Raw genomic sequence first — 142,884 nt, 5'->3', positions numbered from 1 at the left:
GCGGTGTTCTGCAATTTGCTTGTTGAACCTTGAACCTCTTCAGGAACTCCACTGCCGACTCCATCGGCTGTTGATACATGGAAGTCAAAGATGACAAATCCACTTCAGGCTCAACACTCCCAAAAATCGTTTTAAACATTGTCTCGAGCATGGACCAATCTGAAATGGACCTTGGCGCCAACTTGAAGAACCAAGATAGCGCCGGTCCTGACAAAGATGAACCAAAAGCCCTCATCTTGAAGACTGGATCAGATGCATATGGCCCGCAATCGCTGTGGAAACGCGATATATGCTCAGCTGCATTCTCGGAACCCTCTCCTGAGAAAGTCTGGAACTTGATTGGTTGATAACCCGAGGGCCAATGACATGCTATCACCCATTCCGGGAATGGACTTGTATAAGATGTGTTCGCGGCAGCATGACCATGAATGGTCCTCGCGCTTTCCTGGATCATCTTCTGGACATGTTCCTTGGTAAGGCTCTGACCCTCTTCTACTTCCTGCTCAGGCTCTACTCGATGTTCCTCTCAACGCTCGCGACGGAACTGATGTTGACGCTCTTGTCTTCCGCCTGGTTGAAGAAGTGCCAATGCTTTTTGTAAAGCTTCAACCTCGGGTGTGTTCGACCGTCTGGAACTTCCAAGCGTGAACTTTCCCTTTTTAGTTTTCACCTTCTTCCTCCTTGCGAGTTTGACAAGCTCAGCATCTGATTTATCAGCCTCATCACCTCTGGCCTCGTCCTCTTCACCGCCATTGTTATTACCGGTCGTATCTTTCTTGTTGGACCTAGCCTTTTTGGTGGCAGGAGGCTTGCCATGGTTTTGGCTCTCGTAAAGCCCGGTGACAGTCTGTTAGATTCTCAACGCCTCTTCGATTTGCTTGAATCGCTCATCCTGGCCCGCGAACTCTAAGCGAGCATTGTTCGCGTGCTCGTTAGCACCCAGAACCAACTTCTTCAACCTGTCGTTGGACTCAGCCAGACGCTGACCATGTGTCGACTGTAGTTGCGACACATTATCTAACGTTCTCTCAACTGCAGTCATTCGATTGCCGAAGGACTCCTCCAACGACTTGACTACCGTCGTCAACTCTTTGAAAGCTAGTTGCATGTCTTCCGGTGTCACCATCACTCCAAACTTCAGTAATGCCTCAACCGCTGTTAAACCTCTGCAAGTCGTTGTGTTATGAGGAACACAATGCGAATGCTCTGGTTTCGAGCAAGGGGAATATCCTCGCGAGTAAGGATTACGGCTTGCTATCTTGACACGGTCCCACTGGGTGTGCCAAATGTTCAAACTGGGAAAACAGATCCTCCTCATAGAACAATCAGCAAGCCCCGGTGTCGAACCCTAGACGGTTCGACCCTTCGTTCTCTGTTATTGCCGGCGTGCCAGTACCTTTGAGTTAGGTACAACTCTTGCTTTGTTTGACGATGATTGCGCTCACGTACTGTCTTCTTCTCAAACGATTGCTCCGCAGTTGCTGATAAACCGCTGAAGTTCGAATGACCTATACACAACCGAAGTTGCTAGGTACCTTTCACTCCACCTCAAGTAGATGGCCGATCTTACTTTAGACCGCTTGGGGAAAAGCAGAGCTTATATTGTGTCGTTAATAGCAAGACTCTCTCGCGAATGGGATTTGCTGACTAGTGCAGACTTTTGTGTTTGCTAGAAGCTAGGCTAGCGACTCGATGGACTTGACTCTAGTTGCCCAGGTTAATCGGACTTGTTTGCTACATGCAGCGCGAGGCGTACATCTGGGTAGCTCCGCTCCGATGGGAGACTTGGTTGCCGAAGCGAATCGGACTTTTACTCCGTGTGGAGATTTGACTATGCGGTTGCGCGATAGTTTGTTTTGACGTTGCGTGTGTTATTCTGCACATTCGACCTCCTTATATAGAGAACACAAATTGTTCTTTCTTGTGAATTAAGTCTTGAGAACCTCTTAGTTGATTTAGATTCACCTTCCTTAATCAACTCAGATTCTATACAGCGATAGTCCCCTAAATCTATTCCAATACGGCAGGTAATCTTGCTCTGTGATATATTTTCCCCAAATAACCGGTCCACGAGCCTAAATAGTCTAGATAATACATGAGTATTATTTTAGGCCCAAACAGAGAAGTCGCATTTTCATTTCTTCTTTTTGATTATAAAAGCGATGTCGATCGATAGTTTTGACGTCTAGATATAACCTCAGTAATCTTTACTTTTCTTATATACATCAAACAGTATTTGGTGTATATATATGTAGTTGTGTACATGGATCAATCTCCGAAGAGTAAGTTAATATGGTACGCCCCACTGCTAATTTTGTGTATGATTATAATTAAGAAAGGTAGCGAACCTTGTATCCGTATACTTATCCATGCTGTCGATCATACTTTCGAAGGGATCAAGGGAAGGATAAATTCTTCGCCGTGTTGAGTTCAAAATTTGATGACTTGCATTTATAATAATATTCATTTCAAGAAGAGATCCAAATCTCAACCTTTGACAGCCAACAGTCCAACACTACCAGTGATCACGCATATGTAGCTTCTCCATACAATATATGCATGACAAGGAGACTCGAGTCAATCTCTGTATATGCATGTAATTAATGTTTATAGCCAGTCTATCGTTTATGAATCCTAAAACAGAAAATATATACGTACATGATCAAGACAGGTTGTTCAATCCTCCACAATAATTTATAGACCGACTGCAAACTTCATCATAGCATACTCACAAGAAGCAAGGAAATAAACCGATCGAGAGAGCTACTTTGATATAGATATATAGCTCCCTATACCCCGAGCAAGATCATGATTTAACGTAAACACATGCTCAGTTATATATAATTTTGCAAGATCAATTAGTTGGGGCATGCATGAGAACACACTGAAATTTGAATATAATAGTTTCTAATTTCAATGTAGAAATATAGTTTGGTACAGCTAATTACTTCAATGACTTGATTGACACGGTCAGCTTATAAATATATGTAGAATTCATGCCTCCAGCCTGCTCAAGAACAAAAATCAGAACAACAAAAGATCATTTATTTTTAGTAAAATAGCTAGTTAATTATAGTCAAAAGAGACATATCTGATCACGACCACAAGTGGGATCTAACAAAAAATTACCATATACTGTATATATGGTACCCTAGCTAGCGTTAATTAAACCAAAAGAAACAAAAAGAGGAAGAAGAAATATAGTCACTAAATAAACACATAAATGGTCCCTAATTCTTCCTCTTACCATCACTAACTATTCCTTCATTCCCAGCCAGCATCAAATACTTGTCCCTCCTCGTAAGAGTGGTACACTCAAACCCCAAAGCATCACCCAGCTTCCTCTGTATATAATTAGCAACTTCGCAACTCGATTTTCCACTAGCACAGGTCAGCTCCTTAGGTAACTTGCCTAATATTTCAACATAATACACAGGTCTAGGGTTCATCATGAAGAAAATAGGATCCAAACATTTGAGCCCACTGGCTGTAGTCCCGTAGAACATACTCACCTTTGTGTTGACAGCCACAGGCACAATCTCATCGGCCAATTCAGCAAACAGTGAACTAAACCTCAACAGATAGGGCTCTCTACATGTTGTACCCTCAGGACACACCACCAAGTCACCTTCACTAAGCAACTTGTTCATGGTTTCTCCATCTTTTTTTCTGTCTCTTGTTAACCTCACTGTCCTAATTGGGGCTATGACCTCAGACATTTTGCTTAAGCTGTATGTCACAGCTGTCAAGGGCTTAGCAAGAGATGTGCTCAGTAAAACTGGGTCTAGAAGTGTTCTGTGGGTACAGACATAGAGGACTCCTCTATTTTCATGGTCTGATTTTGTTGAAGTGTCTAAGCCTTTGACAGATAGATTTAGACCGGTGCAGGTGGCTAAGAAGAGTGCAATTCTGTAGGGGAGGAAAATACCCACTGAGATTCTGAATATGGCTATGACTATTCCAATGGGTATCCACAAGAACATGGAGAGAGTTGCTAATGGAGTAGGCAGGAAAGCTAGCCTTCCATCATGGAAAATTAAGGGCTTGGGGTATCTGTGCCTTGGCAACACTGAAGTACTTGAATTGTTCACTACATAAGCTTCCTGTAACAATTGATCACACAGATATAAGTAATTAGCTAATTTATTTCAATGGTAATTATAAACAATTAACTGTCATGATATTAGCATGATCTAAAAGTATGTAATTAACGTGCATGGCAGATATTTGGTGAGGACACATTGGTTATGGCAAACAGTAATATTCATATATGATTAATGTAGATATATTGATATATTACTAAAGGATTAAATTAAATTATATCCCTACAGAAATTAATTACCGGATATGCCAGTGTTTGTGCACCAGAAAACATTTGAAAATATATGAAAGAAGCCTGACCTTGATTGATTGAAAGGAAATTAATTCTTATCGGTCATTTACCTATACACTTTTCTTTGTCATGGTTCTGTGTATACTTTAATTAAGCTAGCTGTTAAGAAAGATCACCTAACTAATACTTATATATGGCCTATAGGGGTTAGCCGGTTAGGTCTGGAAATTAACAATCACTCTTTTCTTTTCTTTTCTTTTTGTGAAAGATTGAGCTATATATATGATCTATTTCAGCAAATAAATAATATGAAGGAGAGTGTAAAGTACTATAGGTTGTATGTATCTGTAGTTTTATACGTACCTTGCAAAGAGAGATGAAGAGATTATCATGGAGGCTTGAAGTTCCGAATCCAATATCTGGTTTTGTATCACCAAAGTATTCCTTTAGAGCTCTGTGCTTCATAAGCAAACCAGATTTAGACAACAAACCAGTGAAGTAGTGTCCAGAAGTGAGCAACTCAGTCCCCTTAACATCCTCAACATCCAAATACTCCTTAAGGAAGCCTTCCACCATGATTCTAGGGACACTAGTAAAAATCACCTTAGACCTGGTTGAAGCCAAGGCCTCATAGCTATGAAGATTAAGATTTTCAAGATAAAACTTGGGCAAGACAGCTCTTGCAACACTCTCCATATGCTTAATCTTGAGGCCAACAAACGTTATGAAAATCATGACCCTTAATTGGATCTCATAGTCCAAAACCCACAAAAAAGAGCATGACAACAACAACAGAAAGGCTCTAATAATGCTACCACCTTCAAAAGCAACCAACATGAAGTAAGGAAATACAGAGTCTGATCTCAAAAGACCCCCAAAAACATCACAAACAAGTGTCTGGGACTTTCTACCGTTGACATCACACTTGGTAATACTAGGGAAAGAAGGAGGTTGAGGTTGATGGGGCTTGTGGGAGCTATAGTTTCTGACCTTCCTTGCTGCTCTGCGACATGAATTTGCTAACAGGTGGTACCAAACCCAGTCTGCGAGCTTGAGAAGTACCATTGGGAGGACCATGATGACAAATTAAGGAACGACAGAGATGAGAGAAGAAGAGAACTAGAATGATTCTGCGTGAAGAAGAAAGAACCCAGTAGGTATTTATAGGAATCCCATTGAAACAATAATTTGGTTAAGCCACACAGTTGGCATTAATAGCCACCTCGACAATTTTTTAATTCCTTTCTATTTTCCATTTCTATATGTTTTTATTAATCACCTCTGCAAGCTTCTTCTGCTACATATCATAACAGTAGTGAATCTTATACCACAAATGGTAGGTTGGATTATTGGTGACCGCCTTAATGCGCATTTTTTCTTCATCTGCAAGTTCCAAATTTCCAATGGGCATGCATTGGAACGTGAGCAGATATTTAAGGAGGAATTTTGATGAGGATATTCAAACTAGGAAGAGGTTCACTAATGGGTTTTCATTGTCACACCTATATTAATCCAGGAGGACCAATCCATGATTTAGTTAGATAACCCATACACCATCTGATTTATTGACTTTTTTAACCATTTGAATGCCTTTTTGAAAGGGTTTTGGTCCTTTGGAGAAGTCAAATGCCAATTTACTAAATTCAACAGCTTTACTACCTCTATTTATCTTTCCTATATTGGTTTTCCCAACACTACGCATTACTAATTTTATTAAGGGTAGAGACAAACTAGGGTACCGGTTCATGTGATAAACTCAAATGTAATAACGTATTTAATGTAATAACTCAAATTTATCGTGAGTTAAATTCAAAAGAAAACTATCAATTGTGACAATATTGTGAATATTGACTAGAGATTGCAATATGCATGACTTTGTCATAAATTCTAGTTAACGAAACTCCATATTAATGGTTTTGTTCGAAACCGTTTCGTTTTCTTTGATTTGGTTTTTGGTATGGTAGTTAAGATCATGCGACTTGAATTAGGTGGTTGGTAAATGACTAGTCGGAACATTTCTTGTGAAAACGTACGGTAAATCTCTCTATGTAAACCTTTCCTTTTCCTTTATAATTTTTCATTTACCACCTGTTTGCAACCTATATATGCATGCTTTGAAGATGTCACAATCGGGTACGTAGTACTTGCTTACTTGGCGACACCCGTGTAAAATAGTTACAATATATTGTGTTGTCAAAAAGGCCGATTTGCACTCTAAACTTGGTCATAATTGTCAATTTGCACTATGAACTTGCATTTGAGTCAATTTACCTTCTAAATTTGGTAAAAATTGCCGATTTGCACCATATTCGTTAAATTTAATGTTTTACATCCAATTTTAAGTCACATGTCATGCATTTAAGGGGTAATATTGTCATTATATATTTATTCATATTTAATAATGAAATAAATTAATAATGAAATAAATTAATAAAATTACTTAAGATGAACACTTGTTACAATTTTTTTTTCGAAACATGTTATTGATTTATATATTTATTATTTTACGTGATATAGTATGTTAAAAGATATTAGAAAAATATAAATAAATACATTAAAAAGTAAAAATAAATGTGTGTTCTGGGAGAATTACTATTCTACCATTGTGTGTGTCTTAGCCTTATTAGGTTTCATGTTAGAGATAGATTCGCATGTCTGTAATAGATTAGGACTCCGAATTCTACGGGATTGTAGTTATGTAATGCCTATATATAGGCACCATTATCAATAATTAAATGGTTACATTTTGTTTCATTACGTCGTTATTATTCTTGTTTCGTTCCTCCTCCAACAATGTGTGTATATATATATATATATATACACAACACACCATATTTGAATGGGTGGGTATGTTGAATATATAATTTGAAGTAGGGTTAAGTATGTAGAAAAAAGATGTAAATAAATAATTTGATTAAAAAATAATCCTCATTTTAAAGAATATTTGTATTTGTTTTTAAGAAAAATATAAATAGAAAATGACAACATTACCCCTCATGTGCATGACATTTGACGCAAAATTGGATGAAAACAGTTAAATTTAACGGATATGGTGCAAATCGGCAATTTTTACCAAATTTAGGAGGTAAATTGACTCAAATACAAATTTTGGGTGTAAATTGACAATTTTAGCCAACTTTAAGGTGTATTTTGGTAATTCTGCCTATTGTATTTGATGCGAGAGCTGGTTGTAGTATGCGCCACAACATGTTAAAACGCACTGGCAAATATCAAGATTTCCGAAATATGAGATGCACTGTGCATGACATTTCACAAAAACTTTGAAACTCGCGATCGCTGGTTTTATTTTCTTATTCTGGTTTTTAGTTATGGCATGTTAATTACAAGTTACTCATGCAGTACTGCATACTACAAGTTAACTAGTTGATATCATGCAATTTGGATACACAGGTTGGTGTGAGGCCTTAATCATCTTTTGGTGGTATGTATATGGAAACGGATTCAATGCATCATAGAGTGCAGGCACCAGTAATTATTTTATTATTATAAATGAATATCAATCACTAGTATCTAAGCACGGTTATTGATGTTAATGTTTTTTAAACAGTCAACTTCCATTTAAAAATATTATATAAAAGGATAACATTATAAAAAGAATAAGTCCATAATGGAAATAAGGGTTTAGTTATTTCCATTAAACCCAAATTAGTATAGCTACATGATCAAAACAAATGGGTCAAAGTTGTCCTTGTAATAACCCCAATTTTTCAAAACGATATTTGATTTGAAGTAAATTCTATAAAGTTTTGAAATTCATTTAAATTGAATTTGATTTGTTTGCAAACGTTACGAAACGGAAACGGAAGCGTACCGAGAACGTTTAATAAGAAAACGTTACGTTTCCGTAACGTTTATATCGACTTTTATTCCGTCGCTCGGTTGCGAAAACTTCCTTCACAAAAGTTGTAGGGCTCGTCGATACGAGTTCGTGGATATGTGACGCGTTCTAATCGGACGATGTACGTAAAAGTTATTGACGATATAAGTTAGTTTCCGATTTTGGAAACGAGTATAAAAGGGGAATTATTCAGTTTAGGGTTTCCATATTTGGAAATCCCTATTTTCTCTCCCTCTCTCTTCTCTCTCCGCCTCCCTCACCTTCGCACCCGATCCTTCTCTTCCCCTCTCGGCTTCCACCATCGATCTCCCTCCTCCGAGGGAGGTGCTTCTCACCGCCGGCTCCAGCGACCACACAAGCACGACGCGACGCACCACCGAGCAAGACGCAAGCCAGCTCGCCGCCGTGAAGCTCATCGCCACTAACCGGACCGCACGATTGGACCAAGCTCTCCGACGAGCTCCGGTGCTCCCAGGACCGAAAAGAGGTGAGGTTTCGACTATATATGAGGTTGTGATTGTTGTTGGGTGTATTGTGGATGTTGTGGTTGATTCGTGGAGGAGATCGGAGTGGGATCGGAGGGGGGGGAAAATTGATGAACACCGCCGCCTTAGGCGGCGCGTGTGGGAGCATGGGGCGGCCTATGGGTGGTCGGAGACCGTAGGAAGGTGGAGAAGGAGGAGAGGATGGTTTTTGGGCCGGAGGTGGCGTGATACGCGCCGGCGTCGGAGTAGGCGCGTGGGCCCCACGCGCGGCCCGCCGGAGGTGGCGCGTGTGCCACACGCGCCGCCACGTGCGGCGGTGGGAACAGTTTTGACAGAAGGGTATTTTGGTAATTTACTGTGTACGGTAAATGTAAATGTAATTTTTATTTACTACGGTGAATGTAATTAAATTTTACCTTCGGTAAATGTAAATATAAATTACTTTCAGTAAATGTAAAAAGTAATTTTGGTGAAAGGGTTACCACCGCCTAGTAGTGGCGCGTGGGGGAGCGTGGAAGGTGTAGGAGAGGGTCTGCCACCGTAGGAAGGAGGAGGAAGAGATGAGGGAGAGTTTTGGGGCGGCGGTGGCGTGATACGCGCCGTGGTTAGCCTCGGCGCGTGGGCCCCACGCGCGGCCCGCCGGAGGTGGCGCGTGTGCCACACGCGCCGCCACGTGCGGCGGTGGGAACAGTTTTGACATAAGGGTATTTTGGTAATTTATTGTGTACGGTAAATGTAAATGTAATTTTTATTTACTACGGTAAATGTAATTAAATTTTACCTTCGGTAAATGTCATTATAAATTACTTTCAGTAAATGTAAAATGTAATTTGTAAAAGGGTAATTTAGTAAATTTTATTTACTGAGTTTGTATTTACATTTAAATCGTACGTATACGTACAGAAATACGTATTAATATTTATACGTACAGAAATACGTATATAGTATTTATACGTACAGAAATACGTATATAGTATTTATACGTACAGAAATACGTATATAATATTTATACGTACAGAAATACGTATATCGTATTTTATACGTACAGAAATACGTATATATTATTTATACGTACAGAAATACGTATTAATATTTATACGTACAGAAATACGTATTAATATTTATACATACAGAAATACGCATATAGTATTTATACGTACAGCAATACGTATATAAATCGTATATTTGTACAGTAACCGTGAATAGTAACAGTGAACAGTAATTTCGTAAAACCGAAAATTGCTGAACAGTAACCGATTATTACTGTTTCGGCATTTAAAGGTTACGAAACGATTCTAAATTCTTTTCTTATCTTTTCAAGGTGATCGTTAAATCGAGGAAAGAAATTATCATCGGGAATTGTGGAATTACGCTCGAGTCATTAAGGTGAGTAAAATCTCACTGAATTACGAATCTACCCTCGTGGTGATTTAACATTTTTGCAAGTGTGTTTATCAAATGAATTACAACATGTATATAATTTAGTGGACTACATATATACAATATAATGGTAATAAGTACATATACATATATATAGTTCATTAAATTACGTACTGTTATTAATTCATTAAAAATAGTCACTTCGATGACGGAAGTTTGTGAAGTGAGCATGTGTGGTGAAATATGACATGTATAAGATATAGTGGACTATATATATATATATATTGTATAAATGGTAAATAAGTACGAATATATATAGTTCGCTATATAATATACTGTTATGATTTTATTGTGATTATATTGAGCATGTGATTTGAATTGTACAATATGATGTGGGATTATTGTACGTGATTTTTAACATTGAGATTGTTAAAATGTGAATTGTCTTCGGACCTGATTTTTGGTACAATATGATGTGAGATTATTGTACGTGTTTGGCAAGTCGAAACCTAGCCTTTGGCCGGGCGAAAGTTACGATACAGTTAGAGCTCTAGTCTGTCTGCCTTAGTACTGCATGTGAGGTAACGGGTGGTTATCTGCACATGGGTACTCAGTTTATTTTGGATGTTGGGTAGCGGGTGGCTATCCAATATCAACGGTGTATTACGAGAGGGGTAACAGATGTGTACCAGCGTTCTTAGTACCCGTATTATAAATGCATTGGGTAACCAGAAGGGTTACTTAATTTCCTCATGAGCGTTTTGTTTCATATTTCTTTGGGTCAACCAGATGGGCTGACCATTGACTCATGAGGGCATTTATATTTGTTGTTTTGTGATCTTTCGTATATTTTGATATGCGAATTATATTTTGATTTTACTCATACGAGCTATAAGCTTACCGGGTTTGTGTTTACAATCCCGGTGCACCAATTCGATGGTGTAGGGGATAATTCTGCAGGTGCTGGTTAGTGGGGGTTGAGTGACGACTACAGAGGCTCGAAGTCGTTCGTATCCTACTTGTGGTGAGGTTTTAGCGTGATTTGTGTGTGAGAAGTTGTGTAATTTCATTTGTGAGATTTGTGAGTGATTTGTGAGGATTGTTATATTCCATTTTATGTATGGATTATAAATTTGGGTTGTAATAATTGGTTGACTGAGTTGTATTGAGAACTCAGAATTGATCCGCTGTTACACTTTTGTGATTTCGATTTATTTGAGATTATTCGGTGTTTAACGACTTTAGAATTTTGAGTTTTTTTTTAAGCTCGAAATATTGGGGTCGTTACAGTCCTTATATTTTTTTTAATGCTCTTAAAAAATAAATCAAGTGAACAATCTCGAGTTTTTACCAATTATTATATCATCAACTACTTAATTTTTAACTAAATGGATTTCTTAAAATTATTATCATAATACATGATATGTGGCATAACTCCTTTTTGTAAATAGAAAAATGTGAGTTTGACTCACGCTAAACTGGTTATAACATTTTAATTATTTATTTATTCATTAAAAAAAGTATTTGACATTTTAGTTAGTTTGGTTGTCACAGTATAAATTAAAAAGAGAAGGAAATTGGTAAAATTATTTATAACACGCATAGAATATTTGGATCCTCTTATCCAAATGTTTTTAGTGTATTTAGTATCCTCATTTCGTATGTGGATGATTTTACCTTTTAAGAACCCGATAATTATATTAATGGTACTACAATTGAGCAAGTGCATATGAATCAAAGTCATTAGATTCTCTTATTTATATTCACCTTGCTGTCACTTTGAAAACGTTCACATGACTTCATACATTGCGTGAACATTACACAACATCATTAGACACATTGGTTTATTTTTGCCCGTAATATAGAAAAAGAAAAGTAATTTTTGACCATTCATATGTCACCGGCGCAGCTATATATGTTGTGTAAATTATATATGTTACTTCGAGTCTTCGACAAATTAAAAATCATTTAAAAACTATAATTAAACTGACAAATTACATGAAAATAGTACTCTAGTCCTCTTATATACCGTTGTTTAATTAGTTGAACAAAGTTGAATTGAGAATTAAATTAGTTTATTTTTCGGTTGGGTCAAATATATTTATCCTCAATATTACATGATAGTTGATATTTGCCCTCCCAAAATTATAATCCACACTCTTATTTGGTTAAAATTCTTATAAAAAGACAAAACTTGAGCTGAGTAATGACAAAACTTAAGTTACTTGAAAGACAAAATTTTAAAAAGAGTACATAAACTATGCTAATTTGAGAATATTAAGGTTACCCTACTTTGAAAACTAAAGCATAAGTATATCAACTATTTAACTCTACTCAGTTTCGATAAATCTGTTAACTACCTAATTACGGTCCATGTATATTATCAGCTTGAGTTGTAAGTTTATCTTCCTCTAGATAAAATTAGAAAATTCATGCACATAAGTTGTAGTTTTAAAAGTAAGCTACCATTACATAACTGATTTAACTATAAGTAGAGCATAGTTCATGTACTATTCTTACAATTTTTCCTACTTGAAAAGAAAATGTTGACTGTAGACTGTAAAATGAGTAGTGTTAATTTCAGCTCCCATTTTCCATTACATGTAAAAAAAAATAAGAAATAAATTTAGAAAAAAACAATTGTTTATCTTTGTAAATGCATCGGTCACGTCATACATATTCTTTGTGATTTTGTATAGCAAAGCAGTTCGTTGCATATTGTTACTCTTATAAAAATATTATGGAAACTAAGAGTTCTCATGGTCTTAAGAGTACATCTCCATAATTGAAATTTTTATATATGTATACATTTTAATATACAATATTTAATGCAATTATAGTGGTATAAATAATGTATGGTATGTTCTTTATTTTTTTTTTACTTTTTACAATTTGTATATTTTGAATATAATCTTAATTTTTACAATTTTTTTTTCGGAAAAGAATCTTATTTATTTTTAAATGATTGAAATTTACTTATTTAGAGGAGAGACAACAATTATTCTCTTGGAAGTAATTAAAAATGTATCTTGAAACCCGAAAATATTAAAATCTGACAATAAATGCTGTGAAGGAGGAAATAAAAGTAAAAGAAGGTGGTAAGTGACATCATTTTGTTTGTTTGCAGGAAATGAGCTAAAGTCTGTTTGATTGGATAACTGCCACGTCATTAGTATTTGCCGGTGCCCATGCTCCGGTGGAGTGCAGAATACACTCCCGTATGTATATATGGATGCATGTTTGATTACCATGCATCTTATTTGCGTGAACACTAGAAGTCCTGAACAAGAAGATCAAAATATTACAAGCAAAGTTACACTGACCCAGCTGACTAAATTTCCTGTATGTACGTGCATGTGTTTTCCTTTTGGATCTTTTGCTTTTTCTAATTCCAGGAAAAATGAAATAGATAACTTATTGGATATATATGGATGTTTCATATATATAGAGATAATGTAGCTAGATGTCATGCCTGGCATGGATAGCAGCACATTGATTTCCAGTACTAGTAATGATCGGAAACACCCCATACTAAAGCGCATCGAGCTCGGTTGTGCTTTTAATATTCTCCTCCTTATTAGTTATTATCTGATCGAGTAATGTAGGGGAGATTGGGAGAAGACAGTTGAGAATTGCTTGTAGCCCCAAAATGTTATAATATGTAGGTCAACCAACAGAAAACATCTAACACGCACGTACGTGGACATCACACTGGATCGAAATCTGGACATGCAGTCGTTTCCCATTGCCGCCATTAATACGTACTGAGTGCTATAGCACGATGCAGAGGAATTATTATTCATCACCAGAATTTAGGTCAACCAACAACAGGTGTGTTAACGTATGGTCATCATCGTGTATCTGGCAACTGGCTTTCAACTCGGTCGAGATATGAGGAGACACACACGCAGTGAGAATAAATTTGTCGCTCACCTATACCGTTCTTATTTTATGTCCACTTCACAAAAAAAATATTAAATACTATTTTTCTAAACAAATTTATAAATATAGTTATTATAAAAGACATTTGTAATTTATTTGTGAGTTTGACGTGAGGTGAGTATAGTAAAAGTAGACGACAAATTTGTTTCTCACGCCGGGGAAAAAATGATATAACATTTATCCTTATATATATATATATATATATATATACAGTTCATATCCAGAGTGAAGCTTCACTCTGAAATTTCAGAGTAAAGTTCCAATTTTGGCACACTTTTCGGTCAAATTTTTTCACCATAAATGATTCAATATTTAGGTATGTTATTCAAGATCATCTCTACAAAGTTTCATCCAATTTGACAATGATTTGAGCTTTCAAATTTGAGATTTACACGAACGGTTCACGTTGAACAGTTTTAATTCATTCATTGATTTAATCTAATTTCAATACCTTAACGATGTCCGAATTAGATGAAATTTTATATAGATGATCTTGAATAGCATACCTAAATATTGAATCGCTTATGCTGAAAAAATTTGACCGAAAAGTGTGCCAAAATTGGAACTTCACTCTGAAATTTCAGAGTGAAACTTCACTTTGGATAAGGACTATATATATATATATATATATATATATATATATATATATATGAAGGTTAACAATTCACCGCAAGTGACACTTTCACTTGCAACAACGCGACCTCCGGTTCGCATGCCGGAAGTGGCCTGATGGTAGAGTCCGATCAGATAACCTTTAGAGCTTCGCGTGTCTTCATATCAGTGATGTTGATGAAATTTACATTGATTAGTTCCAAAACTTCCAATGCTCTTAGTACCAAACATGAGGATGTGGCTGATATAGCATGAGCCATGCCTTTTTTGGTCATAAGCATGAGCCATGCCACTTGACCAAGCTAGGAGTAGTGGAGTACTCTTGGGGCACGTTTGTTTCTCCGGACTGTCTAATTCCGGATTAAGTCTTTGCTTAGTCTCGGACTGTGCTGGCTCGGATTAGGGTATAGTAATTCCTAACCCATGTTTGGTGCAGTCTCGGACTAACGAACAAAATTAAGATAATAGTCCAGTCTCACATTTGACGAACCACCAAGCTAAATAAATTTTGTTACTTAATTATTTTTCAAATTATAACAAGTCTTATTCAATAATAACATAATATGTCATTAATAACACATATTCATATAAGCAATTTTACTTCTTGATTTGCATATTTCCTGTAACAATTGGCTTATAATGGAACAACCTTCTCACATTCTTAGGCTCAAAAGGGTAGTTGTTCTAGGGGTTCTCATCTCTTATCCTACATCTTACTACGAAACCAAGAACACCCCACCAGTGTGATCTAGAAGCAAGAATTTTCATCATTGTTTCTGAATTTTAGATGTTCAAGCTTTTCCCTTGCCTCCCCTGTTTACAGCACCAAAAGATTTACTTGCATTTTATAACATGCTAACAGCTTGTCACTAATAGTAACATATCATCATCACCAAACTTGTTGAAAGAAACAGTATACTGGAATTAAAACTTGCTTCAGTTTAATCACAAATTCATCAATTAGATTTTTCAAAGATCAAACTATAAACCCATCCACGGGCCATTCAAAATCGACAATTTTGTATGGAGGCTTATACGTAAGCCACAAATGTTAACATATATTTACATTATCAAGCTCTGAAACCTTAATACATCACTAACATAGCATATTGTACTCCACATTCTAGATTTTACATAACCTCATATGAACTCATTACTTATTCACATGTATCACAAAATCCCCAGTAGTTTCAGTTCAGACCAGATCTGGATTGACAAAAACATTAAAGCTAAAGTATCAATTTCAAAAAAGTGCCTCATCTCAATTTTTACTAATCAAATCATCACATAATGTAGATACATGCTAAATGCAAATACAGAGCATGGAATGTATGGGGGAAAATAATAACCATATGGCACGTCAATGTCAATGACAGAAGAATACTAATACACAGCACCTACAAGAATATCATGAAAAGGCAAGAATTAAGAAGTCTCTGGTCTATCAATGTGAATGACAAAAACAGAATTGATAGATAACAAATTGGAGGGACTTTTTACAATCCAATGGTACTGTGAGAATCAGGTAATACTTTCAGAGCTATGCATTCAAATCGCAAGTTTTCCTTAACTAATATCATGGATTTCAATATACAGGTTAAAATTTAACTGATGTTTTGTAAAATATCTTATATATCTTATGCAATTGCAAACATGTCTCACATCAATCATCAAAGATGTTAGTTTCTAATACCATAATCATGGAATTTGCCTCCCACATATCCGTTCAATAAAAACAGACTACCTAGACAAGACAAACCATTTAAGTATCCTTAAGTCTTTGAACCTATTAAACTTTCATCCTACAACGAAGACATGACTACATAAAACTGTTCTTCAAAACCCAAGATTATTGGCAGCTCAATTTCTTAAAGTTGTTCTTTAAAACCCTCGTAAAATTGAGTTCTAAAGCATCCAACTTGCACCAAAATTTAACCAAGGGAACTCTACAGAGGACAAAATTCACAAACCCAAATGATGCAATATTAGAACAACGAAGAAAATGAGGACTATGATTTTACGTTTGAACATACCTCTGAGGATTGGAGCTAAAACCCAGAAGCGCAAAAGTGGAAGCAGATCCTAATAAGCATAGGAATATATCAAAAACAAGTACGTTCAACATTCAACTAAAGCTAGAATTGGCCCAATTTATGCAGAAAACCTAAGAACCATCAATAGGTATCAAGATTCCAGAAGATCAACAAAGTTCATAAACATTGAGAAAAGAAAACATTGCTGAGGGAGACAGAGAGAGAGGAAACACGAAACCTTTTGTTGCAAAACGTCAGGTGTGTCGAAATGTTCAGACATTCCGACGCTGCCGACATCTTCAATGTAGGAAGCTTCTCTGCATAACCCAAGGACATGGTTGAATTGGGTACTTTCTTCTCGGGAGAAACACCGTGCGTCTTTGGAGTAACAACTGATGAGTTTATGACTCCATCCTCTCCTCATTCACCTCCTCCGCCTCCGCCGCAGTTATCAACTTCACCGTGCCGACATCCAGCGCCTTCTTATAAGAATCAAACACCGATTCCAGCATGTGGTTTACCTTGCTGTTCTACCGCCGCACAACTCCAATCTCCTTCATCCAAGAACTGGAGGCGTCTTCTTCTTTGTGGCATCGCCGCATCGGCGTCTAATCGGAAGAGTCAACTTCAGATTAATAGAGAGAGAGAACCTCGTGTAGAGGCGTTGATGAGAGGAGGCAAGAGTGAGTGAGGGAGCGAGAGGAGGCGAGGGATTGCGCAGTCCGCCCGAATTCAACACCTCTCCACAGTCCTGAAAATCTTCAACGCGCAGATTAGCTAATCTCATTAAAGCTAATCCCGTGATTTCCCAAACAAAGGTTTCAGACTAACTTCTTGAATTATAGTCCAATCCCAGCTAATCCAGGCTAACAAACGTGCCCTTGTAGAATTAAAGATTATACGCTCTGTGTCCAGGGAAACAAACATGCACTCACTGCATAGGATTGAAAGATTCTAGTTATGTGAATGACATGTCTCATAGACTGATTGACCCATAGCTTAAAATTTTTTAATTTTTCTTTGTAATCTCTATCTATGGAAGCTTCTATTCATACCTCTCAAACACAACATTTGGATCTCTATTTTTTCCTAATTTTAGTATTGACTTTTTCAACACATATAAAATTACCAAAAAAACATACAAGAGATAAACAAAGGAAAGAAAAAAGAATTATCAACTTACCTATTAAGTACAAATATAAATAACTTTGTTTTCCTTTTTCGTGAATCATTTATTTATTCCAGCCTTCTAGGATACCCCCATTTTGGAATAACAAAATTAAATACTATGATTCATATTTATTTTCTTTTTTCATTGTTAAAAAATTAGTTTATCTATTTATTTATTTATTAGTAATAGTACTCTTCATGTATCAATTGAAGATGTATCAATTGAAACCACAAAAGAATTGTTCATAAATTTTGGTTAGGTATGAGAGAAAAATATGTTTGATAGATGTTAGAATGTTCATGTTGATTCTACTGTTAGGTGAATTGCATATCAATGAATAAAAAAATAATAATTTTATTATGAATTTAGCGAATGAGTGAAAGACGAAATTGATTTGAAGAGATGGATTATATAATTATTATAAAGTTTGTGAGTTGTCTATAAATACTGAATGAAAGTGTAATTGGAAAAAAATTGATAGATATTAGTTTGATTGGATATATCTAATAATGTTATACGGATTATAGGTATTTTAGGAAAATTAAGGAGGTCTAAATAGCATTTGAGACATTTGCAAAAATAAAATAGAAGTGTATTAAGTAAGAATGTCCAAATACCATTTTTAGAGGTATGAATAAAACCTTCCTATCTTTGTTCGCTCTTTGTACTAAAAAAATTGAGGAGTATTGATTGTCTAATGGTTGGGTACTAGTATTTCTTTCTTTTTGTTACAAAAATGGTAGTCTGGTGAGGTACAACTCCGAGGCCATAAGAAATTTAAGGTATGGCCCCACCCCGACCAAGAGATGTTTTTCACAAGTTGATGTTTGAACCAAGAACCTCGATCCTATTAGCAGGAAACATAAATTAAATATTTTGTCCAATTTGCAGCCTAACATGTTTCAAGTAGACCAACCTGATTGGGATTGGGTGGTTAGGCACTAGCATTTAGTGAGTTCGTAAGGACATAAATTTGACCATAAAGACATAGCTTCAATTGAGAAGTCACTTTATAATCAGATGAAGACATAGCTCCCGCTTCGGATGAAAACATACCTTCAGCTGAAGACAACACTCCAAATGATGACATCACTTCAGAGGCAGATGAAGATATAGCTTTGTTTCTGGATGAAGACGTAGCTTGATCTCACTATAAACTTACGAATTATGACATTGATGCTGCTTTTTTTAGTCATTCTAAGAAAGGTAGATTTGGTTTTCTTGTAAGTGACTTTTCTAGCAGCTTCTTATTTGCTCTTTGAATGCCGTTAACTCATCTTCTCTCGGCTGAGCATGCGGAATTGAGGGCCTGCAGGGCTGCTTCGGAGTATGTAGCTATAAATTCCCTATGTCCAGTTATCATTGAGACTGATTGTCTTATTCTTCAACAATAACTTTGTGATAAAGGGATGAACAATTCTTCTGACTTGGGTAGAATCTATGAAGACTTGAAGCATGATCTACAATTCTTCCAACCGCTATGTAGTCCATGCTAAGCGTGATGCTAATAGGGCTGCACATGTCATAGCCTCTTATGCTGCTACCAACAATGAGGAATTTTCCTGGCAAACTGCCCCTAGTTTCTTGCATTTTATTATTGTTTCAGAACTATGTACTACTTAGTTTTTTCATGTTTCAATAAAGTTTCTGACCTCCTTCACCTCAAAAAAAAAATTACGAATTATGACATATGTATAACCGTTTTACAAAATTATATAAAATTTAAAAGTGCAGGAGATCGTAGTAAAACTTCTCTTAACAGGGTCGTGAAAACGAACTCGTGGTAGCATTATTAAATTGATTTTATCTGACAAAAAAAATTTATCTCCTACTTTTACATGGATATCCCTCTAGTCTTCTACTGAGTTTTACATAGGGCCATAGGGGTGGGTGAAAACCAAACCACCAGTGAAAAACAGGCCGGACTGCACTAGAAAAAATGGTGCGGTCACCGAACCAATAACAAACAAAAACTGACACCATAAAAACCGTACTGTAACCGATATAAACGGGTCGAAAGCGGTTGTGGTTTTGGAACCCAACTGAATACACCCGCACCGATATGTTGCACATACATTAAATTATATTATTTCTAATTAATTAGTTGTCAACATTTAATTAGTGGAAATGTGGTTCTATGTGAACCCAACGACACTAAATTAAAAAAACCTATTATATTACTCCTTCAGCCTCTCTCTTCTTCCACTTGATTCAGTAATAAGAGATTGCATGTGACTGGAGGAAACATACTACTTAGTGTGTCAAACTCTTGGACCATTTCCGGTCCCGAAATGCATCAGTAATCGATGTAGCCCTAAGTTAGTACCAATCGATACGGGATCCTACACATTGACAGCGCCAACTTACGACTACAAGGCTATGGGGATAGGTAAATAATAGTAAATTTAGGTTTAAAACAAAGGCTCAATTTACTGAATAAATACGAATAAGCGGAAGGTAGCAAATAAAATGAAAGTTTAAGTATGACATGAGAAAAGTGCGTCATCATAATAATATTGTTAAAGTAGAAACAGAGATTGGGTAAATAAGAAGTCACACCGAAAGCTGGCTCCTCGGTATCGAAAGTGAACCACGAGCGATGCAACGCCACTAGCACCTAGTCCAAGTCCTCGCGAACCGACTACCAGGTACCTGAAAAGTAGGGGTGAGCACTCGTCCTCACTAACCCGATGCGGGTGAGACGACCCAACCGTAGTTAGGTTTAAAAACCATTTATATATATATATATAACATTATATATATAGATTGTGAATATAAAAGTCCACCCGAGACTATAACAAGTCTCAGAAGGTTTAGAGGAAGTCAAGTAAAATCATACAGATTTAAAATATGCAACTCGGCTCGAAATATCAAATACGCCGATAGGGTATATCAAACCCGACCGGCTCTAAGGTTCGTCTTTGGGCGAACCGAGAGCCAATAATGTACTACAGTGCCAGCCATCAGGACACGATTATCACCATAGTAATAAGGCAGGACAACAGAATCATGTGATGATGCTCGGACATCAGGACGCAGGATTCACCATATAATAATAAAACATCCAGTGCCAGGCTTCAGTACACGAAATCACCGACTTATAATCATGCATAAAATAAAATGGTCAATCTCGAGACAATACGACCAAAGTAAAATGCAAATGAATGCAAGCATGCGATAAAGACGTATAGCATATACATTTTATATATAGAAAACCACTAACCCGGAAGGTACCGGCTCACCCTACCTGAGATAGCAGTGCCGAAGTCCGGGCCATAAGTCTCGCTCCTCGTGCTCCGCGTAGAATCACGTCCCGCAAGCAAGTTTCATAGCTAAATAAATAACGAAAAGGGATAAGTAAGGGTCACGACGTTTTTAGTCGATTTAGTAATTGCTCGTCGATTTGACTAGTTTAACTACCTGAGTCGTGGTCTCGGGATGACGGTTGACTTTTCTAAAGGTGAGTGTGAATTTATTTTATAGATATTCGTATCTTAGATTTAAGACGCGAATGACCGATAATTGGAAATCTTAAATTTATCATTCGGGCGTTTAAATCTATCACGCTTAAGAGTTCATCGATTTCTGATCCAAGCGGAAATCGAGTTTAAGATTTAACCGTAAAGCTAAAATTACGTTTTAGCGAAATGTTACTAATTTTCCTTAATCCGATTTAAATTCAGAAACTTAAAGGTAAAAAGGTTGAAATGAGATTTAAATAAAATTAAATTAACTATGTTTGGGTCAAACAGTAACTGTTCAACTTATTTACTACTAGGACAAGACTGTAATTATTGAAAATCAACAGGGGCATTTTGGTATTTTTCACAACGATAGTAAAACGGTAAAAGATAAGTTTGAAATAGTAAAACCCAGGGTTTTTACCCTTCAGTCTCCGATCTGCATTCCGGCCAAAATTTTGATAGAAACCACCTCAATCTGGCATGCAATTATACCAAACGAATCGAAACAACAATACGATCACAAGAACACCGAAATCAAGGAGATTGGAGCTCGTTTGATACATTTACGAAGTCCCAAAATCGATCTCGTCGCCTCCGAGCTGCTGCAGTGTTGCTTCCACCTCTCTAACGTCTCTGCAGTCACTCCAAACTCCACCACGATCTAAGAAGCATCAACTCACCATTGTAAACGACTAACACAATCGTCGGAGTTCAAGAACTCGCCGGTGACAAGAAAAGAGGAAATGTCAAGACTTTAGGTTCCAATCTCCATTTAAACTATCAGATTAGCTAGGAAACAAGGAGAGGAGAAGATTTTACCGAGAGGAGCTCCACGGAGTCGCCGGAGCTCGACGGATTCGACGACGGCCCTCACTGCTTCAAAACTCGGACTCGTTAGGACTCGCTCGAATTCAACATGCAAGGACTGGGTCTTGAAGAGCTCGTCGAGAGGAAGAAAATGGTGGTGTGCGTGACAGCAGCGGTGACTCTATTTCGAGAGAGAGAGAGAGAGAGAGAGAGAGAGAGGATATGGGTTTTTTTTTTGCTGAGGCAAAGGTTGGGCTTTCCCTTTAAAGGAAAACCATTAGCCGAGATTGCATGATGAAAATCAAGGGCTGAGATTAAATCGTGGAAAAGACATTTTCTGAAAATATGATTTTAAAAGTCGTTAGCTGCGTAAATTCGTAGGAAATTAACCGAGCGTCGGAAAATTTTTATGCAAACGCTCCCGCACTCGTGCCGACTAATACGAAAAATATTAAACTATATTTTTGATATCTCAGAAAAATATCAATTAACGTGACAATTATGCCAAAAAAAAATTTCAAGGGCTCAGATAGTGTATACCTCAACACACTGGATCAGTTGTAAACTTAAAAAAAAAATCTAATCCCTTTCTCATTCTGATCAATACCCGTTTTTTCATCAAATCTTCATCCATCACCAGTTCACCGCCCATCTCCAAATCTTCATCTTCATCAAGGGTTCCAATCCCCAGTTCAGATAAGCCACAATCACCTAGGCTTCCTTTCCGATCTCGAACCCCTTAACTCATTAACAACCTTCCTCATTCAGCTCTCTCTCTCTCTCTCTCTCTCTCTCTCTCTCTCTCTCTCTAACCCAGAAAATATCTCAAGATCCTTAAAAGTAAGAAGGAAGAATCTCATCGTCGGCAATCACACCGACACCAATCTGCCCCGAATCATAAATTCGGGTGACCCAAACTTGCTTTCGACCTGTTATTTTTACCTTCGGGTGTTGGTTTGAAATTTTTGCAGACTGGAAAAAGCGGGTCGAATCCGGGTTTGGGTTAAACTCGACCCCTAGTTTTACATATGGTTTGTGACTTTGTACACCGTACATCACTTAGCAATTTTTGTAAAATGAGCTTATATTCTAAAAAGGGATTTTGATCTCCCTCGTAATTAGATCTCTAATTTACTTTGACAAACAACTAAAATACTAGTTAGACCTCTTCAATTTTCCCAAAATATCTTAGTCCAATAAAATAAATAAAACTTTATTTTTGACTTAAAAAATTCATTCAATTAATTCAAATCTATTATAATTATATCGAGGCTCTCAAACTTGAGCAGAATAACAGTATAATTAACAAATAAAATTTATATACAATTCATAACAACAAAATGTATTTAAACGGGAGGTTTACGATAATCTGGAAGAGAAAAAAAGCTAAAATTAAAAAATATATCTACAAAGTGAGAACAATATTTTTGTTAAGATGCATGTGAATTATTAAAAACGATAATATCATAATTTAGTTAGATGAAGGAGGAGTTTGTTTGAAATTATTATTATAAGAAAAAAAATTGAGAAATCAAATGTATGGTGTTGAAGTCTTTGTTGTTTTTATATGGGTAAATTTCTTCTATGGTATCTGACGTATGACCAATCATACACTTTGATACTTAGTGTTTCAAAGATGATAATTTGGTACCTGAAGTTAAGTTTTTTAGAACACTTTGGTACTTAGGTTGACTAATGGAAGGGTAAAATAGACATTTAAGTATATTATTTATAAAAATATAATAAAAACATGAGTTTTATGTGTTTATTATCAAATTTTAATCGTTTTATGCGTTTAAGTTAATATTTTTTTGTTATATTGATAGCACAAGTCAGTTTTATGTTTTCGAAATTTAATCGTCTCACAAAACTATTCCGCGAGGTTATATTTAATTAATTAAAAACATTCTCGTGGGTATTAAAAATCACAAATTCTATATTTTCTAAATAAAAATCCAATTTTTACCTTCAATTAACGGTTAAAATTATTATTATTATTATTTTGCAAACAATCGATGCTAAAATGATGAATACCAACGTGATAGAAATTAGTCTTAAACTCATAATTGTTTTTTGATAAATAATATATATATATATATATATCAATTTTTACTATTTATATTTAACAAAGAAATCAACATAAGTATCAAAGTGTCACATAAAATCTAACTTCATGTACTAAATTTTCTTTTTTGAAATATTGGGTACTAAAGTGTCTTATTGGTCATACCTCAAGTACTATAAAATGAATTTACCTTTTTTATATTTATTTATATTGATAATTTTCTATCAGTTGATAAAGTTAACACTACTTTGAAAAAAATGAGAGGTATAAGTGTTGTTAACTTGTTATACGAACATCTAATAGAATCTCTCTTTTGTAAATGAAAATGGACCAGAAAAAGATCTAAAAATTCAACTAAAATGTCGGGTTAGGGTTGCGCATTGGGTGGGAGTCAAGCCAAGCAGTGTTTTTTCAAGTTGCAACCAAAGTACCCCAAACAGGAGCAACTACAACAACCCTCTCTTCCTCAAGACCGCTTCATCGGACGATGGCTATGGACAAGTCACAGAAGAAGCAAGTCTACTTGTTCTACTGCGCCGAATGCGAAGACCTTGCTCGGAAGATTGCTTCTCAGTCAGACCTCATTACTCTCCAGACCATCAAATGGAGGTCCTCTCTCTCTCTCTCTCTCTCTCTCTCTCCCTCTCTCTCGTGCTTGCTTTGTAGTGCTTTAATCTTTCCCTTTCTCTGTTTCATATATTCGTGAATTGAGATGGGTGCTTCTTATTTCAGCTAACTTTTTGTAAAGAAAATATGGGGTTGTGCTTTACTCTATTTCATGTGTTGGTTTACTCCAAACACTGAAAACAATGACTGGAAACAGTTTGAGAAAACAAAAAGAGTAAAGCTTTTATCTTTTGTGAAGCTGAGAGTTTGGGTAATTTACAAAGGAGGGAGCTTGAGGTTGTAAGTAATTAGCCGAGGAGGGTGATAGGAATTGAATGTTTGAGACTTCTAGACTGGAAATGAGTGATTGAGATCAGAATTCATTCTAGTAGTGACTTGAACCCTTGAGCTGTACTTTAATGTTTGCATTCTAATCCGTTGCCTTATGTAATGATTAATAGAAGTTTTGGGAGTTATGTCAGACAAGAAGTTCATATGTAGTAACGGTATTTATGTCTAGCAATGTTGCACATTCAAGTACAAGATACATGGGATTCTGATTGTCTGCTTGGATTGTATTTGTACAGGAACTTTGACGATGGGTTTCCAAACATTTTCATCAACAATGCACAAGACCTTCGAGGCCAACATGTTGCCTTTCTTGCATCCTTCAGCTCCCAAGCTGTAATCTTTGAGCAGCTGTCTGTGATATATGCACTCCCCAAGCTGTTTGTTGCATCCTTCTCTTTGGTATTGCCTTTTTTTCCAACTGGTTCCTTTGAACGAATGGAAGAAGAAGGGGATGTTGCAACTGCATTTACCCTGGCGAGAATGTTGTCAAATATTCCCATATCGAAAGGTGGCCCAACCAGTTTAGTCATTTATGACATACATGCTTTACAGGTTTGTTTTGTTTTGGTATTTCTTTGTTGTTCTCATCACAGACTCAAGTTCTTTTTCTTTTTTTCTGGTTTTTCAAAGATCTTGAGGTGCAAATTCTTTTCTCAGGTTATCTGTACATTTTTTATCTGCCCAACTACTCTATCTAGCTTCGGGTATTGTAGTTGAGAACCATTCTAATCATGAATGAGCTCATTTAACATATTTCAGTATTTGTGTCCTATACACGAATCTCTCTACAGAGGGCTGAAATTTTAATTTACAAATACATTTTTTAACAGTAGTAACAGCCTAAAGGTCAATATATTTATAGTAAACTAACTTATAGGTCAGCATTTGGCTATAACTTGTTACGAGACCCCAATTTCATTAAATTTCTCCGCTCTTTTGCAGTTGAGTTATGTTTATTATTCTCATTTCTCTATATTTAATTAGCACATAGAACTGAGACTGTAAATTGTTGGTTGTCATTACAGTTTGTTGGTTATGTGCTTTGTTATCATTACAATGGGTGCGCTAATATTTAATTACTTCAGTTTTGTTTTTGTGCAGGAAAGATTTTACTTCGGGGACCATGTTTTGCCTTTGTTTGAGACTGGAATCCCTCTGTTAAAGGAACGCCTCCACCAGCTTCCTGACTCTGATAAGGTGGGAATTGCAGCATCATCTTTCATCTCACAATTGAGCATTCCATTTTAGAATCAATTAAATGTTTTTTTTTCAACTTCCATGTCTTCATCTATAGTCTATGATTTTATTTTAATTCTAATCATAGTTGCATTCCAGATAGTTGTTGCATTTCCTGATGATGGAGCTTGGAAGCGATATCACAAGCAATTTGATCAATTTCCCGTGGTTAGTCTGATATTTTGCTAAAGAGGAATTGAATCTGTTATATCTTTCAAATCTCACCTTTGTGGATGGCAGGTTGTGTGTAACAAGGTTCGTGAAGGTGATAAGAGGATAGTTCGAATCAAGGAGGGAAATCCTGCAGGGTTTCATGTGGTTATTGTTGATGACTTGGTGCAATCTGGTGGCACCTTAATCGAGTGCCAGGTATGACTTATCAATATTCTTCCTGTTTTGGACTTCTTAATGTGTTGTGTTTCTGGAAGATAAAATTAGGCTTGTTGAAGTTTCCTTAAAACCTCCTTCTGTATTGTTTCTGTTGCTCAGAAAGTTTTGGCAGCTCATGGTGCAGCCAAGGTTAGTGCTTATGTCACCCATGGAGTATTTCCAAAGCGCTCTTGGGAGCGTTTCACTCACAAGAATGGTAACTACTTGCATAATTTTGTTTGTATAACTATATTTTGAATTTCTGTCATTGACCCTGTCGCTTGTATTATTTTCAGGAGAGTCAGATAATCCGTTTGCCTACTTTTGGATCACAGATTCCTGCCCGCTTACTGTCAAAGCTGTAGAACATGAAGCACCCTTTGAGATCTTAAGTCTTGCAGGATCCATTGCTGATGCTCTACAATAGACGGAATACAGTAGTTAGGTAATGTGTCCTATGAGCATGATGATTTTTAGGGAAAGGCCTGCGATATAAGAAGGCAATTTCAGATTAACTTGCCTGAAGTGTTTGAAGGCTACTTAGATTTTATATTTTCAATAACCTGGCTGAAATGAGGGTTGCTATCTGAAATTTCTTACAACTCTAAAAAGTGTCATGTTATGCCTAAGCGCTGTGTAATATGTTTGAAAGCACAATAATATAAACTCATATTACACATGCATGTGATTGTTTCTTTGGATACGAACAAGGTAGTTGATGAACTTAAGAGTTATCATATTCGGGGCAGTGAGTATATTTTCTTCTCTTCTTTCATTCTTGTTTTCCTTTGGTCTGAAACCATCTGTATCGTCTGCCAATTTAAAACAACAAACTGAACAAATCAGAAAGGAGGTACTGCAAACCAAGAAAAGCTTGTAGCTTAGTTAACTGCATGAGCAGCGAACATATCTGCTGTCTTGTTTCATAGACCAACTTCACATTTGGAACTGGACGGGACAACTTTCATATAAGTCATCAGTCTCCCCAGAGTCGATACATTTTGTCTTCGACCTTTACCAAGTTGTTACTTAACTATGAGACAATCTCACTGGATGGAGTTCATTGCTTTGTGCCTATTAACTGCCTCCTTACGTGCCAACAATTCTGCATGTTTTGCAGATACTAACGCCTTTACCTCGTTTCCCAAGCAACCCCATACTATAGCCTTCATCACAGTTTACTTTTGCCCGGAGCACTCCACCTAATCATCCTAGTACTATGGTTGTTAGTTTGCTACCCGGGCCTTTGAATGCATCAATATTGTAGATGACAGTAAAGCCACATCATAGGCTGGTGTTATTTTGTTCTTCAAAACAGTGGCGGATCCCGAATAGTCACTTTGGAGATGTTTAAAGTTCTAATTCATAAACCGAACAAGAAGAAAATAGTGAGAATCTCGACGGTGCTTGAAAACCATAAAGTAATTTTTTTTTCGAACACTTCGTTTGGGCTGAAGTTCTGATATTATATGATTTTAGTCTAATAACCTATAATTATTGAAAATAATACGTATATCAACTGACAATGTAACATTACAGCATAGCTACCAAAATTGATAAATGCACATATATAACCAAGCAATTCGATATAATAGTATAACACAAAAGTCACAGAACAATTCGGGAATCTATAACTTTATTCAATGAATTCATATATCAACAAATACATAGTTATGTTAATTAAATGAATAAAGCTTGAACCGATGGAGTGGATGGACAAAAAACTTACTTCTTTTATGTTCTTTTTCTTGACTCTTCCAAAAAGTAACAAACAAAAATCAACTCAATCCAAACTCAAAATTAGAATAACCAAAATAATTAAACGAAGTAAAACTAAACTCAAATTCCAATTCCATCACTTCGTTAACTTGAGATTGCCAAACAGAGAAACATAATCCACAAATCCCCAATTTGATCTAGGGAGCAAGCCCAGTAGTACCGCGCAACCACACTTGAATCGTCGACGGAAGACTGTGGTATTATGGTGGAGCGTGGAGCTAACGCCCAAGACCCCAAGTGAAATTAGTTAATCTAATTTAGGGATTTGGTTTAGGAATTAAGGCCAGTCTTTGAGGTCGGAGAAGAAGACGAAGAGAAAATAGAATTTGGTTAATGGATATTGTGTGCATATGTGAAAAAGTTAAGTGCGGGTGGGAGAATTGAGTGTGAGTGAGTGTTGGAGATACTTCCACTTAAAAAATATGTATATTACATGCATTTTTTTTTTTTGTAATTCCCCTTGTTATAAAGAGGATCCGCCAGTGCTTCCAAACACCAAGACATTCTCTCTTTCCAAACTTCCCAAATGAAGAGCGATTGAGCAAAAGCAGCTCTACGTAACTTCTCTGAACGCATAGTGAGCCAACCAGGGCATTGAGATTATCAGAGTCCATAGCAACAATTATACAAGCTTGGAATAGAATCAAGTACTACTCTAATATAACTACAGTTCTGGCATAACTGCCTTAGAGCTGAAAATCATACTCCAGGTTGCAGAGAACACACACCCGAAAATCAAGCCTCACGTGCCTCGACTTTATCTGTTGATTTGATGGGTCTCCTACATAACATGATCTGATGAGGGTTTACGGATCCAAATTGGTCACCTAAAGTGGCGGCAGAATGCAACACTATAATACATGGGGAGTGACATGATCAAAGACCAACTCACTTCTTGCCTCGAAGCAATTAGTGAAATACTGTGAATTTGATTTATTTTTATGCAAAAAATGTGAAGAAACAGGTTCTTGTAATTATGTAATAGAAACAACCAAGCTGCAGATATACAATGCACATTCATCAAACGAAGAAAACACAGGAACGAAGGTAAGCCAAAAAGAGAGTAAACATCAGTACAGTAATGTATTAATACAACTTTTTCTTCAGTACATGACAAGACTAGATACAATATGAACAAGATTACTCTCTCCCATCCATACAACCTTCTTTTTTTTTTCTTTTTCCTCATTGAAACAGCCCTCTGAGCCCTAATATCCAACAGGGCATTTGACCATATACACTTGATTGTATTTGCAAATGGGATTTAAAAGACCCATAACATAAAATTAAAAAGAAGAAATGAAACCAGGGGAGATTCTGCACAGACGTTTAGCAATGCATATGACTGCAGGGGACTACACAGTTCAGCCAGATGCTTCACCTTATTCTTCTCCCTTGGTTGAATAACAATTTGCACTTTACAAATTAACAAAATGCTCTCTGCCGCTTTCCCTCGATACCTTCTCAAGAAATATCAGAAGTATCCAGCATCCAAAAGCAGCAGGTAGCCATATTGAGTTATTACATGCCCCATACCTCTCTCTCTCTCTCTCTCTCTCTCTCTCTCTCTCTCTACTTTGTACAGTTAACTGTGCAGAAGTTAGCAGCCCAATCCTCCCTCAGGCAAGTGAGATTACGAATCCATTATCAATCGTTTTCTGCACTGTCATCCAGATTCCCCTTTGGACTGTCCAATGAATCACCCAAATAAGAGCCATCTGGCTGTCGTATGCATATGTTCAGATTTCTAGATAGGAAAGTTTCCTGATGATCCACAAAAACATGGATATCAGTAAAACAAACTGGGAACTACAAGAGAACTTCAAGACAGAGAAGCTCCTAATAATACTAAACAATTTTACGCACTGATGCTACAACCAAACAGGATTCAAAAATGAGGAGAAAAAAGCCATGGTACAATCTATGGTAATATCATATTTGACAAATGAGGCAGAAGGGCAAATATCAGCATCCATAAATACAGATGTCAAACATATTACCTCATCACCAGTCTCTTGGCCCTCCGAGTGGAAAAGGATAGGCCGGCAGCGCTTGTCCTCGTTCATAAGGCTTGAATTCTGAAAATGAGTCACAAGGGCAGCTTTACCCTGTATACGTGCATAAGCCAGTGAAGCAACCTTTTCACTGTTAAACTTCTCCCACTTCTTTCCATTAAATGCCTACACCAATTTGTATGGTATAAGTACTGGTAAAAGATATAAATGTTTGCCTTTCAAGTTGAGAGATTATTCAAGCACATTAGATTGCCAATTAAACATCAGTTTCAAGTTTTTCCTTTCTTCCTAGAGAATAAAACTGAGGAAAAATGATTAAAATTCTGGGACTAACCTCATAAAAAGCTACAATGTGGGAAGGAGACACCATATTGATGAAGGCATAACCCACGTTACACTTATTCTACAAAAGACAAGGGTGTTCATCAGTACTACATCAGTTGGAGGAAATCATAGAGCCACTTACAATCAAACATCAGCAGAAAGAATTACCTTAAAGTCAATTGGCAAGTACAGAAAATCATATGTACCCCGGTGATTTTCATCAATAGCAGCCAGCAGCATTTTAGAAGTGTACCTGAAAAGGAAAGAATGCAGTCACCTTAATAAATGTACTAAGAACCACCACACAGCGAATAATGTATGAAAGCAGCTAAAGCCTGGGACGACTACAAATTGTTTCTTACTTATTTGGGATGTTTTTGATCATTAAAGTAGTCCTACTGTCTTCCCCGTGGAGAATTTTTTCTAAATCAAGTTGATACTGCTTTTTGTTATCGACTTGATTCACACTATTTTCAACCCGACGACTCCTACTACGATCAGCTAATAGCTCACTAATGGTTGCTGCAGGTCCAGTGTAAGAACCATTCCCAAGGTAGACAGGACTAGGCTTTGGCATCGACATCATTCTAAAACTTGGAGAGCCATTTTCAGTAATGTTTCCTGGAAGACCGACACCAGCATTCATAGTTGAACGACCACCCATGTTCATCATGTAACTACCACTGTTGCGACTTAAACCCATGGCTCCAAACACTGGATTCATGAAGGATGTTTCAGGTGAATCAGGGAAGTATCCAAAGTGCCTATCCAGAGGAACACCAGAAGGAGCAGATCCCACATGATGGTTTTGTGAATTGAGGAAAGAGCTCTGCCTGCTACTGAATGGAAAACCTTGTCCCTGTCCACCAGGTGAAAATGGATGTCCCACAGACGATGTTGGCCAGGCAGAAGACTTGGGCTCAGAATAAGGAGTTGGGCTTCCCCACAGAAACTGAGGACCTGACAACGTTCCAATACCTGATGAATTTGAATTTGACTCGCCATATGAGATGGGACCTGGACTAGTGCTTAATTTCTGCTCAGGAAAGGAATGAGAATGCTGATAGGTTGCTCCTGGTGTTGATGTAGAGTTACTATATATCTGACTTGTATGGTTGAACCTTCCTTGATCTTTACCAATAGGTGCAATCTTTGGGGAGTTGGAAACGTGGGTCGGAAGAATCGAAGCTAGCCCCCGTAAATGGTTGCTTTCTACAGGACTCAGGCTTCCAAGACCTGGGGACTTACTAAAACCATGCTGATTATGTTCAATGGGGCTTCCAATTTGTGCCCAGGTACCTGCATAGTGTCAAAGCTATTGACTAAGCTTATAGCAGACCATGCATTCCCAATAAGTGTAATCCAGAAATTCGGGAGGAGAAGCGGAGGTAAACAAGTTATCAGCTTAATTCAGAATCAAAGAGATCTACCTGGAGGAGAGTTGGTCATTGGTGAACCCACTTGATGTCGGAAACTTCGAGTTTCATCTTGATCAAGCTCTTGACTGAGTTGCTGCATCAAGCTAAAATAGAAAGTACAACAAATTTATTTGGGCCCGGTTTGAAATAATATAATCAGCAAAATGGAGTTTGTATCTTCACAATTTGACAGCATAATTATTTTCTGCTGATATATAATTTTGTGAAGGTCAGCAAACAGCCTTGACCTCACAAATATATATAAGTATGTTTCCAATGTGGATATTAATACAAAACCATTAAAGAAGCAGGCAACATGACACTTATAAGATCAAGTTACCCTGTGCTACATTGTTTGCTAGGTTCTAATGCCATTAATTAGATAATAAAAATGCAGATAATGCAAATGCTTAAGAAAAAATGTCAAATTAGTTCACCAAGCACACTAAACTAATACTTACTTTCTTCGAGCTCCACCAGGGCGGCTAGGTTCAAGCTTTATGCGTTTCCCAGCTATATCACTCCTATTTAGTGCTCTCAATGCTGCCTCAGCAGCTCTAACATCATAAAACTCTATGAATTTATGGTGTCTCTTGTGTGGGGTTTCTCGGATCTGCATTTTAATTGAGGTAAAAAAAACAATTTTTAAAACGTGGGGAGAGAGAGAGAGAGAGAGAGAGATTTAATTATAAACCCAAAAATAACTTATACCTCCTTAACTTCTCCATAAGCCCCAAATATATGTCGAAGGTCATCATTTGACACTGACGCATCCAAATTGAAAACCACAAGAGTTCCTTGGTTGATATCCTTCTCTGAAGGGTTATCCTGAATTTCAGCAGAGAGAAAGATGAATTATGAAGATGTGGATTTAAGGGATATCCTGAATTCCAGCAGAATTCAAATTATAATATCAGACAAATTATTCAAACCTTGGGAATTGAAAAATGAATGTCAAGTTTTCTTCGTCTCAAGGGCTTGTTCTGTAACGCACGCATAGCAGTGCGAGCAGAACGGATGTCATAGTATGAGATCATCACAAATCCCCTATGCTTGCACGCAGTATATAAGGTTCTGATATCTCCATATTGCTGACAAAATAAGGGATAGCACCATAACTCAATGAGCATAAGGTTATCAAAGTAAAGATGAGAAATTGAGAAGTAGTATATGCAACAGTTATACAGAAGAAAGCTTAAAAGCATCTTAAAAGAGCAATAACAATAACTTTTACACAGCCAATTCTTGAAAGAGAGGATAAAATGAGCGACTTTTGATTCCTAGCGAGGGAAGATCAAAGATCTGAATATGACACATGAAAAATCAACCAAGCTAGACTTCATGTTGCACCATTAAAATGAGTAGCATATATACCAGAACACTGTCGTAAAAACAACTTCACAACATTAAGAAGAATGCTGGCATAGCCTTGACAGTATAGTACTAAGAATTCATAGAAAAATGCTAAACCTGGAAGCTACTGATCATTCTCACAGTAGCAAAAGCATGATGCAACAAAATAGGAACTCATAAGACTGTAGAATATTAATATTAACTCAACTCAAGGAAGGGGGAATCACGAACTCCAATCCTATATTGAGCAAGTTATAGTCCAAAGTAAACAAGGTGAAATGAGTTACATAACAGGTATTGCAGACTGTTACCTTGCAGTAGTCAAAGCCAAAAACGAGGGAAAGACATCCCTATGATACAAAAAGTTCTATGCTTCTTATTCTCTACTGCAAAGATTATTCTGGACCTATTTCATGCAAACGCTTGAGGACTCGTAAGTTCTAATGAGGGAATTCAAAAGACTTATTATATTGAATAAGGCAGCTCAAATTTATCTGATATCATTTCATGAAAGTATCATTATATAATCTGTGTTCTTGGTATCAGTTCTCTGACAAGAAAGTACCCCCACCCACCCAGATACATAGAAAGCAAGGACATAAAAGAAACCAAGCCAAGCAAGTAGACAAGTCAACCAACAAGTAAAATGAAGTAGCAACTGTAAAATACCTCAAATAGAGATCTCAATTCGGAGTCCTCAACATTACTATTGATATTTCTGACGAACAAGGTCCTTGACGGATGCTCTCCATAAGGATGTTCTCCGGCCACAGTTCCTGCTCCATTTGGAAGAGCATAATGACCAATACCATTTGCACCAACCCCATCAGATATGCTTAGCTTTGACAAACTAATACCAAGGCTGTCTTGCGAGTCAAAATCCAATTCCATTCCTCCACCACTGCCAAAGAGATCATACTCTTCCATCTCCTCCAGATGACTAGGCAAGCGAGTTAGATCAAAATCATCTGTTAAGCCTGCTAACAGCTCATCTTCATCATCAGGAAGTGTAATTCTGAACGAAGTTGATTCAGCATTATCCAGTGGATCTTTAATCTCAATGTCTGGGTCTGTTTTAATAAGATTGGGCAAGCTATCATCAACAGACTGGCGCAACTGTTTCGTATTAGCGAAATTCACTGCATAAATAGACTTTCAACTTTCAATAAGCATTCTACAAATAAGTTAACCCATTACAGTATAAAAGAGCTCACGACGTACACTTTTCATGTGGAAGGACAGGCAATGAGCTTGAGAACAAGCTAGTATCAGTCGATGCATGATACGCCTCAGTTGTACGAAAGATTCCCCATGCAGTATTCTCTAATTTTCTAGGAATATTGACCGATGGAATCTTAAAGGCCCCTGCAAAACAGTTACAAATGACCCATCAAAAGAAAGATCATGCATGCGTAAGGAGATTTAATTATAGAGCATATATATGTGGCTGTGTGCCCTGTAATGCTTCGATAAGTTAAAGAAAACAGAAGAAAACCTTCAGAGTGACCCAATTTAGTATTTTCCGAATGCTTCTCCATTGACTCCCTTTCTGCAAACACAAGGACAGTAAACAAAAAAGTTTGGCTATCAGAAATCTCGCAAATGCATGATTGCATCTTAATATGTAAGTGTGTAACTACAGATAGTTTGTACTGTATCGTCAAACCAATCCAAAAAATGAAATAACACAACAGTCAGTATGGTCCAAAGAAATGGAAAGTTTGTCAAGATGGGATCACTATTGAACTCTTCGTAAAATGCAGTTTGGATGATTATAGCAAGGTAGAGGTCGTCTTGCACCCCAATCATGCAGTGCTTTTGATTACATTCAAAGGCTTGTTTATAGCTGATGTAGAACCCGAACAGGTAAAACACCACCTAACCTCCAAACTATTTCCTACTTATGACCGAGGATACAACTGCTCTCTTCATATAACCACAAAAACATGCAACACAATGTGCCAAAAGTATCAAAACCCCGGTAGGTGAATTTGATCTCCCAAGACACTACATGAAACCTGGCAATTTTCGTCTGATCAAAACATGCACACACAAATTTCTAAGGGGGGTCTACCACACAACACAAGTCTGGTAATTGATCAGCTCAAACTAAACCCAGTAGCTCCACAAATTCCAACTAGGCACCAAGTCAACAAAGCTCTGAACTCAAACTCAGCAAAGGTTGATACACAAACTCAATGTTACAGTCCACCTACCTACTCCCAACCCCAAATAAAAGCCTCAAATCAATCAACTTTCCCCACAACACCCAAAACCAATTCCACCAAAACAGAAAGAACCCACATGCAGAATCATCCAAACACATGCAAAGACCAAAGCTTTAACACAATTCACCAAAACCAAACCCGACCAGGAAATCCAAACCTTCAATCACCTCAGACAAAGCACGAACAAGACCAAAGTAAATAGTTGCAGAGAGTTCGAGAGCGAGAGAGTACCTTAACAGCGAGTAGAGACAACAAAGACAAAAGATAAGCGGTTAAAGAGTGGAATTGAGTTTCATTTTGTGTTTGATGATCGAAGTGAATTGTGAACTGAGTTTGAGAGAGTTTCGTAGAAGCAGAGATATTTGTTTCTTCTACTCCTCTACTTCCTCCTCTCTCGCCGAGAAACCAGACACCAAAATGTATGAAATTTCCAAACCAAAAAAATATAATCAAGGCCCAGAAATTAAAAATAAATTAAAATCGGAAATATGGGCAAATGATTGGAGCCAGGGACCAGTAGCAGCAGAAGAGAAATAAATAATAAAATTTTAATCCCCAGACACTCGCACCATAATAACAGCTCGAGTTTCACTCTCTCTCTCCTCCAACTAGAAATTCGGCTGGATTTGAATCTCATTTGGCGTCCGTTGACACGAAGCCAAAAATTTTGAGAGAGATGACGCGCACGGATAATTTCGGGGCGGAATTACGCATATGCCATTTTGGAGGTGACGTGGAGGGCGGTGAGTGGAGGAAAAGGTGCGGTGGGGTCAGGGGATGGGGGTTTTGTCTGGTGGAACATTGTTCCAGGGGATTATAGGGTGGGTGGGGTTTGCTGACGTGTTGGTGCATCGGCCGGAGAGTTGGGTTCCACTGTTTTTCAACGTGGGATGTAAAAGCCCCGAGGAATAAAGGGATCCGGTTATATTGCGACGCGTGGACGTAATCATGGGTCGGGATTGACCGGACCCTCGAGGATAAGGGCTGTGGCCCAACCCACTCAGACTCGGACTGGACTTTGATTTTGGCATTTCTTTTCTTTTATGTCAACTTTAGAATTCAAAATGTTCTAGCATAGTGAGTAATGAAGCAATTTGATTTCTCCTTTGATCATTAGAATATGGATGTTTGCCAACGCATGTTTCTCTCCACAGAGGCTGCTGCATATGTTCTAGTAATTCCCCTTAATTTACATTCTATTCAGTATTAATGTTGAAAATAGATGTTTTTTTACAGTGAAAACAGAAAATTGGGTTGATTGATAACTTCATGATTTATGGCCTACTCGAGAGCACATTGTCACTAAGAGTTATGAGGAAGACGTAGATTTTCTTGTTAGAAATTACCGGATATAACATGCTTCTTTCTTTTGTAAATGTCCGATGGCCAAATAATTCTTTTAAAAAATTACCTATGATATTAACTGCACTCTCTTATCTAATATGCTCTTTAAATATTAATTCATTGTAGGGTTCTGAATCAAGAGCAGCTTAACAAAATTATCAAACTTAATTTGAACAAGTGAACACCGACATTTTGGGAAGATATTGATTTCAACTTCCAATATATATGATGGTGGTGACTCTCTTCACTTTTTGTAAGGCTCGACTTGAACTGACTCATGATTCATGAACTAAGTTTATATTTATGTATTGGGCTTGACTTAATGCAACCATTTATATGGATGAAAATCATGAAATTGTTTGAAAATGATGCAGCCCAATTGAGGCTCATATAATTCATAGTATATGAAACCGCATTTAATTGATAAATTTTTTATACTTCTCGATTGAAACGTGCTGTTGACAAATCCAATGTCCCACACATGAAAAACGAGCTAAGCACAGGAGTACAATACAAGTATTAAAATAAGTTGGTCAAGTTGTCAAATAATGCTGCTTACTTGGCCCCTCTAGTTATTCACACAATCACACTTGCTTTGTCTATATATAACCTCTTAAATCACGAAACCAACTTGACATCACTCCGACCCTCAATCCGATCGACCATTCTAATACCAATTTCAATTGACAAAAGAATATCTAATTCATCGATCAGCACAACGAGTGTAAAAGGACTTTAGAAATCAAACACCAACGCAAGATACTAATTAAATTTTTCTCATTTTTACTCGTTTAACATTATGTGGGACTATTATGCAATGTCATCACGAACTTGAACATAAAACTCGGGTCACCTAAATCATCACCGAACTAGATCAATTTAACGCAAACGCCGTTGAGATTCCGACCCCGGATACTCGGAACAGTCTGAGAAAGAGAGAAGGAAAAGGATTATGGAGGACGTGAGGTGGGGAGTTGGCTTGGTCTCTGCATGCCCCAAAATCGAACACTTGGGGTGACCAAAGGCAGAAGTAGCAGGGCATAGCCACATAATAAGCTACTGTGTGCCCATTTCTGGCCGGGCTTTCATCGACTTGCCATCACCATACTCTCTCTCTCTCTCTCTCTCTCTCTCTCTCTCTCTCTCTCGCAATCATGCGACCGACAGAACATGGGACCCGCAACATATCAGCACCAGTACTGGTAGGGTTGGGCCCACGCACCTTTCTTCGGACGGTCTCTGATCGAGGGAAGTTCAAGTGGCCATGTGGGGGTCTGATGAGGACGGACGGGAAGATTGTACATTCGTTGAGTATCACAGACGTATATGAATACGGTCATACGTTGCAGTATCTTCGTACGTAGAGGAACTCTGGCGGTAAAATGGTTAAATACAAACGTTTGACTTGCGGGGACACGTGGCGCGCGTGAGGAGGGATGGACGGACGACCTCACATGTGAGCATTTAGGGTTAGGGTTGCTTTGTGTCTGCATGGGTTGGCAGGTCGTCGTCTTCCTTCAGCTTCCTTCTGATTTAGGGTTATAAGTTATGTGGTGGATACCAGTCATTTCATCAGTGTGTACATACATATATATATATTAGGTGCCATTATATTGATATACAAGTTCCAAAGGCTTTATAATGTATACGTTTCTTCATCTTTATAGCCCGGGGAAAGCTTGCTTGCAAGTAGGTTTTTCAGGTGGGTAATTATAGGTTCTTCTTATCTGTTTCTTTCTTTGTTTCTGCTCTCCTCGGCTCTTCCTTTCTAGTTGAGATAAAAGTTGATCAACAGATCGGAGAGGTAGTGAGGTACTTGAGATGGAACACATTGCCTTTGGGTGCTTTTTATACTGGTGCGTGTGTCGTGTGTTAATGGGTTTTGCTTTATGTTGAGGTTTGGCCGGTGAGCCGTAAGTGTTTGTACATACGCCACATCCTCAAAGAGTTTAGTGGATCTTGTTGAGTGCAATATGAAAAGGCATTTCACACTTGATTCATTATCACCCTTCTTTAACTAGTTAAGAATATGCTACTCTATGATATATATATATATATATATATATATCAAATAGATAGTTGATAAAATTGATATGATACAATTGATCGATATGCTCCTTCTCCATCTTGTATATGTTGATCTCTATGTGCTCGATCCGAAATTGTAATTCCTAGACCGGTAGACCGATGTTTGTGCTAATAATTACTTTCACCGGCAAACCCTGTATATTCAACTTACGTGTCACACGATTAGTGTTTAGTTAAAATATGTAACGATGTCATAAGCCTCTTTTCAACTTATCCTTAGTAGGATTTGGAACGCATTATCTATGGATTAAGAGATCGTGATAGATATCCACGAAGTTTGTTCAATTTTTGTGATGAATGTTCCCATGTTCCGATCCCTATACCATGCGCGTACACTAGATAAGGCACAATTGTAGTGATGATGACCGATTCGTTCTAAGTACATACAACACATTAATTACAAGCCTATCATGTAATAGCATGTAATTAAGATTAATTAGAAGTTTTCTAGCTTTGGACTATAAAACGAATTAATTACCAAAATGATTGAATGAAAACGACCACTCCATTAAAAATGGCCGGGGAAAATTCAAGTTTCTCTCTTCAACCTACATTGTATATATATTTTTCATGCGTGATTGTGAAAGCAAGTAGTAGCACTAGATCTATTTGTTAATCCGTTGATCTATCCTTTAACTTTTGTAGCAAATCATCTTTTCTGAAATCAGTGTATCACGGCAAGCTATTGGAGAAAGGCAATTTAAACTTTTATAATCTCCCCTTCATTCGTTTTCTAATGCTTCTTTGAGATGAATGTCTTCGATCTGTTGTATGAAGTATGAACTACATTGAAATAATATTAGGGCAAGCGCAACGGACTTTTAGGAATTTTATAAAGCTACTATGTGATAGAGACCACCAAACATCCAAGAGAAGAAAAGTTGTGGTAGGAGATAAAAAGACCCAGACAGAATACTTTGCTTTGGGAGATTTGAAAGAAGAGCAATCGTTGTATTTTATTAATGGATGCTTACTTGTCCAACATATTTTTATAAAGAAGGTCGATGCTATTGCCCCTCCCAACTTTTGTGGTTGGCCTCCACGCCCACTTCGATCAGTATGATGATTTGAAGTTTTGAACGGTGAAGTGATATATCAAAGATTATTTAAGAGTCCATCAGAAAAAAAAAAAAAAAGTTATTCCGTGGCAAACTGGTTGGATCCGACTTTTGTCCTTTGTTATACGAGATTCTACAGTATTCAATCTCTCGAGTTCGTTTCCTTTATGCTATAATTCCACCTTTTCAAATCAATTACACCTTACTTAATCGGCATTACGACTGAGTAGCTCTTATATAATGAGTATCGATTACTCGTGTGAAACTTATATATTTATTTGGGGTTCTCCATACCTAGGTTGGTTGAAACGTCTATAGTTGGAAGGTATGATCCTTGCTTTCAAGTTTTCAAGTACATAGGTCTTGTAGATTTTATATATACAAGATCAAGGATTTCCAATATAAGTCGTATATATAGCCACCTGATTAAATACAGATACATATTACATATCAAATACAGACCTATATATAGATAAATACATTTGTTTACGTACAATTTTAATTGTATGTAGCTGTCTAAAAGGTAAACTATGTGTTGTTACTTCCGTGTCTGCATTAATAACCATTATCAGACTTCTATTTGAGATGGTACCTTGGGAAAATGTGATCTTTAAACATATGACATAAGATCGATCGAGTTCCTATAAACAGTACGTACTGCTCTTCCATATGCTACACAAAAGCAACGTGGAATACAACATTTATTGGTGTTCTAGCTAGCGAAGGTTCTATAATTTAGCTTCCAAAGTTTATAGTCAGAGAAAATACAAAGAGAGACCTCTAAAAAAACCTATATTTTCCTTAATAAAAAAAACACAACTTGTAGGTGTTTTTTCTTTTAAATTTTCAGTTTTAAGACATTTCCTATATGGGGCCCGAAGACAAATTCACCAGAGGAAAACCCCCAAATACTCTACGGTGGTACACCACTGCATACCAAAAAGGAGAGGCCAGTCTAGAAACCGGGCATCAAAGGATCCCCACGGCCGAAGGTAATTCCTCCGGCATGAGACTAATCATTGACGGAACCTATGTGAAATGACTCCAACATGGTAGTTCAGAAACCAGGTACCCTGACCATAGTAATGTCTTCAATGCCCAACTCAAGCCCATATTGTGGTCCAATTAAAAACAAAGATGTATGTAATGCTTCCGCCAACGATTGAACCTATGATCAATGTCACATTTAAGCTCTGGTTAAAGAGTTGTCACGGTCAGAAACCACTACACCACACTCCGTGGTTACGTATAAGTTTTTTTTTTTCATTTAGACATGGTTTTTCAATGAATATACACATACTGTTGATAATACATCGTTTTTTTTCGATGAAAATTGAAAATACATCGTTGCATATATACATGCATGTGGTGTTTTATGTAAACTGTGAACATGTATTTGGTGAACTAATAATTTAGTTGGGGGTCCTAGAACCATATTAAATATAAATTTGTACAAACGACCGACCAAATTTGGCCACCTGGAGTTCAAGTTCATGTCAAGCCCCTAATTGATATGGACAATTATTAATTCATCAAATTAGTTTGGCCATCAACGAAAATTTCCTAATTAATTCATTAGATATTTTTCCTTGGGACCGTTCTCTTGAAATGACAACCTAATTTCGGTCATGTTTCTTACATTAATGTGTGATGCATGACTGAATATCTTAATGGAGTAACTAGTTAGATATAATCCAAGATTTAATTGCATAATCATGTTGCTATTCTAAAAATATGTCATAGAAAAATCAATACTGAGATCCAATCACATTCTCCTACTTATTTCATGATAATGCCACCATGATGTGGTCTATCCAATTAATCAATAAAAATCAAGTCAATTTTCTCTATGGGCACTTTGTATACCTAGCTACTCCTATAGTCCTATTCCTATAAACCACCAACCTCCCTCCTCCCACATCTCAAATCCTACCACACAAGCACTCGACTAATCACGATGTGCTCGATAAATAACGATAACTAAATTACTATATCAACAATGCATTGAAATAGCCATAACTTACTTTCAAACGATAAATTTAAATTCCATACGTAAAAATAATATCAACACGTTTTTAATTTCTCGCAACAATATTGTGCTATAAATATGGTGTTTGTCTAGCTGTGAAGATCATCATATGGACTCTAGACACTAGAAGAAGTGGAACAAGTAGAATTGCAATAGAAGAATTTGCCATTATGGCACCAAATCTCTTATAGCATCATCAACAACAGATTATGCATTTTGAAGAAAAGTGAAAATTTAGAGAAAAATGTCAATTTTAACTTCAACAACTTCTTCATCTCATTCTCTAAAATAGAGAAATTAATGAAGGGAGCCTATTCAGAGCTCTAGCGGTGAATCACAACCACAACACGTGCATAAACACGTGATTTTCTTTCAAACTCTGTTAACCTCCCCATCCACCCAAAAACAAGATTTGCATCCACCCACACCGAGAAACCCCCCAACATCATGGCATCATCATCAGCAAACTCCCAAATTATGAGAACAAAACTTTGATGACGCGGACAAACCCGAGCAATCTCTTTTGCTGCACACCCTTTTCCCAAAAACCACACCCAATCCGCCGGAAAAGCAATGTGGCAAGACCTCAAATATGGAAACCCAACCCCAATTATAATCCTCCCCCACCATCGATCTCTCCTTAATCCCTCTCCTCCTTTAACTACTGCCCCTTCTCCCCCTTTCTACCCAATCTGAAACCCAACCAGAGAAGAAAGCCAATCACACAACCACAACCTCTCATCCTCCCTCCCCTCGAACCCGAACCCGCGCTCCCCCTTGTCTCCAATTTCTAATCAAATCCTAGCTCTACCACCCAATTCGACGATGTCTAACTGCAACCATAATTGGGTAAAATATTCATCCATAGTTTTCTACTGTGTTGTGTTGAGTGTTGACTAGCTTTATTTTAGGTTTTAATTTCTGCTAACGGGCGTCAATCTTGGAATAGGTGTTATAAGAAGCTGAAGGATCAAATCAATCTAATTGGGTATTAAGTATTATTTTAAGGGCCGGTGCCTGTACTCTAAGGTGCATAGCATCCTCTTCCATTAATGAAAAAGAAAAGTTTATTCTCCAAATTTACAGCATTTGTCAAAAATTTGCATAACTAAATATTAAATGCTTACACTTTCTTCAACAACTCAAACTTAGATTACAATTAATAAAAAATCTGCAATAAATATTCAAAATCAATAATATTAAATTATAAAATATATTATGGTTATGATAAATAAAAATAAAAATATTAAATTACAATAATAAATATAAAAATCTATAAAATAAAGAATCGGTTGGAGTTAGCATAAATTTTTTAGAAATTTTAAAATTTACTTCTTTGTAATAAAAGCCGTTGAAGATGTTTTTACAACCCCGCTGTAAATACGAAACACACCCCTACATTTCCTCCGTAATAAATTTTGACTTTCCTTTCTCGTCGATCCTTATCCGTATCTATACGCTTTCTCTCGTGCAAACACAATATACGATTACGAAAGCATACCGCACCATCCATTTTAAGCTTTGCTTTCCCTAGATTTATTCATCTCATCTCATCTCCTCTCCTCTCTCCTCTCTCTCTCTCTCTCTCAGTCCTCAAAGTCCCCATTTTGTCGGTGTAAAAATCAGATCTTGCAGCACATACATGCATACAGACTCTGTTGCTTCCATCACTGCTTCTGCTTCTGCTTCTTCTTGCTGTTCTTGGGAAACCCAAGTGGGATTAGGAACCCAATTGGGAAACCCAATTGCGAAATGTTTAAGCTTTATGCGCTGGATGCTAATTTATGGTGGTAGTTGGTGGGTGGTCTAATTATTGTTCAGTTATTGGGATTTTGGGGCTGGAGTTGGAATTGGAGGTCTTCAAGTGCATGAGGGATTTGGTGTTCTGGGTTCTATGCTGGGTCAGGGATTTGGGTTTGAGAATAAGGTGGGATTCTGTGCTTTTGATAAGGAGCAGAGGTAGGTGGGGCAAATGTGGCTAAGTGTTTAGTGGGAATTGACAATTGAGTTTGGTTTTGCTCTGCTTGATCTCAACTGGGTGAGAGAGAGAGATAGGCTTTTGGCTCTGTTTTTTTTAGATTTTGAATTGTGGATTTGGCATAATAATGCAGCAGGATCACAGCAAGAAGGTGAGTTTTTTAATGGTTGCCTTTGATTGTCTCTTGATTTTGTATGTGATCTCCATGTTGGTTATTAGCTTTTGGTTCTTTCCTTTCTTTCTATTTGTGTTTTGATCATTGAAATGTGTCATGATTCATTGTAAGTGTGAAAGTTGCATGATTGGATTCATAGCTATTTGTTTCCTGTTGAAGTTTTAATTTGTCTGATCATTCAGCACTGAAAACAGTAGATCATTGAAGTTTTGATTTGTCTGAACTCTTTGCTTTGTTGATCAAATGACGCCTCTTCTAAATTTTAAGAATGTTTGAGTGCTATTAGATTTCAACTCCCCTCTCTTTTGATGAAGAAAGAAAGAAAATGCTGTTGGCTTTGATCTATGTATGTAACAGCCATAATGGATAACGGGTTCCATTCTTATTCTGGGATGGTTGTTATTCCGGGAATTTAATGCTTCATGCCTTTCCTTTTCAGCTCCATTGTATGGCACTTACGTTGATCCCTCACCCTTTAGTTCTCTCTCTATTAGAATTACTGTGCTGGTGTCTACTTAAGTGACTATCTCTCTTGCCTTGATCTTCTCCCTCGTTTTATTATACATTAATTTCTGATAGTTTGTTCAACGGAGAATGAATGAGCTGGTATTGGATGACCTCAATTCCAAAACTGGGATTAGTTCTAGGAATTTGACGTTTTTGTTGTTTTACCCTTTTCATTTTGTTTCTGTATGTTCTGTTTAGAATTGACTTTAAGGAATTTTGGAAATTGTTTTAATGTATTTGATTAATAACATTCGTGGTTTTTTGAAATGCACAGTCAAACTAGCGAATTAGGAATTCAATAATTTTTTGGATTGTATTGATTGCATGCTATTATAAGATATATGAAGTGTATGATTCTCTGTTCTGCATCAACTGTTACTGTATACTGATCTGTGATTCAATGTTACAGAATTCAACAGAGATGGAGTTCTTCTCTGATTATGGTGATGCCAATCGATACAAAATTCAGGAAGTTATTGGAAAAGGAAGCTATGGTGTGGTTTGCTCAGCAATTGACACTCATACCCATGAAAAGGTGGCGATAAAAAAAATACATGATATATTTGAACATATATCTGATGCTGCTCGTATTCTTCGGGAGATAAAGCTTCTCAGGCTGTTACGGCATCCAGACATTGTTGAAATTAAACACATTATGTTGCCACCTTCTAGAAGGGACTTTAAAGATATATATGTTGTTTTTGAGCTGATGGAATCGGATCTTCATCAAGTTATCAAAGCTAATGATGACCTGACACGAGAGCACTATCAGTTCTTTCTTTATCAGCTACTTCGTGCGCTGAAATATATTCACACTGGTAATTGTTGCTCACTAGTTTCTTTGCGATTTCAACTGGATAGATATTGTTCTCTCAGTGTTTATAGTGGTTAAATGGCTGCGTGTTCCTTTTGACCTTTCTCTTTTTATTGTTGTTGTACCTTGTGTTATAGAATCTCTCATATAATATCCCTTATTCTCTTATTTGTCTTGTTAACGTCCTTTTCTCCTCTCCTGCATATTGTATTCTTTATATTTACTTTAACATTGGTTGTGGGGAATAACTAATACTGTACTTGGCAATTTGCTGCAGCAAATGTCTACCATCGTGATCTGAAGCCAAAAAACATATTGGCAAATGCAAATTGCAAGCTAAAAATTTGTGATTTTGGGTTAGCGAGAGTTGCATTTAATGACACGCCTACAACTATATTCTGGACGGTAATCAGTTCAAGATATATAGCATGTGACACATACTTTTAACATCTACATATATGCTAATACATTTTCACCTTTATTGGGGCATCTACAGGACTATGTTGCAACTAGATGGTATAGAGCTCCAGAACTTTGTGGGTCTTTTTTCTCCAAGGTAGAACTTTGCATAGAGTTTCCTACTTTTCCTATGCTCACAAGTTGGTTGATTTATTCTTGTATACATGTCTTTTCTAATTATCATATTCATTTTCCCTATAACTACTTCACCTTCTCTCTCAAAAACATTACTTCTTAATTCCAGCATGTATTTCCCCTAGTTTTGACAAGCTGATCATCATTTTCTGTTAAGAAAGATGACTGGGTCTTTCATTTCCCCTCATGTTGAGATGGAAGAGTGAAAAGGAAATTAATATGTATTTATTCCACTTTGAAATTGCTTTCAAGTATGATTTATACTTGAGTAGTTGTGAAGTATCTATTCTTTCCTACTTAATTTTTGAAAACATATGAATGCAGTATACACCTGCAATTGATATATGGAGTATAGGCTGCATCTTTGCTGAAGTATTAACGGGGAAGCCCCTCTTCCCGGGAAAGAATGTTGTTCACCAGCTGGATTTGATGACTGATCTGCTTGGAACACCCTCATTGGATACTATATCTCGGGTATAATAAACTTCACTCTTCTGCTACTATACTCTGTTGAGTTTCTTCACTCCTATTTGTTTTTAACAATTGCCTTCAGATATGCTTATAATTACAGAAATACACTTTGATGTCCAGGTGCGAAATGACAAAGCAAGAAGATACCTAACAAGCATGAGGAAAAAGCAACCGGTATCGTTTGCACAGAAATTTCCTAATGCTGATCCTTTAGCGCTTCGACTTTTGCAAAGATTGCTTGCCTTCGATCCAAAGGACCGACCAACTGCCGAAGAGGTTGGTCATATTTTATTAAAGTATCCATCATCCATTTGTGTTATCTGCTATGTGCATTTCGGTATTCGTTTCTTGAAAATCACGTGTGATCAATCTTGTCGGTACTTGTATGTAGATACTTTGATCATTGTGCTAATTTGGTATTTGGTTCTTGCCAGGCACTGGCTGATCCGTATTTTAAGGGACTCTCAAAAATTGAGAGGGAGCCCTCGTGCCAGCCAATTACAAAAATGGAGTTTGAATTTGAGAGGCGAAGGGTTACAAAGGAGGATATACGGGAGCTAATCTTCCGAGAAATATTGGAGTACCATCCTCAATTGCTTAAAGACTACATAAATGGAACCGAAAGGACTAATTTTCTTTATCCAAGGTTCATGCGGCCATACCTATCTTCGATAAAAACATTGTTGTACATATTGGTAAAGGATGAAACTTCTTTTCTATCTCTTTCCTGATTTCATGTGTATTTGTATGCAGTGCTGTTGATCAATTCCGGAAGCAGTTTGCACATCTTGAGGAAAATAGTGGTAAAAGTGCCCCAGTTATTCCACTTGAACGAAAGCACGCATCACTTCCTAGGTAAAATATCATCCTTTGGGTTTAGGTCTTTACATGCTGGCAAGGTTCTATCTAAGTCATGTATGTCAAGTACTGATACATAATTACATAGTAACCATAGTAGTAGTACTAGGCTGGCCTATAATTAGCCAAGTTTATTCGTAATTTTTGTTGTTGTTGTTGTGTGTAAGGACTCCATCACAGGATGTCCTATTACTTCCCTGCTTTTCATATCAACCAGTCCCCCAATTTCTGGGGCATCTTGTAATTGGGTAGTGAGAGGGTTAGCTAATTACTATCCTCCAGCACTTTTTGCCATTCGTGGATGTCCTCAGCTATGAGAAATCTGCATTTTTGATTTATTACAAACTATTGAGGGCTATGATGACTAGTTAATGATCCATTATACATTGGCAGGTCTACAATTGTACATTCAAATACTGTTCCTCCTAAGGAACAACAAAATTATGCATACTTGAAAGATCAGAAACAGGCTGAGGAGGCATACAAGAATTCAAGAGATACAGAGGGAATACATGTAAATCTGTCAAGAACCATGCAAGCACCACAAAGAATTCCTTTAGGTACTCAATAACTTTCTTTAAAGATCTGTAGCTGTTTGATTTTAGTTGTGCTTCGTTATAGTTGAAACTAATTCTGTTTAATTTCTTCAGCTAAACCCGGTAGAGTTGTTGGGCCTGTTGTACCATATGATAATGGAAATATTGTCAAAGATGCTTATGATCGGAGGACTGTTATTAGAAATACAGTACTGCCCCCTCAGGCTGTTCCTCCTTCATATTGTTATCGGAAACCCGGAGGTGGAAGTCAAGGAAGGTCTGCAGTGGAGGTGAACAGAGACTTCTCCTCACAAACCAAGCAAGCTGCACAGTGCGGCATGGCATCAAAAGTAGCACCAGATGTAGCAATTAACATCGACACAAACCCATTTTTTATGACACGGGTGGGAGTCAACAAGGTAGAACGTGATGACCGAATTGCAATTGACACAAACTTCTTGCAGTCAAAGGCTCCATATGGTGGGATTGGTTCTGCTGCTGCTACAACAGCTGCCCACCGAAAGGTTGGAACCGTTCAGTTTGGCATGTCAAGGATGTACTAGGGAAGCATTTAGACCGAGTTGGAGCCCATAAAAATGTTACCCTAATGAAGCAGTTGATCATGCAGGGGAAGAAGATGGATTCCTGTTCCTCCGTGCGTGTGAAATGGAATGGAAAAGCACTCCAAGCGAGTTTCAAAGCAGGTGATGGGAGTGCTTCACTTTAAAAGATCCGGGCTTTCGTTTGTTATGTTGGATACAAGTACATTTATGTTGCCACAAGAGTGTTAGTGAAATTATACTTTCATATTCAAAAATGAAACTCTCCCCCTTGGTTTTAACTACCTGCAAATCTGTACTTCTGTCTGCAACATTATCATAGAAGTGGGCTTATAAATCTACGAGGCTTCTCATTGTGCAGAACGAGGTGCATTGAAGGAAAGAGAGCTGAAATTCCCACAGTTGTCCTGTGAAGGAAGTAAATGGATCAGTTATGAGTTAAGCTTTGTGGGGGATGTGGGGATCGGATGAGAAATGATATGATTCTTTCATCATTCATCAAATCCATCCTCTTTACTTCGATTTTGCATATACAAGCCGATCTAATCTTCGGCAGCAAATGGAACCCCAACCTGCTTGCATTGATGTATTCTGGATTTCAACAGCAAACATTAAGAAAACAGAAGTCTGAAAACACATAACAGAAGTAATGAGATACAAAGCAGAGTGCAGGCAAGGTGATATGGGTGCCTCTGCTATGCTGTTAATAAAGGTTTTGGAAGATCATCTCAGTATATCTTGTTTTGGTGTTTCCTCCTTTGTTCCCGGATGGGAAGCTCAACTCTTAGGTTGTTTGTTGGGAGATACGTGAATGGAATGGAAATGAATGCTCTAGAGTACAGATGGATCTCATCTCATAGACCCATGCTGCTCGGATCATGTGGGTTTTAGTTATTTTATCTGAAGATACAGTGAAAAATCTATTCCTTAGAATTTCCTTGAACTTTGACAGAGAAATCAGCCTGATAAACGCAAAATGATGATACAGTATTCTAAAAGAAAGTATGATCAAGAGCAGCTAATGCCTGGACACAAAACTTTTTTCATCATCCTTTAGATATTATTGATTGTAGGAAACATTGGGATTTTTGATACATAAACACATCATTGGATTATTATTTATTACTTATTTTCAAATCAAAATGATTTCATTTAACTCGATCTCAGCTTACAAACTTAAATTGCTTATCATTCCATTGCCTTGCATACAGAGGGCAGATAACCCCTAGCTTGGTTAGTCAGACTGCCTAACACAAGATATTCTCCTAAAAAATACCAACCACGGGTTAATAGTAATCGTTATGTTCCCAATTTTGTTTGAAGTTATTTCGAGATTAGCTTGACCGACCAGTCTAGCCAGTGACTAATGAACGCTAGATTGGTCGATGCGACACAAGATATTCTCTTAAACCATTGCATGGGCTAATAGTTGAAAATCTGAAGAATTTCACTATATCTATATAGCAATTTGCTAAAGCCCTACAAAACCCGAGTCCCAAAGCAAATTTTAACGAATAACATTGTAAACATCTCATCATGCACACTGTTGGGAGATGCCCCCTCGCACTAAGCCAAGTTGAAAGAAAACCAGGCATGATGGACATGTATGTGTACAGTTGGTGATGGAGAAAAATGAGTTGGCAGCCACGGGCATCCAGCAACAGTTTTCCCTGACTCGCACACACAGGAATTAACAACACTTTTGCACAGCACAGCAGAAGCACACCAGTTGCAGCAGATTACAGATAGAAGAAGAAGAAGAAGCAAAGCACGTCCATGATGCCACGATGCCCCGTTCGATCGATCACTTCTCTCCTGTGATTATAATTATGGAGGGGGAGGAATGGGGTGCACAATGTTCCATGCCATATCATTCTTCAATACTTTGATGTACATATGGACCCTCTTCGCACGTATACCTTGTCTCAATGAGCACCCATCATAAGGGCCCCTTTCTTCTTCACCACATGCACCCCTCTTCTCAACACAACACTCATTTCATCTTCATTTACTCTTTGACAGTATCTCTTTCTTGATTTTCTTTTCATTGCATGCTTGTTCTTCTTAATTAATTATTCTCTTAAGCTTTGTATATTCTTCAGTCCGGACATAAAATGTTCGACGAAATGTTTGAATGATGATGACACTAGTGGGTTCTGGAAAATGATTTTTGGCCGACTTGGTTCAACATACTATTTGGGATTTTTGGGTGAATGTTCTTGTTCGGGTACTTACGGAGCTTATTTTTAATATAATATGTCAAATTATTAAAAAAAACAGATTCAATGATGTCAATCGGGTGGGATATGCACATGGTCGCATTTTAGGAGAAATTATTATGTATAACCACTACATATCTCACGTGATTTACATTTTTAAAGTTATTGGTTCATTTTTTACTGTGATTATTTCTGATTGATTATCATATGTAAATAAACTTTTGTCATTTTCACTACGTGCGTGTTAATTATATCGTAGCGTAATATGATTGGCTTGATATACTACATGATAGTGTCACGTGATGTGTCCGGTACACATAATAATTACTCGTGACTATTCAATTTTCAAAAAAAGAAAGAATCCAGTTTATCGAGTTTAGCCGCAATGATGACGCTATTAAATACTCTTAAACATTCACACATGATCATACAATTAAACCCCATATGTCATACCAAATCATTTCAAAGGATGATGTCTTAGTTGTTGATGAAACTGTTTTCTATATTTCTTACACTAGAACACAATCTTTATAGATCTGAGATTAGGTCACAACCGTGACCTGCAAAACATTGTACTTGGATGGAGTACGGCTCCCCCCTAATTTATTTGAGAAGACAACAAAGAAAGGACTAAACTATATAAAAAAAAAACTCAAAGCTCTAGAATCCGATTGCGACTGATTGTGATCCAAAGAAATGCTTTGAGGTTGAAGGTAAAGGATTTAGGTAAAATAGAATATTTATCCAACAAAGAGAAAAAAAACTAAGAGAGAAGAAGAAACAGGCTGTAGTTTCTCTTCATTGTAGTAGGATTGGTTCAATTTTGAAGTAGTTTTTTATCTTGTTGTATCTCGTGTCATATTGGTTATAAATTTGCAACAATGTTGCTGCAGTTCGGACATGACACACTATGGATTTAACACTTGATACAAGATTAAAAAAAAACAAGAGAAAAGAATGGTATATATGAAAATAATATTCAAATTAGAAATCTCTATTGGAAATCAAGATTAGTCAAAATAGCAAATGCTATACGCCTATATGTGCCATGTCAGATGCCAAAATTTAAATTGACAGCAACTTTTAACATCTTTATTGAAGATGTTCTAAGATCTCAAGTAACTGTCGTTGATTATAGTCAGAATGATTACACTCTGTTATTACTATGAGGGTAAAAGATAAACCAAAATTGTTGTTTTGGTCAATGTATTGAATAGATGTATTCAATATGTATATATACTACATTATATAGTGAATAGATGTATACATCTATTCATATTCAAGTAGATGTTTTGAATTAATATCATAAATTATTCATTGCCTTTTTTTTCTTGACTATAAATTGTTAGCAATTACTTGTACTTGCTGGTTTAATATGTATATGTTTTTATTTTCAAATGTCGCATACTAGTCATAATGTTTTTAAGAAAGTTAAAAAAATGATATGGAAATAATATACTTGAGTAAATTATATTATCAAACAATTCATACAAAATTATCTTAAATGTCTAAATTGGTCATTTAACAAATTAAAAGCATAAGTCAGATTGAGTTTACCAAACACATTGTCATGGCTTCTTCTACAAACAGCCACTTATAAAAGTCAGTTTACCAAACACTCAGCTACTTTATTTATTAGTCACTTATTTTAAAAAATAAGTATAAACCAGCTTTTGTAATAAGCTCAGCTGTACCAAACACAGCATTAGATCACGGTCAAAACATTGTACTTGGATGGAGTACGGCTCCCCCCTAATTTATTTGAGAAGACAAAAAAGAAAGGACTAAACTATAAAAAAAAAAAAAAAGACTCAAAGCTCTAGAATCCGATTGCGACTGATTGTGATCCAAATAAATGCTTTGAGGTTGAAGGTAAAGGATTTAGGTAAAATAGAATATTTATCCAACAAAGAGAAAAAAACTAAGAGAGAAGAAGAAACAGGCTGTAGTGTAGTGTGTGAATGTGACAGCAAAGAAGAAACATGGGAGTAAGGAGGGGACTGATCACATGGAGCCCCATATGCCCAACAAAACCAAATCAATCTCTCAATCCCGATGATGATAATGATGATGATGATGATCTAAATCAGAGGAGAGGATCACCGTCAACCTCCGCTGGTTTCCTCCTTGGAAACACCACCACCCCTCCTCCATTAACACCACCACCCCTCCTCCATTAACACCACCTCACCCGTCGCTGGCTTCACTTAACCGACCTCACCTCACTTCCACTTATTATTCTGCGGTTCTAGAATATCAGCAGGTAACATGCCTCCATCCCAATAGAATAGCGTACTACTTCTACATCTCCATTGGGTTTTAAGAAAAATAGAAATAAAATTATTTGTAGTGGAATAGTATTGTCTCTAAAGCCTAAATCATGGATACGATAAGTTGGAACTGCTACATAACTATTCAAAACGAGAAGACTTTTTTTAATGAATTTTCACAATGGTCAGACGTTGCGCTGTATTCTTGGCCCATTTTATATGTACTAAAAGACTAATTTCTGATGTAGAAATTTTTTAGATTTGTGACACTATGCAACAAAAGAAATTAAACTAGATGAAAGTTTCTCACTCATTTCATTTCATCTCGTAATATTAGATATTAGAAATTAAGCCTAATTAAATTACATACTGGACTATGGCGAAATGACAGTCTACCAGGATTCTCAACTTCTCATGCTCTTACCGTCATTACGTCGTTTAGGGGTGGGCACGTGATGAGATGGGATGAGACGGGGCTCATCTCACGTCCCGTCCCGTCCCTATAAATTTCAGGACGGGATCAAGATTTTTATTTTTTATACCCACCCCTAACGTCGTTAACAGAGACGGATTCATATAGAAGACTATCTAGGCTTAAGCCCAGACGAGATTTTGATATGATATAAAATACATACATGTCAAACGTTATAGTTTGGTTCTAATGGCAAGGTGGTCAACCCTGCATAAATCTTGATAAAAGCAGATCTGTTATGTTTATATGTTTTTATGATTAATGATTTGCTTCTTCCCTTTTTTTTTTGGTACGATACTACAAAGTTACGTGTTTGTAATTTTTTTGTTTCCTTGCCATTTTCCGCACCTTCATTTCCTTTATTTGTTAAAGTAATTTTCTCTCATTTTTTTGTCCAATTTTCCACTTCCCTTCCGTATAATAGACAGTAGTTCTACACTTTTTAATGTTTCTTTGAAAGAAATTTCCTCTCATGAGTCTTTTATTAGGTTCTAGACCTTAAAAGAAAAGAGAGAAAAGTATGTACGGAAGATTTTTATTTATCTGCATAATTAACCTAAACAGGTTCGGGATCGTTAAACGGGATTAACTCTGATACTAAAGAGCTTGTCTAGTTGTCTTAAATAAGATGGTTATGCGACTTACAGATAATCTACGAATTAGTGGGGAAATTTTTGAACGGGATTTGAGTTTGCAAGGGCGCAAAAAGGGTGGGATCGGGTATGACACGTGGCGATCATGCGAGGGGGTAGTGATGTAGATCACAGGAAGAAGGAGCACATGGGGGGTGTTAGGTTCAAGAAAATCATGTGATCACATGTGCTCTCTCTTGCCTTTGTTTTGTACCGTGGGCCCACCCCCGTTTCTCTCTATCCACACCTCATTCCCTCCTCCTCACTCGCTCCCCCTGCGCGTCGACAATATTCTATTCTTCTTTTGGCATGGGTAAATATTTGTTACCTTCACTTTCTTACTTATGTTTTGAGTAATTATGATTTAAGTCCAATTATAATCTAATCTTTTCTTATGTTTTAATCTCAGGCAATGTAATGGTCAGACAGTGTGTTGGAATAATTGTCCTTTATATGTCATTGAAGATTATGTCTTGTTACATTGTTATATATTCTCAATTAGTTATTATGTGTGCTGACTTCAATAATGGTGATGTCGAATTATTTATTTTTTGTGGCTTTAATAAAAGTGATATCGACACTGCAATCATTCATCTTGTTCGTTATAATTTTGTCGTTTCATAATTTGTATTATGTATATACTAATTATACTTACTTTAATTAGTGAATGATAAATGAATATATGTATTCGTTAATAAACAGTTACTATAGTTACGCACCTCAATCGTTGTAAATTGTATAAATGATGTTTTTCTTATAATTAGTATTGGTAAAACGTGCTCAGTGAAGATGACGGTAGGACATTCATATTTTACCTTTATACTTATGTGTTTGAAAGATTTTATATTTGTTAAAATCATTAATCATATTTGAAAATGCTAGAGTAATTTGGTTATTTTGTTTGTAACTTTTATTTTGTTAGTGTTAATCTTGATTGTGCAAAGCAAGACAACGCGCTTGGAGCAGAGTTGAGGAGCACAGCACTAGTCCAAAACCCAAACCAGGGCTTGGGAAGGCAAAAATTAAATGGGCCATGCTTCGTTGCCATTGACATTTCTAGAGCTCAACAATAATTTAACGCCAACCTCATACTCACTTCCTCACTCTCACACCTTCATTTCCTTCACCAAGTCTTAACCCCTAGCTTCCTCCTCCTCCTTCTTCTCCTTCAATTCTGTTTTCCAGATTACACATCCATGGAGATCGAGAATGAATCCCAGACCCAGATACCCAAACCCGCATTGAAGAGAAAGCAAAGAAAAACCCACATGGACAGCAATGCAGTGCATGAATCCCACACAGCAAAAGCAAGCAGCAACAGCAGAAGAGTCAAAGCAAGAAGACAGAGTGAGTGCATGAAGACCAGCACTACTTCTCAAGATGTAAAGAGTTGTGGCCTTGAGGAGGAAGCTGGTGCTGATGATAGGGAGGAGGTAGAGAGGAAGATAGAGGCATTGCAGAGGATTGTGCCAGGAGGTGAGTCACTTGGTGTGGACAAGCTATTTGAAGAGACTGCTGGGTACATTATGACCTTGCAGGTTCAGCTCAAAGCCATGAAAGCCCTTGCAAGCTTTTTTGAGGGGTTGGAGAAGGAGAAGAAGAAGTTTGGAGCTTGACTGATGAGGGGAAGGTGGGAGGTTCTTGATTGGTTTCAAAAGAGACCAAAGAATCAATTTTCTTCTTCTTTCAGTTTTTAATTTTTCTTTGTTGGGTAAGTAGTGGGGGTTAAATGGTTCTTCTTCTCTTTCTCCTTCTCCTCTCATAATGTTAATTTTTTTTTCTTCTTTTGATATTTGTAATGAGCTAATGAATAGGAAATTAAAGATCATGGTTCTCTAGCTAGTACTAAAGATATTAAATTATTAATGTAATCACTACCCTTTGATTTTATGGTGTAGGGATTTAAGACTGTTGGGATGTTGGATGAATGAGCTGCATCATATATTCATCACATAATTATGTGCCTTTACAAATGTTCAGGTCAAGAAAAGGACCCCTGTCTCAGAAATGATCTGTTGATTATCTCAAGGATTATACAATGATAATCTTCCTTTGTATCTGGCACTTAGGTTGCATGCATTTTCGGTGTCACCAAATGTGGTTGCATGTTATTATTTTAGTGATGCATAATTGCATATCATATTCTGGGGTGAATTTCACAAACCCAACAGGACTCCAACTTAGCTCTTGAACACCCTTCTGTGATCCTTCAATCTAGTCAAGGTAAGAAAGTGGGATTTGTCATTTGGGTGTTGGCAAATTTGATAAAATTCAAACCATGTAATCCAACATGTTGCTTATTAGATTTGACTATTGCCATTAGATAGAAGATTAGTCTAATACCATATCATACCAAACACACAAGGACAACACTAGCTAATGCAATCTAGTCCAATCCAAATCCCATCCACATTTCAAATACACAATGGGGGTGTGTCCAATGCAAGATCCAAATGAGAAAGGATTTGGAGACATTTCTTTAGCACCACTTGATATGTGGAAACTAACTTTTTATGGGGTAGTTGGGTAGGAGTGAGGAGTGAGGAGTGAGTTGGGTAGTGCAATGTAAGGTTTTGGGGCACTAGGAGAGAGAGAGAGAGAGAGAGAGAGAGAGAGAGAGAGAGAGAGAGAGTCAAAGTGGTGAGAGAGATAGATGTTGTAGAAGAAACAAAGGAAAAGTGATGTTGTCTAACAGAAAAGCACAGCACTGCCATGGCAGGTGGTCCTTATGGAACATTCATGGTATTAAGGCTATATACTGTAAACTGATAAGAAGCCCAGACAAATGTTGGCACGTAAAACTCTGGAAAATAGGCTGTGAAATTCAATCTTATTCCCCATCTTGAAATGAAAAGAAAATCTACCAATGGATATTAGAGATGCTCTCTTTACTCCATCTCACGTGGGAGAAGTGAAACAAGGAACAAGTCCCCCAGCTTGTTTTTGTGTCCTTGTAGTCTTGTACCAAAATAGAACTGGGAGAATACAATGAAATTGAAACCCCTAACCTTCTTCCTTACTCCTGATTAGCTTCTAATATTACTTGGCCGAATATACAGGGAAAATGTTGAAGCTGTGCGCGCGCCCTTAGTTGTAAGTTGTTGAATGTAATATTGAACCCTTGCTTATGGATGGAGAAGGGAAACTCCCTGTCTCATTGCTTTCACGTCTAGTACTTCCTTCACTTATCATTTTGGTATATTCAGTAAATCAATGCGATCGATTTGACAGATCATTTAAGCTCAAGTATTAGTGGAACTTATATACTGTTTCCGAACCCTAGCCTATTCCAATACAAAATCCCATCAACTTTACACAATGATACTAATAATTGTACTCTTGTTAAAGGTTGCTCTGCTGAAGCATCTGCTCGTCTTCATATGTAGTGCTTGAGGTAAGGGATGTCGTTATGTGGCTCTTGGGAGCTGGCCAGTAGTTTGCTCTACACTTAAAATTAAAGCAGAAGTTTTCTTATCAACTAGTTTTTTAACATTTCCAAGCAGCCAATCATTTCTGTAAGGTAGAAAATTCAATCATAAAACGATGAAATATACATCCTTATGCGTCATGATGATATATTGCCTATTCAAACCTCGACAAAACAAGATAAAATTTAAGACAAACACGAGGAGATGACATTTCACCTATAGAGAAAAGGGCAGAGCCTTAATTAGAAGAAGGATAGAGAAACAACATCAGCATATAACGATTATAAATCAAATAGAGGAGGATAGGACAACACATCTACGTATAGAACTGTAGATGGAATAAGCTTTCGCATCTTATGCAAGAATGCAAGACGTTCGCCACTCTCTACTATCAGCTCCAAGTATTGCTTTTGATATATACACATAGCAGAGGTAATCTGTTCTTCAACTCCTGTGCTCTTGGGATGAAGAAACCGTTTGTTTCATTAGCACGATCTCCTTCTTCTCGGTGTTGCTCTCCTTTTCACTTTAGGAAACCCTCATCCGTAATTAAGAAGCAAAATTAATTTATATGTTAATCAAGCTGATAAATTGTGCAATTCGAAATTTCGAAGAGAGGACGATCACACCTCTCGAGTATGAAATTACGATATACTAGAGGAAACCGTATCAAATTACGATACTGTCCACAAATATCAGAAATAATCACACAAAAGGGAAAAACTTGCGTACAAACTAGTATGTACGCGTGCGTTCAAACTCTCGTTTATTTGCACACTTTGCGAATATAAATATATGATTTTAACCGTTCAAAAATTTAGTTTATTACTAAAGATCATTTATGTAAAATATCAACATAAACAAAAATCGTCTTCATAGTCGATTGCATCAAACAAATTGACGGTTGATCATGAGACTACTAACTTTCACCATAACCGTTCATTTGTTTGATGCAATCGACTATGAAGACGATTTTTGTTTATGTTGATCTTTTACATAAATGATCTTTAGTAATAAACTAAACCTTTGAACGGTTAAAATCATGTATTTATATTCGCAAAGTGTGCAAATAAACAAGAGTTTGGACGCACGTGTACATACTAGTTTGTACGCAAGTTTTTTCCCACACAAAAAGTGTAAGCTGCGCGGCCCCACACCTTTAGCACGTGCTGCGCACAACCAAAACCCTCACGTCTTAACCGTCCGTTAAAAACTTAAAATCGTAGAAAAAGAAAAGAGGGAGGATAATTGGAGTGCGTCGGAATCAGGAACCCTAGTGTTCTTCACCACCAGCGTTCTCATTCCGCATAATCGATATTTCACTGCGAATTCCGATCGCCGATCGCCGGTTTCCGGTTTCTAATTACTCTCAGGTTCGATTTCAATTACTCTTCTCCGCTTCATATGCATTCGTGGTACTGTATTTATGGAGGAAATTTTGGTTTTAGTTGAGGTTTGCTTAGCGATTGAGTTAGGATTTTCGTTTTGGCTTTTGAATTTTGGTTAGGTTTTGGATTTTGATTAGGTTTTTGTGTTTCTGCGGTGCGTTCTTAGGGTTAGAAATGGCTGAGGAGAAGACGGTGAAGATCGCCGGTGGTGACGTCGAGGACGGCGGCGATGATTTCTATGATGCTACTCAGACGGCGTCGCTGAGCCGGAAGGTGTCGTCGTTGGAGTGGGAGAAGGGGGAGCTGGAGCGAGAGAATAGAGAGACGAAGGAGAAGATTGGCTTGCTGACTAAGGAGGTTGAGGCTTTGAAGAGCGGCGAGAGCGCGTTGAAGCAGAAGCTCAGGGAGGTGGAGCTGGAGGTGGAGAGGAACAATGAGGGCAAGAATGTGCTGGAGAGCGTTGCGAATCGAGCCATGGAGCTTGAGACTGAGGTGTCGAGGCTGCAGCAGGATTTGATCACTGCTATGGCGGAGGCCGAGGAGGCGAATACCGAGCTTGCGGAGATGAAGCGAGTGGTGGTGGAGAAGGGGGAGAGGATTGATGGCTTGGAGAAGGAGATTGAGGCTCTGAAGAAGAAGAAGACGGAGAGCGAGAAGAGGGTTAGGGAATTGGAGAGAAATATTGGGGTTCTGGAAGTGAAGGAAATTGAGGAGAGGAGCAAGAGGGTTAGGGTGGAGGAGGAAATGAGAGAGAGGCTTGAGTCTAAAGAGGGTGAAGTCATTCTGTTCAAGAGGAAGATTGAGGAGTTGGAATCGGTGATTGGGAAGAACGGCATTGAGTTGCAAAAGTGGATGAAGGAGAAGAGTAATGTTGAGCTAGCGTTGAGGGAATCGGAGGATAAGTCTAAGGCTATGGAGTTGAAGATGGGACAACTTCAGAAGGATGTGGTGGAGGCTGGAAGGGTTATCAATGAATTTAAGGAGAAGACTGTTGGGAACATTAATGGGACTGTGAATGAAATGAAGGAGATTCTGGAAGGCGGAAATGATACAGGATCGAAGGGATTGAGCTTGCCTGTGGTTGCAGGGTCTGCTGGAGCCATTGTTGCTGTGGCGGCTGTCGTCTTTGTGTTGTATGGAAGACGGAGGTGATTGAATACTATGCAGCAAATGAGAAAAACTGACAAGCAGGGAGAAAGCTCGAGGTTAGGGCTTTTTGCTTGAGAGCAAATTACAATTTTGTCAAGTACTAAAGGCTTTTTGGTTGGCTTTGCTTTTTTAACTAGCCTATTGATGTCTTGTTAGCTCTAATTTGTGATCCTATCTTGTTTGGTTGACTTGCTATGGTTGTGGACAAATTACATAAATATATATTTTTGGAGGATTATAGTGTTTGTCATCTCTGCAGTATTTTCCATGACTGTATACTCCAATTCACGTTGAATTGCTTGACCTCTAATGCATTACTTTAACTTTGTTGAATGACATTTGTGGATTGTATATCATCAGTTGAAGTTGGTTAGATCGTGAAGTTTGGTATATAAGGCCCTTTGGTTGGGTTTTAGTAGCACTTGTTCAGTAATCAGAAAGAACAGGCTGTAATACATCAGTATTTACAAGCTTTGCTTACTTTTGTTTGTAATGGAGCGCCCTCTTCCTTTACCCATGTAATGTTGTGCTTGGGATATCTGAATGTTGTATTGGGGATTCATCCCTCATAAGGTGTAATGCTGATAATGGAATACTTAGAAGACTATATCTCCAAGGATTAGTTACACATTTACACCTTAGTACATGCTGCAGTTCTGCACATGGAAACCATTTATGGAAACCTGTTTCCTGTTTGCACATTTCTGTTGAACACTCTTTAGTTGTGTTATAGTGAACTTACTCAAGTATCTGATTTTTTTAATGCTTTAATAATCCCATCAATAAGGTGATGATTTTAATTCCTTATCGAGTTGCATCTGCTGTTGATTTTAATTCTTTCTGCATCATGTTAATTACATGTCTTGGTATTACTGTATATTAGTCTTGTGAGTAGTGGTGTATTAGAATTTTAATATTTCATGTAAATATTCCATCAAATTTGGTAGACTTTTTGTCATCAATCCAATTTTTTATTCCTCTACTCCGATAATGAAACAGTCTACACCAGTATATAGTTATTCTAATGCTCTTCTAAAAGAAATAAAGTAGTTATTCTAATGCTGCTTCTATCACTTTTTCTTCAGCCACTGAAGGCATTGTATATGTGCCATAAGCATGTTGGACTTTAGTAAAGTTATTCTAAAACTGGGTATATGATTTTTTGTGAAGGGTTGAAATCTAGTAAAAGTTTTGGTGAAGTTTTACTAATGCTTCAGATATTTCAAGCAGAGGAAAGCAATTTTGTCAATCCGTGCTTGGGTGTATGGTACAGCCTTGCAAGTCTAGGTTGAAACTTCATTAGTATCTGAACAACAAATGTATTAAGTGTCTAAGAACAAATATCGAAACTCATCCAAAATGACCTCGTATACATTTGCTAATAAGCTATCCGGTACAATATGTACCAACAATCATAGGAAGTTTTAACGGTCTAACACAAATACAGAAGAAAAAGCCTCTTGAGCACATCAGGCATCAAAGTAGTACAGAAAACTTGTGAGAAGGAATATTTCTCGGGTAATATGCAGGATAGTAGAAAAAGCCTACTGGTAAGTAAATTAGTAGTTTCACTCCACACGCCAAACCAAATATGCATCACTCCGAATCTTCAACTCCCTATATCATCTTAGCGCTCTGTGAGCTTCATCATCCATGTTTCGGTTCCTTTCATCGCTGCAACATTAGAATAAAAGCAATGTTAGGTCAGAGTTCTGCAGAAACAGGCTGGTTATCACTGTGCATGATGATCTGTATGATGGTGTGACAGTGAGTTATATGGACCCATTGATATATATGATGCTGGAGTAACTGTTAAGACTTTGAAGCCATGTTGAGCATTATTCCAATATAGAACCAGAAAGTATGTTATGACTTATGACAGCACGTTACAGCACGCTGCCGACTTAGATTTGGTCAGTTCACCCAGAATTAAGAAAAAGTCGATGATGTCGATTAGTCGACCAAAAGCGAAAATGGGGCAATCCTTAAAGTTGATCTTGATAGAATGGTAAAGGCTTATTGGAAGGTAGATTCCAGTTTAGGAGGCGGTGTTTTGTTACGAGCTACCTGAGTTCTAATAGTTCCTCAGTTTCGTTTTCGTGTTGAAGGGAACATATAACTTCCTATGAGATCACATTGAATGTGCCTTTAATATCAGTATAGGGACCTTTCATCTGCAAGTCCGTGGCATTAAAAGTTTACTAGTATAATGCCATTGATATCAGACTGTAACCTAAACAGTTCATGTTTCCTTAACAAACCAAGTAATGATAACTGGAACCAAAATAAACAGGCACAGTTTATATCACAAATCTTAATTTTGTGAAGTAATTAAGCACAGCTATAAGTTCTTAATGAGTTAAATTTCGAAGGAAGATGTATTAATATCTTGGTGATTACCTTGAATCATCTATCAGATCGGCGCAGAGCCTCGAAAAGTCCACAGCAACTCCTCCATGAAGTAGGTTGCAGGGGAGCTCTAGTCACAGATACAATAGACTGAAACCAGAACAAAGACTTTGTGATCAATTTTGGAATGATAATAGAATACAAAGAACAAAGTGTTCTTTTTAAATGAAACTTACCGGTTTTTCTGCAGTTTCAGATATGTCCCGATCGGCATACCCTTCTCCAGCATCAGTTGATTCAACTGGAGGTGGAGCCAGAACCTCAGGCGACGGTTTCAAGAAATCCTCATCAACATTTTCACCAGTTACCTTGTAATCAGGACCTGATGACTCCCCAGTACTAATCTCTTCAACAACTGGCAATTGCACTTCTTCAATTCCCTTTGAAACGACATCTGCAACAGCTAAAACAACCTCATCATCCTTCTCCTCTGAACAAGGCACTTCAGTTTCGTCAACTCCTTTCGACACCACATTGGTTATGTCCTCACTTAAAGACGGTAATGTTGATTCCTCAACCCCATTAGAGACCAAATCTATCAATGTCTTCTCCTCAATCTCCTCTGACACAATATCTTCCACAACTGGAGAAGGTTCATCAGTCTCTTCCACAGACGGCACATACTGCTTCTCCTCCTCTTTTCCTTCCTCTACTTCTGGTTCAACAACATCATCATCAACAAGAGAAGTTTCTGTCTCAACAACCGAAACCTGAACAACATCTTCTTCTTTCTCTTCCACCACTTCACCGGATTCCACTACTGCAGGAGTCTCCTCAGCAGCTTCAGCCGGCTCTTCATGCGCCTTTTTCGCATGCTCTAGCGAATAGTCATCAATAGCTATATCCCTTACAGATTCAACCACCTCCCCCTCTTGAACTTCCGGAGTCTCCTCCAACTTTCCGTTGGATGAATCCGCCATTTGGTGATGAACTGCTGAAAGTTTCCGCCTCTGTTCTTCCTCCTTAATCACTAAGTAAGGAGGGCAAGAATGGACTAGACAAGCCACAGAAGCAGTCTCACGACCACTTAACTCTTTCACACAACAAAACTTCACTACTGAATTAGTTTCCACAAAACTTTCTGAAGAAGAAAAGAAAAGAAAACTTTAAGACAGATGGATCGCAAATAAGCCAAACGATGTGAACCCTATTTGCCAACTAAGCGAATGACAACTAATTAGAGAAGAGAAATACGTAATTACCTGGGGCTTGGATTTGACGGGTAGGTGGTTTAGATTGGTGGATGATGGGTTGTGCTGTGGAATGCTTCAGTTTCTTCTTGGATGGTTTTTTCTTCGGACGTGAAGGCATTACTGTCTGACTGGTTGGTGTGAATTATGATCTTAAATAACAATGAAGAAGAAGAAGAAGAATGGTGGATGGAGTAAAGAAGGTGGTTTTCGGTTTCGAAATTCAAGTCTGTGCTACACACAAGTATTTGTGACTTGTGGGATTCACTTTGTTTGCGTCGTTCAATTTTTGAAATTGAAACGGTGAGGGAGGGAAATTTTAACGCGAGATTGCAGAGAATGGTTATGGGGGATGGGCCCTTTGGAAGTTAAAGGGGGCGGGATTTTGGTTAAGGAGCTTAATGCTGCAGCCAAGTGCCTCATCATTTCGTAACTGTAAACTTGAAAATGGGAGTGATTGAGTTCTTTTGTTCAAGGAAAAAAACCAAGGTTTTCTTTTGAGTTTTGAACTTGATACATTTCAGTGATTTCACATTACTATAACTGTACGACTTCTCTGAATTTGGATGGCAACAAGTGGAATCATTTCCTTTTTACTTACTTCATCCCTTAGAAAATGAGTAAAGAAAAAGAAAAAACAGAGTAACTCAACATGCAAGTTTTTCCTATCTTGTACAATATCTACCATTCTAAGAACTCATGTTATTACTTCAAGACTCGACATTTTCAATTTTAAGAAGGCATGAACTCTTCACTCAAATTGTTAGCCAAGTAGAAGAAATGTGATTTGGCCCGGGGAAGAGCAACTTTGTGCAAGCCATGGTCGCATTATCCGGGAGAAAAACTACACGGAGAGCCAAGGAAGAGGCTTATAAGAGGTGGGGTTGGTCTGAGAGTGATACTCGTTCTGCGTTCAAAATGTGCCCAAATTGTATGGTTGTTTCGGAGAAGAAAATAATGGGAATTATGGATATCTTAGTGAACAAGATGGGATGGGAATCCAGAAAAATTGCACAGTGTCCATATGTTCTGATGTACAGCTTGGAGAAGAGAATCATCCCTAGGTGTTCGGTTGCTAGAGTGTTGTTGTTGAAAGGATTGATAGAAGAGAAGAAGTTGAGTATGGCTTCTGTTTGTCTGTCTCCAGAGAAGATTTTCTTGAATGGGTTTGTCAACAGATTTCTCGACCATGTACCTCAATTGGTAAATGTATACCGAGGAAAAATGGATGTGCAGATGTATGATCTTTATGACAATGCAACAATTCTAGGCTGACTGTTTTGAATCTGGAGGTGCTGATCTGCAAATATTTCTGTCGTCTTGAATTAATTATGCAATCCCTTGTTGGTCTTACGCCACTCTTATGGTTGGTCCTTGGTCAAAGAGGTGAAAATTGAACAAAAAAGAAGAAGACAATTTTCAATTTTCATCGAAGTGCTTTTCATTGAATGTAGGCTAAAAGCTACCTCAAGCCCATTAAACCATGAGCACAGGCCCGGCCCAGAGGAGAACAGTTACTGTAATCTGCATGTAAACACAGCAGCGATCGCCTGAAGGAAAATGGACGAGGTGGAGGAGGAGGTGGAGAAGGTGAAGAAGGAATGGAACGAAACCTACAACAATGTCTTATATTTGATCAAGGCCATCGAAAACTACGGCATCGAGGCGACGGCGAAGAAGGAGTCGCTGCCCAGATTGAAGGGGCTCGCACAAGACGGCCTGTCGTTGCTCACTTCTCTCCGGTTCATGACTTCATGCTCGATCTCTTTGCTCCTCAGTTGCCCAACGACGATAAATTCCAGTCCACCAAGGCCTTGCTCGAGTCCTGGAAAAATCGATCCCACATTTATTGGAGCTTTGGTTTCGTTGTTGATTGAATTATCAAAACCCTAAAAAGCTAGTGTGTATATTTAATATTTGGAAATTGATCAAATTTTTTGTGGTGTTTATGAGCAGTTTGAGGTTGAGTATGAGGAATGTGAATTTGAAAGCGAATGAGAATATTAGGAAAGCTGCTCAGAAAGAGGTGATGAGCTGAATTTTTGGACTGTTTGAGCTTTGTTTTCGGCGTTGGGATAGATTAAGAAATTGTTGTCCTGTAAGTTATGTGTTTATTGAGGAGAAATTTATTTGTGATTGATTTGACAGAGGAACTGATAGTCACATATTTATGTGTTTTTAGTGTGTTAATTATTCATTTTACTTAGTTATTTTGTTATGTTTTTATATTTTTAATTAATTTTATTTATTTTTAGTTTGAAGTGGAATAAAGAATAAGAGAGAAGAAAGAGAGAGAAATCCAATTCCTAACTCGAATATCTTGACAAGAAGAAAAAAAAGTGAAATTCTGGTAATTTTCCGAGCACCACCACTTTTAGTGGTGCCATGCATTTTCGGGCTAATTTTATGGAGGAGTAAGGAAGGAGCAACACATTAGTATATCACAACTAGATCTCATCTTTTTAGTTGAGATTTAACTACACCATTTTTCTCTCTTTTCTCACAAAATCATGGCTCTCAATTGTCCAAAAATCCACACTTATATTATATAAAAATCTAATTTGATTTTGGTGTAATCATCACCTCTAGGTTCATCATTACCTAGCCATCATTTACTTCCTCAATGATCACTTATTTCATTCCACGATCACCCATTTCTTTCCATAATCACTCACTTCCTTTCATGATCACTCACCACACTCAGTACATCATTATCTCTCATTTTTCTCTATTTTTTCCACCACCATTCTCATATATAAAAACCTTCATCACCACCACCATTTTTCCACAACCAACCAAGAGAAAGAGAGAGAGAGAGAGAGAGAGAGGGAAAAATAAAGAGAAGAAGATAAGAGAAATGGGAAAAGCCGGACATGGAGAGCCGAAGTGAAATTACTTTCAATCTCCTCAAGCTACAACTCACATGTCTTCAAGATGCTAAAATCTCATCAAGCCTCCTCAAGAAAAAGGAAGTTCGGTTTCTTCTCCTTTAATTCATCTCTCATGTATTCTTTAATGCTTTTATTCAAGATTATGTGTAACTAAATTCCTTAATAGTTATGGGCTAATCAAATCTCTAGATATGTCTTCGATTTCAAACTCCAATTGATTTATATAATTTTAGATGAGAATTTCTTCATTGATTGTTCATTGATAATTCTATTGCATGTCTCATTGGGTCGATACTTTGATCCATGTTTAATGGTTTTATTATCTTGAATATGTATATGACCGACATATCATTGCATGTTATGTGAGCGATAACAAGTTCTTTGCATGTAATTGTGCGAAGTGATTCCGTAGTAATCTAAGGCTACCGGCATTGACCTTAGATTCTTTGTTGTTACTCAAACGTTTTTAGAACTTCATGATTTTAATTATTTTGGTCTAGATACCGAAATTTCATAGATCAATTAATTAAGAATATAGTTAAGTCGATACCGACATTTCGCTTAACATGACAACTAAGAGAACGTAATACGGTTAATAACCTAACAACATTGGTTTAACTGTGAGTGCATTCATCTATAATTATTGATGTTGTTTTGGGGTGATTGAAGCATATCTAGTGGTAGAGAAAAGTTCTTAGCTATTGTTTTTCTCATATCTATATCCATATTTAGTTTTTAATATTCTTGTTTTAGCAGTACTTCTGTCTTATTTATTTTTGTTCACCAATCAAACCAATTCCGAATACCCTCAAAATTTGTGTGGTAGTCCATCACTGTGTCTAGTTAGTGTTTATTTAATTTTGTAATTTTTGGTTGAGTCTAAATTAGCTAATTAATTAAGTTTCTGCTCCTAGGCCGAGTCTGTAAGATTTCTGGTTTACGCGTCTGTTTGTGTTTTTAAGTCTTATTTTCACCAATCATCTGCGGGTAATGACCCATATTTGCCATTTAATACATTAATATAATTGATTTGATAATATGAAAATTTTGTAGGTACTTTTGCGCCTATCAGGAACTCCTACTGGGAGGTGGAGGAGAGTCCATAACTGTAGGCGAAACTTGCAGTATGTATATTTATTTGGTGTTCAGACATTAAAAGAGTATCATTCCTAGTTTTAAGGAGATGTGCGGAGTGTTCTTTTTTGCTTTTAGATGATTTTCTAAGCCTGTGATTTATCCTTCATTGTTTCCCAGGATAAAGGCCGGCACGACATCCGCCGCGGAGAGCATCACAGAGAGCCTTAGGTGGACTCGTCAACTTATGGTTCAGGTCAGTGTCTGTCTATTTCATTAACTTTCGGCTAATACTTAATACACATTTGTGGATGGTTGAATGTATATATGTTTTTAGGAGGCGGAAAGAAGCGCAGGCACACTCATGACTTTCGGTGAGTCCAGTTCAATTTTAAATGTCAATTGAATGTTTACCTTGTTTCAAGTGCAGCATTCAGTTCTTCCATTATAGAAAAATTAAGTTGAGCTTCATAAATATGCACTTGTGAAAAATCGAATGGATAGATATAGACTGTTCGGTGATTAGTTTATGCGAATCAGCGGGGTTTTTTTTTCCTATGAAAGTCACTTATGAAAAATTGAATGGATATATATACTGTTCAGTGATTAGTTTATGCGAATCAGCAGGGTTTTTTTTTCCTATGAAAGTCACTTATGAAAAATTGAATGGATATATATACTGTTCAGTGATTAGTTTATGCAAATCACCGGGGTTATTTCGGCTATGAAAGTCACGGTTTGGAACTAATAGATACACAGCTATCAGTAAGGCCGGCTCAAACTTTGTATATTGAGGTGAGACTTGTTCGAAATTGGAATATGTTCATGATTCAATCTTCAAGATGATCGATGTAAATGTCTTGGGCTTTGTATAATTAACTCGTAGCTCGTACAATGCCCTTCCATGACTGAAACTCTAAAAGGTCTTATACATCACATCAACCACATCAAGTGTTTTGATGTTCTCAAGAGTATTTTCATGTTACTTTCTAGTTTAAACCTTAATTTCCAATTGTCACTCTGAAACATTGATAGAAACATGTGCTTTGTTTTACACACTGTTCTTAAAAGCAGCCACCTAGGCTGCATATACGCGCTAGAAGGTCGGTCACCTTCAGGATTTTTACCTCAGAGGGCATTTTTAGCATTTTGCGAATTAGATGGCCACTTATGTGGTTTTAAGCGGTCAAAAATCAATTGATTAAAAAAAAATTAAAACAACTTGAGATTTAATATTGCATTTGTTTTATAATTTAATTTTTATTATAATATTTTTGTATGAACTTTATAATTAATTTATTTTGAATTTAGACTATTTTTAAAATTAATATTGAGCATCATTATATATTTTTAATCATAAAATTAATTTAAATACATATATAAAAATAAATAAATATTTAATAATTTGAAACCACCTAGTTGTTTTGGCGCTAGGAGGTGGCTGTCTGACTGCACACCACTTAGCGCTTTTTCGAATCTTGGTTTTACAAAGATCATTTTTGTGGTCTGCTGGTGTGATATCTGGAATATGAACATTGGTTTAGTTGTTTTGAAAAGGGAGCTAAGATTGTTAGGACTGAAACTATGTATGTTGAATTTGCAGAGGAATCTACTGGCATGGAGTACTAAGGAAGGCTGAGAGTGAATACACAGGCCACCGGAGTTTGTTGATGCGCACCAGAAACCTACTATCCACAATGCAACGCCAAGATGTCATCGACAGGTTCGGAAGAGAAAATGCATGTTTGCTCTGTCTATTATATCTGTCTAGATTTCTTATGTTGAGTTAATTCTGGACAGGGTGATAATTTCCGTGGGATTTTTCCTGTTTACATGTGCTGTTCTTTATGTTGTATCGAAGCGCATTGGTATGCTGACCTTACAGAGGAAGGTCACAGCTGCTTTCAAGGGCGGAATGGTTGGTAAAGAACTCCGGCCTGGAGGTGTTGGGAACGGTGAGAATCATGCTCCAGCTTATGACAATGCAGTTCATAAAATCGAAAACCTTTAGAAAGATTAATGCATGATGAGCTATGACATTATTAGAAAGATTGGCTCTGTACTTCATAAAGATTGTCTCTCTGTATTGCATTAAGTACTTCTTTCTATCCTATATATGTAGTCTAACGTGAAACAGTGAGGTAGATTAGAAAATAGTACCACTAGAAATATAAAGCAAATCCTTTTATAGTTGCAAGATTTTTTTTTCCCGAAAGGGTTGCAAGAATAAACTTAAACAGCCATAAACTAAGCAACAACCGAGTTAATTGGGCCTTAATACTGCCGAAAACCAGAAAAACAGCTACAATAGTTGAAACACAGATATGTGACGTAAACATAAACATAATGTAGCTACAATCGCCGGCTCCGACCAGGAACCATCCCTACCACGTAGCTTGTTCTGGTGGTTTTAGTTCTTCTTATTAAAGAAGACTGCAAATTTAGCATAAAAGGAAGGGAACAAAAAGGCAAATGTGAGCTGGGAGACTGGTTTTACTGGTAGCTTGCCCATGGCTCATAACTGCGGACTGGACTGGACTGAAAGCAAGCCGACAAGGAAAGCAAATTTGGCGGGAGGGGCAGAAGAGGAAATGGTCAAAGTTCACGTCTTCTCGTGTTTCGTGCAAATCCTAAAACCCTTCTTAAACCCCCAAAAACACAGAGCTTTGAGAATATAAGTGAAAAGAGGAAAACGAGATTACGGGTTTAATGGCTCCTGCAACTCCATCCCCATCTCCTTTTTCTCATGGTTCGTTTTGTAGCCTCATCATCTTATCGGAAAATTGTCTCCACTGCTCCAGGTAATCCTTTGCCTTTTCATTTCCAGTGTTTGGGGTTCTCTGCTTTTCCATATAGAGGAGCAATTTTTGGTTTAGTTTTCTAGCCCAGTTGAAAATTACTGAAAACATGAATTTCTCTAATCATGGTCTCGGATTGAGTAATGGGTCTCATCGTTAGGTTCCAAATGATGATTTCCTTTATGTCTGTTTTGCCAATTTGGACATGTTGAAAAGGGAGAACATGTTTCCTTACAGAAATGTCCAGCAAGATTCTCTCTTGTTCCATATGGGTGTGTGTGCTTAAGTAAGTTTTGATAATAATACTGATCAATGTACTATGAAATGATTGAAATCTGAATTATTGGTGCTTGATGGCTTCTGTTAGTGTTCTTTATTAGTGTTTTGATTAATAATATGCTGCACATTATTGCAAGATAATAGGAGATGGAAGCTTTTGTGAATAATCTAGTCTAATTTATACAAAGGAAATACTCCTTTGTATCAAGTTCAGAAATGTTAGGCAACATTGGTGTATGAAATCTTGATAACATCGAGGACATTTTTCTAAGCATGTATTTGGGGCCTTTTACAAATCTTGCCTGTAATGGTTGTTTAAGTACTGATTTGCAAAGGAGATGAGAATGAAAGAGATGTCTGCTATGAAACTCGAGGCTACTTTCTAGGCGTCCTTATCAGATTAGAGAACTCGCCTACTGTTTTTTAAAGGGTGGTTTGTGGTAGATGATTGAGTACTTGTGTAGGTTCAGGAATGTAATAACAGGCTGCAGATCTGTGGGAGGTTTTGAACCAAAATTTATAGTCGAAGCTCCCAAGGTTTGTTTCCTTGATGGGGTCCTTGATAGTCTGATTAAACTTATCAGGCTAATTTCCTCTCGACTGGGGCTCTCTTCACTGTTACCTTGATCTAAGTAATTGGGGATACAGTTCTATCAGCATCCATAGGTTGGTAAAATTCATGGAATAAGTGATCAAAATTTTCCAGTGCGGCTACTGCATGTTAGCCTCTGCACTGTGAACTGAGTAATGAAATTACGAAGAAAGCGAGAGAATATGATTCTGAAAAATCTCTTTTAATTTCTTCTAAATATATATGTATAGATTAATACACACAATATTTATTGAAGATTTCTATATTACTTTTGATCTGTTTACTTTGTGAGCACATATTATCAATGGGATTTTTTCTGCTTTCATCTACATTTGTTGCAAGAGATAACAATGCTTTTGATCTGTTTACTTTGTGAGCACATATTATTAATGGGATTTTTTCTGCTTTCATCTACATTTGTTGCAAGAGATAACAATGAGACTTTATTTACACCAATTTTTCCTCCAGATTTATGTGAATCTGAGAAACGTATGGTATAGCATAGAAGCATAGGGTCTTCTGTTCGCTACAAATGTGATATGTGAAAGTCTCAATGTTATTTCATGAATCACTTTGGTTCTGCTGTTTGAGTGCATGTTTTTGTGTGAAAGGAATGGTCCGGAGTGTATTTTTGGTTAAAATTCAGTTCCTTTAATATTTACCGGTGAATGCAAAATGTTAGATGGCCACAATCTGATACCGGGATACCTGATTAAGAACTTTGCTTGTTATGTTTAGAGGCGCATCGGGCCTTGTGAAAGGAATGATCCGCTGATTGAAACTACTCTCTTAACTTGTGTATTATTTTGTGTTCAATTCCAGAGACAACACTGGTGTTTGTTTCATGGACTTGGAGTGGTTCAATTTTCATCCAAGAATGAAGTTGATATGCCCTATGTCACTGCAGGAGTGCATAAAATGATAAGTAGTATGCAGAGAAGGGAATGAAGCTATTGGTCCGTTGAGCGTTTCAACATTGTTGTAGTCTGATGCTCCTTACAGTAGGATTTACTGGTCTTCAGATATGTTGTTGGATGGTAACTCTTGTACTAAAATCCCAGTGTAGAACTTAATTCATTCTGCTGGTTGATTATGTAATTGTTTCTACTGCTATGCATAGGAGGGCCTATTTTGTTTTCCTTTTGGCTTATATTTGGAATGTTGGAGTTTAGACAGTAACTGCCTCAAACCAACAGAAAAAGAAAATGGCCGTTTGATTTCCTTCGTTGTGTGCCATGTCCGATCCTCTCGAACCCAACTAGCAAAGAGTGAGCCAAAACTTTCCTTTGGCTTTGAACTCACCATTCTATCTCCAGCCGCTCTATTGCAACATTGGATCTCGGTGCTATTGAAATAGTAACCATCGCGGGAGTTTAGTTCGATTGGATTTAATGATTCATAAATGGACATATTGAAAGTTCAAACATGTAAGATTCTTCAATCATCACATTCATCTTCAATCATTGTCATGACTCTAAAATTTCGAGTATGAAACTCTAATTTCGAAGTCATGAAAAACTCTAAAACAATCTCAATAAATCGAAATCATTTTAATGTCACAGTGGATCATTTCTGAGTTCAAAATACAACTAAGTCAAACCGATTATTACAAACTAAATTTATAATTCGACATTATAACAAATGGAAATGTATAAATCCTCACAAAATCCTCACAAAAATCTACACAAAATCCTCACCACAAGATAGGATAAAAACAACTTCGAGTCCTCTGAGCGTCCGTCGATTTCCGCTAATCCACACCTACGGAATTATCCCCTACACCATCGAATAGGTGCACCGGGATTGTAAACACAAACCTGGTAAGCTTTGCAGCTCGTATGAGTAAAACAACAAATACATCTCGCAAAATATATATACACGAGAATACACAAAACATCAATTATAAATGCACTCATGACTCATTAGACGGCCATCTGGTTGTCTAATAATGTGAAAATAAATATGCTCATGAGATGTTGAGCAACCCCTCTGTTTACCCAAATGCATTTATAATACGGGTACTCATGAGCGCTGGTACACCTCTGTTACCCCTCATGTAGTACGCCGCGGACATTGGATAACCATATGGTACCCCATATCAAAAATATATGGGTACTCATAACCCGATAACCCATTTGTTACCTCTTATGCAGTACCCCGGCAGACAGACTAGAGCTCTAACTGTATCGTGACTTTCGCCCAACCAAAGGCTAGGTTCCGACATGCCAACACGTCCGAAGACTAAACTCGTCTGAAGACATAAAACTCGTCCGAAGACATAAAACACGTCTGAAGACATAAACTCGTTCGAAGACATAACTCGTCCGAAGACATAAAACATGTCCGAAGACATAACTCGTCCGAAGGCATAAATGTTTTAACAAAACTTGATATTAAAACCACGTACCAACAATCATCACATTGTATTGTACAATTTGAATCAACATGCTCAATACATAAATCTCATCACCATAAAAAACTTATTCACAACGAAATCATGACAGTATATAATATAACAAACTATATATATGTACCTATTTACCATTTATACAAATACACATTCCACTATATCATATACTTGTCACATTTCATCCTTTAAAATTTAGCATAATCCCGAATCTCCGCGAGGGTAGATTCGTAAATGTGAGATTTTACTCACCTTATAATCTCGAGCGTAATTTCCACGATTTCGGAATGTAAATCCCTTACTTGATGTATCGATCACCTTGAAAAAGATAAGAAATGAATTTAGAATCGTTACGTAAACCTTAAATGCCGAAACAGTAATAATATTTTACTGTTCAGCAATTTCTGGTTTTACGAAATTACTATTCACGTATTCACTATTCATATATTAATGTACAAATACATATTAATTACGTATTTCTGTACGTGTACATACTGTTTACGTATTTCTGTACGTATGCATACTATTCAATCGTAAATACTGTCTCAGTAAATAATAATTACAATGTACCCTTCCGAAATTACTTTTACATTTACTGTACGTAATTTACATTTACAATTACCGTACATAAAATAAATTCACATTTCACAATATGTAAATTACATTTTACATTCACCGTTCGTAAAAATAAAATTTACAAATTTACTGTTTCGAAAACACTATTCACGTGCCGCCGCACGTGGGATACACGCGCTACCTCCGGCGACCGCGCGTGGCGCGTAGCACGTCACCGCCGCCCCAAAACTCCCCTATTTCCTCCCCTATTCCTTCCCACGGCCTCACGCCGCTCCTAGCCTCCTCCACGCTACCCCACGCACCGCCTAAGGCGGCGGTATTCTCCCTCCTCCATTCCTCCTCCGATCTCCTCCCAAAACACCACAAATCCAACAACAAGCACACCATCCAATAATTCAAGCAAACCCTTACCTCGTGAGGGCGTAGATCCGCCGAGAAGACCACCGGAGGTGCTCGCGAGGACGGCGAAGTCGAATCGAGCAGAGGCGAGCGGCGAGCAGCGATTTGAGCTTCGATTGCTCTGCAGGTGGCGCTAGGGTGAGGAGCGGCGACAGCGAGTTGGTCCCCGAGCCCTAGCCTCGCCGGCGAAGATGGTGGAGTCGTTGCATAGGTCGCCCCCTGACGGCGCAGCTTCTCGGTGGTGAGGTAAAGGGTGTCGACCTCGGGGTTTGAAGCTGAGGGTCACGCGATGCTCTAGGGCCGGCGGTAAGAGACACGGCGGCCTGGAGACGGAGATCGCCAGCGGCGAAGTTTCTGAGTGAAAGGGAGAGAAATCGGGGAGAGAGAGAGAGAGAAGAGGGAGGCGGGGTGAGGAGAGAGAGAGAGAGAGGGGTTTCCGGAAATGGAAACCTTAATCTCAAAAACTTCATTTTTATATTCGTTTCAAAATCGGAAACTAAATTCCGACGTTAATAATTTTCACGTCTGACGTCCGATTTGAACGCTTGACGCGTCCACGAACTCGTATCGACGAGCTCTACAATTTTCGTGAAGGAAGTTTTCACAAACGAGCGACGGAGTAAAAGTCGATTCTCACGTCGCGAAAACATAACGTTTTTTTTTAAAATAAAAGTTCCGATAACGTTTCCGTTTTCGATTTCCAACATCGCAAATCGAAACAAGCACGTTTAATGAATTTCACGAACTTATAAACTTAAAAACAATCCAATAATCGTTCCGAAAAATCGGGTTATTACAATCATGAAGTCCATATCATCATATCCATAACATCCACCATTATATTAACAACTAGAGTTACATAAGAAATAAAGCATACCAGAAGTCGATCAATAGTTGTAGCTTATAGTTTCCATCTTTCAAGATTGTTAGCATCCAATGATAAATAAACGTTTTAAACTTATTGCTATCTTGTAATCAAACTTTAATTACACAAAGCGTACAATGAGATAGCTCGTCTGGAAAATGAGATCTAGCAGATCAACATGGAATGTACGTAAAAAGATGTATGTATATAACTCGTCTGAAACTTAATTCTAATATTTATTGCCGGTAAGGTCAGCAGCGGTGACGGGAGTGTCTGGGTGACTTGGTTTGGGTTTGAGAGGAGTGGCGGGAGTTGCGGGTTTGGGAGTGGCTGGAGTTTTGGGTTTGGGAGTGGCGGGAGTTTTGGGTTTGGGAGTGGCGGGAGTTGCGGGGTTGGCAGCGGTGGGGGGAGTTGCGGGGTTGGCAGTGGTGGGGGGATTTTCAGGGCTGGCGCCGGGGGCATCGGCGGTGTCCTCAAACTCGGAATGCATACACTCGCGTGGGAGACCTTCGGGAAATCTACTTTTGTCAAGACAGTAGCTGCTGATCCTGAACTTGTCTTGTACCCATCGAAGCCTATCATGACCTGCATCACCAAGATCGTAATTCTGCCACGATTTTCCGTCCCCTGCGTTCGAAGAAGCACAATCCTGCTCTAAGCCTTGGCAAGCATTGATGATGTGGTTTTTGTAAGAGACTGTTTTAGTTCCTGTAGACCAATCGGCCCTTACTTTTCCGCCTTGAGTAGCCCAGTCATCGGCATTCCAGAAGCTGCAGTAAACCCTCATGGGTTTGCTGTGAGGATATGGAACACCAAGATCTGATTCGAAGTTCTTGAAGATCCTAATGGGACTGTTATCCACCAACCATCTGAAACATGCATGCATATATGCTTGTCATATAGCTAGAATGTACTCGTTAATGTTTAATCTGACAAAATATACGTAAAATGTTATTATTTGAGCTTAACATGTTTTTCATGTCCTTTTGTGGGCTGGTTTGTAATTCATTCTTAAAAGGAGTTCATTAATGTAACAATTAAATCCTGAATATTTTGAGTATCAACATAGATTCACTGGTGAAGGTGAAGAAAGAAAATATGTATGATGAAAATGCGAGTTAAACATATATAGTACCATTTCCAACAGGGTCAAAACAGACATTGTGAGTTACTGATGGTAAAGATTTTCAGAAGTTCTTTGTAAACCCTAGCTGTGGATCATCGTATGATGTTCTAATAGACGACTTTGAATAGTTGGATACTAACTGGTGATTGCTAAAACAAACAAAAGGATTCAAAGTCCTTTGGATCCATAAAAGGATCAGACATGCGAGACAATGAGAAATGTAAACAAAAAGGATGATCCCCAATCGAAGTATGTGTTACCTACATAATACGTGTGGGGTTCCAAATAATTGTATAGTTGTGAAATTCTGCTGTTGGATCAAACCAAAGTTGAAATTGTTGTTCTTTCATTCCTTTACCCTTACTGAACACGTTGGTATGGAGAGTGTACGGATTCCCAGTAGAGTTGCCCAAAAACTCTGTGTCTATCTCATCGTGTTCGTCCCCTTGAGGAGAAGATAACTGTATGCATGCATTTACGTACAAGTTTCATAAATAATTAGCACTGTAATGAATAAAAGTAAAAAAAAAAATTAAGGGCAATACAAAACCAACTCATTGTAATGAAAGAGCTTGCTAGGGTTGAGAGTTATTACATAAAATGTGGTAACAGTACCAGCTGAGTTCCCAGGAGCCAGCTTCATATCCATGTCGAAACGTCCAAATAGGTATTCATTCTTGGATTTGAATCCCGACCCAGAACTCTGGTCCTGGGCGAGTGTGAAATGTGTACCTCCGTCGAGTAATTGAAGACGTTGGTCGCCGTATGTTTGCTCAAAGTCTTCATCAAATGTTCTAGCTGAGACAGGTAAGCCAACCATCATGATCAACAACGTGAGCAAAAGCCCCATAATTGAGACCGGACAACAAGACATTCTGATTTTCTATATACTAGACAATATATTCTCAACCCAATCTTTTGCAAAGTGTAACTGGTTCTTAATGTAATGGTTTGTAGAAAGAAATAATTTGTGTAAAGTTCCGATCTATTGTATGATCGATCTTTCAGACTTATAATGCAATTCAAGGTTACGAACTGTATCAAAAAAAAAAGTTACAAACTAATTCCTGGAATTTGAACATTTTTTAAGGCTTAAATGTCGTTATTTTGTGGTTAGATCTGACACATATATTTGTGAATTATATTGTTTGCTTTGCAATGTCAAGTTGTGGGGAAGCGACAAAACAGCTATATCGATCTCGATCATTTACTAATTTTATGGATTGTGCATTATATAGTTGGAGTTGCCACCAGACTAGTCACTATTTATAGTTTTATACTCAAAGGGACGCGGTAGCCGAGTGAGTGCCACACCCAGGAGCAATATTTGATAATTTAGACATTTCTTGACTGACTCTCGTTTCCTTTCTTACGGCTAACTTGACTAGTTGAATCCGTCTTCATCACACGTACTAAATATGTAAGGGTATAGTATGTAGTATATGTACGTAAGATACTAAGATCAATGATAAGATCGAGCTGCGGTTTGCCGTCTGCACAGGTATAACAGAGTACAAATTGATTCCACAACTATATTAAACGAAGTATAAGAACATTCATCGTATATTATACAAAGTATATCTGAGAAGCCGTACGTACACTTCGAACATCTCCCATTCTCCCAAGTCCTAACACATTTTGTGATAACATGCATGTAATATATATTTTCGAATTTGGTTGGTAATTAAGGAAAGAAATGGTCTATCAAAATAAACCAGAGGTTCTTTCTTATTGTACTTCTGTGTATGTTATTATATCTACGTACATACCTGATACGGTGTATCGCAATTTTATTTGAATGGGGAATATGTTCCGTTGTCTTTTTCCAAAACAATTACCTCATATTAGGATGTTACTATATAACAGATAAAAAACGGTCATGTTTTTCAGATTTGAAACCAGATAGAATTACCTCACATATATTAATTAGTCATTGGGGTGTATTCAATTAGGAGTCTATTTGATTGTTTTGGACTTTTAAAATTTATGGGTATTCATTTAAGATTTTAAAAACTCTTTTAAAATCTCAAGTTATTCAATTTAAACTTTAAAAACTCTTTATAAATCTAGTGGTATTCAATTTAAAGATTTCGTTAGATGGTGGAATTCGAAGGATTTCTGCTTGCTATATATACGACAGCCTACTAAGAATCTGGTCTCTAATCATGATATTTTAAAGGATTTCTTTTCTCTTGTTCTAAAGAACTGACGATGCATCTCATTTGCACCTTTTCTCTTCCTCTCAGGCGGAGCTCTTCTCTCACACCACCATGTTCAATAATGTGCAACTACTGGCTTCAAAACACAATTATAATATCAAAACCATGTTAGCGTGATTCAATGAGTAAATTAAGGACATGATTCAAAGAGCAAATTAAGGAGTGATGATTTATAGAGTCAATGAGTAAATTAAGGACATGATTCAATGTGGTAGGTTAGATTATTTATAGAACATTTAAGTGCAAGCAATAATTATTAAGAATACAAATAGCATTTAGTCAATTCTACTAGCCACACCACAAACTATACTCATAGATAGAGGTGGCAAACGTGCCGGGCCGAGCCGGCCCGGTCCATTTTAAACGGGCCAAAAACGTGTTCGTGCCGTGCTCGGGCCGGCTTTATTTATCGTGCCGAGCTCGGGCACGCCCAATTTCTTAAATATTAAGCCCGATCCAGATCGTGGCGAAGGTTTTGAGAGAGGGAGAGAGGGCTCGGGGAGGGTGAGAGAGAAGGAGGGAGACGCGGGTGAAGGGTTTCCAGAAATGGAAACCCTAATCCCTAAATTTTCCTATTTATACTAGTTTTCAAAATCGGAAACGAACTTCCGACGTTAATAACTTTCACGTACGACTTCTGATTCGAACGCGTGAAGCGTCCACGAACTCGTATCGACGAGCTCTACAACTTTCGTGAAGGAAGTTTTCACAACCGAGCGACGGAATAAAAGTCGATATATTCGTTCGGAAACGTAACGTTTTTCTAATTAAACGTTCCGAGAACGTTTCCGTTTTCGTTTCATAAGGTCTCCAACAATTAAATTCATTCTAATTGAATCTCACAACTTTATTGAATTCAAATCAAACCAAATATTGTTTTGAAAAATAGGGTTATTACAACGAGGGAGAAAACGAAAGTGTTTGAGCGATTTATACTTAGAAACGTTACCGTGAGGGATCAAAAGTTGACTTTTTATCCATTAGAAAAGAAAGGAGATTAAAAATCAGAAAATCAATGTTTTTTTTCTTCTCAAAATTAGCTCGATTTTCCCTCTTTGTTGCCGAATCTTTTTTCGGCCATATCTCCGTCGTCCGACGACGGAATTGAGTGAGACCAGTGGCGTTGAAACTATCTCTGCGCCCTTTACCGATCTGGGTTAGTGTTTGGGAGAGATTCGAGCCGTTTGAAGCGTAAAAATGAAGAAACAATACGGCTGTTCCGTTTGAAGAAGTGAGGAGAACTCCCTCATCCGGCAACAATTCAAGGTGATTCTTCTTGTGTGTTGAAGCTTATAGGATGTATATTAACATCCTATAACAGTTTTATCTACGATTTCTTTTTCTAGGGTTTGTGAGTAGTGCCGATTTTATGTTCTTCGTCGATTGGACTGTTTAGGCTTCAATTTAGACTTGGTGTCAACTAGAAAGTTGTTGAAAATGTTGTTTAGATTGTGGTGATAAATTTTGGTGATCATTAGTGGTCACCAGAGTGGTGGCGGCACATGAACAGTGATTCATGAACAATGTTTATTAACAATGTTCAGCTGTAATGAATCGTCACCTGAGATTTTACGTATTATTTTCTAAGCACATTATCATGCAATTAGGTGACCGACGAAATGAGTGAGGGAATCGATATTGGTGTCGTGGAAGTTGCATGCAGGAAATAAGGTGAGTAAACCTCACAATGATCATCATGATCGAAGTAGTGTTATAATTATTAAATTTAGTTTGAGTTGTTAAAATAGTCATTGCATCACTAGTTTATAAAAATTGTTCTAAAAATATGTTTTGGTTTAATTACGTGAACTTGATCATCTACGGTTCATGGGTAAGTGAAACGCTATTTTAATAAATGATTTTAAAAGGTTTTAGTGATTATGGACTATGGTGAATGTGAGTAAATCTCACTATAACAAGTCTACCCTTGAAAGTGACTTATATGTTTGAATTATTAAAAATAGTGAATTGAGACATTTATATAATATAGTGGGTTGTGTATGTGTACGAAAATGGTAAATATGATACATATATATATGAGTTACTGTATTATATAATGTTACAGTTTCTATTTAAATTATGAGATGGTAATGTTCTTATTTAATTATGGCGGATGAGACCGAAAGGGAGATAAGGTACCTTCCGGTATAATGGATTATTGGGGTGACTATATAAATTTATTTTACAAGAGTCGCTTGGTTGTAATACAATAACATGTGTGGATTATTATATTGTACGTGGTTTTAACATTGAGTCTTGTTAAAACGTTTTCTAGTCTTCGGATGTAATACCCCAAATTTTTGAGTTTGCTTCGTATAAATTCCTGTAAGTTATTAAACTTAGAAATTGAATAAAATCGCATTTTTCGTTTCCTCGTTGATGTCAAACGAAATGAAACCGACTTCAAAAATTTAAATTGAAAAACGTTACGTTTTCTGTGACTCGAGAGTCAACTTTTATTCCGTTGCTCGTCTACAAAAACTTCATTCACGGAAGTTGTAGAGCTCATCGATACAAGTTCGTAGAAACATCACGCACCTTAATCGGACGTTCTATGTGAAAGTTATTATCGACGGAACTTGATTTTTGATTTTGGAAAATGTATAAAAGGAAGTTTTTAGGGAACCCTAGTTTCCAAAAAAAGAAACAACCTCTCTCTCTCTCTCTCTCTCTCTCTCTCTCTCTCTCTCTCTCTCTCTCTCTCTCTCTCCCTCCCCCGACCTCGTTCCCAAAAATTCACCACCGACGATATCCCCTCTCTGGTGACCGTGGTCTTCACCGCCGGTCCTAAGACCACAGCACGCTCGACCGCTCCAACCCCTGGACGAGGTGCGGCCTCCATCGCCGATTCAAGCTTGGCCGCCGGTGAGTTTTGAGCCATAGATTCTTGAATTCGATCTCTTGGCTGGGTTTAGCACGAATTTGGAGCTCAAATAGGAGGTTTTAACGTCAGAGGTGAGCTTGGAGCTACCGAAGCTTTCCGGCGACATTCCGGCCATTTTCCGGCGATCTAGGTTGCAAAGCAAATACGGTTGTGATTTACTCCTCATGCTCTTCATCTTTGATGTTGGATGTTTGTTGTTTTGATGACTTTTGATCGGAGGTGGTGGTGGGGTACGTGCCGCCGTCTGTGGCGGCAAGTAGGAGGAGGGCAGTAGGGGCTAGGTTATCGAGTTAGGATGGCATAGGAGGTGAAATTGTAGGTGTTGGGGGCTGCGTGTGAGGTCATCCGCGCCGGTTTGGGTGGCGCGTGAATAATAATTTCTGAACAATAAATTGTAAACAGTAATTTATGAACAGTAACTGCGTGAACAGTAATCAGTTGTATTGAATCGACACCTGAGGTTTTACATATCATTTCTAAACGCTTTATCATGCTATTAGGTGACTGACGAAACAAGTGAGGAAAATCTCTCTCGGTGTCGTGGAAATTGCACTCATGCAATAAGGTGAGTAAATCTCCCGATGGCGAGTCTACCCTTAGCGGTAACTCACATTTACGTTTTCTTAAAAGATCGAACTATGACATATATATAATATAGTGGGTTGTGTATGTGTATAAAATGGTAAATACGATACATATATATGGGTTGCTATATTATATATTGTTACGTTCTTATTTCCAAATGAGTTTGTACTGTGGCAATGATATTGATATTATTAAACAAGAGTCGCTTGGTTGTAGTACAATAAATATGTGTTCATTGTTATATTGTACGCGGTTTTAACATTGAATCTTGTTAAAACGTTTTTCTGGTCTTCGGACGTGGTTGGCAGTAGTCGGAACCGAGCCTTGACCGAGTGTCTGTTACGATTCAGTTAGAGCTCTAGTCTGTCTGTTGGTATACTGCATGAGGGGTAACAGATTGGTTGCCTGGGTCTCATGAGTACCCATATTTTTTGTGTGATATTGGATAACATATGGGTTGCCCATTATCTGTCGGCGTACTACATGAGGGGTAACAGATGAGTTCTTGGGTCTCATGAGTACCCGTATTGAAAATGTAAATTGGGTAAACAGATGGGTTGCCCAATGTGTCATGAGTACCTATATTTTCATATGTTATTGGACAACTAGATTGGCCGTCCAATGTTTTACGACTACATTTATTTTTAAATGACATCAGTATTTTTTTTGTATGGGATGTGTGTTATACTATTGATTTACTCATACGAGCTGCAAATCTTACCGAGTTTGTGTTTACAATCCCGGTACACCTATTCGATGGTGTAGGAGATAGTTCTGCATGTGCAGATTAGCAAAATTGGAGGACTTTCCCTAAAGATTGTCAAAGTTTATTTAGTCTATTTGTGGTGAGAATTGAGAGGATTTTACATTTCTATTTGTTATAATACTTGAATTATAAACTGGTTTTGTAATAATCAATCGATTGAGTCGTACTTTAAACTCGATTTCGATACACTGTGACTATAAAATAATTTCAATATATTTGAGATTGTTTTAGAGTTTTTATAGTTTATTTCAGAATTGTGACAAGTGGGCGTGTCAAGACTGACTGGACTCATGCTCCTTTCACGGCCTCATATAGAAACTTCAAGGCCAATGCTCGCGTCGCTGGGTCATCTTCTTCATCATGCGGTGTATCCACTAGTGCTTCAATTAATTCCTTAACCGATCAGCAGAGTGCATAGCACAATCAAGGTATAGATGCTGCAGGTCGAAATAGTATTCGATGGGTGCAGCAGAAGTTCATGGTCTATAACTACTGTGCTGACATGAAGCGATTTCCCCACGGTCTTCCAGTGGAATGTAGACGATCAATGTTCTAGTCATCTAGATAACACATAAACCAAAGGCAATATATGATCAGATGACATACATATCTATAATATATTCCCTTTCACCATGTGCATGCATGCAGCTCGTTACTACTATTACTTCATCTTCCATAAAGACACTCTTCCATTTGGGTAACGTACATCACATAATCGCATCCTCCTGCTCATTTTTTGTATACTGAATTCATATTTCATAATCAAATAAATTGATCACATGTTCTTTTGTGCGGGGGATGAAACCATAATTCCCCCTGCATACGTGCTTAATATTTGTTTTTCATCTTTGTAATGCCATGCATGAGTAGTGATTATCGATATTGATTGGTTAGGGGTTAATTACAAAAACAAAATTCATATCTAATGATATTTAGCTGATTACCTTTCATATATGCTGGTCAAATCCTTAAACATGTAGCTAGTTTGTCGCTTTGCCACTACTTCAACTTGGAATCAGCTGGTCTTTCAACTTTCACTTCCACAATACTTTCCCTATTTGGATAGCAAATACTATTTCTTCTGCAACTTTGAAATCTACATTCGTGTTTTTCTAAAGCTATATAATCCACGATCTCAAACATCAGTTCGATCTGTACTTTTCGCAAAGTCTATTCCTTATTTGCAGAAGAAAACATATCCCTCACTTCTAGCTCATATGTCTATATGTAACATCATGTCTGCTCTCTCTTTGCTCATAGCTTGTGTAATGGTCATGACGGCCTCAGCTAGTAACTTCTATCAAGACTTTCACATTTTGTTCGGCGAGCAACGTGCTCAAATACTCGATGGAGGACAACTTCTAACCCTCTCGCAGGACGAGACTTCCGGCTCCGGCTTCATTTCTCAGAACCAATACCTATTTGGACGGTTCGACATGCAAATGAAGCTGGCGCCTGGGAACACTGCTGGTACTGTCACAACATTTTATGTGAGCACTCTCTATCCCTACAACTCCTCCCATCATTTATAATAGTGATTCAATGCCCTGTTACTATTTCCCTGTCTATCTCGTAACATTGGTACAAATTTTGCATGCATATACGCGCTGTTGCAGTTATCATCTTCAGGAAACCATCATGATGAAATTGACTTGGAGTTTCTTGGAAACACTTCGGGGAATCCGTACACTCTCAGTACTAATATCTACACGCAGGGAGTTGGGGGCAGAGAACAACAATTCCATCTTTGGTTTGATCCCACCGAAGACTTCCACACCTACTCCGTTGTTTGGAATATCCATCGCATTATGTAAGTAACATGTACCCATCGCGTTCTATGTGACCCATGACCATCTATCGGAGGAACTGTACTCATCGATCTCATTACCGGCCAGGCAATCATTTCTGAGTTATTAGCTAGTCTAAGTCGCTAGTCGTCTTCTTCTCCAAGAAGAATAAAGTCGTTAGTCAGTCAGTCGTCTAGTATCAAGAGTTAAAAACAAAATCTGGGTGGCCTAGCATCCTCTGCATGTTTAATACTGTTCTGAAGAAAAAATGGAAGTGCTTGAGTAAAAATCATGCATGGATAACTTGAGAACGTGAACCCTAGGTGAAGAATGGGAACGAAATTCAAATACCCATTCCAAACAATATGTTTAACTTCCACCGAACTATCATTCGATCATCTTAAGGGTTAGTACTAGGGCAAAAAGAGGCTGGTACGTAAATTTAGGCAACCACCAGTTTTACAGTAGTATAAGACTAAAAATCATTATGCGATTTCTGCTAACCGTAGGTCTCATTTGTTCTGCAGAATCTTTGTGGACAACAGTCCCATTAGGGTATTTAACAACTTGGAACTACTCCATGTTCCTTTCCCATCAAGCCAACCCATGACGATTTACGCCAGCTTCTGGGATGGGGATAGCTGGGCTACACAAGGTGGTAGAGTGAAGACTGACTGGACTCAAGCTCCTTTCACCGCCTCTTATGGAAGATACAACATCAATGCTTGCCTAGGACCACAGCACCAAGATTCATCATTGTTAACATATCCATACTCATACTCAGACTGTGTTCCAACTTCTACTAATACCTCAAATGTTGACAACTCGTGGAGGAATCTAGGGCTTGATGCTGCAGGTCGAAACAGGCTTCGATGGGTTCAAACAAAGTTCATGATCTACAACTACTGCGCTGACCGTAATAAGTTTCCCGGTGGTCTGCCACGGGAATGTAAGCATTCCAAATTCTAGAACCAGTGTCGAGCATAGCCTCGCGTTTTTTGTGTTCTTTATTATGAGAGAATTTCCGTTTGTTTACGTAAGATGTTTAACCTTAATACAAATAAATTTGTCTTCTCTTCATAGATTTGTGTCAAAAGGTGCGTTCTGTTTTTCTATTGGATAGCTTAAATAATAGAGACAAGTAAGACTTCATGCAATCTCTCCAATTATATGAAGAATTGTAAAATAGTTAAGACGAGTAATCGAGTCATAGTGATTTGATCGACGTGGACTCCGACATTTAGGGGCGTATTTAATATGGATTTTAATATATTTATGCCTAAATAATCTAGATTGACTTATTAGTATTTCTTTGGATTTCAAAAGTCTATAGGCAATTAAAATAATAATAAATAAATAAATTGACAAACAATTAATAATATTGGATTGTATTATAGTACTAATTATGTCACAGTCTCAAAATTTCGAATGATAAAAATTCGAATTTGAAGCCATGATAACTCTAAAACAATCTCAAATATATTGAAATTATCTTATAATAACAGTGTATCGAAACTTAGTCCACAACACGACTCAGTCAACTTGAATAATACATAACCAGTTTATACCTCAGTATTATAACCAATGAAAATGTAAAATTCACTCAATTTTCACCACAAACAGAAAAAAGAACTCTTCAGAGTAAACCCTTAGAATTTGTTAATCCCCATCTGCAGAACTATCACTTACACCGTCAAATTGTTGCACCGGGATTGTAAACACAAACCCGGTAAACTTTTCAGCCCGTATGAATAAAACAACAGTATAACATACATCGCATACAAAAGAAATATGACAAATAACATTTAAAGACAAACGTACTCATGTGATACTAGGTAACTCATTTATTACCCAATATCAATTAAAAATATGTATAATCATGAGGCACTGGGCAACTCATCTGTTATCCAAAATCATTTAAAAACATAAGTACTCATGAGACCCAGACAACCTATCTGTTACCCCTCATGCAGTACACCGACAGACACTGAGCAACCCATCTGGTTACCCAAAATCATTTAAAACATAGGTACTCATGAGACCAAGGTACCCATCTGTTACCCCTCATGCAGTACACCGACAGACACTGAGCAACCCATATGTTACCCAATATCACTCAAAACATGGCTACTCATGAGACCTAGGCAACACATCTGTTACTCATCATGCTGTACACCGGCAGACAAACTAGATCTCTAACTGAATCGTAACTGACACCCGTCCAAGGCTTGGTTCCGATTACTACCAACAACGTCCGATGTCACAACCCCAAATTTTCGAGTGATAAAACTCGAAATCGAAGCCATGAAAACTCTAAAACAATCTCAAATATATTGAAATCATCTTATAGTCACAGTGTCTCGAAACTGAGTTCATAGTACGACTCAATCGATTTGATTATTACAAAAACAGTTTATAATTCAAGTATTATAACAAATGGAAATATAAAATCCTCTCAATCCTCACCACAAATGGAATAAATAAACTTCGACAATCATAAGAGAAAACCCTCCAATTTTGCTAATCCGCACCTGCAAAACTATCCATACACCATCGAATAGGTGTCCCGAGATTGTAAACACAAACCCGGTAAGCTTTGCAGCTCGTATGAATAAACCAATAGTATAACACACATCGCATACAACAGAAAATATTGATGGCATTTAAAAATAAATGTACTCGTAAAACATTGGACGACCCATCTGGTTGTCCAATAACATCTGAAAATATAGGTACTCAAGACACATTGGGCAACCCATATATTTACCCAATTTACATTTTAAATATGGGTACTCATGAGACCCAGGTACTCATATGTTACTCCTCATGCAGTACACCGACAGATAATGGGAACCCATATGTTTCCCAATATCACACAAAAATATATGTACTCATGAGACATAGACAACCCATTTGTTACCCCTCATGCAGTACACCGGTAGACATACTAGAGCTCTAACTGAATCGTAACAGACACCCGGCTAAGGTTCAGTTCCGACTACTACTAACCACGTCTGAAGACCAGAAAATGTTTTAACAAGACTCAATGTTAAACCGCGTACAAGATAACAATCATATATGTTTATTGTACTACAACCAAACGACTCTTGCTCAATAGTATAAATATAGTTGTCACAGTACAAACTCATTTAGAAATAACAACGTAATAGTATAGAATATAACAACATATATATATATGTATCGTATTTACCATTTTATACACATACACAACCCACTATATTATATACATGTCATAGTTTGATCTTTTAAGAACACGTAAATGTGAGTCACCGCCAAGGGTTGACGCGTCATCGCAAGATTTACTCACCTTATTACATGAATGTAATTTCCACGACACCGAGAGCGATTTCCCCCACTCGTTTCATCGGTCACTTAATAGCATGATAAAGAGTTTAGAAATGATACTTAAAATTATTGTTCACGCAGTTACTGTTCAACATTTATTATTTTACATAATTATTGTTCACCAAAATCACTGTTCAAAAATTACCGTTTACATTTTACTGTTCAAAAATTACTGTTCATGCGCCATCCTCCGGCAACCGCGTGTGGGGCTAATGCGCCACCCAAACCGGCTCACGTGACCTCACACGCAACCCCCAAAACCTGCAATTTCACCTTCTACGCCATTTTTACTCGATAACCTAGCCCCTACTGCCCTCACCTTCTCTCACGCGCCGCCACAGATGGCAGCACGCGCCCCACCACCACCTCTGACTAAAACACATCAAAACAACAAACATCCAACATCAAAGATGAAGAGCATGAGGAGGAGATCACAACCATACCTACATTGCAACCTAGATCGCCGGAATATGGCCAGAATGTCGATGGAAAGCTTCAGGAGCTCCAAGCTCACCACCGACGTTAAAATCTCCAATTTGAGCTCCAAATTCGTGCTAAACCCAGCCAAGAGGTCAAATTCAAGAATCTATGGCTCAAAACTCACCGGTGGCGAAGCTTGAATCAACGATTGGTTTTTGCAGAAAACGCCGCTCGTCGGCGAGGCTTCATGGCGGCGAGGGAGGGCGCGTCTCGTCTAAGGGTTGGAGCGGTCGAGCGTGCGGTGGTCTTGGGACCGGCGGTGAGGGCCACGGTCGGTGGTGAATTTTTGGGAAGGAGGTCGAGGGAGGGAGGGAGAGACTTCCGGGGGGGGGGGGGGGGGGAGAGGCTGTTACCTTTTTTGGAAACTATGGTTCCCCAAAAACTTCCTTTTATACATTTTCCAAATTCGGAAACCAACTTCCATCGATAATAAATGTCACATACAACGTCCGATTAAGGTACGTGACATGTCCACGAATTCATATCGACGAGCTCTACAACTTCCGTGAAGGAAGTTTTCAAAGCCGAGCAATGTAATAAAAGTCAACTCTCGAGTCGGAGAAACGTAACGGTTTTCATTTTAAATTTCTGAAGTCTGTTTCGTTTCGTTTGACATCGACAAGCAAACGAAAAATACGGTTTTATTCAATTTCCAAGTTTAATAACTTACAAAAATTTATACGAAGCAAACCCAAAAATTGGGAGTATTAAATTCTACCCCACTTAAATGAATTTCGTTCTGAAATTCAAGTGCTCTTCTCAACAAACAACTGTGGATATCTTGTCTACATATACGACTCTAGCTCCCAAGAAGCATCGCTCTCATCATGGTGACTCCACAACACTTTAACTAACTCAACCTCTTTCCTACGAAGCTTCTTTGTGAATCTATCCAAAATACGAACCGGCTCAATACCAAAGGTGGCATTCTCCCTCACCTCTAAGAGATCAATCACATATGACTCATCTGGTACATACTTCCTTAACATGGAAATATGGAAGACATTGTGAACAACCGACATGCTCGTAGGTAAAGTTAGTCGATATAACAAATCTATTACCTTCTCAACAATGTCAAAGAGCTAAACATACCTCTGAGCTAACTTTCATTTCTTTCCAAATCTCACGACGCCTTTCATAGGAGAGACTTTGAGGAACACGTGGTCGCCAATCTCAAACTCGACATGTCTCCTCTTTAAGTCTGCATAACTCTTATGTCTACTTTGTGCTGTTCGGATCCTATCTCAAATAATCGAGATCTTTTCCGAGGTTTCCTGAACCACCTCAGAACCCATTAGTGCTTCATCACCAACTTTGGCCCAACAGATAGGTGATCTACATGGTCTACCGTAAAGAGCCTCATAAGGCGCCATGCCTATTCTAGCATGGTAACTATTGTTGTAGGCAAACTCAATCAACCTCAGGTGATCCTCCCAACTTCCTTTAAAATCAAGAATACAAGCTCTCAACACATCCGTCATCACCTAATTCACCCTTTCTGTTTGTCCATCAGTTTGAGGATGAAATATAGTACTCATATCCAAGGTAGTACCCAAAGTTTTCTGTAAACCACCCTAGAACTTCGAAGTGAAACGTGCATCTCGGTCAGAAACAATAGAAATATGAGCTCCATGAAGTCTCATTATCTCATCCACATATAGCTTCCCTAGCACATCCACTGAGTACTTCATTGATACTAGAAGAAAGTGTGCCGACTTCGTTAATCGATCGACAATCATCCATTGCACCGTGACCTTTCTTGGACTTAGGCATTCCTGTCACAAATTCCATAGAAATTTGTTCCCACTTCCAAAGAGGAATAGTCAATGACTTCAACATGCCAGTAGGTCGCTGATGTTCTGCCTTCACTTGCTGACAAGTAAGACACTTTGATACGAACTCTGTTATGTCTTTCTTCATCTTGTTCCACCAAAATTGCCTACAGAGGTCTTTGTACATCTTGGTGCTCCCGGGTGTACTGTATAACGACCTCGGTGTGCTATATGAAGGAATGCCTTATATTCAATTTCTTATGTGAGAACAAATACTTCAAACTCTTATGATCAGAAAAGAGTTGAAATTTCTCACCGTACAAGTAATGCCTCAAAATCTTTAAAGCAAAAACTACTGCAACGAGCTTTAGATCGTGAGTGGGGTAGTTCTTCTCATAGACCTTTAACTTCCTAGAGCAATAAGCAACCACACTTCCATGCTGCATCAACACACACCCTAAGCCTTGATGCGAAGTATCGCTATAAATGACATAACCACCCCCACTAGTGGGAATTGTCAACACTGGAGTCGTTTTCAATCTAGTCTTTAGTTTGTTGAATGCCTCCTCACATATTTCTGTCAACACAAACTGAACATCCTTCTTAGTCAACTTGGTCAAAGGTGATGCAATACTAGAAAACCCTTCAATGAATCTCCGATAGTAACCTGCCAAACCAAGAAAACTACGAATCTCTGTAGGGGTCTTTGGACGACTTCAACTCTTCACTGCCTCCACTTTTGATGGGTCTACTAATACGTCATCCTTTGAGACTACATGACCAAGGAGCTTAACTTCTTCCTTCCAAAACTCACACTTCTCGAGCTTGATAAAAAATCTTGTTTCCTTTAGAGTTTGCAGCACAATTCTTAGATGTACCACATGCTCCACTTGGGACTTGGAGTATATCAGAATGTTATCCACAAACACTACTACAAACTCATCCAAGTATGGGCTAAAGATTTGGTTCATCAAACTCATAAAAACAGCAGGTGCATTCGTCAGACCAAAGGGCATGACAAAAAACTCATAGTGTCCATACCTGGTCCTGAAAAGCCGTCTTTGAGATATCTTCTTCCTTCACCCTGAGTTGATGGTAACCGAATCTCAAATCAATCTTAGAGAATAATGTAACCCCTCTAAGATGATCGAACAAGTCATCAATCCTAGGCAAGGAATACATATTCTTGATGGTCACCTTATTCAATTTCATGTAGTCCACACACAGCCGCAGAGAACCATCTTTCTTTTTCACGAATAATACCGGTGCACCCCAAGGTGAGACACTAGGTCTAATGAACAGTGCATCCAATAGTTCATCTATCTGCACGTTCAACTCTTTAAGCTCGTTCTGCCCCATCCTATAAGGCGTCTTCGACGCAGGTGTTGTACTGGGTACAACATCTATGCAGAAACCAACAACTCTCAGAGGAGGTAAACCCGGTATCTCCTAGAACACCTCACTATACTCGGATACTACAACAATGTCTGTGATAGTTACTTCTTGATCCACCGACTCCACATGTACCCAAACTCCTGCTCTCATGGCATTATTCGACTTGAGGCAACGATAATGAAAAACTGGTTCCCCGGAACTATGGAAAAAAACTACCATGTTAAAGCAATCGATCAATGCATGTTGTGGCCTCAACTAGTCAATTCCTAAGATCACATCATAGGTGTGGTCCGGAATCACTATGAAAGAAGCAGAGAATTCTCTACCTCCGATCACAATAGGACAAGCCTTGCAGATCGTCTCTAGCTCGAGAGGTACTCTAAGAAGTGAAGTGACACATAATGAGCTTCCAAGAGATGTAGGAATCAAACCTAACATCTCTACTACCGAACTAGCAATAAAAGAATGCGATGCTCCTGTATCAAACAGTACTCTAGCAAAGTAGTCAAAATAGATAAGGTACATTTTACTCTTGTGTCTCGCTGACCCACTGCAAACACTCTAGCTTGGCCCACAGGTAACTGCCTCTGCTGATGTTCTTGTCTACCATGTTCTTGTGGTGGTGAAATTTAGTGGTCATTGGTGGCGGTCGGCGAACAATGGGCCGCATGAATAGTACTGTGAACAGTGCTCTGTAAACAGTAAATGTGAACAATGTTTACTAACCAGTAAAGGTGAACAATGTTTAGTAAACCAGTAAACCATGAACAGTGTTTTATGAACAACAGTTAGCTGTACTGAAATCGTCACCTGATATTTTACGTATCATTTTCTAAGCATTTTATCATGCTATTAGGTGACTGACGAAACGAGTGAGGAAATTACTTTCAGTGTCGTGGAAGTTGCACGCAGGAAATAAGGTGAGTAAACCTCACAATGATCATCATGATCGAAGTAGTATTATAATTATTGAATTTAGTTTGACTTGTCACCATAGTCGTTGCATCACTAGTTTATAAAAATTATTTTAAAAATATGTTTTGGTTTAAATTACATGGACTTGATCGTCTATGGTTGATGGGTAAGTAAAACACATTTTAATATATAATTTTGAAAAGGTTTTTGTGATTATGGACTATGGTGAATGTGAGTAAATCTCACTATGACGTGCCTACCCTTGGTAGTGACTCATATTTACGTTTTCTTAAAAAGATCGAACTATGATATGTATATAATATAGTGGGTTGTGTATATGTATAAAATGATAAATACGATACATATATATGAGTTGCTATATTATATACTGTTACGTTTTTATTTCCAAATGAATTATTATGTGGCAACTATATTTATTTTATTTGAGCAAGAGTCGCTTGTTGTAGTACAATAACATGAGTGGATTGTTATTATACGTGGTTTTAACATTGAGTTTTGTTAAAATATTTTCTGTCTTCGGACGTGTGTTATGTCATTGGACGTGTTGGCATGTCAGAACTTAGCCTTGGCCAGACGAAAGTTACGATGCAGTTAGAGCTCTAGTCTGTCTGTCGGTGTATTGCATGAGGGGTAACAGATGGGTTACCAGCTTATGAGTACCCATATTTTTGGGATATTTGGGTAACAGATGGGTTGCCCAATGCCCGGCGGTGTACTGCATGAGGGGTAACGGATGAGTACATGGGTCTCATGAGTACCCGTATTATAAATGTAATTGGTTAAACATATAGGTTGCCTGGTTTCTCATGAGCACTTATATTTTTAGATATTATTGGACAACCAAATTGGCCGTCCTGTGACTCATGAGTACATTTATAATTGAATGTTTTCAGTATTTACTCTCGTATTACTATTTATATTGTTGTTTTACTCATACGAGCTACAAATTTTACCGGGTTTGTGTTTGCAATCCCGGTGCACCTATTCGATGGTGTAGGGGATAGTTCCGCATATGTGGATTAGCAAAATTAGAGGGCTTTCACTGAAGATTGTCGAAGATTTCTTTCTGCTGTTTGTGGTGAGGATTGAGTGAATTTTACATTTCCATTGGTTGTGTATTATTCAAGTCGACTGAGTCATGATGTGGGCTCAGTTTCGATAGACTATTATGATTTCAATATACTTGAGATTGTTTTAGAGTTTTCATGGCTTCAAATTCGAATTTGAATTTTTATCATCGAAATTCGGGTTTGTGACATAGAATGCTTAATTAGTTTGAAATATCATGACATAACCATGTCCTTAAGATACCAAGGCGCCCATTTCCTCTACAACATTTTGATACAGTATATGTTAAATGGTTTGAGAAAGAGTGTACGAAGATAACCAGCTAGTTCGTATATATATTCCATACGCGTGCACGTCTTTGATCCATTTGGTCCAGATCATATCCATGTTGTACGTTGTGCTTGAACACCAACTTGGAATGTTCACAAGCTAATTCTGTTTGCCTTAACACCCATATTTTCCTTTTTCCTACGTTGCTTCCTCACTACCTCGCCCAAATAAACGCTACCTCAACTTATCATTGTTTTCCTAGTTTGCAAACCTGTCACCAGATTTCAATTAGAATTATTATCATTATTGATCAAATATTATACTGCAGCTCCATTATGCATGTAAACGCGATTGACTGCTACACAGATGATACACTATATAAAGAGCTTCAGAACTATCTATAGCATCATCCCCTCATCTCATCACTACTCATCTGATCTCTTGATCTGTCTCTTTCGGTACTATAATAATGTCTTCTTCTGGGTCTCTTCGGTGTTTCTTCTTTCTTTGTTCATCACTTCTCTTCTAGCCATGACTGCCTCAGCTGGCAATTTCTTACAAGATTTTGACGTGACGTTTGGTGATCAGCGCGTTAAGATACTCCAAGGAGGAAAGTTTCTCACGCTTAACCTCGACCAGTATTCTGGCTCTGGTTTCAGATCCAAGAACGAGTTCTTATTAGGAAGGATCGACATGCAGATCAAACTTGTGCCTGGAAACTCAGCTGGCACTGTCACTACATACTACTTAAGCACTATATGCATATATATGTGCTAACTCTTAATTCTGTCCCTTAGTCGACAGTACATCATATTTGTGCATATAGGCATCAGTACATTGTTAACTTTGTAAACACATTGATATGCGCAGTTATCTTCTGAAGGTGCGACTCATGATGAAATCGACTTCGAGTTTTTGGGTAATGCATCAGGACATCCCTACACTCTCCACACCAATGTGTTCAGCCAGGGAAAAGGGGACAGAGAACAACAATTCCATCTTTGGTTTGATCCAACGAAGGCCTTCCACACGTACTCCTTTGTCTGGAATGCACAACGTATTATGTAAGTGGTCCCTTTCTAATGAATGTCGACCATTCCAATACATACGCATGCATGAACTGATCATTCATATTCAATTTTCCTACGTACAGACTCTTGGTCGACAACATTCCAATCAGAGTGTTCAACAACTTAGAATCAATTGGAATTCCATTTCCTAAGAATCAACCTATGAGGGTTTACTCAAGCCTTTGGAATGCTGATGACTGGGCTACACAAGGCGGGCGTGTGAAGACCAATTGGACACAGGCACCTTTTACTGCTTCTTACAGAAACTTCAAGGCCAATGCTTGTGTTGCCGGCTCGTCCTCCTCCTCCTCCTGCGGCGTTGCCACGACTGCATCAACTAATTCCCAAACAGATCAACAGAGTGCATGGCAGACTCACACGCTTGATGCTGCTGCCCGAAACAGGCTTCGATGGGTGCAACAAAAGTTCATGGTGTACAACTACTGCTCTGACCTCAAACGATTCCCCAAAGGCGTACCAGCCGAGTGCAAGCGATCACGGTTCTAGTACGAGTACCAGATTTTTTTTTATGACACATGTATTCGTTGTTCTTTTGCATTTATGATTCACATTCTTTCATATCTTTCTTCGTTAATATATTAAACATAATGTCTATATGTTGTAACATCGATCTGTTATATATATGATCATCATTCTTTTAATTCAGTATCGTACATTGATTCAAAATTCAGAATTAAACAAGTGATTGATAATTGGATAATTAATATACATTCTTCATGATCACGAATGCGTACGATTATGTTTCGTGCATTTTCTCGTCTCAATATTTAACATAATGGCATGCATATATGCATGGTTAATTGGCAATTTGGCATATTCAGTATGCGATTTTGTCCATCATCATTATGGCAACTCAGTATTCTTGATACATATAAAATATAAGAAAAATTATTATATATACCCGTTACATATTCCATGACGTACCCATTAATGTTAATGATTTATTTTTTACTGTGATTGTTTCTTATTGGTTCTTATATGTAAATAAACTTTTATCATTTTCACCGCGTACATGTTAATTATATCATGTCGTAATATGATTGACTGGGTACACGGATACACATATTAATTACTCTAAAATACTAATAGTACTTAATTTATGGGCTTCTCCGCTGCAACTAGCTAGAAGGGTCATTTGCGTTCAAGTTATTAATACTAGATTTTACACACATGCATACATGTGGGGAGAATTTTTGTTTTTGTTTTTTGTTTTTTATTTTCAGGTTTTGGTGGAGGAAAAATAGGATGTAGGAAGTTATGAGTAGTTTTTCGATAGTTTTTTGTTTTTATTTTCAATTTATATCTATATATATTATTTTGTTAATTACTGTTATAATATGTATATATTAATAATTATTTTTAATTAACCTATAATTTAGAGTTATTAATGAATTTTCACACGCATTTTAGTTGAGAAAAAAGTATGTTTGAGTTATTAATACTATATATTAGTAATTAGTTATTTTATAGGATACCGGTATATGATCTGTTGTTCCACTTGCACAATGTGCATCACTAATAGTTGCACTAGGAAGAGGTAAGGCATTATGATGATACTAATAAGCCGAGTATAGTTTAAAGTCATTGTGGTTCTTTAATCAGGTACGAGTGGTAAAGTTCGAAAGTTAGGTAAACGAAGAAAAAAATCATTAAAAGTATAGTTTTGTCATGACCCCAAAATTTCAAATATGAAACTCGAAATTCAACGTCATGAAAAACTCTCAAACAACCTCAATAAATCGAAATCGTTTAAATGTTTCAGTGGATCATTACTGAGTTCACAATACAACTCAGACAAACCAATTATTACAAACCAAATTTATAAATCAACATTGCATCAAATGGAAATGTAATAATCCTCACAATATTCTCACACAAATCCACAACAAATCCTCACCACAAGATGGAAAATGAACGACTTAAAATCTTCAGAATTGTCCTTCGATTTCCACTAATCGACACCTGCGGAATTATCCCCTACCCCATCGAATAGGTGTACCGAGATTGTAAACACAAACCCGGTAAGTTTTACAGCTCGTATGAGTAAAATAACAAATACCACTCGCATATCAATATATACGAAAAATCCACAACTCAACAAATATAACTGCACTCATGACAAATTAGACGGCCCATCTGGTTGTCTAATAGTGTGAAAATATATGAACTCATGAGAATTGGGCAACCCCTCTGTTTACCCAAATGCATTTATAATACGGGTACTCATGAGCGCTGGTACACCTCTGTTACCCCTCATGTAGTACACCGCCGATATTGGACAACCATCTGTCATCCAATATCAAAAATATATGGGTACTCATAAGCCGATAACCCATTTGTTACCTCATATGCAGTACCCCGGCAGATAGACTAGAGCTCTAACTATATCGTAATTTTCGCCCGGTCAAAGGCTAGGTTCCGACATGCCAAACACGTCTGAAGACTGGTCCGAAGACATAAACACGTCCGAAGACAAAACTCGTCTGAAGACATCAATCACGTTCGAAGACAAAAACTCGTCTGAAGACATCAATCACGTTCGAAGACAAAAACTCGTCTGAAGACATCAATCACGTCCGAAGACAAAAACTCGTCCGAAGACATCAATCACGTCCGAAGACAAAAACTCGTCTGAACACATCAATCACGTCCGAAGACAAAACTCGTCTGAAGACAAAACGTTTTAACAAACTCCATGTTAAAACCACATACAATAATCATCATGTCATATTGTACAAATCAAATCACATGCTCGACATATAAATCTCGTTATCAAAATGACATATTTACAACGAAATCATAATAGTATATAATATAGCAAAGTATATATATGTACCTATTTATCATTTATACAAATATATATATATATTCCACTATATCATATACATGTCATATTTCATTCTTTAAAATTCTGCATAATCTTGAATCTTCGCAAGAGTAGATTCGTAAATATGTGAGATTTTACTCACTTTAGAATCTCGAGCGTAATTCCACAATTCTGAATGTAATTACTTTTCTTGAATTATCGATCACCTTGAAAACATAAAAAAGAATTTAGAATCGTTACGTAAACCTTAAATGCCGAAACAGTAATAATATGTTACTGTTCAGCAATTTCTGGTTGTATGAAATTATTGTTCATGTATTTACTATTCACATATTTCTGTATAAATACACATCAATTACGTATTCATGTATGTATACATATTGTTTACGTATTTATATACGTATGAATACTATTCAAATGTAAATACTGTCTTAGTACATAATAATTACTGATTTACCCTTTCGAAATTACTTTTTATATTTACTGAAAGTAATTCACATTTACATTTACCGTACGTAAAATAATTTACATTTACAGTACGTAAATCACCTTTTTACATTCTCCGTCGTAAAAATAAAATTTTACAAATTACTGTTTGAAAACACTATTCACGCGCCACCTCCGACAGACCGCGCGTGGCACTCACGTGCCACTCACTGTGGCAGCGCGTGGGGCCCACACGCCGAGCTTAAGGCCGACGCGTAGCACGCCATTGCCGCCCCAAAACCCTTCCTCTCTTCCCCCTCTTCCTCCCCACGGCCTCACGCTGTGCCTAGCCACCTCCACGCATCCACACACGCCGCCTAAGGTGGCAGAATCTCCCCCTTCCCTCCTCTGCTCATACTCCTCCGATCCACAATCAAAACATCACAAATCCACACACAAAGCACAACAACCAACAATCAAGCAATCCCATACCTAAATCCTGCCTTGGGTGCACCGGAGAGTCGCCGGAGATGCGCCTAGGACGGAGGCGGTTTCTGCCGAATCTTGGGATCGCTAGTGGAGCTCCGGCACGGCTTGGAACAGCATGTCGAGCTCGGGTCAACTGCGGAGGGTCGCGCGAAGCTTTCTGGGCCGGCGGTGTGTGACACGGACGGTCGAAGGGCGAGATCGCCGGAGATGGGTTTTTGAGAGAGGGAGAGAGCGAATCGGGAAGAGAGAGAGGTGAGGGAGGCGCGGGGTGTGGGTTTTCAAAAATGGAAACCCTAACTCCAATAATTATCTATTTATACTCATTTCCAAGATCGGAAACTAACTTCCGACGTTAATAACTTTCACGTCCGACGTCCGATTCGAACATGTGACGCGTCTACGAACTCGTATCGACGAACTCTACAACTTTCGTGAAGGAAGTTTTTGCAAACGAGCGACGGAATAAAAGTCGATACACACGTTGCGGAAACTTAACGTTTTTCTTAATAACATTCCGAGAACGTTTCCGTTTCGAAATGTCGCGAACCACAAATTGTCGTGTTAAATGAATTTCACAAACTTTATAAATTGAAATCAACTCGATAAATAGTTCCGAAAAATTCGGGTTATTACAAGTTTAGGTTGAGGATTTGACACATAAAAAGCCTAGCAGCTTAGTGAGTCCAAGAGTTGAGTCATCTATATTTAGTGACGTAGATAGTCATTTAATTGAAGAGAATATGTACCAAGAGTTCCAAATTCATCGGGTGTATATTCATTTCTAGCAGAACTGGAAATGTGAACTAAGCTAAAGAATTGTATATAAATTATAAAGAGCATATATGCTAATCTAGCCTTCTATCAGTTTTTGTCTTTAAGCAAATGATTAAAGTCTTAGTTTATGATAAAACTTCAATTAATTAAGCTTGAGAAATTGGAAAATCTTACATTAACTTTTATCGATCTACACATAATTGAGTACAATTACTATTGCTAGCTACTACGTTTTTCTCAAATAGTTGCCATATTCATAGACTCATAGTCCGTCTATAGTTAAAGTGAATGAAGTCGAAGAACATCACCGGGTGATTTGGTCGTGAAACAAAGCAGGGGGTAGGATACGTGTCATACGTCATCACATGATTCACATCATGTTTGAACGTACCGGTTCGATTTTAGATTTAAAACTCCAAATTTGGTTTATTCGATCAGTTGAAATTAGTTCAAGGATGTTGGATATGTGTTACATTTACATCTATTTCATGCTTTGTTTGCCCCAGAAAAATAAAATAAAATGATCAATGTTAGGTTACGTGGGAATTTAAACATGGGGTCTCTAGGTTAATATACGATGCACCTCATCCTAATTAAAGTGCAAAAAGAAGGTGCATATCGCCCATGCTTTGTGCTCGTTGTCACTTCTTCCAGCATGTACAGGTTGTTCTGGTTCGATCACCATCGACCACCCACTTCGATGCTTCACAAACTAGCTACCTAAGTAAGCAGGCTTAGTTGTTTTGCTTCACACACAGATTTTGTTCACTATCCTATGTAGCTTCCTCTGCATATTATGGCCTAAATTTGCAAACCTGTGTCCAGCTCCAAAACGAGTTGGACTTTCCAAGCAGTCAATATATTCCTGGGCATATATGCATCACCTCACCCAGATAAAGTCATATTCACTTGCATTCTTTATTCTTGCAAACCTGTCGCCAGTTTTCAACTTTATTAAATCAAATACTATCACCTCCATATCTATAATGTTATAATCCAACGCGTCTCACTACTTTAGGTCTCTATATATAAAGGGCACCCTCAAACTATACCATCAAACACAACAGCCTCATCTTCTCACACACCACTAATCATCTCTTTGCTCTTGGTCAACGTGCTAGGTCTGAAATGACTACTTGTAACATCTCCAGGATGCTGCTTCTTTCGTTGTTCATCACCTCTATTCTAGCCATGACTGCCTCAGCTGGCAATTTCTTTCAAGACTTCGACATTACATTTGGCGATCAACGCGCTAAGATACTCCAAGGAGGACAGTTTCTCACGCTCAACCTCGACAAATATTCCGGGTCTGGTTTCAAATCCAAGAACGAGTACTTGTTTGGGAGGATCGACATGCAAATCAAACTCGTGCCTGGTAACTCAGCTGGCACTGTGACTACATACTATGTAAGCGGTACTCTAAGTTTCCATTATGATAATTGTGTGCATCAATTAACTTTAGTATAGATGCAGTTACACTGGTTATTAACATTATAAACACATGGATGTGTGTAGTTATCTTCTGAAGGTTCAACTCATGATGAAATCGACTTCGAGTTTTTGGGAAACTCATCTGGAAATCCCTACACTCTCCACACCAATGTGTTTAGTCAGGGCAAAGGGGACAGAGAACAACAGTTCCATCTTTGGTTCGACCCTACTAAAGCCTTCCACACCTACTCATTTGTCTGGAACTCACAACGCATAATGTAAGTGACAATCAACACTAGCTCATCACCTCCACCAATTACCAGTTTTCTTGCACCACATATATATTAGCCTATAAATTTGTCGCATATCGAAAACTTATTCTAACGCAAATTCATTTCCAATTGTTCTGCAGATTTTTGGTCGATAACATTCCAATCAGGGTGTTCAACAACATAGAATCATTTGGTGTTCCATTCCCGAAAAATCAACCAATGAAGGTTTACTCGAGTCTGTGGAATGCTGACGACTGGGCTACACAAGGAGGGCGTGTGAAAACTGACTGGACCCAAGGTCCTTTCACTGCTTCGTACCGAAACTTCAAGGCCGATGCATGTGTTGCTGGCTCCTCCTCCTCCTGTGGTGTCACCACCACTGCATCCAGTGATTCTACACAGCAGAGTGCATGGCAGACTCAAACACTTGATGCTACAGGGCGAAATAGGCTTCGATGGGTGCAACAAAAGTTCATGGTCTACAACTACTGCTCTGACCTCAAAAGATTTCCCCAAGGCCTTCCAGTCGAATGCAAGCGATCGAGGTTCTAGAAATATCATGCCAGAAGACAGAAACTCACATATTAATTTCTTGTGCTCTTCATTTATGATCAAAATTCTTTCATTCTTTTTGCAAATATAGAGTTTGTAACATCATATTAATCAGTCAAACGATTCTTTTATTCTTTTATTGTAAGGTTATTCGAGATGTATAATCAAACACTTGATTCATTAGTAAATTCAACTTTCTTAGATTGTACGTTGATGGAAAATCAAATACTATGCAGGTTATTCGACACCAATATACCAAACTCAATACTTTGATATATGGGCATATACACATCACACAGAAGTAGGCAAAAATAAATGCTCCTCCGGTTCTCCTCTAGCATTAACCAAGCTTAGTGTCACGAGCTTACTCTTTTGTTATGCAACTCGTGCGGCCTTAGCAACTCCCTTATGCTAAGTCAGCCTTACTCTTGCAAACGCCTTGCTAGAACAATTGAAAGGCAAAGAAGAATATCTCGAAAGATAACTTATATTGAACAAAGAAAGAACTTACAAATATGCTTGATAGCTTGCTTCTTGCTTGATTGCTTGATGGAGCAAATGAGAGGGGTGCCTTGCTATTTATAGGCCTCCTCATCCTACTTGGCTAGTTCTAGAGATTTCTAGGACTATGTACAATGTAGAGAATTCTCCATAAGTCTACACAAGTCTACAAGACTCTAAGATGAACCTTGAGTGTTCTAGAGAATTCTTGAGTAGTCTAGTTCTTGCCTCTCCAAGGTTCTAGAGATTTCCGGAAATGTCCCAAGGCTTCTTGAGATCTTCCAAAGTGTTCCGTCATATCCCGGATCCGTCTAGAATGCTCAAGGTAAAATTTTACTAAGTTTGGCGGGATGTGACATTCTCCCCCACCAAATCCCGCGATGCCCTCATCGCGCTTCATTGTATTGCTGGATTTTGTCCTTGAACTGCCAAAGCGTATCCTCGGACTCCCAGCTTGCTTCCGTATCGGGCAGACCTCTCCACTTGATGAGGTACTCTTTGTAACTTGGTATGCCTCGACGTCGAAGGACCCGATCTGCGAGTACTTCATCGACTTCCTTGTCAAAGTTGGTGATTACCGCCATAGGTGCCCGATGCGATATTCCTCTCGATAGGACTTCCTCGTCCTCATTGTAGGGCTTCAACATACTCACGTGGAAGACCGGGTGTATCTTTAACTTGGGCGAGAGGTTGAGCTTGTATGAAACTCTGCCTATGCGCTTGATAACTTCAAACGACCCTTCATATCTGCGGATCAAGTCCTTATGCACCTTTCTAAAGGCCTTGAACTGCTGCGGCAAGAGTTTCTCAAGTACAAGGTCGCCTTCCTTGAACTCGACATGCCTCTTCTTGTCCGCCCACTTCTTCATCCTCTTGGCAGTCTTGTGCAACGCCGCTCGAGCTAACTCCGCTTGCTCATGCCATGACTTGGCGAACTTGAATGCGGCTGGACTCTTCCCTTCATAGTGAGTGGCAAGGGATAGAGGGGTAGTAGGCTGCTGTCCCAAAACGATCTTAAAAGGACTCTTGTTGGTGGCCTCACTTTGTTGCATGTTGTAGGAAAACTGCTCCACATCTAGAAGCTTGGCTCAATCCTTTTGATTGGCACTCACGTAGTGCCGTAAGTATAGCTCCAAGAGAGTATTGACGCGCTGCGTTTGACCGTCGCTTTGTGGATGGAAGCTTGTTGAAAAGTTCAAGTCTGACCCCAACATCTTGAATAGCTCCGTCCAAAATCTCCCCGTGAAGCGCGGGTCTCTGTCGCTGACAATGTTCTTTGGAACTCCCCAAAGCTTGACTACATTGCGTAGCAATAGCCTTGCTGTCTCCTCAGCAGTGCAGTCGGCTGATGCGGCCATGAAGGTTGCATACTTGCTGAATCTGTCCACTACCACTATGATGCTCCCAAACTGCTCGGACTTCGGTAGGCAAGTGATGAAGTCCATAGAGACACTCTCCCATGATCTCTCGGGAATGGGCAAGGGGTCTAGCAAGCCCCCTGGCTGCTGCTGGACTATCTTGTCTTGTTGGCAAACTAGACATGTCCGCACATACTCTTCGACCCCGTCCCGCATCCTTGGCCAATTATACATGGATTTTAACAAAGCAAGTGTACGTTTCATACCTGGGTGGCCAGCCCATTTGGAATCGTGGCATTCCTTAATAAGCTCCATTCGCGAGTTCCCCACTTCAGTACGTAGATGTGGCGGCCTCTTGTATAGAGAAGGTCGTCTTCTAGCCAAAACCTCCGAGTTTTGCCTTCCTTTGCTAAGGTGATGAGGTTTTGTGCTTGAGGGTCTACCCTTAGTCCCTCCTTGATCTTGCCTAGCAATGGGCTAGTGACTTGCGAAATGCTTGCAAACTCCGTCTTGCGGCTTAGTGTATCCGCTACCACGTTCGCCTTCCCAGGCTTGTACTCCATGGTGTAGTCGAACTCCACCAAGAAGTCTTGCCACCTTGCTTTCTTTGGACTTAGCTTCTTTTGAGTTTGGAAGTAGCTTGTTGCTACATTGTCGGTCATGATCACAAACTTGGTCCCAAGCAAGTAATGTCGCCACACTCGAAGGCAATGGATGATGGCAGTCATCTCTTTTTCTTGCACGGTGTAGCGTCGCTCCGTGTCATTAAGCTTCCGACTCTCATAGGCAATTGGATGTCCCTCTTGCATGAGAACTCCGCCAATGGCAAAGTCGGAAACATCGGTGTGCACTTCATATGCTTGGAGTGATCCGGTAGGCTAAGCACGGGCTCCTTGCATATTGCCTTCTTCAAGTCTTCAAAGGCTTCTTGACACTCCGTTTTCCATTCCCACGCCCTGTTCTTCTTGAGAAGGTCGGTTAAGAGTGCAGCCCTCGCTGAGTATCCCTTGATAAAGTGGCGATAATAGTTAACTAGCCCAAGAAAAGATCTTAAGTCATGTACCTTGGTGGGTGGCTCCCATTCTTGGATGGAATGCACCTTGCAATCCTCCATCATAAGCTTGCCGTCCTTGATTTTGTGCCCCAAGAACGACACCTCTGGCTAAGAGAATGAGCATTTCTCCATCTTGATGTATAGTTGGTTTTCCCTCAAAACCTTAAGCACTTCCCGCAAGTGCTCCACATGCTCCTGCATGGTTTTTCTATACACCACTATGTCGTCCAAGTAGACGACTACAAACCAATCAAGGTAGGGGTGGAATAATTTGTTCATCAAGGTACAAAATGTCGCCGGTGCATTAGTTAGACCAAATGACATGACCAAAAATTCATATGAACCGTACCTTGTGATGCATGCGGTCTTCGGCTCATCTCCTTCCGCAATGCGCACTTGGTAGTACCTCGAACGAAGGTCTAACTTTGAGAAGTAGCGTGCATGACCCAATTGATCAAAGAGATCGGCAATGAGAGGGATATGGTACTTGTTCTTTACCGTGATCTTGTTGAGCGCCCTATAGTCGATGCACATGCGTAGAGATCCATCATTCTTCTTTTGGAATAAGACCGGGGCACCGAATAGGGCTTTCGAAGGTCTAATGAACCCCGCGTCCAAAAGCTCCTTCAATTGCCTCCTTAATTCCCCTAACTCGGGAGGCGCCATGCGGTATGCACCCATAGCGGGTGGTTTGGTCCCTGGTTCTAACTCTATCTCATGGTCGATCTCTCTCCTTGGGGATAGTCTCTTGGGCAACTCCGTGGGCGATACATCCTTGAACTCTTCAAGAACTGTTGCTACCTCCTTGGGCATGTCATCTTGTGGCCTTGGCTCCTCATCATCAAACTCACTAAGGATGGCCAAGTAGCTTTCCTCTTCCCTCTTGATGCCTTTCTTGAATTGCAATGCCGACAAGACCTTGATGTCTTGCTTTGCTCCTCGGGTTGTTGGCACCACACACGACCTCTCGCCATCCATAATGCATAAGCTATTGGCGAATGGCACCGGGAATGTCTTGACTTAATCATGGAACTCCAACCCTAAGACTACCTTGTAGTCATCCATCGGTACTATCGAGAAGTCTAGGCTCCCACACCAAGCTCCCACGCTTGTCTTGACTCCTCGAGCTACTCCTTGTATGGGGCGGGCAGGTGAGTTAACCGCCTTGATGGAGCCCCCTCCATTGCTTGCCTTTAGTCCTAGCCTGCGTGCCTCCTCAATAGAAATGAAGTTGTGGGTTGCCCCCGTGTCGAGCATTGCCGTTGTTGGCTTCCCACCTATGGTGATATCCATGTAGAGCAAACCTTTGGCTTGGACCTTGGGTGTAGAGCGGATAGCATTGAGCACCTGCAAAGACCCAAAGTGTGCACCTCCATTGCCTCCCTCGGCTTCACTCTCGCCTTGATAACTTCCTAAGAGTGCGCTTAGTGCTCTCCTTTGTGAGTAATGCCTAGCCCAATGCGGACCATCGCATAGGAAGCACTTGTTGTCATTAGGCTTGTCTGAGCTCCGCATGTCCCTTGACTTGCCTTTATCCTTGAATCTTGCCTAGTAGCTCTCACGGCGTGGCTCCTCCTTGCGTTGGACTTTGTCTCCCCCACCTTTGGCATAGTTGCTCTTCTTCTCCTTGAGCTTGGTGGACTCTCTTGGACTTGAGAAATCCACTAAGCCTTCGGCTACGGCAATGGCGGAAGTAAGGTCTTGCACTCCTCGTCGCCTTAGTTCCGTCTTAGCCCATGATTGGAGACCATCCATGAAATTGAAGAGAGCATCCTTGTCGGATAGGTCGGGAATCTCAAGCACCAAGTTCGTGAAATCTCTAACATAGTCATGAATAGGCCCGGTGTGCTTGAGCCTTCGCAAGCGAGCTCTTGCCTCATCCTCGGCATTCTCGGGATACAACTGCTTATTAAGCTCTTTCACAAAGTCATCAAAGGTAGAGATAGTGCACATACCTCTTTCGACATCTCCTCGCCTTCTCTTCCACCACAACATGGCGGTGTCGGTGAGATAAAGAGTCGCAGTCTTTATATTGGCATCCTCCTCCATGATGCCTACGGCCCCAAAGTATTGATTTAGCCCCCATAAAAAGTTGTCTACTTCTCGAGCGTTGCGCATGCCTCTGAAGCTCTTTGGCTTTGGCACCTCGATCCGCTTGGCTTATACGCTGCTGTTGGTGCTAGCCCCCGCGGCTAGTGCACGCTTGCATAGGGCAAGATCTGCATGGATTGCCTCCATGCGTGCAGAATCTGCCTGCATCTCCTCCATGCGTGCAAGCATGCTATTGTGCTCCCTTTCTTGCACCTCACGCATCCGGGCGAGTTCCCCCATGAACTTCTCGCGAACCTTGTCAATCTCTCCCCGCAAGGACTCCTCTAGCTTGAGCATCATGCCCTTGATCGCAGTGTGGATTGCGGTGTCCTCCGCCTCCAAGTCTTCCACCTGGGCTCTCATGCCACTCACACTCTCTTCCACTTGAGTTAGTCGTGAGTCGATTACAGCTAACATGTCCTTCACTCGTTCCTTCTTTAGAACCGTCGGGTTGACAAGTTCTTCATGACCCTTCTCATGCGTGTCGTTGGAACCACTACTGACAGGATTGCCATTCTTTGTCATTGTGTCGAGCTAGCCTCTTGATCGAACTTCGCTCTGATACCAACTGTCACGAGCTTACTCTTTTGCTATGCAACTCGTGCGGCCTTAGCAACTCCCTTATGCTAAGTCAGCCTTACTCTCGCAAACGCCCTGCTAGAACAATTGAAAGGCAAAGAAGAATATCTCGAAAGAGAACTTATATTGAACAAAGAAAGAACTTACAAATATGCTTGATAGCTTGCTTCTTGCTTGATTGCTTGATGGAGCAAATGAGAGGGGTGCCTTGCTATTTATAGACCTCCTCATCCTACTTGGCTAGTTCTAGAGATTTCTAGGACTATGTACATTGTAGAGAATTCTAGAGAACTCTCCATAAGTCTACACAAGTCTACAAGACTCTAAGATGAACCTTGAGTGTTCTAGAGAATTCTTGAGTAGTCTAGTTCTACTAGCCCCTCCAAGGTTCTAGAGATTTCCGGAAATGTCCCAAGGCTTTTTGAGACTTCTATCGCCTTCTAAGATCTTCTATGATATTCCAAAGTGTTCCGCCATATTCCGGATCCGTCTAGAATGCTCAAGGTAAAATTTTGCTAAGTTTGGCGGGATGTGACATTAGGCTAAGTGAACCTATTTAATAATGTGTGGAAGGATACATAATAGAGTGGATACATATCCGTGTTGTTTGAGGGTTTTAATCGATTACATCACTTGTATTTTTTCAATTTTCTAGATTATGTTATTACTTGTCTGATAACAACTGGGATAATAATCATAATATACACCGTATAAAGTAACATTTTCGAGGAGAATAGAAGTCCTCCCTATGTAGAAATGTAAGTGTAGAATCAGCAATTGGATTTTGTACTATAGGATCAGCATCTTCAGCAAAACATAATATAACAAACTCCCTGTATTGTGTGCTCAATGTGAAACAAAGGATTTCACAGCGATGAAATTTATCTACGCAATTGGAATACAGGAACTGACGGCGCCGGTGATGGCTTTGGCTATGGACCACCAACTGATGCTAATGGAGGTGGTACCAATGGTGGTGGTAGCGGTGGTGGTGGAGTTAGTGGCAAATTTGTGATCATAATTCTGGTGATGACAACGCTGGCTCTCGAATTGTGGCATTGGCGACACAGAAGATATGCTCATATTATTGGGGGCAAGGACGAGTGGACGACATAGATCAGCATGATGGCTTTTGGTTTTGTATTACAAATAAGCTGAATTTAGCTCCAGTTCGGCATTTAACCAAGCTGAATTTTCACTTTCTGGTTGTATACGAACCCATCCAATAAGCTTTTAGTTTTCCCCATCAATCGATTTTGGATGTTGAGATGTTCTACTATGAGAATTAGTGATCATTGAACAGGAAGTATTCGACATCAGCTCCCCATTTGAGTTAGTTTAGTCTAAAATTAGTCATCGCAAATAACCTCCTACCTTTTACATAGTAAGTTAGAAGTTACATACGACATAAGAGATTTTTTAATTTTTTTTATGTTTTAATTTTATTATTTACCTTTCTATTATCTTTTACTTATTAAATGCATTTCAGATTAACATACAATAAAATGATCGATACGTAACTTTACAACGGTTTTCACTAACAAAGTTTTTTCCCTTGCATATAAATTTGAGATAATGGATAAGTAGTTATTTGCAGATAGTGGGTATATATAGAAGATAATTTACATTTTCTATTTTCTTCTTATTATCTAATTCTTTTACAAATTACAACATAGATTGTTTGGGTTTTCGTTTAACTCCATTTATGTTAGCTTACGTTCCAAATTCCACCTTGGGTAATTTCAATGCAATGAGTCTGCTGATTTATTTTTTTAAAAAAACAATTGTGCACATGGTGAATAAAAGGTTTACCAATCTCTTTTTAATATATTAAGGGTATTTTCACACAAGTTGTTTTTCTTCAGAATTGACTAACAAAATTTGTTCTCTTAAATAATAGTAGAGATATAATAGATATATTGAAATCATATGAATGAGAAAAAATATTAGACATAATACACGACCCCATTAAAGCTAACAAAACTTTTCCACATTTCCCTCAAACAACATTACATTTTCTTTGCTTGGTCACTTTTTAGTAAAAACGCTCAAGAGTGATTTTTAGTACTTTTACTATTCTTCTAAACGGGAATAAATAAACACCTGCAAATAATCTGCATACGGAGCCAAAAGTGCGTAGGCTCTAGAAATCCCAAGTCTCTGAGCAGCTGCTCAAACTCGTCCAACGCAAAATGGTGAGCTCTTCTCCGCATCTTTCTAGTAAAATTTGCACTTTAAGGAGAACTCAGCTTCTCGATTAACCCTTTTTCGTTTTGGTTCAATTGATTGTTGCAATCTGTCACTTTTCGCACAAATCTCGGAGACATCGAGTGGAAGGTCCTTTGCGATGAGGTCCCTAAAACTGCCCGGGTCAATCTATACTTCTCAACTCCCTTAGTTTCCGCAGCTAAAAAATTTCGACAAGAAAAATATGTTGTAGCTTATTGTTAGGGAAAGCATCTGAAAATCCTAGTTGCAGTTGAAATTGATTACCACATTTGTTTGGAAACCCTAGTTTTTCTTCAATGAAAATGGTTCTTAGTGCTTAATTATATTTCTCTATGGACACATTATTTACAATAACTGTGACTTGGTGATGGCATTGCAATGAATTAGTGATGGTATTGTGACCTGGTGACAATGTGGTGATTTGTTTTCTTTTTTGATTTCGGCGCATAATTTCTTGGAGTTTTGTACCACCACCCATTGTTTTAAAACGCTAAGGCGTATGCCAATGCGTTTTTCTGAAATAAGTCTTAAGGCATGAGGCATAAATGACGTTTACAACATAAAAAATAATAAATAGAGTTATTTGAATGTAATTACTAGTGCTATACATACCACATGAAGAATAGTTAAACAATATATATATTGTCATCCATACATATAATAAGTATCAACAGTCTAGTACCATACAATTCACCAACATAACTTGAAATCAAAGTTCTAGAGTTAAAAGTCAAATATTAGGAAGAGAGGTTAGAATCTATTTCATGTCTCAAATCATCATCCTCATAGACTAAAAGATTCTCATCCAAACCATCACCACTATCATCACCATGAACACCACCATCACCATGCTGATAAAGAGGATTAGTATCATAATATGAATTCTCTCTAATGTCATTATCTATAATGTTAGCAAGGCGCATAGATATTCTTAGAACATTCTTAGAACATCATCTATAATAGGTGAGTTTATTTTAAAAGTATGCACCAAAAATGGGGATGTAATGAAATACCCCATTATTTTCTTGTTCTCTTCCTTTAATTATGATCAAAATTCTTTCATTCTTTTTGCAAATATAGAGTTTGTACTTTGTAGCATCATATTAATTTTTCCAAAGATTCTTTTATTCTTTTATTGTAAGCTTATTCGAGATTTATAATCAAACACTTGGTTCATTAGTAAATTCAACTTTCTTAGATTGTACGTTGATAAAAGATCAAATACTAATACTATGCAGGTTGTTCGACACCAATATACGAGACTCCATACTTTGATATATGGTTACAGGAGTTTCTAATCATACATTTAAAAACGTCACTTAGACCTCTCTTTTTTCTCATGTCAGTGTTGACTTTGTCAACTCGTGCGAAATTACCGATTAAAACAATATTAGGAGAAAATTAATAAACATAAATTTAAGAGCTTTTGTTCAATTCTAATTGTGATAAGTTGGGGTTTTCATTGATACGTTACACTTCATGATCCTAATCATTCCAGTACTTCATCAACGCAATCAAGTAATAGAATTTCCAACTTCAAGTTCTCTTTCGGCTATATAAGATGTCACAGTCCCGAAATTTCGAATGATAAAAACTCGAAATCGAAGCCATAGAAACTCTAAAACAATCTCAAATATATTGAAATTATCTTATGGTAACAGTGTATCGAAACCGAGTTCATAGTACGACTCACTCGACTTGATTAATACATAACCAATTTATAACTCAAGTATTATAACAATGGAAATGTAAAATTCTCTCAATCCTCACCACACATAGAAGAAATAAACTTCGACAATTTTCAGAGTAAGACATCCAATTATGCTAATCCACACCTTTTAAACTATCCCATACACCATCGAATAGGTGCACCGGGATTGTAAACACAAACTCGGTAAGCTTTATAGATCATATGAGTAAACCAACAGTATAACACACATTGCATACAAAAGAAAATAACTGATAGCATTAAAAATAAATGTACTCATGAAACAATGGACGACCCATCTGGTTGTCCAATAATATTAGAAAATATGTGTACTCATGAGACATTATGCAACTCATCTGTTTACCCAAATAACATTTAAACACGGGTACTTATGAGACCCAGGTACCCATCTGTTACCCCTCATGCAATACGCCGACAGATACTGGGTAACCCATATGTTACCCAATATCACATAAAAACATGGGTACTCATGAGACCCAGACAACTCATCTGTTACCCCTCATGCAGTACACCGGCAGATAGACTAGAGGTCTAACTGATCGTAACTGACACTCAGCCAACCCATCCAATTACTGCCAACAACGTCCGAAGACCAGAAAAACGTTTTAACAAGACTCCATGTTAAAACCACGTATAATATAACAATCAACGCATATTTATTGTACAACAACCAAGCGACTCTTGCTCAACAATATAAATATAGTTGCTACAATACAAACTCAATTCGAAATAAAAATGTAACATTATATAATATAGCAACCCATATATATGTATCGTATTTACTATTTTTATACACATACACAACCTACTATATTGTATACATGTCATAGTTAATCTTTTTAAGAAATCGTAAATATGTGTCACCCTCAAGGGTAGACTCGTCATAATGAGACTTACTCACCTTATTTCCTACATGTAACTTCCACAACACTGAAAGTAATTCCCTCACTTATTTTGCCGGTCACCTAATAGCATGATAAAATGCTTAGAAAACGATACATAAAATTCACAGGCGACGACTCATTACCGTTAAAACACTGTTCACGAAATAGTATTCAGGAAATCATTGTTCGTAAAATTACTATTAACAAAATTAACGTTCACGATTTTTACTATTCATGCGCCGCCGCAGACGACAGCGCGTGGCACTCACGCGCCGCCCACAGTAGCCATGCGTGGGGCTCGCGCGCCAGTTTGGTGCACGTGAACTCACACGCAGCCTCCAAAACCCTGCATTTTCACTTCCTACATCATCCTAGATCGATAGCCTAGCCCCTACCGCCCTTACCTCCTCCCACGCGCTCCAGTTCCACCTCCGCCCAAAACTCCTCAAATCAACAAACTTCCAACATGAAAAACATAGATCACCAGGAGAGAGACACAACCATACCTTCAATTCGTCCCAAGCCAGTCGGAAACCGCCGCAATCGCCGCCGTAAGATCTCAGATTGGGGAGAGGAGATCGGAGCTGAAGCGGCTTGATTCGAGCCTTACCGCCGGTGGAATCGCGCCTAGGAGGAGAAAGGAGGACTCGCCGTCACCGCCTTGAGCCCCTGCATCGCCGGCGCCGGCGATTTTTTCGGAGGTGCTGCTGGGTTCCCTCGGTGGCGACGCGTCACGGCGCGGTGTGGGTCACTTATGCAATGGGTCGGAGTGTCTCGGCCGTGCGACTCCAACGACACCGGCAGTGTGGTGCACGGTTGCCGGAGGACGGAGATCGCTGGTGGGGAAAATTGGAGAGAAACGAGGGTCGGGAGAGAGGAGAGAGAGAGCTCGGGAAAAATCTGACTTTTTTTGGAAAGTTTTCAAAAAAGTCAATTTATAGCATTCCAAAATAAGAAACCAACTTCCGTCAATAATAACTTTCACATACGACGTCTGATTAAGGTGTACCACGTGTTTATGAACTCGTATCGACAAGCTCTAAGACTTCAGTGAATAAAGTTTTCAGAGACGAGCGACGAAATAAAAGTCAACTTTTAAGTCACAGAAAACGTAACGTTTTTCAATTAAAATTTCCAAGATCAGTTTCGTTCGCCTGATATCGACGAGAAAACGAAACATGCGATTTTTACTAAAATTTCAAATTTAATAATCTAAAGAAATATACGAATTTTAAACCTGAAAATTCGGGATATTACATAAGATAGGAATATTAGAATGTTTAATCAAAGATACCTAAATTAGGGTTTATTATATATGATAGGTTGTTAATTAAAACTAAACCCTGTAAAAATATCATCGTTAGTATAGTAGCAAAGATCGTTTAGTCCAGAAAATCAAAAGGGCCTAACAACTTATCATGTTATTGGGGGATTTGAGTTTGATTATAAAACTACTACTGAAAATAAATCCTAAAGTACTATTTACATAATAGACTTCTCTTTAACAAACGTACACCACATAATTACAAGTTCGAACCTATCATGCATTCTAATTCGACCAATTACATACTTTTTAGACACTAATACAATTAGAGCCTTAGGGGATCATCTAATCATGCAAGATTTCAATTAACATTTAGATTGACTTAGGACATAATCTAAATTTGCATGCAATCGAATTCAATAACACTTAGAGTAGAAATCAAACAAGATTACATTTAAGCACAAAATCTTTGTTGGAGACATGTTTCATGTATATCGTCACCCACCATGGTTTCACATACCAATTTCCAGAATTTGTACCACTTTAATCAACACAAACCGAACGTACTTAGGGCATGATTCGATTTGTGTCAATATGGTTGATGAATCTAGTACTCAAATAAAATCTTAGGGACTGCATCGAAGCACTAAATTCATATGCACATATCTGAAAATTATCTAAAAGTATGAGAAAGATGATTAGAACACAACAATAGAAATACAAACTCAATAATTATAGGAAACCATCAATTCGGCAAAGAACCAAAAATCTAATAAAACAATCTGAAAAATTTGATTCTTAATACAAACAAATAATCTCACACAAACATCATACTACAATCTTCATAGACAAAGTATTGTAGAAAATCAAAAACTAACAAAGTCATAGAGATAAGTTGCGAGAATCACACATTGTATGAACCTTTGAGGTATGTCTTCAATCGTGATTTCGGTGGAGATGAAATTTGTATATGGGGAGAACGACTTGCTGTTTTTGGTGAATAATGTTTGAGATAGTATTTTGCTAGAGTTGTGGTTCTTGAATGCAAATGAGAAGTGATGATTTTATAGCTTGGACTTTTTCTCCTCAATTTCTGTCACTTATTTTTGTCATTGGTGGGTGCAATATACTTTGATAAATTTCTTCTTTTCTACTTTTTAGGTGTCTCATTCTTTCTCTTTTGCATTATCTCTTTTTATTCTCTTCTTTTTTCTTTCTCTCTTTTTCTTTCACTTATTTTTGTCATTAGTGGGTGCAATCTCCTTTGATAAATTCCTTCTTTTTCTACTTTTTCTTTCTCTCTTTTTCTTTAATTTATTTTTGTCATTGGTCTCATTCTTTTTTTATTTTCCTCATTTGTTTGTATTTTCCTCTATTTTTTTCCTTCATTATACAATCTGAAAATAATAAAAGACAAGATAATTCATATAAAAAGATCAAGTAAGTTACTAGAATAGGAGAGTAAGATTAGGAAAGTTATGAAATAAAAGTTTAAGTTCAAGTAAGATTTTTCCATTTCGTTTTCTAATCTAAAAAAGATTCTTAATGCAAGTAGGATTCTCAATATATCACAAATGTTATAGAAATGCCGATTAATGAAGACTCCTAACTTAACTAGGTTTCCTAGTTACACAAGGAATCCTACTTTAAATAAGACTCTCGACAATTTCTGTGTTTTCAACATGTTTTAACACCAAATTGCAACCAACGTCACCATAGACTCTTAACTCGACTAAATGACTTAATACTACAACAATAAGAGCTAAGCAAAGCACAACTGGACGTAAAAACATGTTAAGAACATCGCATAAAGTGTTCCTATCAATATATCCTGAGAATTAGTTGCAATTTCATAGAGTAGAACACTGATCTACCACGAACCAAGAACATAAATTGCTTCAGATAAAAAAAAACTTGAACATGCGCTTCATTCCTCACATACTACAAATAAATTTCTGCAAAACTATTGTAACTTTATTATTCTTCAAGTTTATTTTATAGTTTACCCGATTGAATGCATTTTATTGCGAATTTGTATTCAACTGGAGATAAATTTGATCGGTTAATTATATAGTGATTATGAACAAATGAGATTCAACCAATTGAATGAATTCATAAAGTAAAATATGATAATCCAATGTAACTACCAATTTTAGAGATATGAGTATAATATTTTATTATGGGCATTTTGGTAAAAGTTGGGAAGTCTGAATATCATTTTAGTTTTTTTTTTGTAAAAGTTAACTGAAGATCTATTTAATAAGGAGATTTAAGTGACGTTTTTGAATATATAAATAGAAGCTCCCATATGGTTATATACACGTCACACAGAAGAGGCAAAAATAAATGCTCCTCCGGTCCTACTCTAGCATTAACCATAATATATGCGTCTTTTTAATAAGTTGAGCATACTAATCTAAAATCTGTAATAAACTTTATAGTAAAGATAAACTTGATGTGTAACCGACCTGAAGGATTCTCCAACACTTCTATATCTCAAGTTGATTTAATGAAATAAGTCTCTCATTTGTAAGTAACAAATTGTGATCGATTGACTCATGAAGTAGATTTATATAATTTGTTTTAAACAAGCTTTTATTAATTTCATTCGTAGGTTTTATGACATTTTGCTCAGAACAGATATAGATTGAATATCAAACTCTCACGCTAGATTTGTTGAGCCGATTTATGTCTTATTTATTCACCAATTACTAATTATATAAAAAGGTAAAAAGAAGAGAAAATAAGATGTGGCTCTGTGTACGTTGCCCATGGACTTTTGGGCTCCTTCTCTATTATCTAACCAAAATCACAAAATGTTGAAGATCCATAAGAATACACATCCCTAAAAATAAAAACAACACTTAAAAATAGCAAGAGACTGAAATGCAGTCAATCTCATCACCTCCGCTGCCCAAATGCCCTTACGCTCTCCCCAACCCTTCTCCTCCTCTCTTCTTCCACCACCCCACCAAAAACCCTACCTGTCTCTCCTTTCTCCCCCTTAAACCCCTCACCCACTTCACCTCCCACTGCTCCCTCTCCCTCTCCCTCTCCCACACCAAACCCACCCCCAACTCCCACTCCCAATCCGATTCCGACCCTTATAACCTCCACACTCTCCTCCTCCAATATAGCCCCTCCTCCGAAGACCCCACCACCAGCAGCAGCAGCAGTAGGAACAACCAAGCAGGCCCAGAAAGCCCATTTGAAGACCAAACCGAGAAAGTTGGAAACATGTGGTTGGCAGACTTGAAAGCAGCATTGGGGCAGAGACTCAACTTCGGGGCGATAGTGCTTTCGGCTAGGGTGTTTGTCAGAGACCAGCACTTGGCTCTGCCGCATGTTTCGGTGCCCGACATAAGACACATTGATTGGGTTGAGCTTCACAGAAGGGGCTTCAAGGGAGTTGTGTTTGATAAAGACAACACTCTCACTGTTCCTTACTCTTTGACGCTTTGGGGTCCTCTCGGGTCTTCACTCGAGCAGTGTAAATCGGTTTTCGGGCCCGATATTGCCGTCTTCAGTAACTCCGCTGGTAAATTTTGTCTGCATTTGATGCAGGTTTTGTTTTTAAATGCTGGGATATGTTTGTGTAATTTTGTTGATAGTGAGATTGGTTTTTGTGATTGTTAGGGTTGTATGAATATGATCATGATGGTTCGAAAGCTAGGGAGCTTGAAAGTGCGATTGGAATTAAAGTCATAAGGCATAGTAAGTGCTTGTTTATCCAATTTTAAGGCATCTACTATGCTGCAAAAGTTTGAGCCTTTTGCATTATGTATGTGAAAGACTACGATACTGATATCAGGTTGTGTAGCAATTGATGTGGATGAGTTTGGGTTATGCTGTAGGAGTGAAGAAACCAGCTGGGACAGCTGAAGAGATCGAGAAGCATTTCGGTTGTAAGTCGTCACATCTTATTATGGTAAGACAAGAATTCATAGACGTGGTGGTGTTGTTTGTTTTGATTTTTGTTTGGATTACTGAATACTGATTGCTTGTTTGTCTTTGGGTAGGTGGGTGATCGACCCTTGACTGATATCGTCTATGGGAATCAAAATGGCTTTCTAACTATCTTAACTGGGCCTTTGAGTCTTGCGGAGGAGCCATTCATTGTTAGGCAGGTTGGTATTCTTTCATGATTACTAGATGTTGGTGTTGTCATTTTTCTTGGAAACAACATGACGAATGTCATACTGACCTCATTAATTAAAGTCAATCGACTTTTACTATTGGTTCATCAAATGGTTAAAGTCAATCGAATACCACTGTTAGTGACTTGGTGTAAATGGTTCATCTCTACCTAAATTGGTTAAAGTCAATCGACTACCACTATATTCATCAAATGTCTAGTTTTTGGTGTCAGAAATTGTAGCTGTCCCATCTTGCCACGGTTTTCTCCTTATAAATTTTGGGAAAGTTTGGATTCTTCTAACACTGTCTTGTAGAGCAAAGGTGGAAAAACCAAAGTCTTGGCAACCTGAGAATAAAGGAAAGGAGGGAAACCAACGAATCAAAAGAAACTTAAAGTGAAAGAATAAAGGGGAAATAGAGTGAGCTTTGAGTTTATAGAATGTTGGCTCCTTCTGTTAAAAGTTTGACCATTTGAGTTCGTTTCTGCATAAGTACACCCAAAAAACTTAGAGGGATTTAATTTGATACCTTGTATCCCTGTGATGCATTCTACTCAAGGTTTCTGCCCCTTCCACTTGAAGCTTTAACCTAAAACAAAATAATAGGCAACCAAACAAGATTGAACTCTCAATCATGTTCATCTTAAGTTGACCACCATCTTATTAAAAAAGTTATGCTGCATGAGTTTTTTTGTATCACGTATTGCCGCATTGGAAAGCTGGGAAAAGGAAGTCAGAAAATAATGAATGATTTTACTAGTTGCAAGTTGATATGAATCACCCTGTTACATATGTTTAGTCTGCTGCAGTTAAGTACCAGATTGCTCTATTTATCTCTAATACTTTACTGGTGATAAACTGATAATTGCAGGTGAGGAAACTAGAAACTGCGCTTGTGAGTACTTGGTCTAGGACAGGACTAAAACCTATGAGTCATAGGTTGTTGCCTGATGGCATGCAGTGTGTGAAACATCCACCAACCCTGTAAGAACTATTGTTAATTTATTCAGAATCAAGATCTCTTCAAGGTGCCATTGGTTTTGTTGATTTTGCCATTTAGCATTTCAAAGGAAAGCCATGAGAGAATTTGATGGTTGTTCCTTGGTAATCAAGTAAGTTGACACAATCTGGCAAATGAGATAAATAGAGGGAAGATAAAGTCACACAACAATGGTAGGTTACAGAGTGGCATGCAGCCCGTTTCAATCTTCACGAGATGATTATCATCATTGCCATAGAGCTAAATTTACATTAGATATGGAGCAATGCCCGGACTTCCATTTTAATCCAGGCAAAAAAGAAATGATAACCCTGGAATAATGAAATTTGTTAAGTAGGGGAGTCCATCCAAACTGCTGAGATACATTTCAAAATGGAATTATTTCACATCCGTTAAAATGTTACTATCGGTCTGAATTATCAAATGTGGAATGATTGTGGATCACGTGGATTCTTACGATGAGTAACACAATGACAATGAAATGTTACCCTTTAATAACCCTGACTATGACATGGAAATAGCGAACAAATTATTATCGATATTGAGGGATAATGACTCTTAAGAAACTGTAAATCATAAGAGAATACAAGGTGCTATTGTGGCATAGATAGGGATTCACTCATTTGTGGCCAGCAATATCATCCATCGAGCAAAAAGCTTGAAATGAGTCATTACTCAAGTGTTGATGGCGATAGTATTATAGTTAATGTTGAAAAATTTCTACTTATATCAGCACCTGACATTCATCCCCTTATGTATCAATCTTTTCGTTGCAACTAAAAATCCTCAGAGCTGAAAATCATGTTGCATTTGGTAGAGAAAGTGATTACCATAGAGATCATTTCATGTCGGACGTTGTTCATCCCTGTTGTCATGTCCCTTGCCTCAATTTTTTGTTTCAAAGTTGCAATTTCTGCATCTTTTACACTTCCTTCATCAGCATCAACAGAGGGACTAGAAGCAGAGGGTCTTCTTAAATGGAGGGCTAGCCTTGACGACCAAAACCAAGCTCTTATATCTTCATGGGTTGGGAATAGTCCTTGCAACTGGACTGGTATTGCATGCAATGAATTCAGAAGCATCAACAACATTAGCCTTTCTCGTGCTGGTTTAAGAGGTACTCTCTATGCTTTCAACTTTTCATCCTTCCCTTCTCTCCTCAGCCTTGATCTCAGCCAAAACTTGTTATATGGAAACCTTCCATCGAGTTTAAGTAATCTTTCTAAGCTCATTTACCTTGATTTGGCTACAAATCAATTCTTTGGAAGAATCCCATCCGAGATAGGACTTTTGACAAGTCTTACCATACTTTATCTGCATGGCAATGACATAAATGGATCGATCCCCAATGAAATCGGATCACTGAGGTCAATTAAAGAGCTGGTTCTGGGTGAAAACAGCTTGACAGGTCCAATCCCTGCCTCCTTATGGAGCTTGGGCAACTTGACCTTTCTATATTTGTCAAGTAATCACCTTACTGGAACAGTCCTTCAAGACATAGGTAACCTTAAATCCCTTACCCAGCTCCACTTGCAATTTAACAACCTAACTGGTCCAATTCCAGCATCCATAGGAAACCTGGCCAGTTTGACTGCTTTAGCACTTCTTAATAATACATTTTATGGATCCATCCCTTCATCTTTAGGAAACTTGACCAAGCTCACCTGGTTAGATATCCAGCAAAATCAATTGAGTGGCCTTATCCCACCAGAATTAGGCAAGCTCACATTGCTATACAAGTTAGGGCTGTTCCAGAACAATCTCAATGGCTCAATTCCTGGAGAGCTAAATAACCTTACAAACTTGCATAATTTAGGGGTTGGAGACAACATGTTATCTGGCTATCTTCCTCAAGAAATTTGCAATAGTGGACTACTTGTAAATTTCACGGCAGATGACAATTATTTCATTGGCTCCATCCCTAAAAGTTTTAAGAACTGCTCCAACTTGTACAGAGTGAGGCTTGACAGGAACAGGTTATCAGGAAATATATCCGAAGATCTTGGAGTATATCCACAGTTGAACTATATTGATTTGAGCTATAACAGTTTCTATGGCGAAATTTCTCAGAACTGGGTGCAGTGCCAAAGTCTACAAAGTTTGAAAATATCTGATAACAGGATTACCGGAGGAATTCCTCCACAACTTGGAGATATGCTTCAGCTTCGAGTTCTCGACCTCTCTTTGAATTATCTAGTTGGTGATGTTCCAAAAGAACTGGGGAGATTAGTATCACTGTTCAAACTCAACTTGAGTGGTAATAAGCTTTCAGGAAGTGTTCCTTTGGAAATCGGAAGACTTTCTAATCTTGAATGTCTGGACTTATCAGCAAACAATCTCACTGGATCAATTCCTGTGCAATTAAGTTGGTGCTCAAAACTGTTGAACTTGAATTTGAGCATAAATAGATTCACAGACAATCTGCCTTCAGAGATGGGCCGCTTACTGTATCTTCAGGTTCTCGATCTGAGTCATAACTTACTGAGAGGAGAGATACAACCACAGTTTGCAGAAATGAAAAACTTGGAAGCATTGAATCTCTCTCACAATGAGCTTTCTGGTTCCTTGCCATCCACGTTTCACGATATGCTAAGTTTGACTGCTGTTGACATATCCTACAATCAATTAAAGGGTCCTCTCCCGGATAACAAAGCATTCACGGAGGCTCCTGTTGAAGCTTTAGAGAGTAACAAAGGCTTGTGTGGTAAAGCTAAAGGTTTGAAGGCATGCTCATCTACACCAAGAAACGGGGAAGAGCATAATGTCAACGTCATTTTGATAACAGTCCCCATTTTTGGAACACTGTTACTTGTCTTCATTGTATTTGGGATTCTCTACAGTCGTCGCCGTCACCAGACTGCAATTGAAAGCCATAAAATGCAAGGAGAAGTACAAACTGAGAATCTCTTTTCAATATGGAGCTATGATGGAAAATTGGTATATGATGACATCATTGAATCTACAGAGGAATTCGACTCTCAATATTGTGTGGGAGCAGGGGGGCATGCAAGTGTTTATAAAGCTGAGCTGCAAACAGGCCAGATTGTTGCAGTGAAGAAAATTCACACAGTACAATCTGGAAGTGAGGTTGCAAATCTCAAGGCGTTCGAGAGTGAGATCCATGCACTCTCAGAAATTCGTCATCGAAACATTGTGAAACTCTATGGTTTTTGCACACATCCACGCCACTCATTCTTGGTGTACCAGTTTCTGGAAGGGGGAAACTTAGAAAAGTTACTGCACAATGGCGAAGAATCAATTATGTTTGAATGGACTGCGAGGATAAACCTTGTCAAGAGTGTGGCAGATGCATTATTCTATATGCACCATGATTGCTCGCCTCCAATTGTTCATCGAGACATATCAAGCAAGAACATTTTGCTGGATTTAGAATACAATGCTTACATCTCTGATTTTGGTACAGCTAGAATTTTGAAGCCAAACTCTTCCAAATGGACTTCATTTGCAGGCACATTTGGATACACTGCTCCAGGTAACCATTTACATTTAATCACCTACCATATTATTGGCAGAAGTGCATAACGTACTCACTACCTTTAATTAATAGTGTCACATCTATAGAATTTAATAGTGTGTGCTCTTGCTTACGTATGAAGAGAGTTGTTTTGAGATTCTAATCTATACCATTCATTTAAGTGTGTTTTTGCATAGTATGTGACCATCTTGAAAAGTAAACAAGGAATCATTTTGGCCTTGCAGAATTTGCATACACAATGGAAGTGAATGAGAAATGTGATGTCTATAGTTTTGGGGTGTTAATTCTCGAAGTCATCATGGGAAAGCATCCAGGAGACCTCATGATCTCACTTTTCTCATCCTCATCATCATCGACGTCAAGTACTGTGCTTGATCTACTGCTGAGGGATATTTTGGATCAACGCCTTTCAGCTCCTAGAGGTCAAATTGCAGAGAAACTGGTGTTTGTTGCTAACCTTGCATTTTCATGCTTGCGAACCAATCCGCAAACTCGGCCAACCATGAAGGAGGTTTCCTTGGAGCTATCAACTCGAAGGCTATCTCTACTACCACTCAGCTTTGACAAGATTACCTTGTCACAGCTGCTTGACAGTTCTTGTCTTCCTGGACATCGATCTGATCCCATCTTTTCCTCTGAAGTTGTGTGACACACGTTCCTTAATACATCTTTTTAGACTCTGAGAGGTAATATTTGTTAGTGGAATGTAGTAGGTGTGAGTAGTAGGTATAGTGGTGGAGATAGTGGAGTGAGTAGGTGAATGAATTAGCCTATATATAGGAAGCAATTTGTATATGAATCATCAATAAAAACTCAAGCAATTCAACTTGGTATCAGAGCATTGAGCTCTGTTTTTTTTCTGGGACTTTTTTTCCCGTTTTTTTTCTTCTTCCGGTCGGGTTCTGCTTTCATCTCTTCCGGTCGGGTTCTGCCTTCCATTTCTGCCTTTCATCTCTTCCGGTCGGGTTCTGCCTCCTTCCCTGCGCCATCCAACGATCTCCGGTGATCTTACTCGACCCGAAGTAGTCTCTCCGCTCGCCGCTGCTCGCCGCTGCTCGCCGCCGCTCGCCGCCGCTTGCCGCTGCTCGCCGCTCCTCGCCGCTGCTCGCCGGACGTCCTCAGTCGCCGCTGCTCGCCGAAGCATTTCCCCGATCTCTCTACACCGACCCGGTTAGAGCTCGCCCCGGCCCGGCCCCAAAAAAACGCTCTAGACCCGACCCGGTCAACAGATTCGACCCGGTCCACCAACCCGACCCGGTACTCCGATCCGACCCGGTCCACCGACCCGACCCGGTCCACCGATCCGACCCGGTCCACCGACCCGACCCGGTACTCCGACCCGACCCGGTCCACCGATCCGACCCGGTTCGCCAGATTTTGTCGGTTCATACTCACCGTCAGTGCAAATACACCGACGACAGATTGTTCTCATTTTTTGTTTTTTGTTTGCTATCTTAATACTTTGTTTCTTTTCAATGGGTTCTGGACACGAAACTGAGGGTTCTCAGCTCCCGACCTTCGAAGTATCTGTCAAAAGTTCTGATAGTGGATCATTTGGGGGCACCAAACTCAACGGAACCAATTTCCGTAAATGGAAACGACTTATGACTGCTCATCTTCGAGGCATGCATAAGATGGGACATGTCACCGGCGTCACTAAAGCTCCTAGTCCTGAGGATATTGTTGCCTACACTAAATGGGACGACGATGATGGTCTCGTTATGTCAGTCTTGTGGAAAGCTATGAATGATGAGATAGTTGATCTGGTGGAGGCATGTGCTACCGCACAGGCAATATGGGAGACACTAACTAGCTTATTTAGTAATGACTCTGATTTCATACAGGTTCATGAGTTGATGTGCACAGCTTTGGCCATACACCAGGATGGGCAACCGGTGGCGCACTATTTCACCAAACTAAAGAATATTTGGGCTGAGATTGATGCGAAACGTCCTTGCATGATTCAAAATCAAGAGGATATCGTTTGGTACCAAAAGGAGAAGGAGCTTGAACGAGTTCACCATTTTCTGAAAGGTCTTGATGCCAAGCATACCAGTGCGAAAGGCGAATTGCTCCGAATGACCGAACCACCTAGCCTACTCACCGCTTTCACCTATATCCGAAAGGATGAGTCTCAGCAAGAGAGTATTCTTCCGGCACCGGCTGTCATTTCCAGCCTTACTGTTCATGCTCGATCTCCGGCACCACCTCTTCCGCAAGCAACTTCCGCTCCCCTTCATCGACATGGACCACCACCAGGTTTCGGGAATCAGCCCCGCCCTCCTTGCTCTTATTGCCATGACACCAACCATGCTCGTGCGACCTGTTGGAAATTATATCCACATCTTAGGCCCAAAAGGCCTAATTATCGTCCCCAGGCAAAGGCAACAGCAGCTCTTCACTTAGTTCCGGAACTCGATATCTATGGTGTGGTTGGGCAGGATCATCATACTGCTGGAGGAGCACCTACCGCATCCATCGTTGGCCGTGGTCAAATTGGTATGGCATTCAATATTTCTCACTCTGTTAGTTCTGATACCTGGATTATTGATTCTGGTGCATCTGATCATATGACTTATGCCAAATCTTATTTTACCGTATTATCCCCTCCACCCGTACCCTATGTTACTAATGCTAATGGTGAGGCATTCCCCGTATTAGGGACAGGGTCTGTTCGTATTACTCCCACCATAGAGCTTCACAATGTACTCTATGTTCCTGCTTTATCTCATCATTTGATCTCTGTTCCCCAATTGAACGCTGACGCTCAGTGCTCTGTGACCTTTTTTCCTATGTATGTGATCTTTCAGGATCTTCTCACCAGACGGGTAATTGGTCGGGGGTATCTGAGGGGCCGGTTGTTTCATCTGGATCTGACATACGCAGGGGAAAAACCAGGGGGACCGTCTCAGACCGCTTTACTCTCCACTTCTGACAAGCTAAGTGAAGTTTGGTTATGGCATCGTCGCTTAGGGCATCCATCCTTTAGTGTTATGAAAAAATCCATGCCTACTTTATTTATTAATGTGGACGAGTCTTGTTTATGTTGTGAGACATGTGTTTTGGGCAAGAGTCATCGATCTACTTATTCCCCTAGTACTTCTACTAAAAGTTTTCTTCCTTTTGAATTAATCCATTCTGATGTTTGGGGACCCTCGAAAGAGTCAACTGTATCAGGAATGCGATATTTTGTGTCATTTATTGATGATTGCACACGTCTCTCATGGATTGTTCTTCTTAAAAATAAAAATGAGGTTTTTTCAGCTTTTCGTGCCTTCTATACCTCTGTCCAAACACAATATAATGCCACCATTCGCATTCTTCGGTCTGATAATGGGGGGGAATATGTGAATCATGTCTTTCAGGAGTTCTTTAACACACATGGAATTGTTCATCAAACAACGTGTCCTTACACACCTGAGCAAAATGGGGTTTCTGAAAGAAAAAATCGTCATTTACTTGAAATGGCTCGGTGTATTCTCTTTAGTGCCCACATGCCTAAATACCTTTGGGGTGATGCTGTCATTACTTCCGCCCACCTTATTAATCGTCTTCCATCTCGTGTCCTTCAAGGGAAAGTTCCCTATGAGGTGCTTGCATCTCATGTCTCCTTACCCTCTTTTCATAATCTTCCTGCCCGTGTTTTCGGTTGTGTTGCTTTTGTTCATCTTCCACAACATCAACGTTCTAAGTTGGATGCCCGGGCAATTAAATGTGTGTTTGTTGGGTACGGAGGACATCAGAAAGGATACCGGTGCTATCACCCCCCTACTCGGAAGTACTATGTCACTCTGGATGTTACCTTTTTTGAGGATATGAGTTATTTTTCCTCTTCTGATACTACTCTTCAGGGGGAGAATTCATATTTTGAAGAGTTATATCATGGAAAGGGGGAGACAAGTGAGCCAGTCGATGTGGTAACAGGTCCCGTTGAGATTACCAAAGTATCAGCCACGCAGGCGCCACCAGAGGTTGTTACTCAATCATCAGCCACACAGGCGCCACCAGAGGTTGTCACTCAATCAATTGAGACACCAGAAGCTGACAACACAACTGCCCCTCATATCTCCCGTATCACTGTTTATACCCCTGACCAATGCCCTCCTGGTACAGAAGATCACTCACCTGAGGTTAGTCATTCTATTAGGGATACTAGTAGACAATATGTTTTGCCAAATAGGTCTACTCGGGGACAACCAACAAAAAAATATGAGCCTACCCTTCAGACTAAAGCCAAGTATCCAGTGGCAAACTTTATATCTACCAAAAGATTATCTAAGTCATATGAGTCATTTGTGAATCAAATATCTACTATATCAGTACCTAACAAAGTGCAGGATGCATTGGGAGATCCAAAATGGAGGAAAGCAATGGAGGAAGAGATGGAAGCATTACAAAAGAACAATACTTGGGAGCTTGTACCTCCACCATATGGCAAGAAAACCGTAGGATGTCGTTGGGTGTTTACAGTGAAACATAATCCAGATGGGTCAGTAAACCGGTATAAAGCACGCCTAGTAGCGAAGGGGTACACCCAGACATATGGCATAGACTATGATGAGACATTTGCACCTGTGGCAAAGATGAACACTATCCGGGTATTGATCTCTGTCGCTGCTAACTTGAACTGGCCACTTAGGCAGTTTGATGTCAAGAATGCATTCCTTCATGGAGAACTAATAGAGGAAGTATACATGGATCTTCCGCCTGGATATGTGGCCACCTCCCCAAGTAACTCCGTATGCAGATTGAGAAAGTCTTTGTATGGTCTTAAACAGTCACCTCGTGCTTGGTTCGGAAGATTCTCACAATTCATGAGGAAACTTGGCTACAGACAAAGTAATTCAGACCACACGTTATTTCTCAAACATCAACAAAGGAAGGTAACAGCCCTAATTATATATGTTGATGATATGGTAGTTACTGGGAATGATACTGTTGAGGTGGATAGATTACAGAAACAGCTTGCCACAGAGTTTGAGATGAAGGACCTAGGTACACTCAAGTACTTCTTAGGCATTGAAGTAGCCCGGGGAAGCAAAGGTATCTATCTGTGTCAAAGGAAGTACATCCTTGATCTACTAACAGAGACAGGTATGTTGGACTGCACTCCCATTGATACTCCTATTGAGCAGAACCACCGGTTAGCAGAGTATCCAGATCAAGTCCCTACTGACAAACCGCGTTATCAGAGGCTAGTCGGGCGCCTGATTTATCTATCACATACCAGACCAGATGTTGCGTATGCAGTAAGTGTAGTAAGTCAGTTCATGCATAACCCCAGTGAGGACCACATGGATGCTGTTGTAAGGATCTTGAGGTACTTGAAGTCAGCCCCAGGGAGAGGAGTAATGTTTTCTAATCATAACAATATCGTTGATGTTTGTGGCTTCACAGATGCAGACTGGGCTGGAAACATTACAGATCGGAGGTCAACATCAGGGTATTTTACCTTTGTTGGAGGTAACCTTGTTACATGGAGGAGTAAGAAACAAAATGTGGTAGCTCGATCTAGTGCTGAAGCAGAATACAGAGGTATGGCTCAAGGAGTGTGCGAGTTGTTGTGGATTAGGAATTTGCTACAAGATTTGGGTGTTAAACCTAAGAATGCTATACAACTATACTGTGACAACAAGGCAGCTATTAATATTTCACAAAATCCTGTGCAACATGATCGTACAAAACATGTAGAGGTTGATCGTCACTTTATAAAAGAGAAGTTAGACGCTGAGATCATTTGCTTTCCGTTTGTTCCTACAGAAGAGCAACTTGCAGATATACTCACCAAAGGAGTGTCCAAGAATGTTTTTTATGACTCACTTTGCAAGTTGGGCATGGTTGATGTGTATGCGCCAACTTGAGGGGGAGTGTTAGTGGAATGTAGTAGGTGTGAGTAGTAGGTATAGTGGTGGAGATAGTGGAGTGAGTAGGTGAATGAATTAGCCTATATATAGGAAGCAATTTGTATATGAATCATCAATAAAAACTCAAGCAATTCAACTATATTCCTGTCCTAACTTATGCACGGAACGGAAGAATACATGTGTGAATGAAGTTGTTACCAGGTCTCTTCGTTGCTCTTTAGGGTATAAATTTTTCAGACTCAAATTTCAGAACGTCTATATATTGTCAATATTCACCATATTCATGATGAACCTCATATTCATGTATATTCCGTGAGACAGAAAAGTTGAAAATTTGAGAAAAGATAGTCGGTCTCCCACACTCATGAATAAATAGAAGAATTTGGGGGGACTACCACCCTCTCCAATCAAATAAATCAGTATTTTTCACAGACCATAAGAATTCAAACTCAACCAAGTGCTGAACAGGATGGGAGATTGGTGAACAAGTAGATTAATACTTATTTTACGGATAGAATCCTTACATAAGTTCATGCTACAAGTGATGATTAGCCAAATTACATATATTAAAATCAGTTGTGCTAGAAGTTATGGAACATCAAATCTAGGAGCTTGTAGTTTTTTTCCTAGATAACGAAGCACGATATGCAGCAGAACACTCACTCAAGCTCATTGGTTTTTCACTTGGGCACTCTTTAGCCCAGTGGCCTGGGAACTGACACTGATGACAAAGCTTCATGGTAGCACGTCCTATCCACTCTTCCGGGTTGGCACCCGGATTGTAACGACATTTTGGGGATGTTTATCAGAGTGGCCACACAACTTATGACAGTGAAAACACTTTTATATCGTAGCCTGGGCCAAGAGTTATTTCCCTTGGGTTGGTATACAAACCAGGTACGGGCATTGAAAAGTCCCGTGTTCCTTGTCCTTCAAACAAACACGGCACAACTCAAATTCTTCTTCTGCCTGGTCTTTTGCTTCTCTTTCTACTTCTTCTCCTTCTTCTTCTTCATCATCATCAATGTTGTCGCCGTCGTCATCATCAACTTCAACTTCAACTTCACCTCCTACTTCAAGTTGAGACAGAGTCTCCAACAGCCTTGAGCCTTTCTGTTGACAGTTTATGAAAAGAAATCAACATAAGAATATAGTGACACGCTGCTGTGTAATAACCTGAAAAATTCATATATAATTTCCAATGAGTTCACGGATATTATTAAGTTGGTCATTGTCCAATTTTATTAGCCGAGAAGGAAAACGAAAGGGTTTGAAATATTAATTGTTCGGAAACGTTCAATTTGACGAGTCTAAGAGTTGACTTTTGACTCATTGGGATTCTTAGGAAACTTCTTACATGAAAGTCGTAGAGCTCGTCGATACGAATTAGTGGACACGTGTCACGCCTAAATCGGAGTTCGTATGAAGAAGTTACGAATAAAAAGATATTTGGACAATTTTGGAAAATAGTATAAATAGGGGAATTAAAGAGAAAAATGGGAGAAAAATCAGAAATTTGGATCGGTACTGTTCACGGGTTATCGGCTCATGAGTACTCATATTTTTGAACGTCGGGTAGCGAGGAGGTTGCCCGATGTCGGGCGTTGGGTAGCGAGGAGGTTGCCCAATGTCGGCGGTGTACTACGTGAGGGGTAATAGAGGTGTACCAGCGCTCATTAGTACTCGTATTATAAATGAATTTGGGTAAACAGAGGGGTTGCCCAATTTCTCATGAGTACTTTCATTTTTATATTTTTGAGACAACCAGATGGGCCGTCTATTGACTCATGAGTGCATTTATATTTGTTGATTTGTGGATTTTCGTATATATTGATATGCGAGTTATATTTTCATTTTACTCATACGAGCTGTAAAACTTACCGGGTTTGTGTTTACAATCCTGGTGCACCAATTCGATGGTGTAGGGGATAATTCCACAGGTGTCGATTAGTGGAAATTGAGGGACGACTCTGAAGACTCGAAGTTGTTCATTATCCTGCTTGTGGTGAGGTTTCTATTGTGGATTTGTGTGAGAACTTGTGAGGATTTATTTGTGGGTTTTGTGAGAGATTGTGAGGATTATTACATTTCCATTTTTATGTAATATTGAATTATAAATTTGGTTTATAATAATTGGTTCATCTGAGTTGTATTGAGAACTCAGTAATGATCCGTTGTGACATTTAAAATGATTTCGATTCATTGAGATTATTTTGATGTTTCACGACTTTGAAATTTTAAGTTTAGGATCGCTACATGCTGTAACCTTAAAAGTTAAATGCAACAGGCACAAACAAATTTCTATTAACACAAACAGATGCGACAGATATATCATGTCATCATCAAATGAATATTTTGATGTCGGCTACGCACAAACCATAAAGGAGCCAACTAACATAAAATTATTGGCCAGAAAGTGAATATGAAATCATAAACAAACAGAGTGAGATGAAGATGAAATCATATAGTAGGACTCGTAAATATTCAAACCATACACATTTACACGTACACTCTACACAATCCCCTCGAATATTGAAAACTCATCTCAAGGTACAGCTAATTAATCTTGTCTTGCTACACAAGATCTAGACTCACAGATAACAACACAACAAAGGTCCTATCGCTATCTTGCTAATCCAAATAAACAAAACCAGAAAATTCCAACATATTAAGAGAATGACCAATACCAGCAAGCACGTTTCAATTCGAATCATCACAAAATTAAGATACGGAAATTCTAGTAACAGTTTATATGAATTTCTTAACAAAAACAATTAAGGAGAAACTTTGATTTCTCTAAATCAGAAGAGTATACCATGAGTGTGGATCTTGTCTTCCTCCTCCGACGGGACCTGGATTGGTTTCTGTTTGGGTTAATTCTGATTCCACAAGAGGCATGGTGTCACGAGCTGCACAAATGGCTGTGCCATCGTGACACTTCTTAGACGCTATGCCGAAGAGAGGGTGTCGAGCGACAAGCATGCAGGCTGTTGGCAAGGTAATTGGATGTCAGTGGCATGTCCAGGTGGCAGTTTCGTAATTAAGATGAACTTCTAGGTTCGAGGCACTTAGGCTCAGAATTTGGGAAAAGTCTGAACACGGAAAATGTCCGGGACGTCGAAACGAGTTTAATGCACTTGACGGCATATTTTTATGAGCTTGTATGAATTAATTATGGAAGTTGCCCCTCCTCGGATATTTGATGTTTCCTCCTGCAAAGTCCAGTTTTCTCCAATATGCTCTATAGGGGGGTACCTGGTGTCTGACTCTCCACCACCCTCGGTGCCGGCCTTATGGGGCACTAAGCGAGTCACTCCTGGGGGACCTTGGGGAACCTAGGAGCCGGGCGGATGTCACCAAAGAGTGGTTGCATGCGTTTCCATGAGTCAGGAAGTCTCATGGACAGTATTGGCCGGTTGGCCGATATTGCGGGTCCATGCGGGTGGCGAGGTTCGTGATGCCGCCTGCTACGAGGTGCAAGGTGCACGCTTGTTAGTAAGGGGTTGGCATGGAAGCCTATCGGTTGGGCGAGTGTCATGGGAGCACCATGACACGAGGAAGCGATCGGTAAGGGGTTGGCATTGAAGCCTATCGGTTGGGCGAGTGTCGTGGGAGTACCATGACACAAGGAAGCGATCGGTAAGGGGATGGCATGGAAGCCTATCGGTTGGGCGAGTGGCATGGGAGTACCACGACACGAGGAAGCGATCGATAAGTCACAAGTTGTGAGACTCATGGGGGAGTAGCTTTCGTTGGTGGAACCTCACGAGCAAGGAATGTAAGAGGGAAAGATCGGAATGACACGGGAGGCGCACAAGTAAGAAAAGAAAGTTGGCATCACGTATGCATGAAGAGTTAGGCTGGCCTTGGTTAAGAGTAACCTTGGCGCCGCACGGGTCATATTCCGCTGCGTAGTAAGTAGGCCCGTGACACATGGCGTCGTCTGATCTAAGAGAATTGCAAATAGTGTTGGCCGAAAATCGTGTGGTGTAAATTAGGGTCTTGGCCCTTTTATACCCTTCGTCACATGACTAGCATGATGAGTTGCATCCTTTTTTCTTTTCTTTTATTGGCACTTGGTTTAGTGTACTGTGCACCTTAGTGGGTGTTAGGATTCCTACTCTTGCTAGGAGAAGTTGTCTGTTAAGTTTAGGATGTGCTTTGCACATGTCTCCAATGGCTTGTCTGGTTCAATTCCCGGAGATATATGCAGTGGTGGACTGCTTGAAATATTTGCAGCACAAAACAATCAGTTGATAGGTTCGAATTATAAAAAATGCACGGAGATGAGAATGTTCAGCTGAGTGAGTTGATCCCTGCACTTTCCTATACTAAGAGGCATATGGTGGAACCGATCCCTCAATCGGCTTGGATTGAAACTTGAGGGATTTTCAAGCTATTCTGGATAAAACGACTTGAGAAAAATACCTCTAGAAAATCTATACATATATACATGGGTACAAATAACAGAATAAGCTGAAGGAAGATTGAAACACCATCTTCAATACAGAGAGCAGGGTTAACCTCTGAAAAAAAATCAGTATATTCAGCTATTCACCAATGGTAAAAGTTCCGTTCAAATTCAACAAAGTGCTGTAAATGAGAGATTAGTCATAATACTTAATTTACGGATAGAATCCTTACATAAGTTATCCAAAAAAGTGATAATTAGCCAACATAAGTACATTAATACTAATAATAGAGATAAAAGCAGACAAGCAGTGTATATGTGCTAGAAGTTATGGAACATCATATTAAGCAGCTTGACATTTTTGCGTAGCTAACCAAGAGTGATACCTGGCAGAACACTCCGCCAAACTCATAGGTTTATATGTATCCTTCTTTGGGCACTCTTCAGCAGAGTGGAGTACAGCCTGACAGATAACACAAAGCTTCATTTTATTAGCGTGAATCACGGGAGTGATTGATGCTTGTTAAATTCTATATAGGACCAATCCGCGTATGAAAACATTGAGCAATATAATTCAACTTGGCATCAGAGCCATTTTTTTTCTTCTCTTTTGTCTTGCTCTGTTTTTCCTGGGGTTTTTTCCTTTTTTTTTCCTTCCCGACTGTCACTGCCCTCTGCCTCCTCCCGTCTGGCTCCGGTCTACGCGTCTAAGTCACCGTTGCCCTCTGCTGGTCCCCGACGTCGCCGTCACTCCTCCGCACTGCCGCTGCCCTCCGAAGTCGTTGTAGCACTCCTCTGACGTCGCTCTTCCGGCGTTGCTGTTGCCCTACTCTCTGACGCCATCATTCTCGACCTACGGCCCTTCGACGCCGCCACTCTTCTCAGCCCATTTTTTTTCCGGCTCTTTCGGCTATTCTCCGCACCGCCCGACCTGGCCCGGATTCAATCGACCCGACCCTGCCAGTTCGATCCGACCCGGCCCAGATTCTGAAGCATTGCCTGTCAGTGCAGGTTCACCGACATGACAAGTGCACCAAATACAGATTTTTATCAGTTTTTTGTGATTTTGCTGCATAATTCCTGATTTTTGAAATTGTTTTTCAATGGGTTCTGGACACGAAGCAGAGTTCTCAGATTCCTGATGTTCCGACATTTGAAGTATCTGTCAAGGGTTCTAACAATGGTTCATTTGGGTGCGCCAAACTCAATGGGACCAATTTTCGTAAATGGAAGCGAATTATGGCCGTTCATCTTCGAGGCATGCACAAGATAGGGCATGTTACCGGAGTCACTAAGACTACTAGTCATGCTGATATTGTTGCCTACAATAAATGGGACGACGACGATGGTCTTGTCATGTATGTCTTGTGGAAAGCTATGAATGACGAGATAGTTATCTGGTGGAGGCATGTGCCACTGCGCAGACAATATGGGAGACACTGGAAGGCTTATATACTAATGACTCTGATTTCATACAGGTTCATGAGTTAATGTGCACCGCTTTGGCAATACAACAGAATGGGCAACCGGTGGCGCACTATTTCACCAAACTGAAGAATATTTGGGCTGAGATTGATGTGAAACGTCATTGCAAAATCAAAAATCAGGAGGATATTATTTGGTACCAAAAGGAGAAGGAGCTTGAACGAGTTCACCATTTCCTGAAAGGTCTTGATCCAAAGCATAACAGTGCGAAAGACGAATTACTCAGAAAGACCGAACCCCTAGCCTAATCATTGCTTTCACCTATATCCGTAAGGATGAGTCTCAGCAAGAGTCTTCTTCAGGCACCAGCTATCATTTCCAGCCTTAATGTTCATGCTGTATCTCCAGCACCACCCCTTCCGCAAGCAATTTCCGCTCCACTTCATCAACAAGGACCACCACCAGGCTTCGGGAATCAGCCCCGTCCTCCTTGCTCTTATTATCATGATACTAACCATGCTCATACGACCTGTTGGAAGTTGTATCCACACCTTAGGCCTAAGAGGCCTAATTATCGTCCCAAGGTGAAAACAACTATTCAATTAGTTCAGGAACCAGATATCTATGGTGTGGTTGGACATGATCATCATACAGCAGGAGGAGCACCATATAGCCTTCATATCTGGTCGTGGTCAAATTGGTATGGCTTTCATATTTCTAACTTTGTTAGTTTTGATACATGGATTATTGATTCTAGTGCATCTGATCATATGACTTATGACAAATTTTATTTTACCGTATTGTCCCCTCCACCAATACCCTATGTTACTAATGCTAATGGTGAGGTCTTCTCCGTGTTAGGGAAAATGCATGTTCGTATTACTCCCACATAGAGCTTCACAATGTGCTCCATGTACCTGTTTTATCTTATCATTTGATATTTGTTCCCCAATTGAACGTTGATGCTAAGTGTTATGTGACATTTTTTCCTATGTATGTGATATTTTAGGATCTTCTCACCGGAGGATTAATTGGTCGGAGGTATCTGAGGGGCCGGTTGTTTCATCTAGATCTGACATATGCGGGAAAAAAACCAGGGGGACAGTCTCGGACCGCTTTACTCTCCACTTCTGACAAGCTAAGTGATGTTTGGTTATGGCATCATCGCTTAGGGCATCCATTTTTTAGTGTTATGAAAAAATTCATGCCTACTTTGTTTATTAGTGTGGATGAGTCTTTTTTACGTTGTGAGACATGTGTTTTGGGTAAGAGTCATAGATCTACTTATTCCCTTAGTACTTCTACTAAAAGTATTCTTCCTTTTGAATTAATTCATTCTGATGTTTGGGGACCCTCGAAAGAGTCTAATGTGTCAGGAATGCGATAGTATGTGTTATTTATTCATGAATTGTTCTTCTTAAAACTAAAGATGAGGTTTGTCCAGCTTTTCGCGCCTTCTATGCCTCTGTCCAAACACAATATAATGCCACAATTAGAGTTTTTCGTTCTGATAATTGGGGGGGAATATGTGAATCATGTCTTTCAAGAGTTCTTTAACACACATGGAATTGTTCATCAAACAACGTGTCCTTACACACCTGAGCTAAATGGGGTTTCTGAAAGGAAAAATCGCCATTTACTTGATATGGCTCGGTGTATTCTATTTAGTGCCCATATGCCTAAATACCTTTGGGATGATGTTGTCATAACTTCCGCCTACCTCATTAATCGTCTTCCATCTCGTGTCCTTTAGGGGAAAGTTCTATATGAGAGTGTTTGCATCTCATGTCTCATTACCCTCTTTTCATAATCTTCATGCTAGTGTTTTCGGTTGTGTTGCTTTCGTTCATCTTCCACAACATCAGAGATCTAAGTTGGATGCCCGGGCAGTTAAATGAGTGTTTGTTGGGTACAGAGGACATCAGAAAGGGTACCGGTGCTATCATCCACCTACCCGGAAGTACTATGTCACTATGGATGTTACCTTTTTTAAGGACATGAGCTATTTTACCTCTTCTTATACTGCTCTTCAGGGGGAGAATTCATATTTTAAAGAGCTGTATCATGGAGCAAGGGAGACAAGTGAGCCAGAAGATATGGTGACAGGTTCCGTTGAGATTACCAATGTGTCATCTACACAGGCACCACCGAATGATTCCGGTGTAGTCACTCCGGAGATTCAAGTACCAAAAGATGACAACACAACTGCCCATCATGTCTCTCATACTGTTGTTTATACACCTAACCAATGCTCTCCTGGTACAGAAGATCACTCATCTGAGGTTAGTCATTCTATTGAGGCTAATAGTAGACAATATGTCTTGCCAAATAGGTCTACTCGGGGTCAGCCAACAAAAAAATATGAACTTACCATTCAGGCTAAAGCTAAGTATCTTGTGGCAAATTTTATATCTACCAAAAGATTATCTAAGTCATATGAGTCGTCATTTGTGAATCAAATATCTACTGTATCAGTACCTAACAAAGTGCATGATGCATTGGGAGATCCAAAATGGAGGAAAGCAATGGAGGAAGAGATTGAAGCATTACAAAAGAACAATACTTGGGAGCTTGTATCTCCAACGCATGGCAAGAAGGTTGTGGGATGTCGTTCGGTGTTTACAATGAAGCATAATCCAGATGGTCAGTGAGCCGGTATAAAGCACGCCTAGTAGAAAATGGGTTCACCCAGACATATGACATAGACTATGATGAGACATTTACACATGTTGCAAAGATAAACAATATTTCGGTATTGCTCTCTTTTGCTACTAGTTTAAACTGGTCACTTAGGCAGTTTGATGTTAAGAATGCATTCATTCATGGAGAACTAACGGAGGAAGTATACATGGATCTTCTGCTTGGATATGTGGCCGCTTCTCCAAGTAACTTTGTATGAAGATTGAGAAAGTCTTTGTATGGTCTTAAACTGTTATCTCGTGCTTGGTTTGGAAGATTATCACAATTCATGAGGAAAATTGGCTACAGACAGAGTAATTCAGACCACACTTTATTTCTCAAACATCAGCAAGGGAAGGTAACAACCATAATTATATATGTTGATGATATTGTAGTTACTATGAATGATATTGTTGAGGTGGATAGATTACATAAACAGCTAGCCACATAGTTTGAGATAAAGGACCTAGGTACACTCAAATACTTCTTAAGAATTGAAGTAGCCCGGGGAAGTGATGATATCTATCTGTGTCAGATGAAGTACATCTTTGATCTACCAACAGAGACATGTATGTTGGATTGCACTCTCATTGATACCTTTATTGAGCAGAACCATCGGTTAGCAAAATATCCAAAGTCAAGTGCCTACTGAAAAGCCTCGTTATGAGAGGCTAGTTGGATACCTACTTTATTTATCACATACCATACCAGATGTTGTGTATGCAGTAAGTGTAGTGAGTTAGTTTATGCATAATCCCAGTGTGGACCACATGGATGTTGTTGTAAGGATTTTGAGGTACTTGAAGTTAGCTCCAGGGAGAGGAGTAATGTTCTCTAATCACAATAATACCCTTGAGGTTTATGGCTTCACAGATGCAGACTGGGCTGGAAATATTACAGATCAGAGATCCACATCATGGTACTTTACTTTTGTTGGGGGTAATCTTGTTACATGGAAGAGTAAGAAACAAAAGGTGGTAGCTTGATCTAGTACTGAAGCAGAATACAGAGGTATGACTCAGGGAGTGTGCGAATTGTTATGGCTTAGAAATTTGCTACAAGATTTGGGTATTAAGCCTAAGTGTGCTATGCAGCTGTACTATGACAACAAGCCAGCTATTGATATTTCACATAATCCTATGCAACATGATCGTACAAAACATGTGGAGGTTGATCGTCACTTTATAAAAGAGAAGCTATATGCGAAGATAATTAATTTTCCTTTTGTTCCTACAGAAGAGCAACTTGCCGATATGCTCATAAAAAGAGTGTCTAAAAAGGTTTTTTATGACTCACTTAGCAAGTTGAGCATGGTTGATATGTATGCGCCAACTTAAAGAGGAGTGTGAGCGTGAATCACGGAAGTGATTGATGCTTGTTAAATTATATATAGGGCCAATCCGTGTATGAAAACATTGAGCAATATAATTCAACTCATTTCAGTACGTCCTACCCACATATTTCCCGGGTTGTCACCCCAGCAATAACATTTTGGACGACCTTCATAGGATAACCATTTAACTCGTTACAGTGAACACAAACTCATTCATAGCCTGGGCCAAGAGTTACTTCCATTGGGTTAGGTATACGAACCAAGTATGTGCAATCAAAAGTCCAGTGTTCCTTGTCCTTCAAACAAACACCACACAAAACAAATTCTTCTTTTGCCTGATCTTCTGCTTGAACTTCTTCTTCTTCTTCTCCTTCTTCATCATCATCAATGCCATAATCATCATCATCATCTTCTTCTTCATCTTCATCTTCATCTTCATCTTCATATTCATATTCACATTCACATTCACATTCATCTTTTACTTCGAGTTGAGACAGATAGGCTTCAACAGCCTTGAGCTTTTCTGTAACCTTAATAGTTAAATGCAACAAGGACAAACAAATTTCTATTAACACAAACAGATGTAACAGATCTATCATGTCATCATCAAATGAATATTTAGATGTGGGCTACGCACATATCATAACGGAGACAACTATATAAAATTATTGGCCAGAGAGTAAATATGAAATCATAAACAAACAACTTAAGATTTGAGATTATATATCAATCATAGCTCTTAAACATTCAAACCATACACAATCTACGCAATCCCCTCAAATATTGAAACCTCATCTCAAGGTACAGCTAAATTAATCTTGTCTCGCTACACAAGATCTAGACTGACAGATAATGACACAAAAAATTAGGGTAATTAATTTAAAACGAAACCAGCAAATCAAGAGAATGATCAATACCATAAAACACGTTTTGTTTCGAATGATCACAAATGAAAAGTACGGAAATTCTAGTAAAAGTTAATAAGAAATTCATAACAAAAAACAAATTAAATGAAAAAGCATACCATGAGTCCGGATCCGTTTCGGTTTCGGATCGATGGAGAATTCTGATTGCACAAGAGACATGGCGTCGTCTGATCTGAGAGAATGGCAGAGGTGGTCGTAAATTGTGTGGTGTCGAAATTAGGGTCTGGGCTATTTTATAGGCTTTCTTCTCAAATAAAAAGAATAAAAACAATTGGGTCTGAGGTTAGGTGTCGGCCCAAGAAGCCAAGACTGTAACAGCCCATATTGGCTGTGCCTTGATAATATCCCAATTTTTTTACATTTTACTGATTCTTTGTGCGATTTGCATAATAAACAGCAGCATTATTGAAAACTCTGATAATGTTGAGAAAACACATGGCCAAGGGTTGCCAAAGTATCAGCATCATGATATCATAATATCATTACTATGCTAGCCTATTTTTGACTGGATGTTTGTACATTTGTCACAAAAGCCATATTGTTTTTACCTTCTAAAAAATTCCAACAGCTTACAAACTATTCAAAGATGAAGTATACTCTTCTTGACTGAGAAGTTAGCATATCTCCACGTTGCAAACAGACTTGAAGCCAAAAGTTAGGACTTTTGCTGAGTGTTACCTATTACTTTACTAACTAAGTTGCATATCCACACGCAACGACCTCAAAGGTGCTTCCGATTGTCTTGCAACAAAGACTCTTGTTTCTGATCATCACGAACTTGAACTTCTTTGTTGCATTAGTGAATTTAGGCCACTTAGGCCGATGAATAGGTTGTGCTCCAACAAGAGTTCTTCTGGCAATGGGGTCCTTAAACAAAACACACTGCATATAATAACCACCCTCAAGTTGTGTCAATGGATGACCCACATGCAGTCTTCACTTCCGGGACTGCCTGCAAGAATCAATCACAATATGTAAAGGATAACTCAAGAATGCATCCTAATTATAAATTATACTAATATTTACTAATAAAAGAAAAGTATTACCATAGCCACTGACATAGATCACTTATCTTGATAATTGGAATATAGAATATGAAGAATGATCTAGTCCCCAACTCTCTCTGAACCGACCATAAAATTGAAGATAAAGGATAGAAGCAGTTGTTTGGATCTCTTTATCAATTGTATCACTGTTTTTTTAATGTAATTGTATCACTGTTATAAGTAAACAAATGATTAATGAGGGCTTATTGAAGAAAAATTTCTTCATGTTTATAATTTTGAATTCATGATAATTACCTCAATACCTCGTAATACCCCACCAATGTCAGGAAAGGCCGACGTTGTATCTAGCAGTACCATTGAAACTGCATCAGTTGCTACTTGTAGGTCAAGGCTACGTCCTTCTAACTCTTTATCCCATGTTGTACGAGCCATAGTCTTCTTAATTCCCAGAGCAGCAAAAGTACCCTCCACCTTCTCTGATTTCTGTATATGCTTCCCTTTTGTCTCATAATAACCTAGCAAATGTTCTCGCGCTTTGCCGCGGGTCGTAAATCATAGATAAATTTCATCTGATTAATTTTGAGATTTCAAAATTTTCCTAAATTGCAGGATTGAAATAAAAACCAATTAAAACAAATAAGAAGTTTGCTTGAATTCTTCAACGATCTTAGATTGTTTTTTAGTTAATTCCATTGGGTGAACTTATTAATGAGAGAGATAGAGAGTACACTGATGCATGAGGATTCGTAGAGAAAGAAAAACCCAACAACTGTCAACCCAAACACCCCAACAAACAACCGGCCATACCCACTCCCAGGCCGTTAATGTTCATGACCTAGCTAAAACACTCCACCTATACTGCTGACGTTACTATTCATTTTTCCGTTACGGTAGCCAGATGACTTCACGCATAACCTAACAGCCACATTCAACCCACCCCAACAAGCCCACTACTATTCACTAATGTAGTTATACAGTTCCAAAACACTCACGTATAATATATAGTAAATGTTAGAAACATGATATATGATAGAAGTCTGCATTATTAAGAGTTGGATTAGTAAATTATAGTATGTATATTATAAACTTTTGCATTAGAAGATAGATACTTGTCTCAGTTTCAATGCCCATAACAAAACATTCTGACAAGTATTTATATGCATCTTCTCTTGGTATCTTACTACCATACTCGGATATGGAATGAATAGTCTTTTGCTCATTTTCTTGGACTCCACAGTAGTCTTGCATGCGCCTCTGTAACATCCTAATTCTTGGAGTATGTAAAGTTCTATTTTTCTTTGGAAAAATAGAAAGTAGAGGTTGCCACAAGTTCGTTGTATTTTTCGGTGAATCTTTCAGAATCCAATCTAATTTTAACGATTTTCTAAAATTTAGTCAAAATTTTATCGCATGGTGATGTGGCAATCTCATATTGGTCCAAAAGGTGGGATGTGGCAGGTGCAAGGGACCCGTTCATTATCAACATTAGTCATTTGCCACATGTTACTTGGTGGCTTAATTAGAGAATAAGCTGTTGTGGTGTTGACACGTGACAACAATATACCAATCATTGGCTGCCATGGGGCAACATGAAGGGTTTATGCCCCCTCTTTTCAGCGGTGACTTTTTATCTCTACAAACATTCTCTTTCTAGTTTTATTATTATTTTATTAGTTTTGTAATGAAACTTCCGCATATCATAAGTTTTGATATATAACTCTGATTCGTAATCCGCGAGTGGCTACGAATTCGTATTGACGTACTCTTCATATCCTATAGGTTTGGACTATATCCAACGGTGGTTTCTCATTTAGGTGTCGCGATTTATGATCCGGCAGTTCGCTGAGCATCAAAGTTAACTTGGTTTTGATGTAGGGTCTCTCAGAGAACCTCTGTATTTAAATTAATAATTGGAATTGAATTTGAATTGAGTGATTTGTATGATGTTGCTTGATTAACTCTTGTTGGTTATCGCTTTCGATAAAAAGCATGTGGAATTGATATTACATAAGATCTGTGTTACCAGTTTCCATAAAAACATGTGTTAAATATTTTATTGCGATTATCGTTATTCAATTGGCATACATAATTCATTGAGAGGTCCGGTGACTATGTATTTGAGAGTGGTGACTGTGGAAAGATGAGATTGAGATAAAAAAAATGCCTTTTGTGTAGTTGAGTTTTTTTATGGGGCATGTCAAGGTCTATGGTTGGCCCAACGTGCACAAATGTGGGCAAAGTATGTCCCTTCGACGCGGAGTCGATAAAATAATCTTATCGAGTTTCGGGTTTGGTACCCCATGAGATTAGCAAGACGACTAACAAATGAAACACATCCGTCAAGATATTATTGGTTTATATATGTTAGGTTATATCACGGAACATCTGCATGGTATGGGACGTGTAGAGTCAATGTTTTGTTATATGATCTGATTGTCTAGTAATTGAGTGGAAGAAGTTCATTTGTAGTCATGCATTGCACCGTTGTTGTTTATTTGTTACTAGTTGATAATTTGATTGTG

The 142,884-nt window shown here is 38.6% G+C and overlaps 14 protein-coding genes and 1 pseudogene across 14 annotated transcripts; 10 read left to right on the top strand and 5 right to left on the bottom strand.

Moving 5' to 3' along the window:
* Positions 1-3,090: 3,090 nt before the first annotated feature.
* Positions 3,091-5,434, bottom strand: LOC126799805 (glycerol-3-phosphate acyltransferase 1). Its single transcript, XM_050527064.1, has 2 exons — positions 4,697-5,434; positions 3,091-4,103 (listed from the first exon to the last, which is right to left on the bottom strand). The coding sequence occupies exons 1-2, from the start codon at positions 5,408-5,410 to the stop codon at positions 3,231-3,233; spliced, it is 1,587 nt and encodes a 528-aa protein (XP_050383021.1). The 5' UTR covers positions 5,411-5,434; the 3' UTR covers positions 3,091-3,230.
* A 19,114-nt stretch (positions 5,435-24,548) lies between these two features.
* Positions 24,549-27,394, top strand: LOC126798808 (ribose-phosphate pyrophosphokinase 4). Its single transcript, XM_050525870.1, has 7 exons — positions 24,549-24,760; positions 25,345-25,660; positions 26,210-26,305; positions 26,444-26,512; positions 26,585-26,713; positions 26,834-26,930; positions 27,010-27,394. Exons 1-7 carry the CDS (start codon positions 24,639-24,641, stop codon positions 27,138-27,140), a joined length of 960 nt encoding a protein of 319 aa, XP_050381827.1. The 5' UTR covers positions 24,549-24,638; the 3' UTR covers positions 27,141-27,394.
* Positions 27,395-29,535: 2,141 nt separating this feature from the next.
* Positions 29,536-36,294, bottom strand: LOC126798455 (protein MEI2-like 2). The gene is made up of 13 exons (XM_050525430.1): positions 36,062-36,294; positions 35,098-35,151; positions 34,824-34,967; positions 34,272-34,741; positions 33,182-33,340; positions 32,961-33,077; positions 32,711-32,862; positions 32,262-32,353; positions 31,194-32,130; positions 31,000-31,084; positions 30,842-30,910; positions 30,493-30,672; positions 29,536-30,256 (listed from the first exon to the last, which is right to left on the bottom strand). The coding sequence occupies exons 2-13, from the start codon at positions 35,138-35,140 to the stop codon at positions 30,140-30,142; spliced, it is 2,565 nt and encodes an 854-aa protein (XP_050381387.1). The 5' UTR covers positions 35,141-35,151; positions 36,062-36,294; the 3' UTR covers positions 29,536-30,139.
* Positions 36,295-44,074: 7,780 nt separating this feature from the next.
* On the top strand, positions 44,075-49,681 carry LOC126797538 (mitogen-activated protein kinase 20-like). Its single transcript, XM_050524178.1, has 10 exons — positions 44,075-44,478; positions 45,419-45,827; positions 46,101-46,228; positions 46,320-46,379; positions 46,742-46,891; positions 47,009-47,164; positions 47,323-47,534; positions 47,642-47,743; positions 48,140-48,306; positions 48,397-49,681. Exons 1-10 carry the CDS (start codon positions 44,455-44,457, stop codon positions 48,843-48,845), a joined length of 1,857 nt encoding a protein of 618 aa, XP_050380135.1. The 5' UTR covers positions 44,075-44,454; the 3' UTR covers positions 48,846-49,681.
* A 5,887-nt stretch (positions 49,682-55,568) lies between these two features.
* Positions 55,569-56,344, top strand: LOC126799937 (transcription factor PAR1). Its single transcript, XM_050527201.1, has one exon. It carries the CDS (start codon positions 55,632-55,634, stop codon positions 56,049-56,051), a length of 420 nt encoding a protein of 139 aa, XP_050383158.1. The 5' UTR covers positions 55,569-55,631; the 3' UTR covers positions 56,052-56,344.
* Positions 56,345-59,096: 2,752 nt separating this feature from the next.
* On the top strand, positions 59,097-60,645 carry LOC126798890 (peroxisomal and mitochondrial division factor 2-like). Its single transcript, XM_050525970.1, has 2 exons — positions 59,097-59,236; positions 59,418-60,645. Exon 2 carries the CDS (start codon positions 59,426-59,428, stop codon positions 60,401-60,403), a length of 978 nt encoding a protein of 325 aa, XP_050381927.1. The 5' UTR covers positions 59,097-59,236; positions 59,418-59,425; the 3' UTR covers positions 60,404-60,645.
* A 1,098-nt stretch (positions 60,646-61,743) lies between these two features.
* Positions 61,744-64,125, bottom strand: LOC126799622 (altered inheritance of mitochondria protein 21-like). The gene is made up of 4 exons (XM_050526859.1): positions 64,012-64,125; positions 62,986-63,890; positions 62,801-62,899; positions 61,744-62,074 (listed from the first exon to the last, which is right to left on the bottom strand). Exons 1-3 carry the CDS (start codon positions 64,118-64,120, stop codon positions 62,807-62,809), a joined length of 1,107 nt encoding a protein of 368 aa, XP_050382816.1. The 5' UTR covers positions 64,121-64,125; the 3' UTR covers positions 61,744-62,074; positions 62,801-62,806.
* A 1,434-nt stretch (positions 64,126-65,559) lies between these two features.
* On the top strand, positions 65,560-70,001 carry LOC126800205 (uncharacterized; annotated as a pseudogene).
* Positions 70,002-76,109: 6,108 nt separating this feature from the next.
* On the bottom strand, positions 76,110-77,880 carry LOC126797237 (xyloglucan endotransglucosylase protein 7-like). Its single transcript, XM_050523898.1, has 3 exons — positions 77,602-77,880; positions 77,271-77,467; positions 76,110-76,749 (listed from the first exon to the last, which is right to left on the bottom strand). Exons 1-3 carry the CDS (start codon positions 77,878-77,880, stop codon positions 76,110-76,112), a joined length of 1,116 nt encoding a protein of 371 aa, XP_050379855.1.
* Positions 77,881-84,674: 6,794 nt separating this feature from the next.
* LOC126800681 (xyloglucan endotransglucosylase protein 1-like) lies at positions 84,675-86,216 on the top strand. The gene is made up of 3 exons (XM_050528083.1): positions 84,675-84,950; positions 85,077-85,270; positions 85,775-86,216. The coding sequence occupies exons 1-3, from the start codon at positions 84,678-84,680 to the stop codon at positions 86,214-86,216; spliced, it is 909 nt and encodes a 302-aa protein (XP_050384040.1). The 5' UTR covers positions 84,675-84,677.
* A 2,985-nt stretch (positions 86,217-89,201) lies between these two features.
* Positions 89,202-96,111, top strand: LOC126797236 (xyloglucan endotransglucosylase protein 1-like). The gene is made up of 5 exons (XM_050523897.1): positions 89,202-89,364; positions 92,210-92,258; positions 95,041-95,281; positions 95,405-95,598; positions 95,688-96,111. Exons 1-5 carry the CDS (start codon positions 89,202-89,204, stop codon positions 96,109-96,111), a joined length of 1,071 nt encoding a protein of 356 aa, XP_050379854.1.
* Positions 96,112-101,234: 5,123 nt separating this feature from the next.
* Positions 101,235-102,578, top strand: LOC126800671 (xyloglucan endotransglucosylase protein 1-like). The gene is made up of 3 exons (XM_050528069.1): positions 101,235-101,548; positions 101,657-101,850; positions 101,985-102,578. Exons 1-3 carry the CDS (start codon positions 101,270-101,272, stop codon positions 102,394-102,396), a joined length of 885 nt encoding a protein of 294 aa, XP_050384026.1. The 5' UTR covers positions 101,235-101,269; the 3' UTR covers positions 102,397-102,578.
* Positions 102,579-116,971: 14,393 nt separating this feature from the next.
* On the top strand, positions 116,972-119,258 carry LOC126799567 (phosphatidylglycerophosphate phosphatase 1, chloroplastic/mitochondrial). Its single transcript, XM_050526796.1, has 5 exons — positions 116,972-117,623; positions 117,722-117,799; positions 117,940-118,013; positions 118,105-118,212; positions 119,093-119,258. The coding sequence occupies exons 1-5, from the start codon at positions 116,972-116,974 to the stop codon at positions 119,207-119,209; spliced, it is 1,029 nt and encodes a 342-aa protein (XP_050382753.1). The 3' UTR covers positions 119,210-119,258.
* Positions 119,259-120,074: 816 nt separating this feature from the next.
* Positions 120,075-123,405, top strand: LOC126799761 (MDIS1-interacting receptor like kinase 2-like). The gene is made up of 2 exons (XM_050527026.1): positions 120,075-122,714; positions 122,942-123,405. Exons 1-2 carry the CDS (start codon positions 120,095-120,097, stop codon positions 123,364-123,366), a joined length of 3,045 nt encoding a protein of 1,014 aa, XP_050382983.1. The 5' UTR covers positions 120,075-120,094; the 3' UTR covers positions 123,367-123,405.
* Positions 123,406-138,496: 15,091 nt separating this feature from the next.
* On the bottom strand, positions 138,497-139,536 carry LOC126799974 (nucleolar protein 12-like). Its single transcript, XM_050527236.1, has 3 exons — positions 139,454-139,536; positions 138,887-138,952; positions 138,497-138,856 (listed from the first exon to the last, which is right to left on the bottom strand). Exons 1-3 carry the CDS (start codon positions 139,512-139,514, stop codon positions 138,639-138,641), a joined length of 345 nt encoding a protein of 114 aa, XP_050383193.1. The 5' UTR covers positions 139,515-139,536; the 3' UTR covers positions 138,497-138,638.
* Between the last annotated feature and the right edge of the window lie 3,348 nt (positions 139,537-142,884).

Source organism: Argentina anserina, chromosome 6 (genome assembly GCF_933775445.1).
Source record: "Argentina anserina chromosome 6, drPotAnse1.1, whole genome shotgun sequence".
Classification (NCBI taxonomy): domain Eukaryota; kingdom Viridiplantae; phylum Streptophyta; class Magnoliopsida; order Rosales; family Rosaceae; genus Argentina; species Argentina anserina.
This window is presented reverse-complemented; position numbering and strand designations above follow the sequence as displayed.

Bases quoted from the DNA above. Each gene is read 5' to 3' on its own strand.
- LOC126799805 (XM_050527064.1), bottom strand. From the start codon at position 5,410: ATGGTCCTCCCAATGGTACTTCTCAAGCTCGCAGACTGGGTTTGGTAC. The intron at 4,104-4,696 runs GTACGTATAAAA...CAATTGTTACAG, and splicing joins TCTTCATCTCTCTTTGCAAG to GAAGCTTATGTAGTGAACAA.
- LOC126798808 (XM_050525870.1), top strand. From the start codon at position 24,639: ATGGCTATGGACAAGTCACAGAAGAAGCAAGTCTACTTGTTCTACTGC. The intron at 25,661-26,209 runs GTTTGTTTTGTT...GTTTTTGTGCAG, and splicing joins ATGACATACATGCTTTACAG to GAAAGATTTTACTTCGGGGA. The intron at 26,714-26,833 runs GTATGACTTATC...TCTGTTGCTCAG, and splicing joins GCACCTTAATCGAGTGCCAG to AAAGTTTTGGCAGCTCATGG.
- LOC126798455 (XM_050525430.1), bottom strand. From the start codon at position 35,140: ATGGAGAAGCATTCGGAAAATACTAAATTGGGTCACTCTGAAG. The intron at 34,742-34,823 runs GTACGTCGTGAG...CTATTTATGCAG, and splicing joins TGTCCTTCCACATGAAAAGT to TGAATTTCGCTAATACGAAA. The intron at 30,911-30,999 runs GTAATTCTTTCT...TGTCTTTTGTAG, and splicing joins ACTTGCCAATTGACTTTAAG to AATAAGTGTAACGTGGGTTA.
- LOC126797538 (XM_050524178.1), top strand. From the start codon at position 44,455: ATGCAGCAGGATCACAGCAAGAAG. The intron at 47,165-47,322 runs GTTGGTCATATT...GGTTCTTGCCAG, and splicing joins ACCGACCAACTGCCGAAGAG to GCACTGGCTGATCCGTATTT. The intron at 47,744-48,139 runs GTAAAATATCAT...ATACATTGGCAG, and splicing joins AAGCACGCATCACTTCCTAG to GTCTACAATTGTACATTCAA.
- LOC126799937 (XM_050527201.1), top strand. From the start codon at position 55,632: ATGGAGATCGAGAATGAATCCCAGACCCAGATACCCAAACCCGCATTG.
- LOC126798890 (XM_050525970.1), top strand. From the start codon at position 59,426: ATGGCTGAGGAGAAGACGGTGAAGATCGCCGGTGGTGACGTCGAGGAC.
- LOC126799622 (XM_050526859.1), bottom strand. From the start codon at position 64,120: ATGCCTTCACGTCCGAAGAAAAAACCATCCAAGAAGAAACTGAAGCAT. The intron at 63,891-64,011 runs GTAATTACGTAT...TTTCTTCTTCAG, and splicing joins CCGTCAAATCCAAGCCCCAG to AAAGTTTTGTGGAAACTAAT. The intron at 62,900-62,985 runs GTAAGTTTCATT...TTCTGGTTTCAG, and splicing joins CTGAAACTGCAGAAAAACCG to TCTATTGTATCTGTGACTAG.
- LOC126797237 (XM_050523898.1), bottom strand. From the start codon at position 77,880: ATGTCTTGTTGTCCGGTCTCAATTATGGGGCTTTTGCTCACGTTGTTG. The intron at 77,468-77,601 runs GTAATAACTCTC...GCATGCATACAG, and splicing joins GTACTGTTACCACATTTTAT to TTATCTTCTCCTCAAGGGGA. The intron at 76,750-77,270 runs GTAGGTAACACA...TGCATGTTTCAG, and splicing joins TGGAACCCCACACGTATTAT to ATGGTTGGTGGATAACAGTC.
- LOC126800681 (XM_050528083.1), top strand. From the start codon at position 84,678: ATGTCTATATGTAACATCATGTCTGCTCTCTCTTTGCTCATAGCTTGT. The intron at 84,951-85,076 runs GTGAGCACTCTC...GCGCTGTTGCAG, and splicing joins GTACTGTCACAACATTTTAT to TTATCATCTTCAGGAAACCA. The intron at 85,271-85,774 runs GTAAGTAACATG...TTTGTTCTGCAG, and splicing joins TGGAATATCCATCGCATTAT to AATCTTTGTGGACAACAGTC.
- LOC126797236 (XM_050523897.1), top strand. From the start codon at position 89,202: ATGGCTCAAAACTCACCGGTGGCGAAGCTTGAATCAACGATTGGTTTT. The intron at 92,259-95,040 runs GGTACAACATCT...GTTTCTTCTTTC, and splicing joins TCGACGCAGGTGTTGTACTG to TTTGTTCATCACTTCTCTTC. The intron at 95,282-95,404 runs TTAAGCACTATA...TGATATGCGCAG, and splicing joins GCACTGTCACTACATACTAC to TTATCTTCTGAAGGTGCGAC.
- LOC126800671 (XM_050528069.1), top strand. From the start codon at position 101,270: ATGACTACTTGTAACATCTCCAGGATGCTGCTTCTTTCGTTGTTCATC. The intron at 101,549-101,656 runs GTAAGCGGTACT...GGATGTGTGTAG, and splicing joins GCACTGTGACTACATACTAT to TTATCTTCTGAAGGTTCAAC. The intron at 101,851-101,984 runs GTAAGTGACAAT...ATTGTTCTGCAG, and splicing joins TGGAACTCACAACGCATAAT to ATTTTTGGTCGATAACATTC.
- LOC126799567 (XM_050526796.1), top strand. From the start codon at position 116,972: ATGCAGTCAATCTCATCACCTCCGCTGCCCAAATGCCCTTACGCTCTC. The intron at 117,800-117,939 runs GTAAGTGCTTGT...GTTATGCTGTAG, and splicing joins AATTAAAGTCATAAGGCATA to GAGTGAAGAAACCAGCTGGG. The intron at 118,014-118,104 runs GTAAGACAAGAA...GTCTTTGGGTAG, and splicing joins AGTCGTCACATCTTATTATG to GTGGGTGATCGACCCTTGAC.
- LOC126799761 (XM_050527026.1), top strand. From the start codon at position 120,095: ATGTCCCTTGCCTCAATTTTTTGTTTCAAAGTTGCAATTTCTGCATCT. The intron at 122,715-122,941 runs GTAACCATTTAC...TTGGCCTTGCAG, and splicing joins ATTTGGATACACTGCTCCAG to AATTTGCATACACAATGGAA.
- LOC126799974 (XM_050527236.1), bottom strand. From the start codon at position 139,514: ATGTCTCTTGTGCAATCAGAATTCTCCATCGATCCGAAACCGAAACGG. The intron at 138,953-139,453 runs GTATGCTTTTTC...TTAAGGTTACAG, and splicing joins GAAACGGATCCGGACTCATG to AAAAGCTCAAGGCTGTTGAA. The intron at 138,857-138,886 runs GTGAATATGAAT...ATGAAGATGAAG, and splicing joins AGATGAATGTGAATGTGAAT to ATGAAGATGAAGAAGAAGAT.